The sequence below is a fragment of the Ursus maritimus genome, unplaced genomic scaffold, assembly GCF_017311325.1.
Source record: "Ursus maritimus isolate PB19 unplaced genomic scaffold, ASM1731132v1 scaffold_1, whole genome shotgun sequence".
NCBI lineage: Eukaryota > Metazoa > Chordata > Mammalia > Carnivora > Ursidae > Ursus > Ursus maritimus.
Genome location: NW_024423343.1, coordinates 28,549,167 through 28,673,610, shown reverse-complemented (window position 1 = coordinate 28,673,610; position 124,444 = coordinate 28,549,167). Strand labels below are relative to the sequence as shown.

At 41.6% G+C, this 124,444-nt stretch overlaps 4 protein-coding genes across 5 annotated transcripts in view; 2 read left to right on the top strand and 2 right to left on the bottom strand.

Moving 5' to 3' along the window:
* Positions 1 to 980, top strand: part of FAM237A (family with sequence similarity 237 member A) — a 5,137-nt gene extending 4,157 nt beyond the window's left edge. Inside the window, exon 2 of the mRNA XM_008687411.1 lies at positions 745 to 980. Coding sequence (XP_008685633.1) covers positions 745 to 884 — 140 coding nt within the window. The 3' untranslated portion in view covers positions 885 to 980. The remainder of the gene's footprint in view (positions 1 to 744) is intronic.
* A 3,461-nt stretch (positions 981 to 4,441) lies between these two features.
* Positions 4,442 to 54,660, bottom strand: DYTN (dystrotelin). Its single transcript, XM_008687413.2, is given in 13 exon segments — positions 4,442 to 4,545; positions 11,701 to 11,802; positions 11,805 to 12,201; positions 14,919 to 15,078; positions 33,229 to 33,377; positions 35,077 to 35,176; positions 39,290 to 39,453; positions 39,738 to 39,809; positions 44,356 to 44,456; positions 44,976 to 45,061; positions 47,285 to 47,486; positions 50,293 to 50,367; positions 54,642 to 54,660. Coding segments are annotated over 13 exon segments (1,731 nt in total).
* Positions 54,661 to 71,515: 16,855 nt separating this feature from the next.
* On the bottom strand, positions 71,516 to 81,719 carry MDH1B (malate dehydrogenase 1B). The gene is made up of 6 exons (XM_008687414.2): positions 81,577 to 81,719; positions 79,142 to 79,638; positions 76,040 to 76,181; positions 74,318 to 74,481; positions 71,969 to 72,108; positions 71,516 to 71,663 (listed from the first exon to the last, which is right to left on the bottom strand). The coding sequence occupies exons 1-6, from the start codon at positions 81,693 to 81,695 to the stop codon at positions 71,583 to 71,585; spliced, it is 1,143 nt and encodes a 380-aa protein (XP_008685636.2). The 5' UTR covers positions 81,696 to 81,719; the 3' UTR covers positions 71,516 to 71,582.
* A 9,005-nt stretch (positions 81,720 to 90,724) lies between these two features.
* On the top strand, positions 90,725 to 111,720 carry FASTKD2 (FAST kinase domains 2). 2 transcript variants are annotated; one of them, XM_008687416.2, is made up of 11 exons: positions 90,725 to 91,545; positions 94,502 to 94,605; positions 95,297 to 95,405; positions 95,925 to 96,048; positions 96,321 to 96,460; positions 97,686 to 97,786; positions 101,673 to 101,836; positions 102,827 to 103,033; positions 103,431 to 103,512; positions 104,915 to 105,029; positions 106,783 to 111,720. In XM_008687416.2, the coding sequence occupies exons 1-11, from the start codon at positions 90,823 to 90,825 to the stop codon at positions 106,900 to 106,902; spliced, it is 1,989 nt and encodes a 662-aa protein (XP_008685638.1). In that variant the 5' UTR covers positions 90,725 to 90,822; the 3' UTR covers positions 106,903 to 111,720. The 2 variants fall into 2 exon arrangements, with proteins under 2 accessions (XP_008685638.1, XP_008685637.1); XM_008687415.2 differs by having other exon boundaries at positions 97,614 to 97,786.
* The last annotated feature ends 12,724 nt before the right edge of the window (positions 111,721 to 124,444 follow it).

The following is a 124,444-nucleotide window of genomic DNA, read 5'->3' as shown; positions in this document are numbered from 1 at the left end:
ATATATATATATATATGTATAATTAGTTTCACAAATGCTTGATTTTTTACTTCATTTATTCTAAGAAATTTCCTAGTAAGATCTTCAGAAATTACTCACCTAGAAATCCATCCTAAGGAAACATTCAGAGATGTGGCCCACAATGCAGTACAAGGATCTCCACTGCAATACTGTTTGTATCAGCAGAAAACTCGGAAATGATTTAAATGTAATGGTTAACTAAATTATGGTGTAAAGTGTATATGCATAAAACTTTAATACATAAATTACATAATGACCATTTTTACCTTTTTAATCAGAAAACATCTTAATACATACACATTAATTAACAAGGAAATGTATTTCTTATAATTTACTTAACTTCTGTTATTTAACTAAACTGCATAGAACACATATCTGACAGTAAATTTATAGAGAATTTTGATAGTGACAGAAACAACAAACTTTCTTTTATTTTTTATTTTTAAAGATTTATTTGAGAGAGAGAAGGTGGGGGAGAGAGAGTGTGAGAGAGAGTGGGGAGAGGGGAGAGGGAGAGAATCTTCAAGCAGACTCCCTGCTGAGCACAGAGCCTGATATGGGGCTTGATCCCATGACCTGAACTGACACCAAGAGTCAGATTCTCAACTGACTGAGCTACCCAGGTGCCCCAACAAACTTTCTTTTAAAACCAATCTATTGCTATTTAATTAACCTGAGAATAATTTGGTGCTCTAACAACGAGTTCCTTTTCTCTACTTTCAGGTGCATATTCTCAGCAACTAAGAACACCTTTCCTAAAGAAGAAAGAGTTGATTGAGGGGTTGATAAGCATGTACTTGCACAGGAGTGGGTCTAAGGTCATCGGAAAAGTCACCAGTGGTCTGGAAATAAAGAGAAAATAAATCTCACCTCAGCACTAACTCACATCTTGGAATTAAACAAATATGTTTTTCTTAACTACTGATCATTCGTTTACTTGAAATGGTGGGAATGTCCAGAGATAAATCATAAGCCACAATCTCTCAGAGTACTTACTTAAGGTTTCATTCTTCTAGCCTGCTAGCATGTTCCCTCAAATGGTAGCTTTCCTGTCAGATCATCCCACTGTCTGAGAGACGTAAAATAGCTTCCAAAGAGGACCAGGGGATTGGGCAAGTCAGACTGTTTGTATTCACTCTGATAAGTTGTTCTGGAATGCTGGATATTGTTAATGAACTAGAGGGCCACACATTTAACTTGAATGCACTGCATGACTTCCAAGCCTTTAACCACTGCTTATGTACAGGCATACAAAGGACTATATTTATTAATAACCAGTTACTGACTGTCTGTAATACCTAAATCTTGTTTGAAACAATATTTTTGAGTACTATATAAAACAAAGAACAAACAAAAAATATGCACAAAAATGGCAAATAAAGCATTCTTCTAATGGAAAAAAAAGTAATAAAAGCTCTGGACCCCAAGTAACATTATTGGAGGCTCTTTATTTCAACATTTGATGTTTCCATTACTGATAATCTTTTTTTTTTAAAGATTTTTAAAAGATTTTATTTATTTATTTGACAGAGATAGAGACAGCCAGCGAGAGAGGGAACACAAGCAGGGGGAGTGGGAGAGGAAGAAGCAGGCTCTTAGTGGAGGAGCCTGATGTGGGGCTCGATCCCAGAACGCTGGGATCAAGCCCTGAGCCTAGGGCAGATGCTTAACGACTGCGCCACCCAGGTGCCCCTCCATTACTGATAATCTACACCCTAATCAAAGCAGTAATTATAAGTATTTTCCAATTAGCATATTTCCTATTTGATTAGATATTAAAACTGTGTAAGTGGTTAGTTACACTTTGCATTGCAGAGCAAAAAGTAAAATGAACAGCATTATAATAAGAGAATCCATAAAAAAGTTTTCCCTGAAAAATGAACAGACCTGATGAGGTTCACAACAGAGAAGTCCAATGAGCAAATGTATTTGAGATCCAGATACGATGTGATTTTTTATCTCTAATTACTTCATCTTTCCAATTGTTTTATCACAACCAATACTCGACAACCAGTTTGAATTTTAGATACGTTAGCAATTTATTTGCCTTTTCCAGATCTAAAGGAAGTGTCAGGAAATGTTTTTTCACAGAAGGTTGAGGGGCCTCCTTAAACTCAAAACCTCATCTAAAGGTTATCAGAATATACTTATTTAGATATTCCCTAGATAAAGATGCAAAGGCAATTCAGTGGAGAAAGGGTAGTCTTTTCAGCAATCAGTGCTTGAAGAAATTCTTGGCGATGTTGGATATGTTCACGACTTGATTGTGGTGACAGTTTCACAGGTGTATAATATGCCAAAACTTAGACTTCACATCTTGAATATATGCAGTTTATTGTATGCCAATTATACTTAAATAAAGATGATAAAAGAGCAAAAAAAAAAAAAGGTTATTGGAAGACACGGCTGCAATTGAGAATTAACCTAGTCCTAAGAACAGGGGAAACGAGTCTGGGGAAGGAAGTGCGGAGGGGACGAGGCTCAGCTTTTCTTCATTAGCAGAACGAGCATGTTCAAAGTTGCCACGCTGTATGTATTTCTACGTGGACTCATGGTTCTACTTTCATGCCACTTTCTCTAATACCTTTCATCATATTCCTAAAAACCGTCATGTAAACTTATTGTCTCTTATAAATCATGGAAGAAATGCCGCTCTTGCTCACAGAAAAGCCTGCCCTTTGCTCTTGCCTCCCCTGGGTACTATACAACAGGGGCTGCCAATTTTTTCTGTAAAGGATCAGATAGCCAATATCATATGATTGTAGGCCATCTGCTCTCTGTTGCAACTAATAATCAATTCTGCTTTTGTGGAATACAAGTAACCATAGACACTACGTGCATGAATGAGCATGGCTGTATTCTAATAAAACTTTGTTTATAGACAATGAAATCTGAATCCATATCATTTTCAGGTGTCACAACATATTCTTCTTTTGACTCTTTCAACCATTTTTTATGATTAATAACCACTCTTAGCTCATAGCTTGGACAAAACAGGCAGTGGGCAGGATTTGGCTTGTGGGGTGTACCTTGCTGATCAGTGTTCTAGGGGATGCTTATTAAACTTATAAGGAAGAAGCTGGAGTAAAGTGAGAAGGACAGTGAATATGATCAAAATAAAAAATTTGTAATAGGCTGAAAAGCAAATATTGGCATGAGATTGAACAGGGATAACCTAGTCTTTTTTTTTAATTTTAATGTTTTTTTTATTATATTATGTTAGTTACCATACAGTACATCCCTGGTTTCTGATGTAAAGTTCAATGATTCATTAGTTGCGGATAACCTAGTCTTAATCCTATTCAATTGGACATTATTTTCTTCTGGAACAGTACTAGAAATTATAGATCATATAAATAAAAACCCATAGCCTAAGAGCAACATGGATTGCACGTAGAGATAGTAGGCAAAAGACTGGAATCAGAGCACTATATCGTGAAAAGTGCAGAGCAGAGTATAGGCTCAGAAGCCGGGTTCAAATCTCAACTTCATCAGCTACTGGCCAAGCAACTTTTGATAAGTTCCTGACCCTCTTTGTGCCATAATTCCCTCATAAAATGAGATATCTACTTGCTAGTTTTGTTGAGAGGATTAAATGAGTTAGTACTTATAAGGTGCTTAGAAACTAAGTGCTCTAATAGTCAAAAAATATTAGCTATATCTCGGACATTATTAAATTAAACATCTATACCCCAATCATACACACAGAGAAAGGAGGCTGACAGGTACTTCAGCCAAAGTCATTGGATATAGGATTTTAGTGAGAAATGTTATGTTTTCAAAATAAATTTATTTTGAGATAATTGTTGATTCACATACAGTTGTAAGAAATAATACAGAGACGTCCTGTATAGTCTTCATCCAGTTCCCCTCAATGGTAGTAACATCTTGCATCATTATAGTATAATGCACTGGGGAACTGACATTGGTACAATCCACAGACTTTATTTAGATTTCACCAGTTTTGCATACACTCAATTGTGTGTGTGTGTGTGTGTGTGTGTGTGTGTGTTTATTTCTTTGCCTTTTCTCCATCAAGAGCATCCAGATAGAAAAGCTGGTCATCGATTCACTAATTTAAATGATACTTGAAGAGAAGAGCTGCATGAATCCATGTAAGTCACACACTTGGATATCACTACCAAGGTATTCACATTAAGAACAGCCCTCTACGGGAAACTCAGCATATCCAGATTTAATTGGCCTCTTCTTTCCATTTCCCTCTACCACCCCTCACTCCCAAGGATTCACTCTGAAGTGAAGAACTAAGACACAGGAGTAGGGAGATTAGAAAATAAAGCTTCTTTTTCTTCATGCTGCTCACCAAATTATTGAGAAGCAAAGGCTTACTTCTTTCAGTAGAGATTTCGAAAATATGTTTCATCATCATCCCAAGGGGCCTTTGAGCCTGGACTCCTTATCACTTCAAGCTGGACAAGGTGATTTGATCAACAAGGGCAGAGAAGGCCTTGCACACCAGCTCAGCTCCACGGTACAGGTCCATGTTTACTGAAGGCTGCGGGCCTGGAATCAACAAACAGGAGAGCCTTTCAGAGAAAGTGCCTGTAGGTTTTCAAGCTGATCTTTCTAAAGCTCTGGCACAGAGAAGATACAGAAACCATTTCTCCCCAGTTCCTGATGACAATGCCCTTTTTCTACCAGCTGGTGAATAAGATGGCTATTATTTGCCATGACCGATTACTAATACAACTTGGTTGTGAGTTCTTTTTTTTTTTTTTTTTTAAAGATTTTATTTATTTATTCGACAGAGATAGAGACAGCCAGTGAGAGAGGGAACACAAGCAGGGGGAGCGGGAGAGGAAGAAGCAGGCTCATAGCAGAGGAGCCCGATGTGGGGCTCGATCCTGTAACGCCGGGATCACGCCCTGAGCCGAAGGCAGACGCCTAACCGCTGTGCCACCCAGGCGCCCCTGGTTGTGAGTTCTTAAAGGGCATGTTCCATGACTCTGAACACAAATCTGAGTAGCCAGAAAGCCCACTCCAGAGCAGTGGTATTCAAACTCTGATGTATATCAGAATCCCCTGGAGAGAGTAAATACAGATTGCTGGCTCCTACCCTAAGAACTCTGATTCAGTATACATGGTGATTAACTTTATGCGTCAACCTGCTTGGCTACTAGTGCCCAGAGGTTTGGTCAAACATTATTCTGGGTGTGCTGTGGGGTGTTTCTGGATGAGATTAATATTTGAATCTACAGACTGACTACAGCAGATTGCCCTCTCTAATGTGGTTGGGCCTCACGCAATCAGTGGAAGGCCTGAATTAAGCAGAAAAGCTGAGTAAGAGAACTCTTTCTGCCTGACCGCCTTGCCGCTGCCCCATCAGTCTTCCTCTGCCTTCAGCGTCCAGTCGAAATATCAGCTCTTCCAGAGTCCTTCGCCTGCCAGCTTTTGCACCGGCCCTACACCCATTGGTTCTGCTAGGTTTCCAATTTACTGACAGATCTTGACACTTGTCAGCCTCCATAATCACATGAGCCAATTCCTTAAAATAAGTCTCTTTCTATTTCTCTATATCTCTATCCTATTGGTTCTGTTCCCCTGGAGATCCCTAACTAATATAGTTTATCAGGGAGGAGGACCAAGAAGTAGCATTTCTAATACAGTCCCAGGTGATTCTGATGCCCTTGGTCTAGGGACCATGCTTTGAGAACCTCCGCTGTGTAGCTACTGATGAATGGTTGGAGCGGTCCCCTACAATCTCCTATAATAGGGATTGAGTTGTAGAAAGATCTACAGTGTGGCAGTTATCAACCAAAAGTTTGATATGCATAATTTTTAACCTAAGAATTACATTTCTAGGAATTGATCCTACAAATATATTCACATATGATTACAAAGATATAGGTCATAAAGATACTCACCAAATCATTCTTACGGTCATAAAAAGTTGGAAGCAATTTTATTATAGACCGATAAATAAGCTAGGCTACATTTATACCCTGTGATAAAAAATGAAATTGTTCAATGTCTAAGGTATATTATCAAGTGAAAAAAAAGCAAAAGAACAATCTAAGTTATGTTGAGAAAAGAAAGACATACAAATATACAGAGAAAAAGGTTGGAGGGAAAACTCAAACTGTTAACAGTCATTATCTTTGAGAAACTGGTGGCAAGGAGTGAAGGACACAATGAATGAATCCATTTTTTTAAAATCCTGTCCACTCAGGCATCTCGATACTGTGATGAACATGTAGTATAACATTATTTGTGTAATTAACTAAAATATAAAGTCTCAGGGAATGAAAACTTAATAGTTTTGAATGGGAATGAAATGGGAATTGACAGGGAATGAAAGACTTAATAGTTACATAATTTAGTTTTATGATTTGTATAATGGCTTCCTCTGTGCTATTTTCTGTTGAATGTAAGAGGAGAGGATTCATGGCTTTTTGAACCTATCTATTCTCTAACACTGTTCTAGAACTATAAGAACCTCAAATAAACAATATTTTATTGCCTGAATAAAAACCCTTGTCTGGAGGCAAACTTATTTTAGGATATTCTGCTTCTCAGTCCACAGTGATAAAAACTTAAAATACAGCAATAAAGAAATAGAAAAGCAATAATCCATTTCATTCATGGAAAGTTTTCTTATTATTTGGCTGTTTTCTTTTTAAGCCTCAGTCCCTTGGAATGTTAAAAAAGCCAAAGATATACATCCACCTAGCGCCTAGGATGATGCTTGGCATACGCCTGGGATTCCGTACATGTTGGGACTGAATTAATGTACTGCACAGGTGGTAGCCTAATGAGACGTTAGAAATACCTGTGAAATCGACAGTCCAAAGGAAATACAAATGGGAACATAATTCACTTCAATGTAATTAAAAACCTATCAGGTGTCTAAATGAATCAGGCTATCAGAATGATAGATATAGAGATTAAAAAGTCTTAGGTTATCTGGTCCTAGGATTACTCCGCTGGGAAACAGAAATGCTGAGCCCGTGTCTTCCTTACAACAACAACTAATTAAGCAAACCCATATGTACTGTATATCTACTCTGTACTAAGACTTCTCCCGTGAGCTCCAGATTGTACACGTTGATGGGCACTCTGATATTCCCATTTCGATGTCTTTCAAGAAACTCACACTTAATGTGATCCAGACAGAACTCCTGATGTGCTGTCCCCCATCTCAGCTCCCCCATTACAATAAGTGTATTCCATCCCCCCAGGCCAAGCCACCACCACTTCCTGCCTAGATTACAACAGGCTTTTACGGGGTCTCTGTGCTCTCCCCTTGCCCTTCTCCAAACCATTCTCCACACAATGCCAGAGTATCTCTTTTTTTTTTTTAATGCTAGAGTATCTTAAAAACTTAATGTACCCCTTTCAAAATGAATGCCCAGCATCCAGCACATAGTAAACCCTGGAGGAATATTTGTTGAATGAATAAATGAGTGAATGAATGATGAATCCATTAGAAATTTTTTTCTACCTTCGTGGAGCTTAGCTGCTGGAAGTCTGTATCTTCTCCCATTGAGAACAATTGCTTCTACTTTTTCTTACATATGTACATTCATACACAGATATATATGTTTGAGAGAGAGTGAGAGAGACAGAGAAAGATTCAACAAGATTTCAGTATCCCGCCACCCCCCTCCCAGGACCTCCAGGCAATATTTGAGAAGACTACCTTCTTAAATAAATGAGCTAAAGAAAAGGCGTTGCACTTCTCTCCCTGAGCTTGCACTGCTTTTCATTTCCTTAGAATTTGCTATAAAGTTCAAGCTTCATTTCCTGATTATTTATAATAATACTTTGATGATGGGTTCATGTGAAGAAGAAAGGAACAGGACTAACCCTCCCACATCCACTCCCTGGGCTTCCCTTCTCATCCTGAAAACGTACAGTGATAAACAGATGACAAAGAGGGATGGGAGAGGAGCTGGGGAAAGGGTTTCAGAGAGGACACGGGAAATTTCACTCACAAATGGAATGAAAATAATTTAATGAAAAAATAAAACTAGAGTATTATGTCTTCTTTTTGTCACCACAGAAGCAGATTGTGTTAGACACTTTCAAATTGAATTCCTTTACTGAAAGTGTAAGCAGATTGTTTGCTACTGATTTTCAACCCAACATTTGGAATTCCAAGAGGTTTGGGGCAACTCTTCTACAGACTTTCTATGAAACTCTCGCAGTCTCCTGAAATCCTGTTATCCTGTCTTGATACTGAATGACGCTATTCAGTAAATGTCTACAACTACCTCCAAACTGACCATCAGGCTTGCAGTTTTAGTCTTATTAAGTTTTAAGTAATGTAAAGTGCATCTTAATTTCCTAAATGTGTTGATTCCTTAGCAAAACTCCAGTCTAAAGGGACAGTCAGCTCTGATTGACTTATTTTGCTCTGCATAATTATCGTATGGTTTCACGCACATGTGGAATATAAGAAACAGTGCAGAGGATCATAGGGGAAGCGAGGGAAAGCTGAATGGGAAGAAATCAGAGAAGAAGCCAGACCCCAAGCAAAGACAAGACTCCCTCTTTTCCTTTCTGAGTCTCCTGGACACTCTGTCACTCTCTCTCTCTATCTTCGGTAAACTCTGCTTTTGCCTCCTGCTGGCTCGCATTTGATTTCCACCCTGGATGAAGCTGGTCCGGCCTGTCCGAGTCACAAGGACGATCACAACACTGGCTGGATGTGTTGACACTGTCTGAGTAAATCTTAGCATGTTACGAACAAGGGAATTTCTAATTTTCCGAATAATTCTCAAGTTAAAAAAAAAAACTGGAGTAGTAAAATGACCAAAATGACAAAAATGGAGCTGTTATCTGATGCATCCAGGACAGAGAAATAAAACAAGGGTAACCAATACCCTGATTTAGTTTGTTTGCCCTTCCACCTCTTTGTTTGTAGTTATCACACTTCTGGCTCTGATTAGGTTTGGTGTAATTCTGGTAAGCATGCATAGATTATGCATAAGTTGTACAGTGTACTTTTAAAATCCAAAATGCCAGTGGCTAAGTAGAATTTGCGAACAGGATCATATTCAAAACCAGACCGAACAGAGACATAAACTTACTTAGAAATATTTGAATTAGGAGTGACAGTGTTTAATAAATGCAAATAGCCATGGAGATCAACATAGATCCTATGCTTAAAAGCATTAAGGAGGGGGCGCCTGGGTGGCTGAGTTGATTAAGCGTCTGCCTTCAGCTCGGTCATGATCCCAGGGTCCTGGGACAGAGCCTGGAATCGGGCTCCCCGCCCCCCGCCCCACATCATGCTCTCTCTCTGTCACTCACTCGCTCGCTTTCTCTCTCAAATAGGTAAATAAAATCTTTTTTTAAAAAACATTAAGGAAACAAAGCTGATATAAGAGAAATAAGATTGTAAATTAAAATCTTATAAATTAACATTTGCTGAATCATCACAAAGTATACACTACTGTAACAACAGAAAGGAAAATGTGCGCCTTCTTGCTAACATCATAAGCACTTTTGTATAATAATGCATACTTTCAGCAGAAACATCTCAATAGTTTAATTCAAACTTTAAGTGGAAGATGAGGTAATATTTTGAGACCTTTTTTTGCATTTTCTACAAGATTGGACAATACTAATTGCATCGTTATACATTATTGCATCATCTAAATGTAGAAATAAGCTTTACCCTTTCATGATTTTCCTTTTAATAATATAATCATATGTGTATATATAGATATACAGATATTTTTTATAAATAGACTTTGATAAAATAACTTAAAATATGCATGAATCTTTTAGTTTCAGGTTATCAAGCTACATGAGCGTTAGGACAATGTCTTCCCAATGTGTGTAGTCAACCTAGCTTATTAGCAATCTGGAACGTGCAACACAGCCTACTCGATTTGTGAGGTCTGTGAGGAATCAGCAGCGTTTATAAGCTCAGCTGGAGAAACAACATGAAGATGTTAAAGACTAAAAGACTTGTAGAAAAGAAGTCAAATTTTTATGTAAAACTTTCCTAAGAAGTTCAAGTAGATGTTGACTTCACTTTGAGTACTCATCACGACCCCAGAGAAGTTAAGATGGAAACACAGTGGGTGGAATCTTGTGTCGGCCTCAGAATCAGGCACAAGGAGTTCCCATCCTGTCTTTGTCTCGGGCAGTCTGAGCATGCTTCTGGTTTCTTTGTGACCTTGTCTTCTCTAATACAAGGATTGTGCCCCCAACGCTTCACGTAGAGATTTTTAGAATCACCAAATGATTACTTCATTGACTCAGCTCTGTCAGCTTCAATATATAACTGACATTATGATGTCCTGATTTTACAGCTCTCCAATGGGATGGGTTGTGTCTCCCTCCCTAAATTCATAGGTGGAAGTCCTCACCCCCGTACCTCAGAATGTGAATATATCTGGAGTAGATTCTTTAAAGAGTTAATTAAATTATAATGAAGTTATATAGGTGGGCCCTAGCCCAGTATGAGTAGTGTCTTTATAAAAAGACCAAATTTGGATAAAGGCACCTACAGAGGGACCTTGATCTCAGACTTCCAGCCTCCAGGACTATGAGAAAATTAATCTGTGATGTTTATGCTGTCCAGGCTGTGGTAGATACTTTGTTATGGCAGCTCTAGCAAACTCATCCACCAATTCAGAAATATTTTGAGAAGGTGTCTTCCAATTCAGAAACACGTGAGAATGTTATCCTTTGTTTTATCACAAATCTCTAGATGATTCCTGGAACATAAAAGATCTGAGGCTTTCAAAAAAGACACAGATACAGGTATATAGATATATTAAGGTAACAAAACACTATAATTAAGACAGTGTTAGTCCAAAACAGAAGAAATAACTGTAGTTTAAAAATATTTTTAAAAGAGCCTTCAGAATTTAGCAATGAGCCATAGCTTATGAAGAAGATGGTGATGATAATGATGGTACTACTTACATTATTGAAACGTAATCAATGATCCTCTAGAAAAGAGCGTAATTATTACCCTCATTTTTAAGTGGTAACATCAAGCTGCCCAGTAGTATTTGTTGTAGTACTATTGATAATTATAACTGCAATAACAAAATGATCTAGTATTTGTTATTTATTTATATTTTATAATTTAATATTTTATAATGTAAATGCTATATAATTTAAATTTCACATACAAACTTGGCTTTTTTTCTAGAAAGTCTTTTAGTCTTTGACATCTTCATCTCATTTTTATTTTTCGTTTTTGTTTCTCCAGTTCAGCTTATGAAAGCTGCTGATTCCTAAAATATTTGTAGTTATTTCCTATTATTGAATGCTTGGATTGTGTCAGGTAAAATCTCTTATGGTCTATCACCATCAATGCTCACGAAAACCCTGTGAATTGGGCAATACTAGACATGAAGTTCACAGATGCTACCGATGTCCAAAAGGTTCACAACTCTGACTGTTACTAGATGAGTTGTAGCTGTTGGGATAATGTTGTAAAATCAAGTATTTAGGGGCAGCTGGGTGGCTCAGTCAGTTAAGCATCTGACTCTTGATTTCAGCTCAGGTCATGATCTCAGGGTTGTGGGCTCAAGCCCTGTGTAGGGCTCCACACTCACCAGGGAGTCTGCTTGAGGATTCTCTCTCCCTCTCCCTCTGCCCCCCTTCCCCCCGCCCTTAAAAAAATTAAGTGTTTAAAAGGCAGCCTGAATCCCTGGCCATCACTATCTCCATTGATTGCGAAAATCTTACCTGACGGCATTTCCAGAGTGAAGACATCTGCAAGTTTTGACAACAGTTCTTGCAGTTCCCTTTCCTCTTGCTCATCCTTTCCCTCCTGGATGTTANNNNCCCTTCTGCCGGTGCCAGAGCAGGACCCTTCGCTTCAGTGGGAACAATCTGGGAGGTGTCCTGCTGCGGTCCTTCCTGGGAACCAGGTGGGGAGCTAAAGATTTCCTTTGAGATCTTTTGTGCTTGGCTTTGTGCCCGGGTGCTTTGTGTTGACATCAGCTGCAAAACGGCCTCTGGCGATTCTGAATTTGGTAGAGGATGCTCTGCATTCGCTTGACTTTGGTGACCTCTGTCAACGGTGGTTGGGTCAGCAAGAGGTTCCCATTCTGAGCAATCCTCAGTGGCACTTGTGACCTGGGAAGAATCTCCTTCCCTGCCAAACCTTTCACCCTTTCCATGGACACCCTTGGAAATCATACTGTGACAGGAAGAAGCTGAAGGATGGGGTGGCTGTAACACTGCCTGGATAAAGAACACTTTGTGAAGAAATCAACATTTATCTTACCTTTTTCATAAATGCATTAAGTTTTAATCTTCTATTAAGAAATTTTAATGCAGGATTTTTCTCCTTTCTAAATCCATTATTATTGATTTTACTTTATGCTGTTAGTTCAATGTCCTTCTAAAACTATCTACAAAAGATACAACAGCTCAGATTCTAAAATATCACAGGGAGTAATCATGAGGAATTTGGAAAAATTCTAGGTCCTAAATGTTCAGGTTCTAAAAATATCAAAAGGAACTTCTTTCTTTCTTTCTTTCTTTCTTTCTTTCTTTCTTTCTTTCTTTCTTTCTTCTTCTTTTAATAAAGATTTATTTATTTGACAGAGAGAGACAGTGAGAGAGGGAACACAAGCAGGGGGAGTGGGAGAGGGAGAAGCAGGCTTCCCACCGAGCAGGAAGCCTGATGCGGGACTCGATTCCAGGACCCTGGCATCATGATCTGAGCTGAAAGCAGACGCTTAACGACTGAGCCACCCAGGCGCCCCTCATAAGGAATTTCTGAGAACATCAGCATATATTGAATTGGTAGCTAAAATGCATTATGATAAAACATGTTCATAATGATCCACCTAGGTAGGTATGTTGGGGAGGGGGGGTTCATAATAGGCCATAGGTATAAAATCTAGGGCGTATGCTCCCTACAAACCACAATTCCAAGTGTGGTCCACAGACTCCCAGAAATCCCTAAGACCCTTTTAGAGGCCCGTGAGGTCAAAATTATTTTCACAATGATACTTAGATGGTCACTGTGTTGACATTTGCCCGGATGGTGAAAAGTCAAAAGTAGGTAAGGCTCAATTTGTTGGTGCCTTAGTACAAAGCAAGGCAGCACCAAACAGCATTGGTGGTCACGGTGCTCTTCACATCGTGCTCTCCCAGCTAAAACTCCACCAACCAAATAACAACAACGAGGTCCACTTCAGAATACCCCTTTTTCTTTTGAAGACTTTTTTTACTTATTTGAGAGAGAGAGAGAGAGAGAAAGCAAGAGACAGCACAAGCAAAAGGGGAGGGCAGAGGGAAAGGGAGAAGCAGACTCCCCACTGAGCAGGGAGCCCAACACAGGGCTTCATCCCAGGACCCTGGGATCATGACCTGAGCCGAAGGCAGACACCTAACTGGCTGAGCCACCCAGGCGCCCCAAGAATATCCTTGAAGGTCTAACAAAAACTCTTACTTTTCTGAATCGCAACTTGTCTTTTTAATATTGTATATGATGAAATGGGAAGTGTGTAAAATACCTTCAATATTATTGAAACACAAAAGTTGCCTTCTATGTGAAAGAATGACTTGCGGACTGTTATTCAGACTTGGCTATTTGGCAAATATTTTCTCAAAAATGGGTGAAGTGAGATTGGCACAGTAAGGACACAATCGACAGTATGTATTGCCAATTTTAACAGTTGAGTTTTTAAGCAAAAATCAGAATTTCAGAAAACTTGCATCCACCACCATGTGCATAACAGCTTTCTAATTCCTAAAGACTTTCCTGATGAAGTTAATGGTGATATTAATGAATGTGATTTTTTTTTAGGCGGGGGGGGGGCGGTGGATATTGTATAATGAGCATTAGGAAGTTTGGCATAGCTCAGTGAACTTCCAAATTACCAGTGTATCATGCTGCAAAAGCATGGGTAGAAGATTCATTCAAAGAGCACAACAGAACACCGTATTTTAATGAAACAGAGTGTGAGGAGGTATGGTTCCAGATATAATGCTGCAACTATCCTTCAAGAAACAAGCACTTATTATGTGTTGTGTACGACCGAAGAAAAAGATCTTCGATGATTTGAAAAGACTATTAAACTCTTATTCTTTTTCAACTGCAAATCTCTGTGAGGCCAGATTTCTTCATGTACTTCAATGAAAACATCTTGCAACAGATTGAATGAAATAGCTATGAAAAATCTGTCTTTTATTAAGCCAGACATTAAAGAAATTTGTAAAAAAAAATATAAAACAGTGTCACTCTTCTAAGGTTTTCTTTTTAAATATGTAGTTACTGTTTAAAATTGTTACATATATAATGGGTTTATTTCATATTTAAATTAATACACTTTTTTTTTTAAGATTTTATTTATTTATTCGACAGAGATAAAGACAGCCAGCGGGAGAGGGAACACAAGCAGGGGGAGTGGGAGAGGAAGAAGCAGGCTCATAGTGGAAGAGCCTGATGTGGGGCTCAATCCCATAACGCCGGGATCACGCCCTGAGCTGAAGGCAGACGCTTAACCGCTGTGCCACCCAGGCGCCCCTAAATTAATACACTTTTAAGCCACTTCTCACTTTTAATTTTTATCGTGGTAAAGACCAATAGTTACAACCCACAAAAGCTCCTTGAGATCCTCAAAAATTTTTAAGAGTGTAAAAAAGGATGCAGATACCAAGAGGCTAAGCATCAAAGCTGGAAAGGACCGCTTTACTCTTGATCCGTAGTTTCTAACTGGCACAAATATGGTGCCGCCAATTCTTCAAGTGGCACTGCCTTCAAGAAGGGGAAGGATATAGTGCGGAGGATGAAAGTGGGAGGAGGTGAGGGTCTGGACAGAAGAGGGAAAGAGAAGGGCTGGTCAAAGTGAGGTGAGAAGCTTCAGGCTGAAGTCCTCCCACTGCCAGAGAATTTGAGGTCTGATTTCCGGGTGGTCCGGATGGCCAGGGTCTCCCACACTTCATACCTGGAGATCCTGCCCCATCTGCTGTAGCTGGGTCCGCAGGCTATCCTGGCTCGCTGTAAGTCTGTGAATCTTGGTTTCAAATCTGCAACTTTTTTCTTCCTGCGAGGCATAGATGGCTTGCAACTTGTCTTTGTATTGGTTGAACTGTTTTTTAAGGAACCTGCAAAGAGGACACGTTTGAGTGAGTCGGAAGGGCAAGAGGCCAACACACTAACTAGCTCCCTAGCGAAATGTGCTGTGAGTCCTCTCTGTGGGCGAAGATGCTGGAGGCTTCTGTGCCTCCGCTATTATTTCACATTGATCAGTTCGACCGTTCACCATGCACCGCTGGCCTTTCACTGGCATTAGAAGTGTTTTGGAGAACTCATGATGCCTGTTATGGAGTCCTCTTGACAGCATACCTGCACTGGCTACTTAAATTTGAATCCTGACTTGATTTGTTATCCCTTTGTCTGGAATCACTCTGTTTAGAACGACAACATACATGTCATGGCTAAACACCTAACACCTGACCAGGACAGGGAAGGGACAACGAGGCAGGCAATTCATGAACTGTGGGTCTGTTTTGGCTTCTCTTCCTAAGTCTAGTGGTTTATTGGTTTAAGAATGAGCCAAGCAGTCAGGGCAATTCTTTTAAAACATTTAAATAAACAAACACACACAAACCAAATAATAATAAAAAATAAAATAAAACATAATCCAGATCATGTCACTCCTCTGCTCAAAACTCTCCAATGGTCCCCCTCCTTGTTTAGAATAAGCCAAAGTCCTTCAGAGGCAGACAAGTCCCAACAGTGGGCCAACACCCCCTTTCCTCTCTCACCCGCTCTCTGCCTCCTCTTGATCACTCACTGCCTTGCAGCCACACAGAGCTCTTGGCTACGCTGGACACACCAGGCATGTCCTCCCCTGGGAGTCTGCTCTTTGGCCTCTCTGCCTGGAACCCTCCTTCCCCAGGTTCTCCCTCCTTACCTCTCACATCCTTCAAGTCATCACTCACCATCGTATTTGCAATGAGACCACCCCTGATTGCCCTACTTGAAACTGCAAACCAGGACCCCCAACCTCACCTCCAACACCTCCCATTTCCTTCCCTACTTTTTTTTTTTTTTAAGATTTTATTTATTTATTTGACAGAGATAGAGACAGCCAGCGAGAGAGGGAACACAAGCAGGGGGAGTGGGAGAGGAAGAAGCAGGCTCATAGCGGAGGAGCCTGATGTGGGGCTCGATCCCAGAACGCCGGAATCACGCCCTGAGCCGAAGGCAGACGCTTAACGACTGCGCCACCCAGGCGCCCCAGTTCCCTACTTTTTTTTGTCTCCATGGCTAATTGCTACAGAGCTTGATACGATCTGAGATTTTGGACTTGGTCTCCAGTTTTCAAACCTCTAGACAGTCACATTATATGACATGTGACATGTATTAGCTACTCTATTACTTAATAATTACTTATTGCCTCTTTATTCTGGCAACTTTTTTCTTCTTTGTTGCCATATATCCGCCAGCCCAGGCCTAAACCAGTCCCTGTTGTGGAGTATATTAATTAATTAATTAATTAAAAATGGCTGAGTAAAGTACAATCTTATCTTTAATCAGTGTGGTTGGCATATTTGTGGAATTTGTAGAAATTATGTCACTGATGGGAAATGCAACAAGATTTCTCAATGTTAGAATCTTTGAAATTCCTAATTACCAAGTACCAATTTCCAGGATCTTGAAGAGGTCTTGGAATTTGGTTTGGGGTCCCGCCCAAAGTGGGCATCTCTGAAGGGAGAGCCCTCAAACTATTCAGGTGAAATGGGAGTCTGACTCTAAAATCCTTGATCATAATTGGAGTTTCAAATGTATCTTCATGATGGACTTTTCACAGGGGAGTCAGCCTAGGGATTTGATAGCAGACAACAAAGATACATTCTTAGTAGTCATCTCTGGACAGATTTTTAAGGCAGTGTTGTGCTTATAATGACCACCAGTGATAACAGTTTCTCTCTTTTTCCCATGCTGTTCCCCACCATCCCCCAATCTTGATATAATTAGCCAGATGATTTATGTTATCCTTAACAACTCGAACAGAGCCAATGTCCCCTATTACCTTCCTATTGGGCTTACTATTTCTCTGTTTAAGGAATTTCTTCTAAATTAAAAAAAAAAAAGCATGGTGATAACATTGTAGAATTTTTTTCCCATAAAAGCAGAGGGGAAATGCTTTTGGTTTGTCTCTGTTGTCCGTGTTTGTGCATTCACACGTCGGTCCTACCTTCTTTCCTTGCGGAGTGCGTTAATGGACTCATGAGTTCTCCACAGTTCATTCCTGATGCTGGCCACACTCTAAAGCAAGAAGTACAGAAAATAAATCTTTGGCTTTTGGTTTGAATTTAAGCCACATTCCTAAAAATTCACCATAGGAACATGATAATTATCTGTATAAATTCTATTTATAATACATATTAATTACATATACTCAAAAAGTGAATGGTGTTAGGTTTTGGTTCAGATACAATGATGCCGATGTTCATATGCCCACAATGCAGATTCATGATCTCATTTTTACATGATGCTTTTCTTTACAGGATTTCAACATTAACAAGATTTTTAGGTTTCAAAAATCCATGGCAATAGTCCTTTGCTTAAGTTAGGTTCCTGCCCAGAAAACCTCCTTCCCCAAAGGCTTCTACAAAAGACAGCTGAATCACTTTCTTCTCCTTGGCTCAAAAAATCTTTCCCTTCAGGGGCGCCTGGGTGGCTCAGTCGGTTAATGATCTGCCTTTGGCTCAGGTCCTGACCCCAGGGTCCTGGGATTGAGCCCCACATCAGCCTCCCTGATCAGCGGGGAGTCTGCTTCTCCCAATCTCTCTGCCCCTCCCCCAGCTTATGATCTCTCTCTCTCTCAAATAAATAAATAAAATCTTAAAAAAAGAAGAAAGAACTCCTTCCCTTCTATCCGCCACCTTCTACTTAAACTTTCTCATCTTTCCACTGTTTTCTGCATGGATGTGTACCTGGAGTTGCCGCTTCTCTTTGAAGTCACCAAGGCTCTGAGAATTAATAGTGATCAGCTCAGCTCTCACTGAGGATTTTCTCCCCAAACCTTGCCTCTCCTCACATCACATTCTGCTCCCTGAATGGCACCCAAGTGCTAGTCCTGACCTGACCCAGCCTGGCCCAGCTCCTGGGGCACCGTGTACCGGCCCTTGGCTCCTACCGTTCTGGATGGGAGATTGGATTTCATTACTCTATGTAATAAGCAGCCGTGCCTACACTCTGTGGCCTCATCTCCTTCCTGCGAAAGAGGTGAAGAGGGGCTGGCCACCTTGGGAACATTGGTCTAGGGGAACGGCCTGGAAAAGGAAGATCGAAGGGCAGGAAGAAGGAGCTGACCTATAGACATAAAGTCACACTCTGGTTGGTGTGCACTCTGTGTCCCCTCTGAGTGACCTGGGCCCATCTGCTACTTCACTCAAATGCTCAAACAGCTTCCAATGCCTCGCATTGTTTTGAATCAGTGAACTTTATATTATTAATATCAATGTTATCATGTGGCATGCATCGTTGGGCAGTTGAGAAGCATTTCAGGTTAGCACATGCGGGCCTACCATGGGTCATCATAGAACAGGTCCTATGGTTCAGTTAGTCATTCTCAACTGACCGACGTGAGGCTGTTTCCAGTTTTTCAAAAGTCCAGGCAACGCTGCAGCAGACCAAGCTCTACCTGCCTCCTTGAGCTTACATGTGCGGGCAGGAGTCTCAGGTTTTTGGGGTTTTTTTAATAAGTGAATGACGGGTGAGCCTGAATCCTTTTTTTTTTTTTTTTTTTTAGGATTTTATTTATTTATGTGACAGAGAGACAGCCAGCTAGAGAGGGAACACAAGCAGGGGGAGTGGGAAAGGAAGAAGCAGGCTCCCAGTGGAGGAGCCTGATGTGGGGCTCGATCCCAGAACGCAGGGATCACGCCCTGAGCCGGAGGCAGACGCTTGACGACTGCGCCACCCACGCGCCCCAGGAGTCTCAGCTTTTAAGCTGAATCGATACTAGCCGTTTGCCACGCACTTTGGGCACGCACACGCACGCACACGCACACGTACGCGTCTTTGAAAACGCATACATACCCTGCAAACAAAAGATCACTACAACCGTTTTACCTCCGTGGAAGTGGGATCTCGACCTGGGTTGGGAATCATGGTTGAAAAAGACTGCCTTTATCTGCAATATTTTAACTTGTTATAAGGCAAACTAATTCAGGTCTTATTTGTATAATTAAAAATGTTCTCTCTTTTCCTTTCTTTCCTTTCTTTTTCTTTTCCTTCTTTCCTTTCTTTCCTTTCCCTTCCTTTTTCTTCTCTTCTTTCTTTTCTTTTCTTTCTAAGATTTCATTTATTTGACAGAGAGAGAGAGAGCACAAGCAGGGGGTCCGGCAGGCAGAGGGAGAGGGAGAGGCAGGCTTTCCGCTGAGCAGAGAGCCAGCCGGATGCAGGACTCAATCCCAGGACCTTGGGATCACGACCTGAGCCCAAGACAGCCTCTTAACCAACAGGGCCACCCAGGAGCCCCTAAAAATGTGTTGTTGTTTTTAATCAAAGGAAGAAATGTACTGCATGAATAAGAGGCTGTAGCAATTACAAACACGAAAGACGTGAGACGGAATGAAAGGAGAGTGAAGTAAAGGAGAGAAACCCAACAGCAGAACCTCTGTTACATTTCCTCCTTCGGGAAGAAGAAACGTAAAAGTGGAAAAAAGGCTGAAGTGTGAAAATGGTTCTTCTTCCTTTTTTATTCAAAGCGGGAGCTAGAGGAGCTTTTTACCGCGTCCCCACATGAGTAAGCGCAGCGCTCTGCCGAGCGTCCAGGAGGGGGCGCGCGAGGCCTGCGGCGGCTCCCCTCCCGCTAGGAATGGTTAATGTGCAAGCCGGCCCCTGGTCGCTGGGGGGTGGGTGGGGGTGGGTGTCCGCAGGCTCTAGCCTCGGCCTACGCTTCTCCCCAGCGCGACTGCAGCATGGGAACTTTAATTTTTCTTGGGTGATTGAAAAGCATTCCAGATACTATTTTGAAGACCTTCCTTAGGATCAGACTGTACTGATTACACTGATTGGGGGGAACGCCTACCAGTGCAGCCACACACCTGAGGGCAAATAAACAACTGATTGAAAACATGATAAAGTATTTGCAGACCGTAGTGTACACACACACACACACACACACACACAACCAAGATGACATTTCTAATTCCTTTGATGGAAAAATTTCATTGGGATTCTTTTTCTTCTTTCTCGTCTCTTCCCTTCCAAATTTCCTGACATTTTCCTTATGTGTGGATGCACTGGTTTTCCTCCCTCCCCACCCCACCACACCCCACTTTTGAATAGCATCACATTGTGTTGCTAAGGCCCGTATGGGCAGAAGGAATCTTTATCTGTAAGTTAGTTATATGGGCACGTTTAGGGGCAGAGACTTCGTATCTATGAGCACTGGAGTAATTTAAAGACATGGAAGTTGGGGCGCCTGGGTGGCACAGCGGTTAAGCGTCTGCCTTCGGCTCAGGGCGTGATCCCGGCGTTATGGGATCGAGCCCCACATCAGGCTCCTCTGCTATGAGCCTGCTTCTTCCTCTCCCACTCCCCCTGCTTGTGTTCCCTCTCTCTCTTGCTGGCTGTCTCTATCTCTGTCGAATAAAAAAAAAAATCTTTAAAGACATCAAAGTTGAATGCCACTTACCTTTAGGATGTAGACTTAGCAACAGTCCCCTCAAATCTGAACTTGGTCTGCTAAGTGGACAATCCAGGTGACTGTTTGCAAAGGGGACTTGTACTGTTGGGGTGAGAACTGCCCACTTTGGGGAGCAACAGGTAAGAGAAAATTCATGTTGCTCAGCTACTTGTAAACAAGGGTCGGTTTTGTCTCTTCCTAAGGGTGTTAATACTGACTCTTCTAAAACATGCCACAAAGAACAATACACATAACTAATTGTGTGTACCATTGTAGCCATTAATTCTTAGTTTTTAGCTGGAGAGAATATTTACAATGAACTTCACGCCTGCAAACATCAGATTAACCTTATACATGCTGCTCTTCATGAAAAACTCTGCAACTGATGGTATGAAATAGGCCAAAGACTGACCAGTAGGTATGTATTCTGAGAATATAGGTTTTCTTAATAGATACTGATTTGATCCTTCTGATACAAATGTGACTTTAATTCTTTTGGGGTTAAAGTTGAGCATATTTGAGTGAATTAGAATAGAAATGTGAAAATTTTAGAAATAAAATGGTAAGTTTAAAATACCTTACTTAGCCAATTTGAAAATCTTGTTGGAGTAAATAATTTTCTCAAGAAAATTAAATTATCAAAGTTAACTGAAGAAAGCATTAATAGATGATTAATTTTGAAGAAAGAGAAAAATTTATCTAAATATTATAAAGGCTCCAGTGTCCTAGGGTTTTACTCTTAAATTCTGGCAATTGTTAAGAAATAAATAGTTCTGGGGCATCTGAGTGGCTCAGACAGGTGACTGTGCGACTCTTCATTTCAGCTCAGGTCGTGATCTCAGGGTCATGGGTTGGAGCCCTGCATTGGACTCTGCACTGGGCGGGGAGTCTTCTTGTGGTCTCTCTGTCTCCTTCTCCCTCTACCCCTCCCCCTGCTTGTGTGTGCGCGCGCGCGCTCTCTCTCTCTCTCTCTCTCTCACATAAATAAATAAATAAATCTTTAAAAAAATAAAATAGTTCTTATCTTAGATAAACTGCTTCAAACACAAGAGAAGATGAAAAATGAGTAGCTGCTGAAAATGCTCAAAATTGACAAAGACAGTATTGAAGAGAGACAGAGAGACCATTTTGACTCATAAATGTTGCGATTCTAAATAAAAAATAAGCAAAGCAGATTTAAGTTGTATTTAAAGAGTGATCCACTAGGAACAAATACAGCTGTTGATTTCAGCAAGGCCGGGAGTGTTGCCTTTCAGGGAATACCGGTGCAATGCTCCCAATAAGAGGAAACATGAGATCATTTCAAATGAGGCTACAAGAGACTTAAAATAAATAAATAAATTCAAAATCACTTCTGATTGCCTATCTCCCCCCCACACAAAAATTAAAGGGATAGAAAAGAAAATGACTTCTGCCAAATTAAAAGGAATTTTAATCCAGCAACTAACACCGCCATATTTAATGGAGAAGCATGACAGAAATGCCCTCATTAAATCTCCTCCCATTTAAAGTAAAAGAAGCTGCCCCGTCATCTCTTGCATTATTCAGTATTGTTCTGGAAAATTCAGATTCTCTCAGGAATGAAGACATGCAGTAGACATGAGAGGTTTAAATATTGGAAAGAAAGAGACCAAAATATCTTCCCCCCTCAGACCGTATGATTGTTTAGTTAGAAGCAAGAGAGTCAAACTAAACCAGTATTTGAAATTATGAAGAGAGTTCAGAAGCATTTCTCTTTATAAGAAAACCATTAAAAAATCCATAACTTTCCAATATACCATCATCGATAATTAAGAAAAAGGTACAATGGGAAAGGTCTTTATTCAAAATAAGAACAATAAGCATAAAAGAGCCAGGTGCCCTCAGTGAGAAACCTAGACTGGTAAGAAGTAAGCCACATACGACCGTCACTGACAGGAGTTTGCACCTCAAAATACAGGTTTTATGCAAATCAAACCAAAATACCAGTAAGATTAACTTGGCATCTTAGAAATGTTTTTAAAGTTCTTCTAGATGAATAATTGTTTAATAATAGCTAAAACTTAAGAAGATCGAAATAACGATGTCAGCAAGTCACCAGAAGAGGAAGTCCTAGACTCGCCTCTCCACCACCCTCCCCCAGCCACACGGATTAAACATCGTTTCAGTTCTGCTTCTGCCTGGGGAAGTGGGGGAAGGACTGGACCTTATGTCCAAGTTCTGATTTTATTGGGGGTTGCCTGAAGAATTGACTATTTAAGCAAAAAAGTAGTAGTAGGGGAATCCCCTTACCTTCTAACATGCATCAAAATAAAAGCCAGGTAGATTTAAACCTTAAATGTCGAAAAAAATTAAGCCACGTTGATACCCTCCCTCCCTCAAAGAAATCAATCCATGTTATAGCAAGACAACTGAAGGCTCATTTGATTTTTTTAATGCAGGAAATTTTCCAAGCATGAAACTGTGTAAGAAGTCAGAAAGGAAAAGATTAATAATGTTTTCATAGGAATTAAAAATGTCTATATAGCAAGTTACATTATAAATTTGACTAAAAGGAAATCACCACGAAGAAAGGTTTCCCGTAGCTAAAGTTTTAAAAGTTCAAATACATTAATAAAACAACTGATGCATTGGTAAAACTGGGCAGAGGACACTGACAGAAGAGCAAATACAACTGTCTTCTACATGAAGAAGAAATGCACGTTAAGGCAAATAAAATATACTCTGCTCATAAAAGTAACAAAATTCAAAATCTGGTGACAGCAACAAGTTACAAGTAACAGTAACAAGGATCAAGAGAGATAGTTACTTGAATTCACTGTCAGTGCAGTTTGGTGTATCATTTCTGAACAGTAATTTTGCAGTTAAGTATGAAGAGTCTTAAAAGTCTCCCCACTTCTCATCCTAGTGATCCCACTTAAAGAAATATACCCTTCCCAACTATTTGGGGAATCACATTCAAAGAATAAGGTACAAAGATTTCAATAGTAAAATTTTAAATTCTAACAAAAATTGGGAATAATTCAAATCAACGGAAAAGGGGTAAAATAAATAATGTTACATCCGTTTAAATAAAAATCGCACAACAAAGTGTCTGAAGAATCGTAACAGCGATGGGAAATGCTCACAATAAAACTTACACTGATAACGAACTCTAGCAACAATACATTCCGCAGTATGATGTAAACTACATCAAAAGTATTTGCAGGGAAAGAAGGACACCAAAATATTAATGTATTAATATTAATATATTAATATTAGTAAAGAGTACACTTATCTCAATGGGCATTGAGTAATGTCTAGAATTGTTGAATTCTAGACAATCACTATATTGTGATTGAACGCCTGAAACTAATATAACTCTGTATGTTAACTATACTGGAATTAAAAGAAAAAGCTTAAGAAAAATATTAAAATTGTGGTTATATCATGGTTTTTTAATTATAATTTTGTTCTTTGCTCTTTGCTAGCTTTTCCAAATATTCCATAATAGATATGTAACACCTTATGATTGGACATAAAAAATTATTTTAAACAATATTTTCTTTGATCACGTTAACATCTTGAAAATATTCCGCACACCACACTGAATCCCACTGCATCCGTACAAAGTGGTCCAGACTGTGCATTGGTTTTTTTCCCTTTTGGACTCACCTGGTGATGTGGGCTGCTGTTATCAGTGTGCTGAGCCCGAGATATTGTTGGAGATACTTGTTTGGAAGGCTCTGTGGCTGCTGTTTCCACTGGGCTAGTCCAACTTCCATATATTGGTTCTTCAGAGCTACTGTACTGAATAGAAATCCTGCTATAAAGCAGAGTTTTATAAGACATTGTAATAACATTTCATTATCAGGTATGACATTGAGGAAAGTCTTTTTAGAAAATATTAAATCATATTAAATTTGATACTCAAAATAGCATTAAAGTAGCATGACTTTTTGTTGTTGTTTTTCTATGCTTTTTCCCGTCCAACTACTTAGGTGATAGAGAGCAATCAGCCAATGATGGAAATGGAGATTCTATTTCCTGCCCTCCTTCTTGACAATCTAGAAATGAGAATGCAAAGAAACTTAGGGATGGCTGCATAAAGTCCCCCAGGTCATCCTGTTCAGGTCAGATACTAGGGGTTCTGTGCACAGGTGTGTCAAATTGGAAAGAACATAGAATAGAGCAGATTGGTTTAAGGTCAGGCATTTTATACAGTTTTATACAGTTCCACTTAGTTTCATTTCTTTATTCAAAAACTATTTTAAAGTATCTTATCATCTTGAATAATTGAGATAAAAGATGAAAAATAAAAGCAGAGAACTCCCTGCTCACAGAGACTTCACACTTGATGAGCAGATGATCATTACGATTGTTATTGACATAATGGGATTTTATTTCTACAGAATGTGATGAGCGCACAGGGAGAGAAGTGATTATTATGTGGTACACTTAATTATGTGTTTAAGCAGCGGGGCATTTGGGGATAATGCCTGACTTCTTTGTCGCACATCTTTGAGTGACACACTCTCTTCCTCCCCCGCGTGAGATCATGTTGATACCTTTGGTTTGTTCCATACCGTTTTCTGTACTCATACAAGCATCAAGTATATATTGAACTTGTTTTTGGAACAAAAATGACATTATATGCACACTCTTCTGCCACTTGCCCTTTTCGCTAATGGATGATGATGAATGTCCTCTAGTCTCATAGATAGGTGCTTAAATTTGTTCATTTAAGTGGACTCATTATATTCTGTTGTCTGTCTGTATCATGTGTGTTCCGCCATTTTTCTACTGGTGGACCCTTAGGTTCTTTCTGGTTTATTGCCCCACCCCTCCAGTGCTAACATGTGTGTCCTTATTTACTATGTAGTGGTGCTTTCATTCCCATAGGATCATCCCCTTCAGTACTCAAACATGCTGTTACTTTTTCCATCACAAAACATTCTCTTCATGTCAGGCACACTGCCACCTACCCTATCTCTTTGCTCCCTCTACTGCAACAAATCCTGGAAAGAATTGTGTTTGGTATCTTCAATTCCTCAGCTCCCATTCTCTCTTAAACCACCTCTAGTCTGATTTTTTTTTTTTTTTTACTACTGCTGTCCTACCCTGCTCTTTTTGAGGTTGTCAATGATTCCCTCATTGCAAAATCCAAAGGCCAATTCTTACTTGCCCTAGCAGCAGCATTTGACAGAATAGACCATGCTCCCCTCCTTAAAACACTTTATTTACCTACCTTCTACGATTCCTCATTTTCTTGGTTTTCCTCCCAGATCATTCATCTTTCTCAGTCTCCCCTGCCAGCTCTTCTTCTGTTCTCCAGCTTTGTAGTGTGGACTGTTGTAGGGCCCAATCCTCTATCCTCCCCTCTTCCCTGTCTACACTCTCCTTGGTGATCTCATACAATCTCATGGCTTAACGAACCATCGATGTCAACAACTGCCAAATCTGTACCTCCAGGAGACGTTTGCCCAGATTCCAGCCATGAATGGGGAACTGCCTATTCAACATCTCCATGCGGACGTCGGAGACATATCCATCTGAACATACCCCAAAACTGAACTCCTGGTCACTCCTCCCAAACCCGCTCCACCTGCAATCTCCCTATTTCAGATGGCAGCTGATTTCTCCTTCTACTTACTGTAACACCGCCATGACCATATAGATTGGGATAGATACAAGAATTGACGCATAGATCTGAGGAAGGGAATATAAATTCTCTTAGTTGATCCAAGTATATAAGGAAATCTAATATGTGACAAAGTTGGTATTTTAATTAAGTGGGGGAAAAGATAGCATAATTGGCTATGCATCTGAAAGAAAGCAAAGCCAGACCCTTGCTAAAATAAATTCCAAATGGACTGAAATTTAAATTCAATGTTCAAAATAGAAACACTAGACGAACATTTAGAAAGTTATTATGTGACCTTGCTTCTATTCTTGCCCCCACGCCTGCCTTCCCTCTAGACTATTCTCAGCATCTCCTCTTTGTTGCAGTCTGCCACACTGGCTTCCTCGCTGTTCCTTGGACCTGCCAAGCACACTCCCACTTTGAACTGCTTGTCTCCTCAATTTGCAGCAGGCTTTTCTCAGATACCTGTATTACTTACCCCCTCACCTCCCTCAAGGCATTGTTCAAATGTTACCTCTCACAGAGGTCCACTATGACCACCCTATATAAATGAATTTGCTGTCAATTCTTCCTCTAAATCTGGATATCTCTTACCTGGTTCTTCTTTTTTCTTTTACTTTAGTGTTTATAACTTCGAATGTACTATAGAATTCAATTCTATACTTATTATTATTATTATTATTATTATTATTATTATTGTTCTGGTCTCCCCACCAGAATGAAGGCTCTATGAAGGCAGAGATCTTTGTCCCTGACATATCCCAAGTGCTTAGAAAAGTGTTGGCTAAAGATTAATTGAATGAATAAATGAATGACTATTGTTTGGACTATTTTCTGAAAGGTCTGCGGCTACTTGTACTCCTATTAAATTTCAAAGGCACCTGTCCTCTCCCATATTCACTGCCACTGGATGCTGTTACCCGTGTCATCTGCAGCACTCTGCTGCACAAAACGATGACAGCTCATCGTGCCTTTAATTCGCATCTTTCTAACCGCTAGTGGGGTTGGGAGTGCGTCTGTGTGTCTAATGGCCATTTGCAATATGTCTTCTGCGCTTGCCTATTTATGTGCTTGGTTGATTTTTCTCCTCACCCTCTTCCTCATTCTCTTCTTCCTCATTTCGCCCTCCTCCTCCCTCTCCTTCTTTTTGAGTTTTTCTTATCAATATGCAGATGTCTTTCTATAATGTAGTTTGTTTTATTAGTGAAAATGTTTTTCTAAGTTTCAGGTTGATCTTTTGATTTTCTTTATATCACTGACCACAGGAAAATGCATGTTATCATATATATCTGTGTCTTATTATTTTGTGATTCCTTGTTTTTCTGTCTTGCTTAGGAAGATCTCTTCCAATCCCAGGTTTACTATTTTTAAATGATTTTTACATTAAAATTTCAAACAATTTGGAATTTATTTTAGTTTATGGGATGAAGAAATAAGGGCCAGTTTGTTTTCTTTCAGATGGATAGCCAATTACGCATCCCCCCCTTTTTTTAGTGAGTCAAAACACCACTTTACCATATGTTGGGGGCTCATTTATGCTTAGATCAATCATTCTTGACCTCAGTTCTACATGCCCACTCCATTTTTTATTTTTTTATTTTATTTTTTTTAGAGAGAGAGAGCAAGTGAGGAGGGGCAGAGGGAGAGGGAGAGAGAGAATCTCAAGCAGGCTCCATACTCAGCCCAGAGCCAGATGCAGGGCTCAATCCCATGACCCGAGATCATGACCTGAGCTGTAATCAAGAGTCAGATGCTTACCCAGTTGAGGCACTCAGGTGCCCCCCATTCCTTTTTTATATAATACTATTCGTTCCTAGTGGTCTATAGTAAGTTTTAATATCTGTTGAAGAACATCCCTTCCCACTATTCTTCAATTTCATAATTTTAAATATTCTTGTAGAATTTATTATTCCAAAAATGTCTTCAAAATCATTTTATCCTATTTAAAAAGCATCATGGGCCGCCTGGGTAGCGCAGTTGTTAAGCGTCTGCCTTCGGCTCAGGGTGTGATCCCGGCGTTCGGGGATCGAGTCCCACATCGGGCTCCTCCTCTGGGAGCCTTCTTCTTCCTCTCCCACTCCCCTGCTGTGTTTCCTCTCTCGAGGGCTGTCTCTCTGTCACATAAATAAATAAAATCTTTTAAAAAAATAAAAATAAAAAAATAAAAAGCATCATGATTCTATTTGGAAATGCACTTAGTTTAAATATAGTTGGATTTCGTTATTGATGGCCATTATACTCTACACAGCCACTGTCAACAACTAATTAGGGAAAATTGACCCATTGCTCCAAGGGGAAATACAGGGTTAGGTTCTTGCTAGTGTCTGGCCAGATCATTTTTGTCATCCAATCAAGATATAACCTTGTTTTATGTGTGTCTTATAGATGGACACCTTATTTAATATATATTGTCAATTCATTCGCATGGAACTTATGGTCAATAGCACTATAACTCATGCCTGAACAAAGGTTATTTAACACCTGTATTTTCTTGTTAAGGCACATCATAGCCTTCCTGTGTTTAGGAATAGCAGAAAACATTTCAGCATGATTTTGGGGGGGGGGGGTTGCAATAGTGAAATCACCGCTGAAAAGCACAAAAATGTGAAAAGGACGTATTTATGGTATGAGAGCTGAAACAAGAAGGCAGAGTGACTCTCAGTTCGACCTCAGCTGTCTATCAGGTGGTTCAAATTTTTTGCCACTCTGTGCCTGTCTGCAGATGACCAGGAAAACATCGCAAGTATGGATTTTAGGGTTATAAATAAATTTTCCTGAGTAAGTGCATTCATAAATACAGAATCTGTGAATAATGAGGATCAACTATATTAATTTTTAGAGCGTGTACAATTCTTATGCTAGAATTTTCTCTTTCAGGAATTTGGTATGTTTCTCCTTTTATTCAGGTCTTCTTTTCTGTACTCTGAAATATTACAGTTTTTTATGTAGCTTTTGTATCCTTCTTGCTAAGCTTTTTCCCCAAGTTTCTCTTTAAAATAATTTTTACAGGTACTATTAAGGGTATTTTAATAAAATTTCTAGCTGGCTATTGCTATCATAGTGAAGACCTACTAATTTGTGTGCATGTATTTTATTTCCCACCATTCAAAGCCTATTAATTCTAGTAGTTTTTGCTAGAGCTACTTGAGCTTTCTTGGGTATTTACAATCATGTTAGCTGCAAATGAAAGTAATTGTGTCTGTTTCACTGTTTTCATTTTCTTTTTTATTATATTTGTAGGAACTTCCCAAAGTATTTAATAATAGTGGTGATATTTGGCACCTGACTTTCGGTTATGTTTTTTGTAAGTGAAAATATTCTCAGTGTAAACCATTATATGGAAACTGAGTGAATCCACATTAAAAGGAGGAGGCTTGTTATCTTGCAGAATTTTTGCTGAATCAATGAATGAATTTAGTATCATCACTTGGCAAAATCATGAATCTCTTAGAAGATGGTCAGTACTAATGTGTCAACTTAATAGATATTGGGGATGTGTTTTTGCCTCTTACCACATTGTTAAATAATGTTCCATATTCATTTCTTTTTTTTTTTTAAAGATTTTATTTATTTATTTGACAGAGATAGAGACAGCCAGCGAGAGAGGGAACACAAGCAGGGGGAGTGGGAGAGGAAGAAGCAGGCTCATAGCAGAAGAGCCTGATATGGGGCTCGATCCCATAACGCCAGGATCACGCCCTGAGCTGAAGGCAGGTGCTTAACCGCTGTGCCACCCAGGCGCCCCTCCATATTCATTTCTCCTAGGTTAGCCACTAATCAGAATTTCTAAACTCATTGGTATCTGGGTGAAACTGAAAATTATTACATAAGAATTCTACTTTGGGGAACACTCTGCTGTACTCAGACGGAATACAGTGACATTTAAAAAACTTCAGCTTTGCGTAACACTTGCAATGCCCTTTCATCCTCCTATCTCCACTGATACTACTCTGGGAGTAGGAAGGACAGGTTATCTCTATTATCAGGTGAAGAAACTGAGTCACAGAAACATAAAGTGACTTCTCCAAGGCCACACACTTGACTGAGGACAAAACTCAATCAAATTTCACTACCTTCTCCCAACACTGTGTAATCACTCTTGTGACACTTTCCCATGCTCCACTCTAGAAGAGTTCATGACCTACTTTATTACCCCAATCAATCCCTTCATTACACACCCATCGTTGTATTATTCAGTCCATTGGCCAATCATTCAATAACAATTTATTGAGCATTTATCAAATTTAGACATTGTTATAGATTCTGGAAATACAGCTGGAAACAATAAAAGGTTTTCCACCCCCGCCCTTGAGCTTACATTATAGCAAACAAACAAAAAATAAAAATAAAATGTATAGGGTGTCAGATGCTGATGAAATGCCCTGAAGAAAAATAAAGCAAGGGAGGAGGATTGGGAGCCCCAGAGTGGGGACAGAGGCTGAAATGTTAAGTGGTCAGGAATGGCCTTATGGATGAGATGGCATTTGAGCAAAGACCTCTGTGGGTCTTTATTATTATTATTATTATTATATTATTATTATTATTGTTTTGAGAGAGAGCGTGTATGTGTGAGGGAGAGAGGGGCAAGGGGAGAGAGGGAGAGAGAGAGAGAATCTTAAGCAGGTCCCACACCCAGCATGGAGCCCGATGTGGGGCTCCATCTCATGACCCTCGAGATCATGATCTGGGCCGAAACCAAGAGTCAGAGGCTTAACTAACTGATCCACCCAGGAGCCCCCCTCTGTAGGTCTTTACCGGAGAGGCTCAAGCCATGCAGATAGATGGGCTAGGAGAACAAATTCCTTAAAGTAAAAGTTTAAGTCTTAAGAGGGGATGATCTGGCTTAGTCTTGTGGGGAGGGGGAAAGAATGATGGCTGGAGCACAATGTGGGGGTGGGGAGATGAAACTGGAGAGGTCTTTGGGGGGGCCCAAAATATGCAGAACTTCTCTAAGTCATCATGACTTCTAGCTTTTAGCTTAAAAACAATGGGAAGATAATGGAGGGGTTTAAGGCATGGGAGTTGGGGGGGGTGAGTACATGAGGGATACCATCATATTTGTGCTTTTAAAACATCAGTATGGCTTCAGCAGCCAAAAGAAATCAAATTAAGAGTATGGATCTTTGTGTTCTAAGTATGAGAATGTAGGAATTTAGACAAGATCTTAAGTATTCAATACATCCAGATGACTAATGGGCACATCGTGTTGCTCCTTTGCTGGGGAAGGTGAAATCTGTCTTGAAGAAGACAGATGAATTGGTACCTGATATCTCTGTTCTTATTTTTAAATTCCTTGTACTATATTAAAGACAGACATCAGGAAGATACTCAAATTCTCTAATTTAAAAATATATTGATAAACACCTGCTAGGTAAATGTGATACAGGCGTAAAAATGACATGTAATTACAATATCAACATATACTTTTTCTTTTAAAGAGCTAGAAGAACATATCTAGATTGGAAAGTGACAAAATGACCCTAGAAATAGGTCGGGGATTGAGAGAGAAATATGCTGGTGGGTGTCTGAAAATAAATTAGAAATTCCAAAAGAAATTAATAAATGAATACCACTCTGATTTAAATTGATCTCTTCTTCTACTCTCAGTGGATAAAATGAGAGTGAATTAACAATTCTGGGGGTTTTTTCCTCCCAAAAGTTTGATGATCATAAACTCACAGAAACAGTATCTCTTTGCTTTACTTTATACAATTTTACATTTTGAAGACGTGGTTACTTCCAAAATTAACATCAGGAAGACTTTTGTAAAAAAGATTTTATGTTAAATAATCTTTTCACCCAGTGTGGGGCTTGAACTCACAGCCCCCAAGATCAAGAGTTGCATGCTCCACCACCCGAGCTGGCCAAGTGTCCCCATCACAAAGACTTAAAAAGTCATCTTTAGGCTGGTGATCTTTAGGTAAGTGGTGGGTGACCTCATACACCAGTGATGCTGGGTGTGCTTTGGGGTACCGTCTGGAGCACAATTTGGTGTTTGGAATTTTGAGAGTTAACTTTTGATCCAACGATTTTATTTGAGTAAATTTATCCTAGTAAAATAGTAAAACTACAGGAAAATGCATGTATGGGGATGTTGATGACAGAATTTCAGGGGGCAAATTTTTCAAGTGACCAAAATACTCAATGATATAGGGGGTTGCTTGTATATTATGATACTTCCTTATAAGGATGAGAGTGAGGCCATTAAAAATAATATTTTGGTAACTAATGACATGGGAAATAATCTCCATTAAGAAAAGAAAAGAAAAGAAAAGAACGAAATATTGTATCTCCTGCATAATTCCTGTTTTGGTAATACTAACACGTGACTAGCACTCATCTGTGAGTGATGGGATGCTGAGTGTCTTTCTTTCCTTTTTAAATTTTTAAAATTTTTTATTTTTTTTAAAGATTTTATTTATTTATTTGACAGAGAGAGAGACAGCCAGCGAGAGAGGGAACACAAGCAGGGGGAGTGGGAGAGGAAGAAGCAGGCTCCCGGCAGAGAAGGGAGCCCGATGTGGGGCTCGATCCCAGGACCCTGGGCTCACACCCTGAGCCGAAGCCAGACGCCCAACGACTGAGCCACCCAGGCGCCCCTCTTTTCCTTTTTTAATAAAAATAATGTATTTGTTCTAAATTAGGCTTTCAAAAGCAAACCAACAAAAACTAAAGATAGAAAAACAAAACAAAACAAAACTAGGGCTGTAAACCCAAGCCATTTCAATACCTTTATATTAAAAGTCTTCTGTGTTTGATGCTTTAGTTGGAATAATTCTAAATGATGGGATGGGCTGTTTAGAGGTATTATTGCCTTTTGTTCTATTTTAAAATTTAAGATCATTTCTCGAGGGGAAGAGCATCGTCAGCCCTCGGCCAGCCCCGCCTGCTGCCTTCCTTCGCTCAGCAACACGAGAGCGGCTCTCTGTGCGCCGTGCTGGATGCATACTGAGTCCCAGGGCCCCGGGCTGCCGCTCTGCAGGCCTGGCACTCACAGCCACTCACCTGGCCTGTGCCCCGTTAGCCGGCTCCTTTGGAGTCCCCTGGTCCAGCAGCCACTGCCTTCTTGAAGGTTCCTTTCTCCTACTGCGCCCTTGGAGCAGAGTGCTTCTGAGGGTCCCGACGAGGCATTTTGTATTCTCCTTCGCTGACATCTGCTGGAATGGCCACCAGTAAAAAGGAAAGTCCTATCAGACTTAAAGGGGTCTTTTTTTTCCTCATTTGGGCAAACTGGCCACCGTGAAAGTTTTTGGAATTACTTCACTCACTTTTATGTCCTCAGAAAAATCATCCTCCTTCCTTCCCACCTGAACGTCTTCCCATCCTCTCTGCTTGTCCACATAGTGCAAGTTTCCAAATTTTATACCACTCACCTGACACATTAACCCCTCTTCCTGAGAGAGATCCAGGAACGTGGAATTCTAGAGCTGGAAGGGGTGCGGAGCAGGGCTAAGTCCAGAGCTGCTAATATTTGGGGTGCGGATTCTCTTCAGAACTGGATGATCACTTGTGCACTTAACTCCAGAAAAATGCTAATTTAATTCTGTATAAAATTTCAGTGGATTCACAGACCACCTGAAGTCCACCCATCAACCCCACTTTAAGAATCTTTGCCAAAAGGAACAAAGGAATGAGATGTCTTACTAAAAGATTGTCAGCCCTTGAAATCTAAAGTGTAATAACAAAGCCACCACACGGTGTCAGTCTAACATCGATAAGCCCTATTCCTCCCCAGGTTTTTAGAAACAGAGAGCCGGTGGGCCAATGAAACCGAGCACCTGGGTTATATAAGTTTAGTAAAACAATGCCCACTGGGAATTCTTTGGCATGCTCCAAGCACCTGACTTTTGTGGACCGTTCATGTTAGAGAGAGAATGAGGGAAAGCTGTCCTCGGTAGGGCTAGCTAACCAACATCCTTCACTACGGCCGTTTGAGGGTGATACCATCTCTGCGGAGAAACTGATTCATAGGAACTTAGTGATGAGAAGAAAGTGTTCTTTCTGGAAAAATGAAAATGCTGTTTGCTTAAGATTGACTATCCTATTTCTCTTTTTTCTTCAAAAGACCTGAATTCTCTTGCTGAGTATTTAGAATTTTCTTTTTTCTTTCTTTTTTTTTTTTTTTAAAGATTTTATTTATTTATTCGACAGAGATATAGACAGCCAGCAAGAGAGGGAACACAGCAGGGGAGTGGGAGAGGAAGAAGCAGGCTCACAGCGAAGGAGCCTGATGTGGGGCTCGATGCCACAACGCCAGGATCACGCCCTGAGCCGAAGGCAGACGCCCAACCACTGTGCCACCCAGGCGCCCCTAGAATTTTCTTAAAGAACATTTGAAAGGCAGCTGTGAAGTCTTAGTTTTCTATTCTTTCAGTCAAAACGGAGATAGTAATCTTTCTCTTTCATTTTTCCTAAAGAAAAAATACTGGAAGTTCAGGGAAAGATATGTGAAAAGAGAAAAGTTTTCCAAAAGGTACTAGTAACCAGAAACTTAAGTTCCTCTTTTTTTTTTTTTTAACCAAACCAAAACCTTTTCTTTGAATCCATACCCACTTCCAATGAGTCTCCCCTTTTATTCCTCAGATACATTCTGCTATATAGTGTGGGACCAGCAGCTTCAGACTGAACACTGTTCGGCCTTTTCTTGTCCCAAAAGGTTCTATTAAAATCTGTGATGTAGAGAATGCATATTGAGAGATATTTAAGGCGGAGTTTGCTACTCCCTTAGACTTAATATATTATCACTCATGAAAAGAGCAGAATCTGTGGTTTTACTGCAGGGAAAGTTCTTTAGCGGCTGCAGCTGCTACTGATTAGATTCACGAATCGTGGGTACGGTGGGTTAGATGTTACCTGGACGCAGCGATGGACCTTCTGGGGAGACCCGCCGTGAAGCCCCGCAAAGAAGCACACCTGGCAGAGGTCAAAGTTGAGACACTTCAGACACCGGCATCTGCCAATTACAGTGGAAGGGCAGCTAATGTCACAACCAGCACATGAGCAGAGAAAATAACAGTCAGGTGCAGAATGAGCGCCCCAAACATACAGGAGACATCTAAGCTATCAAGGAAGTGTAAAATTTCTCCCAAACTTTGTAGGGATGTTAAATGACTCTAACATGTTTATTTACTCAAAAAAATCTTCTTTTGGTGGTACTTTTTATAATATGGTATTATATTAACATGGTTTCACCCAACAAACTATAGTATGGATTCATGCCCCCATGAATATACCAAGCACGTTGCATATACAGGGTACTGTGTACAACAAGTCTTGGGCTAGACCCCTAAGTCTGCAGTCACATTTTCTGTGGCTGCACAATGCAGTCATATATTTTGAATTTAGCTGCCAACTTAAAAAATAAAATAAACCGGGATATTTTTCAGTAAATTCTGACTTTTGACTTCTCTTGAAAATTGTCAAGATCTGATAATACAGGACTTGCATTCCTGCATGGTACTGGGGAAAATAAAATTGTAGACAAAGAATTTGAAATAAACTTTTGCGATTTTCTAGAAGTCTCTCTGTAGGAAAGAAATGCAGTGGAGGAGGGCTAGTTCCCTCAGCCAGGGTGTGGGGGAGTGACCCCCACGTCCAAGTTTCTTAACACATCAACACTGTGATCCATCTTATATGAACAGTTGCACCCTTACGTTTCCAGTGGTTACAGGTGAGGAGGGTACCTTGAGACACCGTGGGAAGGAGGGGTGTCTCGTAACACTCAGGGAAAATATGGTGATACCAGATGCCCGTGCTCTTCAAATTTCATGTCTTGCTGCAGAAAGAGGATAGGGAAGCTTGTGGTACTAACTCGCAAAGTTCAGCGACACGTGGTTATGCACCAGGTATGAGGCATTGGAAGGCAAGTGCGGTAGGAAGGAGGGAGGGGGAGACCCCTGTGGCCTGGTGACCAGTTTTCATGGAGGAAGTGTGCCTTTGGGCTGAAGACCAATGAGGATGAAATCCCAGAGAGAAGGAAGAGTCAGGGAAGGAGGCTGGAGCCAAGAAGGAGGGTTTGAAGCACATCACATCTGTCAGACCTGCTGATTATTCTAAAGAACAGAGAAATCAAAACTTGCAAGGGCCCCAGGGCTGGATGGCAGAAGGGCTTCTGACCAAAGTCGTTTGAAGGCAGAGCAAGAGAATGTGAGCTCTGTAAGATCGACCGTCAGCTGCCCTTGTTCATTGCTGTACTCTGACAGTACCCCACACCTAGTTCCACAGTAGGGTGTTCATAAATAGTGTCAGATGGCTAGAGTGGTAGCTAACGTGGAACTCTTCCTAAAGGGCAGGCAGTATACATGTGTTGACATGATTCATCGCCATGAAGGCTCTTTCAGGTAAGGCGTTCTTATGATTATCATTTTTCCAGATGAAGAAATTGATTGAATCCATCAGATTTTAAGCAACTTGCACCAAGTTACACAACTTTTGGTCCGTGGTAGGAGTAGGCTTTGAGCCCAGGGATATCACCTGAACGGAGAAGCAGCTATTTTAACCACTAGAAGAGACCAGAGGTGCAGGAGGCTGGAGTTTGAACTCACACACCACATTACTAGCGACCTTGAAGTGGGAATCTAAGCTCAGATGTGTGGAGGACATAGCAGATTTTCAATGACCATTAGTTGAATGAAGTTAAAGGAATGACTTAGTTTATTCACAAGGAAAATGGGACTAGTAAACCCTGCCTTCTTGCTTTGCAAAGTTTTACAATGCTTTGAAAATTACTCAACATGCGTAATTGGGAAGACAATCACTGTTTGCAAGAAATGTATAACATAATATTTTTAATAAGGATTATTTAAAAGTACTGGCTGCGTTATCTGGCATTATACCATAAGGCTGCCATTGACTCGTCTAGGACAGTACACTGACCCTCACCTTGCATTGATGCCTTTATGCTCAGAAACTACCTACAGGTGTATGAGGAAAGGTGTGAATAAAGAGATTGGTCTGTTGATGTCTTTACCAAGAGAGAATCAAGTTTGGTTTTTTTCCCCCCAATCTCATCTCAACCTTACATGGTTATTATAGAGCATGAATGTGATGTGTCCTGCTAAAATATAACACTGGCTCAGGAACACTCTCTGGTCTTTGCACTTTCTCTGATTTTAGAAGGTTAAGCCTTTGCCTTCTTCCTGTTACCTCCAGGTCTGCAAACACTTCTGCTCTAAAATGACTTTATTTATCTCACTAAAACTTAAGGCCTTGAGGCTATTGCTAGAGTTTATGAGAGCCAAAAACACAAGTTTAAGGTTAGGGCTGTAATAAATTCAAACAATTTCTAATAGAAGGTTACAGCTAAAAGAAGCCTAGTGCTCCATTGCACCCAGTCTTCCTTATTCTATATAAAGAAACTGAGGTCCAGAGAGATTAATGGCCTGCACAGGTCACCCAGCTGTCTGCATATATGACAACTGTACACTGCCTCGGACGTCTAGGAGGAAAGACAGTTTGCACGGATGCATTTCTAAGAGAAGGTGAATTTCATTCTCAATAGGAAGGGACATAACCTGAAACTTAAAGAATGGCACTTCTTGTCCTCTTCCCTGGCATGACCTGAGTCATTTAAGCTCTTCGAGACTCCTTTATTAAATAGGAATAATAATATCTGCTTTACATTATACATAATAATTTTGAAAAAAATATTTCAACGTAGAAGTTGTGTCTTATATAATTGCGAAGTGAATTCTGTACCTAGTCCAGTGCAGGTCATGTAGTAACTACTTAATTAGTACTTGTTTATTGATTAAATGATTGTAGCATGCATTTAATATGATAAATCATATTCATGTTCCTCCACGTTCTAATATAAAAAGTTTATTTTTCATTGTAGTATGGAGATTTCTTTGGTTCGGTTTGCTTGGTTTCTAATGGTCCTTCCCATTTATCTTTTATTGTTTAAAGGACAGTTATTTTCAAAGAGGTTCTCATGAGTGAAATTTCACCATGTCCTCAGAATTCTCTGCAAACCCACTTCATTTTCTCGGCAACATTAAAATCTTCCAGCTTATTAGTGGACCCAGCAGATGTATTTTATATCCGTGGGGAGCACCTCTACCATCTGGGTTAGTTAAGATCTGAAAGTGTAAGACGAGAAGAGGAACAGAGTTCCCAAGTCCTCACTCCTGCCCCTTCTGGGCACCTTTTTCTTTGACTTGTTTCTAGCAACCCGGTTGCCCCAGCAATGCAGTCCTACTACACCTTCAGGCCCTCCCTGCATTCATTCACCGTGATAATGGCATCCCTGTGCCTGGTCTAGACCTGCGGGTTTCCTTCTTACCTCCCCAAGTCTTTAATGACTTTAATTTCTCTTCCTTACTGTTTTACGTATGAGAGACCAACAACACCCTTTTCCTAAGGTGGGGTTCTGACTGTCATCCTCAAAGCTATAGAAAGATCTGAATCTCCTACCTCCAAACCTACCTTCCAAATCTGCCCTTCCCTCTAATCAGAGTGAAGATCTGGTGTGAGCTGCTCCCACAAAACCTCATTATTCCTTTGGATCCTGAGACCCTGTTCCCAGTTGTCTCCACTGGGAGGCAGCATAGCATCATGGTTGCAAAGAAGGGACGAGGGCTTCAGACCGCCAGCATCTACTTGCTAACCACGTGCAAGTTATTTAGCTTCTCTGCAAATTGGGGATAATAATACCACCTTTTACAGAGGTTGTAACAAGTCCTTAATTGAAATGATCCATGTGAACCATTCAACCTAACACTAACACTTGATAAACTATTATTATTACTGTAATTCTTACGAATGATTCTAAAATATTTAGAAATTTTTTTGGTAACAAAAGAAAAAACATTTTCCTCTTAGAGGAATAAAAATGTCTATTGATCAGACCATGTGTCAATGGAAGAATTTAACATTCTGTTAATTGTAGAAGATAAATATAATTTATTGTCAATCAAGATCCCCCTCATGCAGAAAATTACTGACCCGGAAATACCAACTGAGTTCCAGATGTGTGAAGACCACAGAAGAATCTGGAGAGAGGCAGCTCCACCCCCGGACCCATTTGGAGAATGACTGTCCATGAAATATTGATGAATGACTGTACCTCAGTCCCGTGATTGGAAAGCTCCTGCAGATTCTACAGCGAACAGGGTGAGTGACCATTTCAGTGGCAGATAACCGATAGCTGGTTGGGAACCACAGGAGGATGCGAGGCTCAGACTGTAACCAAGACAGGAATTTTTCTTCTTTGATTGTTGGGCTCAACACCTGAAAAACAACGGCTCACTCAGATGTGTTGCCAGGCATGACTTTGGTCTCTAGTGTAGAGGAAAATGTATTTTCATCTTCTTTTCTGGCTGTTTCTGCCAAAGAAGTTTATCACATGAACATTTAGAGGCAAGGCTGTATCTTAGAGGAGGCTGTCTGGGATGCTGTGCAGAACTACGAATTAGTTCTGTAATCCGAACGGGTTAGCACATGTGTCTGCCCCCAGCTCGGGGGGGGGGGGGGGGGGGGGGGGGGGGGGGGACGGACATTTGCGTGGCACTCACCCCTTGGAAGCAGCTGCGGGTGGCGCTCTCCACCGAGCACAGAGCGCGACTCTCTCCCACAACAGCAGGGATCTACAAAAGGCAGGAAACCCCACGTCAGTCGTGAGAAACCGGAGAAATATGTGACCGCTGGAATGAGCAGGGCTGGGTCTTGGTGCTTCCAGCCACGGAGTCACAAGGACTTGGTGTCTGAGACTGGATGAAGTGCCCCCATCCGAGCAGACAAGAAATGTGTGGGTTTTGTGCAACGTCTGAATGGGGACAGTGAATGAACACGTGGGAAGAAGTGGGGCCGGGAGGAAGGGAGACTGAGAAGAGTCTAGCAATTGGGGCAGTACGGGGACAGCTTCCATCGTTTCACTTCTTATGATCCCAGGGATGTTATTTTCACCTTGCTTTGCCCTCATTTACCTGTGAATTGCATGACACAGCGATACTGTAGTCACGTTCGGAGCAGTTTTAAGGAAAACCTTTCCAAACACTATCATATCATCTCATTTTAACAAACACCAATTCCTGAGCTAGGGCAGTCATCATTATCCTTGTTTAAAGCAACGGTGCTTGAGATGAAATATTTTGCTCTGGGTAAAAACAAAACGTGATTTAGCTGCAGAATTGAGATCTCACCTCAAGACTCCTTGCTCTGTTGAGGGGGGCTCACAAAGCTTTGTCCTTTGGATGTGTGTCGTAGGGGTTCCGATGGCTCCATCTGTGCTACCTCACGCGATGGTTTCCACCTTTCAATCACGGTGACCAAAAGGGGTTTCACTCGGGGACTGAGAACCCCTTGTGACAGCCAAGATGGCCAGGGACTTGGCTCTGACATTATCTAGATGCACAGATACGTGTACCTGTCACCTCCACTTATGCCCATGTGGTCGCGAGTCCTAATTTCCTGTCCGATGTCTTGTACAGCACAGGCTGTCAGGCGGCATTGCCTGCAAGCTCAAAAGTGATTTCGAAGACCCCCCTGCTGAGTCCATCAACTCGAATAAACATTCTTCTAATCAGGAAAGTGGCACTTAGAACCACTTTGCTGACAATTAGCCAGGCAGGAGTCAACAAACATTTGCGTAATAGTGACAAGATGGCTGTACTTTAAATTGATAATTACCCCGTCACCAGATGAGCAGAAGTAACTACTCCCTACATCATTTGGCCTTTGTCTGAAAAACGAACTCATTGCCCATACTTCGGCCTGTGAGTGCTGATGACCTAACTGGACACTTACTTAGAGGGCGTTCTCACGCCCTTGGAAAGGGGGGTTAACCTCATGTAAACTAAGGGCGGGGGATTAGATGGGGTTGACTTGCCAGCTCTGCGATTCTGACATCCGTCAAAAGAAAACTCACTTCTGTAGTGGGTTGTAACCTCCATTTTTAGCTCTAAGTATGTGCACGAAGATTTGGTGGATTAATCGCCCATTTGACTAACTTCTTGCAGGTGTGCTATGGAAGATTGCACGTGGCCAGGCTGCATGCTAGCACAGGCAGAACGCCCCTTGGAAGGATAATTAGGATTCTTGGGGGAGTGGTTTGAATCACACGGTGGGGCCTGGAATTTTCTATGGGAATCTATCTCTGAGTTCTTAATGGAAGTCAATGGGAGGATAATTTGCTATGCAAATTTCCACCTTCCTAAGAGTTTTCTCAGGAGTGCACTAATGCGCGGGCGGGAGACAGAGCACCTGCCAGAGCTGCCATTTCAGCAGCTCATTGACCTCAGGGAAGCCCAGAACAAGGGCACAGTTTTAGGGCTTGTTGAATGGGGTGCTAGTCGGTGGCTACAGTAGTTAGAAAGTGAGCATAAGGATTTCTACAGGAGAAGGAAAATGCCCCTCAGAACACCTACTTTCATGATATTCACCTAAGCCCTCCAGTCTTTTAAGTCTGAGCATAAATGGATAGACAGGCTTTTCCACTCTCTCCACCTCTCCACCAGCTTGAGCCCTGAGATGTGAGGTTTGCTGGGTAGTACCTCGGCTCTGGTGGGTATGCCTGAGAGTCAGCAGAAAGCCAGCAATGGGATCTATGTGCCACCACCACCACCAGAACAGCTTTGAAATAACTGTGCCTGATGTTTAACTTCCTAAATTTAAAAAAAAAATCATCACTCCATTTAAAAAATATGAACATATTGAATATTATTGGGAATTTCTAGAATACATTAAATATTAATTATTATGATCAATACAAACATAAGATATTAAGACCAAATCAAAGCACAGGTAAGTTTGGATAGGTTTTTCTTTCTCTCTCTCTCTCTTTGAAGACTTATTTATTTATTTTGGAGAGAGAGAGAGCAATTGCAGGAGGAAGGGACAGAGGGAGAGAGAGAATCTCAAGCAGACTCTCTGCTGAGCACAGAGCCTGACGTGGGGCTTGATTTCACAACTCTGAGGTCATGACCTGAGCTGAAATCAAGAATCAGAGGCTTAGACTGAGCCACCCAGGTGCCCCAGGATAGGTTTTTCTAAACCATACTCCCTGTCCTAGGGTTCTAATTATCTTCCTCTTTACCCACCCCTTCATGACTATCCCCAGTTCAGAACTCTTGGTCTGAAGACTATCAGAATATGCCACCCCCAAATGTGCCTCTTTGGCATATGGATTATTTTGAGCTAAAGGCCAATGAAAACCATCAGATGCAGGAAAAGCTCTAAAAGCAGGACACAAGTTTTCCTTTTGTCAAGAAAATGTACACTTATGAGGGACATTTTCATTTGCCAAAGTTGTCTCCCTCTCCCTACCAGGAAGAAGAGGACTCTTAACAACTCTTATCAGTGGAGAAGGTACCAACTTAAATCCTCACAACAAACTTTACTAAACAAGCCTCGTTCACCATACTTTTCCTGGTCACTTTCTCATCACTTTCCTTCCCTACCAGGAAGCCCAGAACCCCTTTCCCTTTGTTTAGCTTAAGATTGTATATAAGCCTGAGTTCTAGTCAGCCCTTTGAGTTACTCATCACTGGGCACTCCCCTGTGTAGTGCCATATACATGTTAATAAACTTCTGTTTGTTCTCCTCTTGTTAATCTGTCTTTTGTCAGCCTAATTGACAGGGCCCCAGCCAGAGAACCTTACGAAGATTATTCTTTTCCTCTTTTACAGCCTAGACCCAAGAGAAAAATGACAGAAAGTTATTAGAGCTTCACAGTGCAGAAAACCTAGTGTGGGGATTTTGCAGGAGCTGGACAGCAGAGGCATCCTTGAAGCAGGGGTAAAAGGTACACTGGGACAGCAACCACTTCCACACAAGGCAATCTGGAGCCTGCTTCATCTGTTTGTAGAAGTTTTTGCTCAGATGTATCATTTAACATCATTCTAACATTTAGGAAACGTATTTACTTTAAGGGGGCTAAATTCCCTTGCCTAGTAAGGATAAAAACAATATTAAATCTGTACATTCTTAAAGCACAGGAAATGATGGAACTCCGAACTCTTTGAGTCTTCAGCACTGTATTTCATTTATGCTTTCATTAATCTTTGGTCGAAGGCCTTACTACCAGGCACTTTTTAAGCCATTGGAGACATAAACAAGAATGCAATACAATCCTTCCCCTTGAGAAGCAGTCTAGTGTAGAAGGCATATACCTGGTAATAATGGCAACAAAATTCGACAAGTGCTATAACAAAGTTATGCACAGGGAATTAAAGAGCTTTTAGCGAGGAGGTGACTAATAATCTGAATGACTTGAAAGATGAACAGTATTTGCCAAGCGATAGGCAGTGGTGCTGCCGATAGATGGAGCTGCGCAAATCAGGTGTGGGGAACTTGGCGCATGTTGGGCAGAGTAATTTTGATTTTGATATGTAGGAGTGAAATCGGCATAAAAAATGCAAGGAAAAATTAAACACTATGGAATAAGCGAAAGAAACCACTGGCGATCATTTCAATGGTGATACCTGAATGTATAGAGCTATGCATCATTGCCTTTGGCTAGGCTGTTTTACAACCTGCAAGAGAATTAAAGTTAACTTGCAGAAAAGGGATTGAAATGCAAATAATTCTCATCTATAGACATGCAAATAAATTCAGCCCGGTTGGGGCCCACCCTCAACTTCCCCCAAAAGCCAGGCTTGCAAACACCTGCAAGTTCATTTTATATTCTTCATCTACCAGTTTGCCCACTCTTTGGTTATTTCTTTCAACTAGTTGTAACACCTTACCGCTACCCTCTTTTAATTCATAAATTAAATACATTTTTGGACTTGTGTTCATTTTATATTCCTATAAAAATCATGATTTTACCTCTTTTTGAAAAGAGAAGGATTGGGTCAAATCATGAAAGCTTTTCATATGATGCTAAGGAATTTAGGCTTTGTTCTAGAGACGTATATGGCCGATGAAGAATTTTAGGCGTAAGGGAGACATTTGCATTTCGGACAAGTCGCTGACTGCAGTGTGGGGGCAGAGTCGGAGGGAGGAGAAGCTTGAGTTACAAGTGGTTGTAGTGGATCACACCTGTGCTTAGGTAACAGCAGTGGCTATAGAGAGAGGAATGGCGTGGAGAACTGTATTAAGGGACAATGACACTGTACAAATCAGATTGTTTTATAACAAAGGTGGCTAAAATAACTGGAACAAATTTAGAATCCTCAAGTATTAGACATTTACCTGCTGTACGTCTGTTAGTAGGTTTCTCAAAACGCTTCGAGTCATGCGTGCCCTGGAATCATAACCTCCCCTGTTCTGTTCTGCATAGAGCTGAAAAAGAGCTAGACACACGAAGGGGGAAAGAAATCTTTAAACTGAATACTTGCAATACGTCTTGGAAGAGTACATGCCTTGAATTCTAAACAGCTTATTTCTAGGTATGAAGGGGAAAGGAAGAGAAAGTTCTATTTCTTGATTATTTGCTTGCTAGTTTGAAGGCTTCCCAAATGAGGTAATTTAATAACTAATGAAAACCAATTCACATTTCAACCTCTTGATAATTCAGCACATCAGTGATGAAGCCCACGAGGCTGGTAAATGGCATTGTGAGGAGAGTGCCAGGCTTTAAAGGAATAATAACTTCTTCTGTGTCTGAAAAATTCCCACACAAATAAATAGCAAGGACGACCAAGTCATGAATAATTAGAAAGCACAGATCGACATCTTGAAAACTCCCATCATGCTGAGTGTACAACGAAGAAAAGCCGTGTGGCAGGGGAATAGGAACGAGGGAAGAAGATCGTGTGTTGGCGGTTTGGAGGTCACTGCCCCTGATGCACGCAAACTCCTACATGTGTTACCTCTGTATTTTGTGAGAGGGCTGTCCCCGGACAGAGCAATCAGGGCAGCAGCGGCAGGTACAAGCTTGAGCAAACCCGTCCCCGTGCTGCACAGCCACAAAACACAGAGACAAGAATGGGAAAGGCAGGGTGATTCCGGGCGAAGTGCTTTATAAAAACTCTATTAACACAGACTTCTGACATCTCTTTCCAAGTTCATGCTTTTCTTCTCTTTTCTTTATTTTATTTCTTTATTATTATTTTTTAAGTTCACATTTTCATGGTCTCTTTTCCTATATCTAGATTTTGACAGACTAAAAATTGAATTAAAATATTTCATCATTCATTCATTCATGTGCCCAACAGATATTTATTGGGTGCTTCCTCTGTGCGAAGCACTGCGCTGGACACTGGGGAAACAGGGATGCACCCTGTCTTCACGGAGCAGGCAGTGTCACTTCCTTAGGACGCACATGCCTAGACGCCAAACAAAGATACAAGCACAAAAGGAATGCAAAAGGAACAAAGATGCGTATAAAAGATCCACCAGCTCACGGGCCCTCACTTAGAGCCTAATCATTCTTTGCTCACTGGCTGGGCAGATTCGAGCCTGCAAAACAATGTCGCAAAGGCAGGAGGATTGTTAGAGGCAGGCATTGATATTAGAAATGATAGTCAAAAGCTTAATGTCGGAGGTTTTATTATTTTTTGCAAAAAAAAAGAAGTCTTTTTTTGAGGGGGTGGGGCAGAGGGAGAGTGAGAGAGAGAATTTTAAGCAGGCTCCAAGCCCAGTGCACGGCCCAAAGTGGGGCTTGATCTCACGACCCTGAGATCATGACCTGAGCAGAAATCAAGAGTCAGACGCTTAGCAGACTGAGCCACCCGCGTGCCCCCTCAAAAGCTTAAGGTTTAAAGATACCTGGGTGGCTCAGTCAGCTAAGTGTCTGCCTTCGGCTCAGGTCACGATCCTGGGGTCCTGGGATCAAGCTCCCCACATCAAGCTTCTTGCTCAGCAGGGAACCTGCCTCTCCCTCTGCCTGCCTCTCCCCCTGCTTGTGCTCTCTCTCTCTCTCTGACAAATAAATAAAATCTTAAAAAAAAAAAAAAGCTTAATGCTTAAGGAGTGTGAAATAATGAAAAAATAACTTGAATATATGTTTATATATTATTTGTGTGACAAAAAAATAATAAACTAGAAAAGGAAACGCTGTAAGAATTTGCCAGATGGCTAAACTGTGCTTGCCTCTGAGAGGCAGGATTGGGGGTGGCATTTCTTCTTCTTTACTCTTTTCAGCACTTTCCAAATGTTTTATATTTACTATGATTTTTTAAAAGTCCACCCTAAAAGATGAAGCTTACTGGGTCAAGGCCACATAAGGTAAACAGAATGAAGTGGGACAGAAGAATGGTAGACCCGAGAGCCAGGGGCACACACAGTCACGGACACACACACACACACATCATTTACTCCGTGGCATGCATGATCAAGCGTTTGACATGGTCTAAATTGGCTTACAGGTGCAGTGGACTGAATGTGTGGATCCCTCCGAAATTCATATGTCGAACTTCTCACCTCCAATGTGATGAAATTTGGAGGTGGGACTTCGGGGGATGATTACGCCATGAGAGTGGAACCCTCATGAACTGGATTAGTGCTCTTCTTACAAAAGACAACTCAGAGGACTCCCTCACCCCTTCCACCACACGAGGACGCAGCAAGAAGATAGTTCTCTGTGAATCAGGAAGCTGGTCCTCACCAAACACTGAAATGGCCGGCATTTTAACCTTGGACTTCCCGGCCTCGGGAACCGTGAGAAATAAATGTTTGTTGTTTGAGCGACCCGGTCTACCGTATTTTTGTTGTAGCAACCCAAACAGACTAAGACAAGAGCTTAGCTACCCGAGCCTAGGTTAATCAACCTTACCGCACCTGAGAAACAAAACAAAAACTGATACCTGGTTATAAGAAATGAGCAAAGAAATAAGCTACCAGGGACCCAAGAGAAAAGTGTAGTTTTTTGTATGTATAGCTCGATAACCACTCTAGCAAAAGGAGTGCATGTGTCCAGAGTGGAAATGAGTCTGCGTGAGACAGAAGTAATGTGGATTTGTTTTTCCCTTTTTGGCTATTCACGGGTCATTTATGTTAGTGAAGCTGATAAACATATACTTCTTCGTCCCCCTCCTGGATGAATAAGACATTTGTGGAAAACAAAGAAGCCTTCTTATGGAACAAACATCAAGCAAACCTTAGACGACACCACGTGGCCAATGACCGGTGGTGACTAAACACTGTCCTTGAGGCCACAGCATGACCTTCACAGCCTCACCTGTCATACATTGTTGTGAGAAGGCTCAGAGTGAGTTCTGAAGCTCTGGGATGCACCTGTCCTGGTTTTTCCTCCCCGACTCTCTGAAACAGCTCCTGGAGAGCCCGGGAGAGCTGCTGCACAGGGAGGGGGCTCTCTCTGGCTTCGCAGGAGCTGTGATGTAGGAGGACGAGCTGAATCAGAGAGCTGTCCATCAAGTCCACTGTGGAAAGCAAACAAGAAATTGTCTTATTTTCCAATGGGAACAAAGGCTTCAAATAAAGGCTTCAAATAAAGCAAATGTCATCTAGTGTTTAAATAAGACTTTTTTAATGGCAGCTATTTTCTTGAAAGGGAATTCGAATATGACCACTATTTGGATGCATATCTCTTGTGTAGAGTTCAGGCCTTACTAGTCGGAGAGCAGATTTGATTTTGGAAAAGCGCACTGTTGGTAAAGCCAGGTTATAACATTATTCCCAGTGTAACCTCCAGGATGTTGCTTTGTAGAATGAAGTTGAAAGGGGAAGAAAATGAGAAAGTTGAAAAACAGCCTTCCAAGAAGTTAGGGCACTGTGCTGAGAAGTGGTGAAAACATTTTTTAGACTCTTTATTAAGTGAATTGAGCAAATTTACCTTTCGTGTTCAAATATAGTTTTCCCTGTCTACAGCCTTGCTTCAGAAGGAATATTGTGCTAAGATGCAATAGCCTAAGTTAAAGAAAAACCCCAGTGATCTTCATAAAAGAGCAGCTGCTGAACTATCAGACTCTTCAGGTCCCGCCCTTGCCTCAATGATATTTCTTTTTGTTGATCTTGGTTCCATCGGTATTGTTATCTAGGGACGGCTCTTAATAAAGCCAAAGTTGCTTACAAAAAAACAATGGTTTATTTCTTATGTTATTTTTTTTACCACCTCTTAAAAATTTTACAAGGCAATGAATACAAGGAAGAATGAAATAGAGCTGACCCTATGGTTTCTTGCAGACAGAGGATAACAGACAAAATTAATAAACACCCACTTGTACCATCTGAGAGATGAGGATGTCAGGGGCGCCCAGAGCGGCTGGCATTGAAAATGCTTGTCTGTGGAATGATAAAACCCTGCGCTTTTCTCTCCTTCGTAAATCAGCCTCACAGATAAGAAATCTAGCAAGTATAATAAAATTTTTTATTTGTTCTCAATCCTGCTTTCAACGGGAGAGTCTACAGAAGTGAGGAGTAGATTTTGGGATGTGACTTTAATAAAAACCTGGCTGCAGGTGGTGGAAGGTGCAAACTGCTTTATCGTTATTCAATCGCAGAACTCATCCTCTCCGCCGGCGTGCTGGACACGCGAGCTGCGAGTCTGTGTTACAGCGAAACAGATAATGGTGGTGCGCGTGCGTCGCTCCGCAAGATTTATGCGGTGCCCTGAGATCCTGCCGCCTGGAGCTCACGCTGTGCTTATCTCGGGCTTTGGGACTTTTCTTGTTTTCAGATTAGTATTTGGATATCTTTTCTTTCTTTCTTTTTTTTTTTTTTTTTAAGATTTTTATTTATTTATTCGACAGAGATAGAGACCGCCAGCGAGAGAGGGAACACAAGCAGGGGGAGTGGGAGAGGAAGAAGCAGGCTCATAGCGGAGGAGCCCAATGTGGGGCTCAATCCCAGGACTCCGGGATCACACCCTGAGCTGAAGGCAGACGCTTAACGATTGAGCCACCCAGGCGCCCCTAGATATCTTTTCTAGGTAGAACTTTGAACTACTGGTTTTGAGTATTGTTAATATTCCCCATGAGTATTATTCAGGGTCTAAGGCCAGGGGTCATAAAACGTTCAGAAAGTATATCCTCAAATTCTGCGGTTGGTCCACACCCAGGCATTAATGAGGGGAGGCTTGGGCCAACGTTTGCCACTAACTTTCTTTAATGGGAAAGATACCCAGGAAAATAGCAAAATCGAGGGTAAATTTTTGGTGAGCATAGTCTGCCTTTTGTTGATCCCTGGAATAATAAATAATAGTTATAAGTGAGTCTGTCAAAAATCTTCTTCTTCCAAGGACCCTTTTACTGAATGCAGTAGGGAAAATAGAGAAAACTGGGTGCATTGGTCTTTTGGGTCTTCCTCGCTTGCCTCTACTTCCTTTCCTGCCCTACTCCTACCCCTAGGCACTTTGTGAAGCACAGTTTGAAAGCCACTGGTCTAAATAACTTATTAGGCAGAAGGCAAACTATGAAAAGAATTCCAAACTTTAGGAGAAATGTATGTATAACACAACTTCTTTAAGGTCTCATCTGATAAATGTCATAAATCACGTGAAATGCTTTTTTTAATGCAATACAGAACTTACTAGAAATCAATAACTTTAGCTAGGTTGAATCCCTGTTGTTTTTCATATATAGAACCCACTTTATTTCATTTTGGAGAATTTTTACTAAATAAACATTTTTACCATATTTTGCCTTATTTTGCCCACGATAACAGTGAAGGAAAAGAAAATCAGAGCTTTCAACCAGATATAAATTTAATGCAAAAAAAGCAGTTCTCAGAGAATTCTTGGGATAGTTTTAAGATTTGTAACCCAAGGATGATTCATCTGAACATAGTTTTGTATGTTCAGAAAGAGGGGTACGATTTCAAAATGCAAATCTTACGTGGTAGAAGGAATTTTTATTTTCATGCTTAAATCTACAAGTGTAGATAGCTTATTTTACAATTTTATTTTGTGTCAGTATTGGTATTCTGAAAAGGAAACAAACAAAAAATGTCCAGGAAGCAAGTAGGAAAAATTACAAAAAATTTTAAACCCTCGTCCAAAAATGATTTTCTCTTGTCGGGCAGCGAAGCTACATGAGTGACACGTCCAGGTGTACCCCCCCACCCCGCCCCCGCTCCCTCTTCTCTGTGACTAATGGGGTAAGTGCATAGATCAGCCTTCTGGAGCAGTGGTTACTCGCATGGGGGAGTTCTTGTTTTCTCTGTGAATTTTACACAGAGAAATTGTTCAGATCAGATTGTTTCAAGTTCTTAAAGAGAGTCTGTACTTACGTTGGCACAGAGTTTGCACTGATCGTAATTTGAAGGCTGTTCTGTAAATGGAATTCTCAATGCTGTTAAGGGCATCTGGAAAGAAAACATGAAATATCATGGATAAAGGAACATCTCGTTAGATAAATCCCACAACTGAGAAGGGAATCCTAGAGATCATGTAGCCCTGTAGTTATTTTGCAGGTGAGCAAATCAAAGTCTAGAGCTCTCTTTCCTATCTGGGAACAAAAAATAGTGGATTACAGTGTCCCAGGCTGCAAGTGACCCTACAAGACATCCTCTGAGTCTACTAAACTTTTTATGTAAAAATGAAACAGCCTTGGGGCACCTGGGTGGCTCAGTCAGTTAAGGGTCTGCCATCGGCTCAGGTCATGATCTCAGGGTCTTGTGATTGGCCCTGCGTCAGGGCTCCCTGCTCAGGGGGGAGCCTGCTTATTCCTTTCCTTCTGCCCCTTCCTCTCCCCACCCCCGCTCATGCACGCACACTCACTCTCTCTCAGATAAAGAAATAAAATATTTTAAGAAAACAGCCTTATGAAACAAATAGGATAAAAAATTCTGTGTATACTATAAACTCACTTTTGTTAATATATTCTAGTCAGATGTACACACATGTATTTATGCATATATGAAAATGACGTAAAAGCTCTCCATTCATTCATTCCTTCAGCAGATATTCACTGAGCGCTTACTATATGGCCCCAGCATGATTCCAGGCCCTTGAAATATAGCAGTTAACAAAACAGATACAAATCCCTGCCACGTGGAGCTTAATTTCTAGGGGCATTTGTCAAATTGTTAATAGAGGTTATCTCTGGTTGCTCGAATTCTTAGTATGGTTATTTTCATTCTACTAGTTGATATCACCTCGATGTGTTTATAAAGAGCATATGTTATTTTTATAATCAGAAAAGAACTGTTAATATACCTTCTTTTGAGAGTTACCCCCAGCACCATCACTACAACAATGGCTAACATTTCCGAGCCCTTACCAGGCCCAGAGTGCTTGTCCGCCCATTTCACAGCATGGTGGAGAAGAGAAAGCTTTGGAGCCATTAACTAGTTCTTTTTTCTTTTGGGGAAATGAGTTTACTTTTTGATCTTCATTTCCTTCGTCAGATAAATAGGTATGTGTGCTGCAGACATGTTTGCGACTAGAAACACAGGCAGCCCTTTAGCTGCTGTTAAGCAGGCCCTGAAGCGTCACAAAACAAGGGGCTGCTCAGTGGATTCCATCGATTCAAACGGATAGGGCAGGGTAATTTTTGGCGCTATTAATTTCTTTCTTATTCTCGCAGAAGTGGGAGAATTTAGAGGATGAAGAGGCAATTTTTCCATATTCATTCCTGTGTATGTTCCAAGGTCTAAACTCTTCTTACTCCTCTGGACGATTGAACAGCTTCTTCGTGTTTAAGGGGTCACCTTGAAGTCAGCGCACCCAGGCCTTCGTATGATAGGCCCATCGAGGAACTAAAGCCACTCATGGAAATGGGAGAGTTTGACTCAATACTAATAGAATTTCAGGGACTAAGATCAAGGGCAAGTTGTTCTTCCAAAGCAGAACCAGTGCACTGGCTCACCAGAAGAAAGTCGGATGGGGGTTGGGTGGCCAGAGGAGTGGGTTCATTACCTAAATACCACCAGGGTCCCCCACTTTCTGAATCCGCAACCTCATCCTCTCTCGTAGCTCCTCCTCCTTGACCCGTACACACATTCTGGACTCCCCTTGCCTTGAAAACCAATCTTGATGTCAGTGTTGCTCTAGCTATGGCTGTCTCTTTGCCGAACGTGGAGAGGGGCTGAAGCCTGGACAGAAGTCCTGAATACTTCAGATCAGAGGTTCAGCGTCGGAACCTTAAAGGTTATTATCGTGTCTTTAAGGAATGGCTCCTTCCCAAATTAAATTTCATACCAAGCTATAATGACTTGGTTTTGGTTTAGAAAATAGTGTTTCTTGTCCTGGAGTATTGTGCGGAGAAGTCCTAGCCGTTACATGTATGGGTATTGAGTGCCAGGCACTGTGCTAACCCACTGAGGGGCTATGGTGCCAAACCAGGTCAGAGCCACCCCTGGGGAGTTAGAACACGCCAAAAGCTTCTCCTGGGGCACAGACTAATTCAACGATTGATATATGATCATGAGTGGAAGACATGTACCTCAGGTGAATGTGCCTAAAAATGTCATTAAACAAGCAATCTTAAGAACCCTCCCCATCCTCCCCCCCCTTTTTTTGAGCAGGTGCAACCATATCAAAGAAGCTACAATTTGCTCTAAATATTTTGTTATTTAATATTTCCTTATGTTTTGAAAATGCTTTTCAGTTTTCAGCATTAGAGTATGTTGAGAAGTCAGAAGCACTCTGCCCTCTATCTGGAGGAGGAAAACCAATGGAGAGCAGCCAGAATGGTGTGAAACTAGTTTACAAAACTGTAATGCCCAACATTTTCTTTCCTTCTGGAAACTGGCCAGTGTTTGTGCCCCGGTTCCTCTCAGATGCACCCAGTGAATCCAGAGAATCAGCACACTCGGGGCTCCGCGGGTTCCCAGATGCTGCCGTTGGCGGAAGAGCGACTGTGTCACTGCTCTACCATCTGGCCCGTGGCACTCCTGTCAAATTATGTTTTGCAGTGTCATCTGATGAAGTTATGCAGCATAACACGGCAAGCTGTGATCGAGCACAACGTGGAAAATGAATGAGCATTCCAGGTGACTCACTACCAGCTCTGCTTCCTGAAGGCTGCCTTTTTTTTTTTCCTTTCCTGCTGGTGGGAGAAAACTCAAGAAAGGAAGAAGTCGTTTGATGTATGAGGCCCAAAGCTACGAAGAAAGTGGTTTTAGATACTTGAAGAAATAATCATACAAGCTATATACGGTCTTGTTCATGAAAGCAATTTGACCGGGAAACATGTTTTGCTTTAAACTGTTCTTATTTTTGTCACTTTCTCCAGATTCTGAGAATGTAATAAACTGTCCGTCATCTCCAGGGGGATGATCCAGAAATAGATATTTTTGGCCGGTGGTCCTCTAAGTGTGGCTCCAGCATCAGCATGACCTGGGAACTTGTTAGAAATGCATGTTCTCGGGCCCCCGGGTGGCTCAGTCGGTTCAACGTCTGCCTTCAGCTCAGGTCAGGATCCCAGGGCCCGGGGGTCGAGTCCTGCCTCAGGCTCCCTGCTCAGCGGGAGTCTGCTTCTCTGTCTCCCCCCACTGCTCCCCTGCTAATTCTCTGTCTCTGTCTCTCTCACTTAAATAAATAAATGAAATCTTTAAGCCAAAAAAAAAAAAAAAAAGAAAAGAAAAAAAAAGAAAGAAATGCATGTTCTCAGACCCCAGCCTGGACCTAGTGAGTCACAAACTCTGGAGGTGGAACTTGGCATTTTAACACACCCTGTGGCTGATTCTGAGGCACACTCAACTTGGGAAGCCTCCCTTTAGGGAAATTTGGGCTTTGAATGGATTATCTACGGCTTTGTATGACACTTAGTACAATGAGGGCTTAAGTTAGGGAAACCCAAAGATGATCTGGATCATTCATAGTGCTGTTTTAGATAGATAACTTGAGATATTATAGAATTTTATACAAAGCAAGTGAAGTTAACGATTAGATTTCAGCTAGCAGAATAAGGCTGAAACTAGATTCAGTAATAATGATGTCACAAGCCAGGGGCGCCTGAGGGGCTCAGTGGCTTCAGCACTGGCCTTCTGCTCAGGCCGTGATCCCAGAGTCCTGGGATCGAGCCCCCCACATTGGGCTCCCTGCTCAGCAGGGGAATCTGCTTCTCCTTCTCCCTCCCCCTGTTCATGTTCTCTCTTGCTCACTGTCTCTTTCAAACGAATAAATAAAATCTTAAAAAAAAAAGTCACAAGCCACTCTTGGGCTTTCCACGGCATTCAGAGATATTGGTAGAAAGGGGAATTAGTGTCTTCATACCCATTTATCAAATATTTATACAGTGACAGCTGTGAGACCCACGTAGTATTGTGAACGTACCCCGACATTAAAATATCTACAGTGAAGTCATTTTAATAGTAAACCATGAAAATATACAAAAATAAGATAAGCCACTTTTTGTATATTTGAATAGCAATTTAAGGTGTAATTATATCGAGAACAAGTCTTTTGTTAAATTACTGTTGGCGCTTTGGGAACAACAGACCAAATACTCTTCCATACATTATGAATTTCTGTTTAGAAAAAAAAAGAAAATCTTTTTAATCACCCACTTGTTTCTTTTTCTGCCAGATGCCAAATGTCAACTCTTCTGCAACTCAGAAGTCTGAAAACACAACATCTGTGCTTCGTTTTTTTGTTTACAAACTGTGCTCAGAACCTTGAGAATAATACCCACCTTGTTTACCTGGGTCCATTTCAGGAATTTCTTAGAATGGCAGATGGTTAAGAGGGTCCCTGGAACTGGAAACAAACCAATATTTTTAGTAGAAGGTTTTGCAGTAGAAGGGGAAGGATGGGAGAACAAAAAGACCACTGGGCAAAGTCATTTCACCTGCAGAACAATGAATGAAAAGTGTTCAAGGAGCCTGTGTAATCTCTTGGGAGGATAAAAAGAAGGAATGTGGGGCTAGACACTTCTCACACTGGCCACCCTTGTGGGGATTTGGGGCTGTATCTCCGCAACTAGCAACAGCTCCTGAAACTAGTATGTGAATACTTGGAACTTTTGAGGCATTGTAATTTTAATCTCACTTCAAGAAAATGTAAACTTACTTGAATTTTTAAGGACACAATTTGAAGCTCTCAATCCTTAAATTTCTAACAGTACTATGTTAAATAATCTACATCTCAAATTTCTGACAAATACTAAGCACTTATCACATATATATGTATATATGTGTGTGTATACATAGAATTCAATCAACATATTATTTTAAGTAGAGTAGTCAGGAGCACTTGGGTGGCTCAGTTGGTTAAGCGTCTGACTTTGGCTCAGGTTATGATCTTAGGGTCCTGGGATCAAGTTCCGTGTAGGGCTCCCTGCTCAGAGGGGAGTCTGCTTCTCCTTCTCCCTCTGTCACTGCCTCTCCCCCTGCTCATGCTCTCTCCATCTCTCAAATAAATAAATAAAAACTATTTTTTTAAAAAAAGTAGTCCATTAGTCACCTGTTGCTTCATGTTGCAACTATTGTTCAAATCACACACATATATGTATTTACTGACAACAAAAAGAATGGGTTAATGGGTTATGCTGTAAGAAATCTTATATGGTTCTAAGAAAAATAATTTTTAACATAAGCAGTTGAGAACTGTTTTTAAAAGTTACATGATAATTAAATTTCAATAATACTTTCCTCCTCTTCTAATGAAGGAATTAATTAATGGCAAACAGTTTTACAAACAAAAACCGACAACATTAGTTACTTGAAAATATGCTAGCAATAGGGGTAATCCCAGACTTGCCCCAAACTAGGAAGTTTCCAAATATATTCAAGTAAGATTTGTTTTGAAAAGTTATAGCAAGGCAATCAGATCAGAACTCTTTTTGGTGTAGAACTGCTCCCCTGAGCTCTTCCTAAAGCCCCCAGGTAGGTACAGAAGGGCCAGCCTCCACTCCATCAACAGTGCAGCTAGAAATAAAATTATTTGCCTCCTCGCCAGCTCCTTACCTTTCTTACTTTATTGGGAAGCAGGTTAGCCAAACAGCCTGTATAGGTTAGTCAGCAGATTTGAAAGAAGGAAAAGCTGAGTAATAACAGATTTCCAGATGTGGCGTTCCCATGGAGAGTTGATGTCTTATTCTGACTGCCCAGCAATTTCAGGCAAAGCAGTGACATTGAGGCTTCAACCCTTTTTAAGGCCTCACAAAAGTACATTCATTAGTAATAAAGATCTTGAATAATTTAAAGCTACGCCTACCTCTGTTTCAATGGACTGTTTCTGTATTACTTTCATGTGTGGGAGAGGCAAGTAAAGCACCTTCTGGGTGCTGTGGAGAACAGGGATGCCCTAGAGATTGGGGTATGGTAAGAAGGGCTCCATATCCCAGGAAATGGCCACCTTACTAACCATCCCAGAGAAGAGTGACCTAGAAATGGAATCTAATTCATTTGATTAATTCTTTCATCAATACGGAAGTACTGCTACACATTTTTAAAAGGCAACAAATATAAGGCAAGTGTTCAAAATGGTAAGGATTTGTTACAAGAGCACATTTCCTTTGAAGTTTTTAGTATCATCTGAAAATGTTTTTTAAGAAATTCAGATTAAAAATAAACCTGTTGGAATCCTAATAAGGATTTATAGATTAAAAAATGATGTCTCATGAACCAATGTATTAGAACTTCACCACTAGTGTTGTCAGACTGCTGGGGAAGTGAGGAGCTGATGCTAACATCTTTCAAAAGGGTTAGAAAAGCACGGGTTTATTACTTCATGAGTATATTACTTTTCTGTGCCCTGGCGAGCCAGAATGTCTGGGAGCGCATGGTCCCAATTGAAGCACTTAAAACAATTATGATAAATGGTCACTAATCTACTCCAGTAGATACAGGATAAAAATCTGATAAAAATCAGTTTTCGAAAGTGAGTATGATATCCAAGGATAGCCATTGTGTTCCTTTCTTTTTGAAAAGTATTACTATGGTTTCTTGAAAACAAACTTGGGACATTTTAAAGAATGAAAAATGGATTAATAATGGGGTTAGAATGGATTAAGAGGAGGGGAGAAAACAACCCATCATTTACCTTTTCCTATATAGATTATATTGATTTTCTGGGAACAGATAAGACAATGTGGGAAAAGAGTAAGTTTATCTCACATGAAATCTATGTCTTTTGAGTGCTAGAGACTCAAAGTTGAAATCATATTTACAAGTTTTATGTTCCATTATATCTTGGCAATAGAGGGCATTGAGATGTTTTACTGAATGTTGCCTTGTTGAGATCTGAGCAGCCCTCTGGTTCTGATTAATTCCGTGGCTCAAGAATCTTAGCACCATAAAAAAAAAATACTGTCTGAAGCTCCAGTCAAAATGACATAATCAGATAGACAAATATTTAAGGACATACAAACGAACTAAGGTTTGTTGGAAAGTAATTTAAGCAAATGGGCAATTGATAGTCTGAGCTCTCAGTCTGGCTGTTTTCGACAGAGTGAGATAAAAGCTACCAGGACTGTTTTGGTTTCACTTACTTCTGTTAACTGCAAAGTTTTAGTTACTGTTGTACCTCCTGGTTCAAGCTCAGGCAGACTCAGCCACATTAAGGCTTTCTCTTTCAACTCGGTTTAGATTATAAACCAGTTACTGCAATTTTACTACATCATAGATAACCAGCTGGGGGGCATTTTTTTGCTGACATGGTGGTAAGTTCTGTAAATCGTAATTTGTAATTGACACACTTTACCTCCTGAAACAGAGCAGCCCCACCCTGAGGAAGCAGGTAGGAAGAAGGTTCAAACTTCCTGCACAACGTGCCCTGATTTGGACATAACAGGATCCACAGGAACCAGAAACTGGGTGACCATTGCTTATTGTTCACGGGTACTGTTTTTTGGAGGCAGTCAGTGTTCTGTTCACCCTCTATCTGCTAGCTCTTCACATGCGCATTTGAAGACTCCACCTCCCCAGAGAGAAAGAAGAGCCTTGACACATTGCACCCTAAAATGCGTAGGTAGTCCCTTATATAAATTACAAGATAATTTTATATACATATTTACATATGTATGAACAATTTCAAGGAAAAATTAAGTACTAAAATTGACTCAAGATAAAATAGAGGAAAGGGAACATTTGCACACCGTTGGTAAGACTGTACATTGGTACAGCCATTATGGAAAACAATGTGGAGATCCCTCAAAAAATTAAAAATAGGTCTACCATATGATCCAGCAATTCTACTTCTGGGTGTATATCCAAAGGAAACAAAATCAGTATCTCAAAGAGATCTCTGCGCTCGTATGTTCACTGCGGCGTTATTCTCAATAGCCAAAATATAGAAATAACTTAAGTGTTCATCAGTGGGTGAATGGATAAAGAATATGTGGTATATTTTTACAATGGAGTATTATTCAGCCTTAAAAAGGAAGGAAATCCTGCCATTTGCAATGATATGGATGAACCTAGAGGATATTATGTTCAGTGAAATAAGCCAGACACAGAGACAAATATCACACAATCTCACTTATATATGGACTTTTTTTAAAAAGAAGAAAAAAGTTGACCTCATAGTAACAGACAGCAGGATGGTGTTTACCAGAGATGGGGGGAGGGTGGGGTGGGAGATTCTGAGCAAAGCTCATCCTTTAGGCTTCACTGAGGTCTTCCATGACCACCCTATCTGAAGTAGCTTTTATGCATCACTCTACTTTATTCACAGCTATAAACACAAACTGTGGTCATCTCAGTTTTTTATATGTTAATTTGTTTATTATTTTTCTTCTCTACTAGAAAGCAAGCTCCTCAAAGGCAGGAACAAAAGCTCTTTTCTTTGTCCCTGTATGACAATGTGATTTGTAATAATTAATATATATTTGGTCTTTGTCTTTCTGGCACAGAGCTCTTAAAACCCTTGGGGTTTCTTGGGGCACCTGGGTGGCTCAGTCGGTTAAGCGTCTGACTCTTGATTTTGGCCCAGGTCATGATCTCAGGGCAATGAGATCAAACCCCACGTTGGGCTCTGAACTCAGTCAGTGTGGAGTCTGCTTGAGATTCTCTTTCTCCTGCTTCCTCTGCCTCTCCCCTTGCTTGCACCCTGTCTCTCTCTCAAATAAGTAAATAACCCTTGGAATTTCCTAAGGAATAGGAAGGCTAGCACGTCTTCTGTTATGCAAATGAGGTAACTTTTGGCCCCATCTAAGGAAGGAGGCTGGTTGTCAGGGGAACCAACCCCATGATTAGAAGATTGGAACTTTTAAGTCTTACCCCTGATTTCCAGGGAAGAGAGAGGAGCTAGAGGTTAAATCAATCACCAATGGCCAGTGATATCATCACTCATTCTTATGCAATGAAGCTTTCATAAAAACCCAGAATGGTGGGGTTCAGAGATCTTCTGGAGTGGTGAACATGTGGAGATTTGGGGTGAGTGCTGCACTGGAGAGGGTATGGAAGCTTTGTGCCCTTTCCCCATACCCTGCTCTATGCACCTCTTCCATCTGGCTCCTGAGTTATACCCATCTGTAATAAGCTGGTACTCTTGTAGGTAAAATGTTTCTCTGAATTCTGTGAGCCCCTCTAGCATATTAATTGAATCCAAAAAAAGGGTTGTTGTGACCTTTGATCTGTAAGCTGGTGGGTCAGAAGCACAGGTGACAACCTGGACTTTTGATCAGTATCTGAAGTGGGGGGGGGCAGTCTTGTAGGACTGAGCTCTTCACCTGTGGGATCTGATCTTATCTCTGGGTAGACAGTGTCGGAGTTGAATTGAATTGTAGGATAACCAGATGGTACTGGAGTCTTGCTTGGTGGTGGGGGAACCCCCACATCTCAGAATCGGGAGCAGAATTATGCGTTGTATCCTCAGTGCTTTCTTCCCACATTGCATGAGCTGTCATAAGCACTCAAGAAACATGTTGAAAAAATGAATCAGGAGAGACTGATTGGCAGTAAGCAGGAAGAGAATGCCCTGCCCATCTCAACCAGTCTATATTGTATATGGCTTTACTGTGGAGATGAAAATTAGAGTATGAGGCCATCAGATTTCCACATCATCTAAACACTTTTCCTCGTTCTGACTCCAAGCCTTCTGATGATAATTTTGTCTCCATCTAGCTTGCACAGGAAGTGAATTCACTGTTACATCTGTGGACATCTCGTATCCTCGGTAGTTCTATTTTAAAGCTCAGATTTATAAATTGGAATTCTTGTATTCTTGTTCCATCATTTGTCTTGTCGTCTTGGTTGTATGAGGATCACTAACGGTGCCTGGAAACTACACTCCTTATCCTGTGAAGATGAGGAATAGGCTTTGGTGGTGGATTCTACCAAGGTAGTGTCACCCTAGTAGTAACCTTCCCACTTCCTTGGAAACTCATTGGTTTTCCTTTTCTTTTGTACTTCAAGAAATAATAATGAATGCAGATTTTCAGAATTTTGAAGAGAGGGATCAAAAACATATATCTGTCAAAGTTGTGTGTCAGGCATTGTCATAGGTGCTTAGAGAACATTAGAACAGATGAAGATCCCTTCATTCTAGTGTGGGAGATGGAAAATATGAGTATAACATGAACAAACTATATAACTTTAGACTATTAAAGTGCTGTGGGATAAAACAAAGTATAGGCTTGAGATTGCTAAGAAGGGCTGATTACAGTATTAAATAGCATGGTACATGTGGGCTTCATTAAGAAGCGTAATTTCAGCAAAGACTTGAAAGAAGTGAAGGTGCTGGTTAAATACCACTTAGGGAAATAGTGTTCCAAGTAGAGGCTCCCAGGTGGAGGGGTGCCTGGGAGATGTAAGATACAGCCAAGAAGCCAGCGTGGTCAGAGCAGAGTGGGATGAGAATGGGGGAGAGCTGTAGTAGAGAGACGCAAAGGTGGGAGTAGAAACATTTCATAGGGCTTCTGGGGCCATTGTAAGGACTTTGGCTTTTACTCTGAAGTAAATGGAGGGCCTCAATAGGCTTTTAACGCAGAGGAGGTACAATATGATTCACATTTTAAAAGGAAGCATCACTTTGGCTATCATCCTGAGAATAATTTGTAGGAGGTCAAAGATAGAAGGGGGACCAATCAGGAGGCTCCGCATTAATCCAGAAGACAGATTGCAGTGGCTTAGACCCAGGGTGGTAATGGTGGAGATTGGCTTCTGGCAAAACCAGAAGAATATTTTGAAGGTAGAGCCGATGGAATTTTCTAAGAGCCTGAGTGCAGAATGTGAAAGAAAGAGAAATCAAGGATGACTCCAAGGGGTTTGATTTGAGCAAGTGGAAGGATAAAGTTTCCCTTTAATGAGATTCTGTGGAAAGAGTAGCTTTGGGGTGGGAGATGTTGGAGTTAAAAGACAAATTTGGGACTTGTGAATTTCTTTGCCTGTTAGCCATTCGACTGTAAATATGACGTAGCATAGATGAGTCTGAGGTTTGGAGTAGATGACTGCCTGGTGACACAGATTTGGGAGTTACTTACGTATAGGTGGCATGTAAAGTCATGGGACAGGCTGGGATCATGAATAGGTGAGTGTAAATAGAGAAGATAACCAAGGACAGATCCTTGGGGTCTCGTCAACATTATAAGAGGAGAAGAGGAAGAACTAGCAAGGGATACTGAGACAGAGCAGGGTTAGTTCATGGACATTCAATAGGAAGAAAACCATGAGAGTGTCAGGCCTTGGAAGGCAAGTGAAGTATATCAGAGAGAGTAAACGATCAACCATGTCAAACACTGATGGTAGGTCAAGTCAGCCTGGGGACTGAGAGCCATAATGGGATTTTTCAAACATTGAGGTAGTTCTTGGGGAACGAAGATGAAAGCTTGCTTGGCGGCCTTACTTGAGTGTGACCATTGCGTGTTGTTCTTAAGCAAGACACACTCCAGTTTGTGACCACTGTCCCAGAGACAAGTAGCATAACTATGAGAAAGGAGGAGACTGTGTGTATTCTGCAAAATCCCTGCTTATGGAGCCTTTGTATGGAAATCAGGCTTCTTTGTACCAATGAAGTGAGAAAGTTGTGATTAGATGTCTCTGTGGGCTCATAATTTCTGCCCAGAAGAAATTAATGTGAAGGACAGAGCAGCCGCTCATTCTTGGGAGGGTTACTAGTTTTCCTTCCAGCAGCTCAGCTATAAGGTTGGGTAACTTTTCTGTGTCCTTTACAGAATGAGTGAGCATTCAGCTGTGGGACAAGGAAATTTTAGAGTTAAAGATGTTTATGTTAAGGCCAGCAAAGGAGCAAATGACAGTTGCAAAGGACATCATCTCCCACTTGTACCTGGTAGGGAGTAGAGGGAGGAAAAAGGCTCTTTAATCTGTTTCTACATGTTGGAGTCCCATGATTTTCATTTCTCTGAGATAAAAAGAAAGAAATAATGATTTGGTCAAGAGAGGGAAGGCCACCCACTGTGTCAGACCTAAAGACGCTTCAATGAGATAAGGTTTGGGGACACTCTAGGAAGGGCAGATGGTGCGTGCAAAATCAGGGCAGGCTGCAAACCTAAGGCTCACAGGATTGTGGTGGACCGCAGTTTGGAGAGCACTGAGGAGGCCTGAAACATTTTACTGGTAAGTATGGAGAGGAATCCTGTGGTCAGAAAATGAAATGCAGACTAAACTATCCGGGGTGGAGGAGTGAGTAGAAGGCACTGGGGATGTGGCTGACTTAGGGTGCGATGGCCCATAGGCTGGGCGGTGCGGCCAAAGTATGGTCCCCTGATCAGCAGCACCAGCAGCACCTGAGAATGTGATAAAAATGCAAATTCTCAGGCTCTACCTGAGACCTACTGAGTTAGAAACTCTGGAGGTGGGCCCAGCAATCTGTTTTAACAGGTGATTCTAATTCATGCCAATGTTGAAAAACACTGGACTAGGACTGAACTAGGCATTTACTAACTGAAATTGGGGAGAATATTACAAATAGGAGTCAATAAAGGTTTTGATCCTGGCTGAGTGGGAGAAGTCAGTCGTTCAAATTATCTAAAAATATTTCATATTCGTTCCTCTGAAACAAATAACAACAAATTGAAAGACACTTCTCTATCAAATTATATAGCTGTTGGCTGTTAAGTGTATACAGTTGTGTATATGTATCTCTCCATATCTACTTGCTAACAACTAACAGGGGCCTAAACCATAAAGTTGTTTATTGTTTATTTGACAGAAATTCTGAAGTTGGTCCAGAGTTGGTTCAGAGGCTCTTTTAATTCATCAAGGTCTCAGTCCTAGGTGCCAGGCTTTTCCTCTTTCCACACTGCCACCCACCTGGTGGCACCATACTGGTGATGTGTCTCCTCATGGCCACAGAAATGGCTGTCCAAGCTGCAAGCATTATCCTGGTAGAAGTTCATTTTACACAAGACGGAAGTTGGTGGAAGCCAGAGTGCTTTCTTTTCCTACGCCATTCATTCATCTCCAACCCCAATTGCCCCCTCCATACACCTCCAGAAGACTTCCCATGTATCATTGTACAAAACTGGATCACATGCCTGCCCCCAGACCAGTTACCAGCACACGGGACTGGATTAGCTCTAGCAAGATCCATGCCCTGGGTTTGGGCCTATTGCTCATCCTAACAAAATCAGAGTTCTGTTAGTCAGGATAATGGGGCAGGGCTGTAGGGAGAGCAAGTAGCAGTGTTTGCTATGGTTATAAGGACATACACACTTAACCTATATTTCCGTGACCGGTGATTACTTTATTCGCATACAGCTTCTGTCTGAGTAAATTTTCTACCGAATATTTCTCCCTCATGCCTTTATCATACAGTTTTAATAATAGAGAGAAATTATTTTTAATAACCTCATATTAAAGTTATTTCTAATGGAAAGACCAGACTTGAGATTTCCCAGGTTGGTCTATTATTCACATCAGGCTACCATGACAGCTAGTGCATTAGCTAAAACAAAACAAAACTCTCTAAGAGATGTTTTTGAAGTGACACTGCACTATTTTTAAACAAATAGCAAACGCTAATACTTTCCTTTTGGTGTAATTCCATATCTTATATTAATTTGGGACAAATGTGTGATACTATGTGTAATGATTAATATCAATTTGTTGTGCGCTCCTGTGGGAGTCTATGCTAGAGTATCCTGGTAATCCTATAGTGGTTCCAACATATGATAGCTCGTATTCATGCTGGAAAGAACAGCCTGCTGGGGATGGGGCTGAATGTTTCCTACAGTGTCTCTACAAAGGAGAAACTCTGCCCCTGTCTCTCTCTAGCCCCTTCTAGATGTCCACCTAGAGAAGCTGCTGATTATCTGAATGGTCAGGGCTTCACACACGGGAAAGTATATCACAAACGAGCAGGGTACTGCCTTGAAAGGTGATGGATCTTCATAGCTATATTCTCTATTCCAGCTTTGCCATCTGGTTCCCACTGATATGTGGCCGGCATACCCGATTCAGGGGGAAAGGAACAGGAAGCTTTGCTTGGGTTTCTTGATCTGAGTCACATTCTCCAATCTAGCTCAGTCTTACCATGAAGAAGCCCTGTATGTAGATGAATGACCACCACATGCCCAGCTATGTGTAGAGCGCTGTGTGACATCCCATCCAGTTAGTGTTCTTTGTGGTCACACCCCTTGATTGAGGATACCACAAGGAGAGGCAAGGGAAACGGTAGGATTAGGGCACAAAACCTTACCCAAAGTCCTTAACACTGACAGACATTAAGTTTTCTTTACAATAACATCAAATGAGGTGCCGACTTTGGAAACAACAAAAGTTAGTCACAGTTTTGAATCATAATGGTACAGAAGCAATGAAGGAGCATCTGAAATTTTCCTGAATTTTCAGAAAGTAATTTGTACTGTAAGAGCTATTTAAACTACAGAGAAAAGCATAGAGATCAGCAGTTTTTAAAGTGACTCCTGGGCTCTCAAAAGTTCCTAATTGGTATTTGTAAAGGGTTCTATTAGCTTGAAAATATATGAGCATATTGGTTTGACTACTACTACAGTCTTAATAAAGACTGTAATTTTTACTTAAACTATGTAATTATATAGTAAAAATATTAGGCTTTCCTTTTAAAATTCCATTTATTCAGGCCACATTTGGTGTCCAGAAACAGAAACCTATTCCATCTGAGCTAAAGTAGAAGTGTGATTCATTGTAAAGATAATTATCCCAAGCAAATCCAAGGAAAACAATACACAGCCAGACCTCATGAAGCTGGTGAACCTGACTAGCTCTGAAGACCTCAAGCAGAACTGTGTGGCCCTCTCTAAGTCACTACCTTTACCATGATCCAGACACCAACTTACTCAGCCATTTTTCTCAGTGCAAATTTTTTGACACCGTTAGAGAAAATCTATTTGGCTCCCCTTGAGTAAGGTGTGTTTATTCTAGTCCAATCAGTTGAAGCCAAGGTGGTGAGGACAGCCAAGCAAACATGGCCGCTCACGTCCATGCCTTAGGTATGGCCTGTGGGAGGAAGCAGGCTCTTTTAGAAGCATATATGGGCAAGGATGCAATGACTGGCCACTGTATTTTAATGTAGTTTAAAAAAAAACAGCAATTGACACCAAACTATATGAGAAAATGGGACAATAAGGAAACCTATGAGCGGATTCAGGTAACACAAAATGATTGAACTCACTTTTGTGTGTGTGTGCTGTCACTGTTATTATCTAGCATAACATCATCTAAGATGGAAGTCAATCTTTCAAACTATTCTTCCCTAAATACAGGCGTTCGTGGGTCTTTCCACATTTATTACACTACCAGGTAACTTTATAGTTGGTCTAATTTATCTGTTGGTGCTCCACACTTTTGTCTTCAGAATCTGTAAAAGGAGGAGAATGAGAAGGTGTAACTATTTAAAAATCCATTAGTAAACTACGTTTTCATTATCTTTTCATTTGCTATCCTCTTTCTTCTGTTTCCTGGATTCCTGTGTTCAATCTGATTCAATTGAGGGAGTGTGTGTGAGAGGGATTCTATCTGCGGGGGACATCAAACCGCAAGACCGTCATTAGACACTTTCATATAGCAAAACTAAATTCTGGCCTCCCTCCTGACCTTAATCTACTTCTATGTGCAGTGTTGCTTGGTTCCTTTGCTTCTTATTCTGAATCTTGTTTGCAGCTACATTGTCAGTTCCATTTCTTCTCTTGGCCCTGCCTCTCGTCTATGTACTGATTCTAATTTCCCATAGTTAGCCCCACTCCAAAGCCCATCATCCTATACGTTTTCAGAACAGAAGGTACCAAGGATTTGTTCATTTTATTGGACATTCAAATAAGAGTGTGGAGGCATGGGTGAATATCCTGACTGGTCAACCCCAGCCTCGTTTTCATAAAATACCATGCCAACTAAGTTATAGACTTTGAAAATCTGGACTTGCAGATTTATGTGTCCGTTTACTTTCTTATTCATCCTAAGGGAAGAATTCAGTTGCCATTGACATAGCCCTGGTTATAAATGTAGGAAGGGAGGTTCCAAAAGCGTCAACAAGCAAAGCTGGGGATGTGAGGGGTGGGAGGAGGGTCTGAAAAGAACTACATATGGGGGACACTTGATCTCTACTCAGTTCTATTAGTATAATAAGAAAAGACTAGTTAATATTTTGTTTCCCCACCTACCATTTATGGCTTCTTGACTGTATGGCTTTTCAGAGATGGGCTGAGGAACTAGATCTAAGAAATCCACTTCTGTAAATAGAGAATGGGCAGAATGGAGATTTTAGTATCTAAAGCACATTGATTTTTGAATTTAGTCTCATTTTCTCCTATCCTGTTCCTTCCACTCCAAGTTTCTCTGAATGCCTGTTCTTGGGGAGCTGCAAGATGCCCGATCACTTTTATATGGAGTCTTGAGAACTGGACTACATTCTTCTGACCATAACATCATTCTCTCAGACCAGACAACATGAGTCATGACCATTAGCACTACAGAGATGGTCTGTGACTTGATTGACCTAGTGTCCGACATAACCAGGTCTTTTTCCTCACCTTGGATTAGATCAGAACACATTCTATCCTTATATTCTGAAATCAAAATTAGATAAAACATATTGGATTTAGAATATAACTAACAACTATGAAATGTTCTAGGTCAGTGTTTTTCAAACTTTGTTGCCCACGACTCACAGTGAAAAATGAATTTTACATTATAGTCCAGTACGAGCACTTGCATGCTTACAATAAAACAAAAAAAGTTATATGAAACAGGACTTACTCTTTTCTTTTCTTTTCTACTCATCTTTGTTTTTCTTTTCTATTCTAGTGCATTAGGGGAAAAAATCTGGTCTTCTCACTTACTCTTTTCTTATCAGTTTTATTCCAGTTCAAGGAAAAAAATGCCACTTGTTAAACTGATTTAATCACCCAAATATTTTTTCTTTTTTTAGTAGGCTCCACACGCAGCATAGAGCCCAAAGCAGGGCTTGAATTCACGTCCCTGAGATCAAGGCCTGAGCGGAGATCAACAGTCAGATGCTTAACTGAGCCGCCAGTGTCCCACCCACAAAAATTTTTTACAACACACTGAGCCCACACTGTGGAAAGCACTATCAAGTGATGTCTGATTCTAATGCTCATTCAACACATAGCCCCTCAAACAACCTGAAATCAGCCCCATTTTCTCTACTTTATCAACACTAATGTTCTTCAGTCTGTGTAAAATTATGACTTAGTAGAGGGTCTAAGAATCTAACATTTTATTTATTTATTTTTAGATTTTTATTTATTTATTTGAGAGATTGAGAGAGAGAGAGCAGAAGCAGGGGGAGAGGCAGAGGGAGAGGGAGAAGCAGGCTCTCCACTGAGCAGGGATCCGATGTGGGACTCAATCCCAGGACTCCGGGATCATGACCTGAGCCCAAGGCAGATAGTTAACTGACTGCACCACCCAGGCGCCCCAGAATCTAACATTTTAACTAACAACTTGGATCGTTCTGATGCCTAAACTCTGAAATACATACTCCACAATTTGGCTTTTTTTCAACCATTTTGGAAAGCTGCCAGTCACCTTGGTCATGACAGATCTGGCAGTTTTTCCTCAGTTCTTTCACAGGGGCCTTGGAACCCTCAGTTGTGACCTTGAGCATTGCTCAATACCAGCTGCGCCGACTGGAACAACAGTGCTGCCACCCAGATACCGAGAGACACTGTCTGACTGGGCCTCTTAAAATACCTGTTCTCTCTGGGACTGAGCTCACCACACAGTCCTCCAGACAGTGATTTGGGCAGCTCCATCACCCTCTGGGGGCCAATGAGAAAGCCAGCTTAGTTCTGTAAGACTGACGGCATCTATTTCATGCTTGTCTTGCCACCCACCAGCCATTTTGCTGAGCTCTCAACCAACTAAACTAGAGGTGACCTTCATGTGCCTCTTCTGGTTCTACTCATCCTTTCCAGATCCTCTGCTCTAGCCCAGCTACTCTGTTTATTGTCTTCTGAATACAACTTTAGACTGCCTCGGGTTCACACTTCTGGTCACGCCTTGGCCACCTGAAATGCCTCCTCTGCCCACATGTCTCCTTCTGGTGGGGGCACCTTTCACAGCTTCTCTGACTCCTCCACCTGCAGGCTTCTTTTTCACTACAACATGAGTAATTCCTACGCATCCTTCAACACTCAGCTCCCATGTCACTTCTACTTGAAAGCCTTTCCTAACACTCCTGTCCCTGTCAGGAGGCCCCCAATGTGGTTCCATTATACTCAGGCCTCTCTCTACATACCACTTCCTTCTCAATAGGGTAGGTTTTTTTGTTTTGTTTTTTTAAGATTTTATTTATTTATTTGTCAGAAAGAATGAGAGAGAGAGACAGGCAGAAGGAGAAGCAGGCTCCCCGCTGAGCAAGAAGGCTGATGCAGGGCTCAATCCCAGGTCTCTGGGATCATGACCTGAGCTGAAAGCAGATGCTTAACTGACTGAACCACCCAGGAGTCCCTTTTTTTTTTTTTTAAAAAGATTTTATTTATTTATTTGAGAGTGTTAGCAAGAGAGAGAGGGAGAGTGAGCACAAGTGGGGGGAGAGGGAGGGGCAGAGGGAGAAGCAGACTCCCTGATGAGGGCTTGATCCCAGGACCTTGGGATCATGATCTGAGCCAAAGGCAGATGCTTAACTGACTGAGCCACCCAGGCACCCCTCAACAGGGCAGTTTTTGATTGGTTTTGCTGTTTTCAGCACTAGATGGTAAACACTTTGAGAGTAAGAACAACATTTGCTTTATGTTCATATCCCTAGGATCTAGTGCGATCTCTTTCTTTCTTCCTTTTATTGTGCTAAAAACATAAAACATGAAATCTACCTTTTAAACATGTTTTGCAGTATACCGTATTAACTATGTACACACTGTTGTACAGATCTCTAGAATATTTTCACATTGTGTGACAGAATTAGCAGAGTTTCTGAATAAATAAATGATCGTTTGATTATCTTTAGCCATCTTAAGTTCCCAACTAGATTTGAAGATATAAGTCTTCTCCTTTATATATTACAAGGAACTCTCTTCCTTGTGCGTTTCTAGATTATTTATTATATACTCTCTTTCCTTTTGCCCTGTCTTGTTTTGTTTTATTGAGCTTTTTAATTCATTGTGCATCTTGGCATTTACTTCTTTGTATTCTCGGGGCTCCTTTCCCCAGACATATCTGTGTGGCTATAACTCTGTCATTGTGTCCCCCAGTGTCTCTCACAGTGACCAGTATACAGAAGGTGCTCAATGAATATCTCTTAATTTCCTTCAAGATTTTAATAGATTTTAAATGCGATCTGATTTTGAATATAGGATGAGGGTGATAAAAGACTTAATTCCACTTTGTGGCTAATAGATGACCAAATTCCTTTCTTTGAAATTGAGTGTTAAACGTTGGATAAAAAGGACATTTTTTTTTCCCAATTGATATACCTACCATCTGAGACTCTTTGATTTTCCTGGTTGTTGTATGTGGTAGGTAAAGTGGTATTTTCATCTCTTTTGGCTAAGTCAGTCTCTAAAAGTCAAGAGATTAAGCATTAAATTAACCAAGAAGATTAAGCAAATCTCATGCATGAATCACCTCATTGATATGCTATAAGCAGAGATCTCTAAACTGTGCAAAATTCTGATTATTTTCAAAGCTCTGATCTTGGAATCTCTGGAACGGTGTTTTGGGCAAGGTCTGAAGTTGACAGAAGCAAGATCTCTATATCTACTATCTATCTATCTATCTATCTATCTATCTATCTATGCCTTGACCTTTGTTAATGAAAGCAGCATAAAATCAGGTTATCTTTTTCACCAAACCCTCTATAAGGCAAGTATTATGGAAAATTTAGGATTAACTACCAAAGGAGTCAAATTTAGAATGACTGCTTTATAGCCCATTCCTTTAAAAGGAATTTGCAGCTCTACTCTGCAAAAGCAGGAAGCCACACAAAGGGCTTCTGAACACTGGGAATAAAAGTGTTTCAGTGAAAACCAACTGCTCTTCGGACTTCTGCGTCTGTGCCCTTGGAGTCCATGCTGCCTTTGGCTTTTATTTGCTCTTGCCCATTTCTGGTGACTTGACCACTAGGCAGAACCAGGTCTGAATTCCCAAAGCCCATCCTCTGCCTAGAACCTCTTTTCCTGGAGGTCTGGTCTCTCTGCCCTTCCCACACTGCCATATTTTGACCTCACTAAACGGTCGCTGGTCTGGACCAAGGACAGTCTTCTGTCCCCTGCCAGGTTCTTTTTACCAGTTAATTCACTCTGAGAGGCAGCAACTATTTTGATTGGGTGGAATCTGTACCATACTGGTTGTTAAATATTTTCAATATTTAGAGATTAAAGAAAGATGATAGCACTTCCTTGTGAGTTTAGGATTAGAGAAACTGCCAGTCAGAAAAATAGGCTTATTGAAATGTACTGATTTTTTTTAAGCAATCTAAAAGTAAATGGAATGTTGTGGGTTGGATTGTGTTCCCAAAAAGATGTGTTGGAGTCCCAATCCCTGATACCTGTGAATGTGACCTTATTTGGAAATAGGGTTTTAGCAGATTTAATCAAGTTAAGGTGGGGTCGTACTGGATTGCAATGACTGGTGTCTTTTAAGGAGAAGAAACAAGACACACATGGAGAGAAGACCGGCATGTGAAGACAGAGGCAAAGATTGGAGTGACACAGCCGTAGCCCAGAACTCCGAACACTGCCAGCAGAAGAGGCAGGGAAGGGTGCTTCCCTAGAGCCTTCTGAGGGACCATGGCCCTGCCACACTTTAATTTAGGTCTGCTAGTCTCATTTGTTCACTAGGGAGTAAGCGTCCGTTGTTGAAGCTACCCAGTTCGTGGTCACTTGTTACAGCAGGCCTGGGACATGAAGGCATATGTTACACACAACATTTATAAGGTCGTTGTGTTTTTAAGATGTGATTTCTTTAGCATTCTTATGAGATGTTTTATTTAGAAGGACACACTGAACTTGGCAGTTTCTCTTGTCAATAATTTCATTTAGAAATGATAAAATGTGGATTATAGTCATCAATATTCAATAGCAATTCAGTTTTAACAAATATTTTTAAAATTTTAAAAAAGATTTTATTTACTTATTCGGGGGAGAGAGACAGTACGAGAGAGCACACGAGCAGGGGGTAAGGGCAGAGGGAGAGGGAGATGTGGGGCTTGATCCCAGAGCCCCAGGATCAGACGCTTAATCTCCTGAGCCACCCAGGTGCCCCAACAAATATTTTAATTGTCTTTTAGTAGCAGCTCAATAAAACATCACATCGAAAAGATTACCTGATTGATAGGGCTGAAAACTGATCAAATCTCCAAGTGCAACAAGTTTCTCCTGTTGAAAAATTTTATAATCAGAGAAGTAAATGACCACAATTGCTAATTTAATCAATCTTCAATAGAAAAACAATTTGGGTCTTGATTTTTAAGTAACCAACAAATATTTTTAACATGCCAGACATTACATAACCTAATGAGTAGCGTTTTTCTGTTGATGTCTTCAAACTCTTACTGCCTCCTGACTGTTTTTAGGAAGAGGATGCAGATTGAACCCACAGAAAATCAGTGTATGCCTTGGCCCAGAGGAATCAGTTTACGGTCATTATCAAATCAGCGCTCTCGTATCGATTCGGACATTACCTGAATGAGATCACTTGTCATTCTGGTCATTATTTGTTCACTGATTTCAATATCTTCGAGATCTGTAAGAACTACCCAAGTTCCATTCTCAAATTTCACAGGCATAGAAAAGACGATCCCTTCAGGAATACCAAACTGGCCTGTAGTGAGCAAATAGGAAGCAAAGCAAAATGAAAGCACTCAGAACAACAAACCCTTCATGTTCAGCATTGTAGAAAAGGACAGAGATCATACATGATTTTTAATTGTGATGGTGAACTAAATTTCTGAGAATTCCTCTCCCGGGAGGATTGAAACACTTACTCTGGAAGTACTGACTGAGCATCTCTCCAGGTTCTGACAACTCTCTTGTCTGTGTTTCTCTCTGAAAGAAGAACCACTGCTCCCTCTTGTTACCCTCTCTGTCCCCTCTGGCTTGGTTCAGACCCCCTGCCTGTGCCTCAGGGGCTCATGTCTTTCTCTGCCATTTTGTCTAGACTCCTTTTTTTCCTGCTCCCTTTGGCCTTTCCTTGCCCTCTTGGTAGTCCAAGACCCCAAGATATTTGTCCACCTGGCCTTGCACTCTTCTAGCCTGCTGCAGTGGTCCCATAGCTACGGTGTGAGGCCTGGGTTAGGAGGGAGAGGGGCTGGGGAAGTTGATGATTTCCCAGGAGCTCCCAGGGCCCAGTTTGGATGTGTTGCAAATAAAAAGATGGACAATACTTACTACTAACTGTGCAACATTCAGATAAAATTGCCCCCCCTTTTGTGCCTCAATCAAATGAGAAAATTATTCTTGCCATTCTAGTCATCAAAAATGTTGTCAGTAGAACAAAAATGTGAGGATAGTCAAGAAACCAGGACCTAAAAGGCCTTTCCTTAGAGGACATCTGAGGTTCTCTGTTCACTCTCTTTTTTTATCTGTAAAGAGCCAGCCTTATGAGTGGACAACCTAAGAGAGTCTACCTACATGGCTTCAGGAAGACAGTGATTACATGCCCTTCATGTCCAATATTGCATTGTTTATTGGTGAACTCCTACAGGGATTAATTAAACTGTTACCAAATCAAGATAAGGTTTTAAATGTCTATTACCCTAAAAAAGTAACATATTGATTTGATTCACCTTATTCGTTAAAAGCGTGCTCATGCACCTTCCTGCAATTGAAACAAGATTCGTAGAGTGTCTAACCATGAAGTAGCAATGGGAAGATCCAGCCAAAGCCCTGCCCTCAGGGTGCACGCCCTCTAACGGAGGGGACTTATGCACTTAACCATACCACCAATGAGAGCAGGCTGGAATGTGCTCTCTGATGGAGGAAAAAAATGCTATTCCCGTACGGAGGAGAGACAGATGAATTCTGACTTGGGGGACTTGGGGGACTTGGGGGAGATCTCCTTGAGCTGCACTGTCGACACTGGAATACCAGGGAGGATGGTGGTTCCCCTAACAGCATAAGGAACATAAGAGATCAAATCAGACAGGAAGACAATGAGTTCAGTTTGGTGTATGTCGGTCTGGGTCTGAGGTGACAGTGTCATGTCCAAGTGGCAGTGTTTCATAGGCTACAGCTCAGCAGAGAGGCCCAGGCGGGAAGCTTTAGCTGTGAATGAGTTTGCACAAGGAGAAAGTAAAACACAAAGGGAAGAGAGGATTTAGATCGAACCCACAGAACACAGAGCATCAACTCTTCTCTCTTCCCTACTCTTCAAGAATGGTAGAAGTCCTCTGAGATAGTTTTTAGCAGATGAAAGCGGTAAGGTTGTAAAACTGCATATACAGTATCTGCGGCTGGAGAGCAAGCTTTCCACATTCCCACTGGCGCCCTAAGATCGGCGTCTTGACGTGCCCTTCGTATCCCGACCCTGCGTCTTTGCCGCCGTGGCTCCTGAGAGATGATCTTTCCACACTAGACTGCCAGGTAAACACTAACTCAGACTTGAAGGCTTCCTGGAGAGTCACCTCCTTATTGAAGTCCGTCCTGATTGCTCCTGCCATCTGCCTCAAATCGACCTTGCTTTCCCTTCCTCAGCTGGGATACAGTGAGAACGGCTTAGCGGAACTCTGGAGTTTCTATAGCCAGCTCTTCTTCCCTCTGCTCTAGGTCTCCTGTAGGCAGTGGCCAGGTCTAATCCCTGTGTGTTCCCTGCACATTCACACAAAACATCGCAGAATTTCTGAATGGCTGAGTGAGTGCATGAATGAATAAGCGAGTATGGAAATGTGGGAGTCCAGACAGCTTACAGACCAGGTAAGGCAGAGGCGGGGACGCAGAAGCAGGAGCACGAGGTATACGGGGAGGTTTGAAAGTAATCCAAGATAAAAAAAAAAAAAAAAAAAAAAAAAAAAAAAAACCACTAGCAAATTTACCTTCACTTAATACTCCTAAAGACACGATCTCCCCAGGCGGTGAGCCTTGGTACCAGTATTTCAACGTAGTGGCGATACTGTGTGCAGCTAAAATGGCTCCGAATTGTTTTCCCGTGGCCGTCTGCTTTTGAAGAGTTTCCACATATTGTCTGTTTACCCACTCACTATAAGGAGAGAAAGAAACGATTTTATAACAGAGGGAGAAATGGGAATAAAATAATGTTCCTTGGGTCAATGGATCTCAGTATAAGAAATCATCTCCATAAAAGAGAAATATGACTGCCTGTGTACCTTCCTTCTTCAAGCTTCTTCAATCCTGTAAAAAGTCAGTCGAAAAGCCACGAAATATCACAGAAAGGAATCCCAAAGTGTCAAACGAAAAACATGATAATAGAAATATGGAACACAGAAAAGTGGTCAGACTGCAAGAACAGTTACTCTCATTACGAAGAATTTATTCCATATAGACGTTATCTTGGAACCAGTGGTATCCTTCATTCTAAAGAAAAGGATGTTCCAAGACATTGAATTATGCACATTGAGAACTGGGGCAATACTAAGTTGTTATCATCTAAAGTTTAAATTCAGGGAGTAGTCCAGCTGGACTAGAGCGGGTGATAGAGGGCTGCCCCTGCTAAGCCAGTGCCTACAGCCCCAGGAGACACTGCCCTTAGCAGAGGAAGCACGTGCCAGGGGGGTGGGCTCAGGGCGTGTCATTCCTGGGCATGGATGAAGCGCCTCTGGCCGGAGGAAGAGGCACAGAAAGGAAATGCTACAGCTGGAAAAGGGCTGCAAAGGTTAGAAAGATGCTTCAGAGCCGCTCTTCTCCCCTCATAAAGGTAGTGCTGACTGCAGTGGGGAGGTTCTTGGGGCTTGGCCTGTACTAAGCCATTTCATCTTCCCAACCACCCTGTAAGGCCCACACTATGGGACCATTTCCACTTTGCAGATGAAAAGCCTGAGGCACAGAGTGGTGAAGTAACATCTCTAAAGTCACACAGCTACAACGTGGCCATTTGAGAATCCCAACCCAGGCAGCTTGATTCCAGAGACCTTGCTCTTCCCCAGTCCTCGGTGCTGTCTCTCCTGAGACAGAACACCCAGCATGGCCTGGGCCTGCTCACCATCTTAATTCCTTATTCTTTTTTTTTTTTTTTTTTTAAAGATTTTATTTGTTTATTTGACTGGATAGAGACAGCCAGCGAGAGAGGGAACACAAGCAGGGGGAGTGGGAGAGGAAGAAGCAAGCTCCCAGCGGAGGAGCCTGATGTGGGGCTCGATCCCATAATGCCGGGATCACGCCCTGAGCCGAAGGCAGACGCTTAACCGCTGTGCCACCCAGGCGCCCCTTAATTCCTTATTCTTGAAAATGTTTCCACCGATTTCAATTGGGATCTCTCTCTCTGTGTTAAATAAGACTCACTTTGCAGATGCTTGCTTTAGAGATAAATTTAAAGTAATATGTGAGCTACTTTAAGGATAGTCTGAAATACAAAAATTCATAATTGCAAAATCAAATATACTGGGCGTGGGGATTGACCAGTTGCGATTCTATAGAATTTTCTGTATCTTCAATAGAGCACATAAACAAAGGTGAGTGTGAACAATGTCGATGCCACGTTATTTTTGTACAAAGATTTCTAAGATGATTTAAAGGCTCATAACAACTATTATGTATGTATCCAACATTGTGAGTATACTTCACTTAAAAATATACCATACCTATCAAACACCAAGCTCAAAACAGGACGTGAATAGTTAGGAGGTCCCCAAATAGCACTCTCATATCTGTAAATCTTGGCTTTTCTCAGATCAATGTAGTTGTTTCCACTAATATTACCCCAAACTATCACATTTTTGATGCCTGTGAAGAAAAAGAAATTTAAAATTAACATAATAATGAGCATTAATTTAAAAAATTGCCCGTAGTCTATTTTTTGTCTGTGTGTTTGTTTCAGGATTGATCTTTTTGCTATAAAATGATCTAAGTTTATGTTTCCCCCGAATGTACAAACGACATGGATGATTTCCTGAATCGACAGGGTTTGGCAATTCCTACTCATGCTCATATGTAGGCCACATGAGTGCATTTAAGAAATACTGCAGTGCTCCCTCAAAGACATTGCTACTGAAAATTATACCACTGGTGTGGTCCTAACTTAACCACTCTGCTTGCCACTAGGAGAACTTTTTCTCTGCTTTGGTTCTGACAAAGAGTTCTTGATTCTAGACTGGAATAGATATTTGGGCAAAGCACTTAACTCCTGGGTGGGTTTCATTTCCTGCAGAAGGCGGGTGTTATAATAAGAGGCCCCCAGGTACATGCAAACCAACAAGTAATTGAATTAGCTTCTCTGTGTGAGGCACTTTTAGGTGGAAGGTTAAGAAGGAAATAGCCCAAATCCTCGCAACGCTCTAGGGGTGGAGGGGAGTGGGTAAGAAAGCAACTACTATACAAAGTGACATGTACCGTGAAGGAAAATAAGAGGATAGGGGTTAGAGAGAAATAGGGATTAAAATTTAATGTGATTCTGAAACTGTGGATCTTCTAGGAATGTTGTATCTGAAGTGAAAATAAATAATTTTATTGATTTTTAACTTATTTGCTTAAAGACTTAATTATCTTCCAAGATCATACCACTTCCTACACTTTAAATTCTACTGTTGTGCATGAGGTAAGATTGCTGTTTGGTTTCAAGTAACAGAATATCCTTCTGACTTGGCTCAACTAGGAGGAGTTCGCTTTTCTCAGACAATAACAAGCTGAGGTAGGCAGTAACACTGGTGCATGCTCAGTGGCTCAAAGATGCTATTCTCTTGGCCTGTCCCTCATGGTCCTAAAACAGCTGCAGCAGCTCCAAGTATCACACTCTCACACGATTGTGCTCAAAGGCAGGTAGTAGGGAAAAGAATTTTTCTTATCAGACTTGAGGCTCTAGATAGCTCTGCTAGAGAAAATCACAGTGGACATCTGCTATTTTTCCTCCTAACATTTCTTCCTACTGTTTTTCTTTAACAGCATCCCAGTTTTCCTTTAAAAAACTACCCTTTCTTAATTTCAGTCCATATGGTTTGGGTGGGGCTGTCCTCGCCCCTCAGGTCTATCAATAGGCATGAGTCCCAGATTCCAGACTCCTCGCCAGGATGATTGATTTGGAGATGGGCAAATGGCCCAAGCCTGGCCAATGAGATATTATCCTGCTACTTTTATACATTTGAGAGAGCAAGCCCTCTTTCTACGGGGCAAGCGAAGCTATGAATGTATGAGTCTGGAGACATCAGTGGCCACATTGCCACTTTGTACAGAGAGCCTGCCTGAGAATTAAACCAATGCTAAAGAAAGCAGGGCCGAGTGATGGGTCAAGAGAGAGCGCAAGCCAGTCCTGACATCATCGTTAGAGCCCCAGCATCCATCTATGCCTGAAAGAAGATCTCTCTCTGACTACCGTCGCTTCGAGTGGACCTCCTGTCTCTTGCAACAGAAAGAGTTCAGACCAAGCCAATGCACATGGTCTGAGAAACAGGCCTATGTGTGAACTGAACTCAAGGGATATCCTGGAAACACCTGCTACTCTCTTGGCATCTGGACTCTTCTCTGAATGACTCTCCTTGATGCTTTTCTGATTTCAGGTCCCTTTGCTCAACTGGCTTTGTTGGGGCGGAGTTTCTCATTGCTGCTCTGCAGACCACTCCAATCGACTGCTGTCCCTCCAAAGTCTCTCTTTCCTCTGCCCAACGTCTCTCCGTTTCTCTTTCTTCTGCTTCTCATATGCTTTATTGGCTTTGGGTACAGGAGAGCTTACAGTTTACAGCACCACCACACTCACACGAGAGCAGCTTTCTGGCTGAAGGCCCCCACCTTGTTTTAAATTTTGTAACACTGCCTCTTCTTGGCACTTTGATCAGCGAATCAGAAATCTTTTGTGATAAAACAGTGTCTACATATCTGTCTATAAGGTTGGGACAGAGATAAAAATGATTAGAAAATGTTTTCCTTTCCTACTGAATAATTTTATAGCAATTTGGCTAAGGTAATCACTGAGCCTGGGGGTGAGGCACTGAAGATTTTTGTGCAAGAATACCAGAAGTGATGGTTCTAGGGCCTCGCTGTAAAGCAGTGGGTGATACAGCTCTTGCTATAATGTGTTAGGGGCTGCCTGAAGTCCATGATGGCCCCGATTTAGAGCCTGCTAGGCTCACATTTCAGCGTTTCCCCATCGTCTTGAGAGAACGCCTTGCACCTCTCTGCGTTCTCAGTGGGCTCTGCTGCATCTGCTTCATCTAAAGGCACGAACTCTAAAATTTGTCAAAGATGATAAACATTTTCAAATACAGCACTCCCCTTTTAAACTCAACAATCCCTTTTCTGCTCCAGTCTCATGCTCATGTGGTACCAGTTCCAAGACTAGTGGCGCGCAGAAACTGATCAGCTAGCAGAACCCTGTGGACAAGTTCAACACCCTTGCAAGTGTTCACCATCACGTGGGTGGAAATGGGGTGGAGGCAACTTACGCACGCCCCTGATGATTTCTTTTTAAAAAACACCGATTACCTTAGTTGATGATTATTATGGAAAATCGAAACATTAGGTTTCAAATTATACATTTTTAAAATGATGGACAAAGTCAGCCTGCCACGAAAAACAGTAAAAAAACAATGTTTGCACCGTAGTCAAATCACACAGTAAGGAGTTCTTTGTATCTGCTTCATACTTTCTAGTCCAGATATCCAGAATAATCCTAAAGGGAACGGTGTTCTTCCTAGCGGCTCTGAAATGATGTTGTTGAGAACCAGAACCAGAACCAGAACCAGAAGCTCACTCACATGAGGGGGTTGTTCTCAGTTTTCTGGCCAGCACAGCTCTGGCTCGGCCTTCCACGCCCAGTGCCACGGCGATGATGTTGTGGGCCACGTTTGGGGCGTATCTCATAAGCAGAACCGTTTTCAGATTCACAAATGTTTTCCCTCCCACAATAACTCGGACGGAGTCGTGAGCATTTTTCTCGATCAGGTACCCATAGAGCCGGCACAGAGGAAGCCTGCTTCGGATGCAGTCTTCTAGAGTGTGTACCTCCTGGTCTGTGACCTCGTCCAGGACGATGATCACGTGGGCCTGGCGGAAGGCGTCCTCCACTCGGGTGCAGATGGAGACACTCCGGAGCAAGGGGGCCACCAAGTCCCGAGTCTCTGTCACGATCATGTGGAGATTTTCTTCTGTCTGCTTATTGTCAAGTAGATTCAGGCTAACTTCCGTGTGCATTCCAAATACTTCGCCGCTTGTCAAGATGGGAATTAGGTGGTAGCAGGCAGGAGCAGATGCGCTAATAAAAATGCAAAGCCGGATGATGAATGGTTAAATCTTTTGCTCCTGCTAAGCCTTTATTGTTAACAGATATTTCTGCAGGTGCATTAATAGGGTGGTTTAATATCTTCAATAGGCATACAGAACCGCATAGACTTTTTAAGGCAAGAAAGCAAAAGTTGAGCAAAAAAATTCTTACTGCTAATCCCTTGCTCTGGCCATCTGAAAACAATATCCAAATAACAAACTCCCTGTTTAAAAGACTTTTCAAATAAAACAGAATATGCAGAAAGCAACATTAAAAGAATGGTGTCACAGTACTCTAATTAGTTTACATTTTCTTTTAAAAAGGTAAAGAGATAAGTTTTCTTTAACCACAGCTCTTTTCTACTTTACACCCTCATCTACAAAGTAATGACACTTTTTGGGAAAGGACTATCTTTTCTAATTCCTTGCAAAGAAGCCTAGGATCAGCATAGGCTAGCTATCCCGTATCTGTACCCGTAATTCGGCAAGTATCTGGGTACTCTATAGCTTGGCTACCAATCGAGAGGTGTCATGACCCTGACAGGAGTTTGGAAACGCATCTGGGCATTTTTGATGTTCACAATGGGTTTGGGGAGGGGTTCAATGAGGGTTTCAACAGTATCTGTACCATTTGAATCCTTTAAAAACATCTAACGGAGAGGTAATATTTATTAAATCTGGGTGTGGGGTTCATGTTTATGCTTATTATATCATGCTTAATTCTTTTCTGTATTGAACTATTTCATAACAAATAATTTTTCTAGAAAAGCATGAATATTAGGATGCATGCAGGTGTAGTAAGAAAGAAGGGCAGTGTGAGAGACACAGTGGGGGGGGGGATAGAGAGAGAGCAAGAAGAACAGCAAGAGACACTGAGAGAAAGATGGAGTGCAGAGACAAAAGTTGCTAACGAAGACTGAACGCGGTGAGGAGCAAGAGGGGAGAAAGAGGAAGAGGGAGCAAGACTGAGGTGTAGTCTAAACCCTGACAGGTTTGTTTTCTGCTTTTTCTAAGTTTTGACTGCCGAGGAGGTATCCACTTCAAAGGTGGCCATCTGGAACAAACACACAGCCAGCCACACCGCTAAGCAGCCAGGGGCACTCCCACACTGAGGCTCAGTTGTCCTAGAGACCTCTCAGGTCAATAACTGGCCAGCTGGGCTGCTTGTTGCTTCTCTCTCCAAGCTTTAAATTTCCACTCCTAGTGAGTGAGCCGATGAAACCTAAGTCCCCCACTCTCAACCCCAGTGAAAGCAGAGCGCTGGGCCCATGTGTGCTCACATGTTCTCTCTCTCCCCTCACCGGTGACTTCACTGTGTGGCTCCAGGGGTGTCAAGTAATTTCCAGGATGTGGAAGTAACAAACCCCTTTTCCCCACATCTCCTGATGGGAGATTGGATGGTTATTGCTGAGGGTGTCTTGCAAATGTAATGAGAACCACAGGCTGGTCCAGCCACAACGTTGGTTACTGAGGTGGGGACACAACACGAGGTTAGCTCCAGCGAGTGGGAAAGAGGGGGAGGGCAGCAGGCCATGAGACCAGAGTGGGGCGAGGAGAAAGAAAGTGAGGGAACGGGAAGGAAAGGCGGCAGGGCAAAGAGCAAGAAGGCAAGCAGCCGACAGCATGAGAGACACAGAGAGAGGGGACAAGAGCTGGAGACAGCGTTGTCGAAGTAATGACCTTTGCTATACAGCTGCTCTTAGATTTCGTGTGTGTGTGTATACATACACCTATAATCTAAAACTTAAATATGAAGCTACATTGGGGGATATGTATGTATATATTCACATATCGATACATGTACATGTCTATACGTACGAATCTCAAACTTGACATTCAGATGTTCTTCCATCATGGACTTAATCCCACATTATTGTCCTTTCTAAATATAACACCCACTCTCATGAATCTTGGAGTTTGACTGTCCCACCTGGTGATCCAGACCTGCAAGGGGTGGATGAGATCTTTCCTGGTTTCTTCCTCCAGTTCTTTTTCTGTGTGTGTCTCCAGGTTCTCTTGAGCAATTACCTTCATCAGCTCAGTGGTCATGCTAGAGGTAACACCATAGTAAAGCTAAATATTAGGAAAGAAAAAGTCAACACTGACAATGATTATAATGGAAAGTTCTTGTTTAAAGCCAGAATAGAATAAAGAGAGCAGAGAGAATACTTTGGAAAGCAAGACATTTGAACAACAATGTGAGAGAATGGTAATGTTTTGAGCAGACGAACCAACTAAATCCATATACCTGGGCGTATTCCAGGAACTCGTTATATCCTCCCAAAAGCAACGCCGCTCCTCCACGATCCAACAGCTCTCTCCAGATGATGGGGGACTTTTTGTGACTCCACTTATTCTTTTCACACAGATCTTTTAACCACTCCTATTGAATGATATTCCAAGAGAAGTCATCCATTGAATCTGTCTCAGAATTCAGTTCCATACTTCAGAATTTAAACACGAACTAGCTTGTTTTTTTTTTTTACTACCACTGAGAATACATAATAAAATTAAGATATTTTTACACTGTATAATGTAAATAGAGAAAAGAGTGGTGAATGAAGTAACAAGTTAATCAAATACGAAAGACTATTCTTCAAATTCGGTGACCAAATAAAGGTACTGAGGGTTGCTTTCTTTGCTGAGGAGACTGGGAATGCAAGTGGTTAGCTTAAAAGAGAAGCCAAGTCTTCCAACTTACCTGATTTCAAAAAAAATTCAACTGGTTCTTCCCTTGATCTTCTATGTGAGATATTTCCAGTCTTAGGGCCACATAAATTTGATATTGCTGTCCAAATATGTGGGTATTGTTTGTCATTCTGACTGAATTAATGAGCTAAAAGTTATCTGTGGATTTCTAATAGTATTCATTAGAGAAAGCTTAAATCATCATTATCTGGTTTGTGTAGATCAGGCCTTTCAACAACAAGAGCTGAGTAGAGACAGAGAGCAACAATCTTGTGAGTAAAGTACATGACAGCATTCTTGTCATTGGAGGCATGTGTAATGAGGCTACCTTACACGTAAAATCTTAGACGTTAATTTCTCTTGATGATGTTGAAGATCTCTCTGCCTTTATCTTCCCTTAAAGCAAATAATGCTGCTGTGAGGATTCCACCACGGTTCCCCTAGTCATTACACAGCCTGACCAGTGAAGTGCCAGGCCTCTGGAGTGAAGGGACTCTGCCCTCAAAGACCTTCAGCACCAAGTGGGGCATGTTGATGTCTTGGTAAGACTGGGGAAATACGTACAGGACTGGACTCTGAGGGTACAGAACCAAGAGTGGAATGTAAAGTTGGACGAGGGAGAATTTATCAATATAAATCACCCTTCTGCAACTCAAGGGTGCATATCCTGGCAAGCACCTCAGAAGACAGTGGTAACACATTGCTAGGACAGCTCTCCAAAGCTTGGAGAAAGTGATGGTTCACGTGAGATGAAACAGAAATGCCAGGACGTCCACAGAAGACAATGGAAGAAGCAATCAAAAAGCTTAGAAAAATGGGCACGCTGGAGTGGGTATGCTACCATGGAAGGCTGGAAACCTACCAGTCCAATATGTTCTCCAGAAGGGCCTGGAGGACACTACATTCATTAAAATGATAAGAACTGCACTGGTGATAGGTTCTCAGCATCACGGAGAAGCCTGGTGTGGCTGCCCATCCGAGGCCAGGGCTATTAAAGGACATGTTGTTATAGAGCTGGACTCCCTGATAGAATCAGGGATGATAGAATCCTGAAATAAAAGAGGCCAGCGGCAGTGCCCACCAGAGAACATCGATTGTGATAAAAGCACGGAACAACCCAGCAGATAAGGTGACTTAGCTGAAGGCACAATGGACTCACAAAAGAGACAGAGGTTATGCTACGGACCTAGATACAAGCCACCACTCACCAAAGCTGATCGAGCCATTGTTGCTGCTAAATGTCCAATGTTCTGGCAACAGAGACCAACACTGACCCCCTGACAATGGCACTATCCCTCAAAGACACTAACCAGCCTCTTGGGGGCAAGTTGATTACATTTCACCCCTTCTACCCTAGAAAGGGCAGTAATTCATCTTGACTGAAATCAACATATATTCTGGGCAAAGAACTGCCTTTTCTGCTTATAGGTCTTTGGCCAGCCCAGGAGCATACAGAATGTTCAACCTAGCAACATGGGATTCTGCATAACATCACTTTGAACCACTCTGGAGTAAAGCGTGTGTGGGACTGGGCACGTAACCATGGGATGCACTGGCCCTATCATATATCACATCACCTAGCAGCCTGATAGAGGGATAGGACAGTCCACTGAAGGTGCTTAGACGTTGCTGCCTTGTAAGGATACAGCTCTGTCTTTCAGGATGCAATATACACCATGAGTCAATATAGGGCTTTCCCCACTAGGTGATACATGAATCCAGGAACCAAGGGATGGAATTGAGTGATCCCGCTTACCATCACTCCCAGTGACCCACTTGGAGAATTTGTGCTTCCCCAAGCCCACTTAACTCTAGATTCTATGGGTCTGGAGGTGCTAAATTCCGGAGGTGCAAGGGTGTTTCTATCAGGAAGAGTTCCATTAAACGTGAAGCTTTGGCTGCTGCTTGGTCCCTTTGAGCTCCTGTGCCAAAAGACAGCAGTCAAGTAAAGGAGTTACCATCCTAGAAGAAGTACCTGGCCCTGCTGATCAGGGGCATGTGGCCAGGAAAGAATATTTGGCATCCAGGTGATCCACTGGGGCCTTCTTGGTACTGCCTTGCTCAATTTTGACAGCAAATGTACACGTGCCGCAGTCACATCCAGTCACATCCTGGGAGACTAGGACTCTGACCCCTGAGGATACAGGTCTGGGTCATCACACCTCATAAGTCACCTAGACCAGCAGAGGGTGAGGACGATTGACATTGGATCATAGACAAGAATGGTGATGAGTGTCAGTGAAGCCCTAAAATGATATGCGGTGGAGACTATGGTTCCTTTCACTGATGATCGTCTTGTCAAGTTGCCCCAGGGAAGATGCCACCCAGAACCCCAGAAGAGCTGCTCCCAGACAGTATGAACTTCTTATATGGAGCGTGTAGATCCCAAAGGCACAACAACTGGTGAGCTGTAGCAGGTCCTGTCATATGTTGTTCAGATTCCCCCTTTCTGAGGGGAGACCGAGATACTCATTCTCTGGGTCACCAGGCGTACTTACTGCTGAAGGCTCAGTGTTGAGTCTCTCTCTAGGAACTGACCTCAGAGAGGTTTCCTTGCCCAGAGTTAAGTCCCCTGCCCAAGGGCAGCCTGCATCCAAGGACTGTTAGTTGTGTCAGTACAAAAGCCCTGCCCCCTTGCATGTATTTGGGGTATCTCTGAAGGGCCAGCCCAGCTTCCGAGGTCAGGGCTGGCTGAGCCCTCTGTTGCAGTGGCACGGTGGTTCAACCTCTCCCGTTGCACAACACTGCTGTCCTCACTCCTTCCCAGGGCATTGTTCCCAAGAGCACGCCCCAGTAAAGGAAACTCCTTTCCCCAAACCTCTGTCTGTTTGTGGGGAAACACAGTCCCAAAGAAGGGTATTTCAAATAAGCAAGTGTGTCACATCGTTAGAAATCAAATGAAGGAGAATGAAAAGGATAATAAAGGTTAAAAGGATAATATAGGTTACCTGGATTCTTGGGAGAAAAAAAACAGCTAAATTTACTCTACTGATTGGTTAGGGCCTCATTTGTTTTACTAGGTACAAGGAAAAAAAAAAACATATAATGTTCTGAGACTACTAAAAGGAATTAATTTTATTAGTGTTAAAATATCAGCAGTACATGAACATTCATTATTGGAAGCCCATCTGATACACTGGCTAACATTTCATTAAATCAGAACACATTTTTGTGAGTGTGTGTGTTTAACAAACAACAAAGGCTTCTTACCTCCCAAACACGAGGATGTTGTGTAATTTTATGTACCCGAAAATCAGGAAGATTCTTTTGTAAGTAGTCTGCTAGGAGTTCTGCTTTAGCATAATATGGGCAATCTGCTCTACCTAAAAGAGTTCAAATTTGCAACATTTTTTAATACCACACAGAAACTATCATGCAGTTATAAGTGTCATATAATTACAGAATTATTCATATAGGTATGATATATTTTATAACATAGAATTATAGTATCAACTGCCACCATATAAACTTCTGATTTTTATCAACAGTAGTAAAAATAAAGTTATCTCACAGGAGGTCAGAATCTTAAGGAATAAAACGTGGAAAGAAGAAAAGGTTACTGGATATTTACTCTCCACCAGTAGTTTGCTAGACCTCACGTTCTCTAAGGGGCTGCGATACTACTAACTAAGCATGAACTACTAATAATGGACTACCCATTAGTAGCCACTAAAAGGCAAAGCATGAAGTGAGGAGTGATGGTAAAATCACAGGTGGATTTGATATGTGTTGAGGGGGGTGGTACCACGGGGGAGGAGAAGCTGAGGGAGAGAGAAAAGTCTGGGATAACTCCTAGTTTCTGGCTTGGGTAGATGATCCTGCACTTAACTGGACAGAAACCACAGGTAAGATGTTTGATTACAGACACGTGCAGCTCGAGGTAGGTGTAGCCCATCTCAGGGGATATGCCCAGCAGGTGGCTGTACCTAGGAGTCTGAAGCGCAGGCCCCATGTAAGGGCCTGAGAGACAGATTTTGCAGCCGTCAGCACACAGGAAGTTAAAGCCACCAGAGTAGATGGATTGGGTGTCTGATGGGAGCAGAAGGGGCAGGGGCCAAGCGTAGATCCCGCTCTGCAACAGTCTTCCCCAGTTACTCCCAATCATGAGTCCTTCCACTTCATGGCGACGTCTACATCATCAACCCTCTCAACCACTCCCTGTTAGCCTCCCTGTTTCGTTCAAATCCATGGTTCATGAATTCAAACCACAGTCTGGCTCAGGTTTTAAATTATCTTGCCCCACTACGTTTCTGGCAAATCAGCCTGGTGAAAGCCTCTCACCCTGGATGAATGCAGTTACCTGCCTTTTCTGTTGTTGGGTTCCATCTGCTAGGCACCCCTGGAGAAACATGGTAGAAGCAAGCAGAGAAGCGCCATTATAAATTCATGGTCACTAGCCTCAACTGGCCTTCAACTCTGCCAGAACATCCTTCTTATCAGCACTCTCTTCTCTTCTCCACAATTTCCATTCCAAACGTGGCCCACTGCTTGCAAACCTCTTCTTTCTCTCCATTTTCCCACACTGTCAGAAGAGATAACCTTACTTTCTACAAAACCAAAACCAAATCAAGCATGCCTGGGAGGCTCAGTCGGTTAAGCATCTACCTTCAGCTCAGGTCATGATCCCAGGGTTCTGGAGTTGAGTCCTGCATCTGGCTCCTTGCTCAGTGGGGAGCCTGCTTCTCCCCTGCCTGCTGATCCCCCTGCTTGTGCTCTCTCCCTCACTCTCTGACATAAAAAATAAATAAAAATCTTTTAAAAAAAAGAGTGATCCAAAAGCAAAACCAAATCATACAAAATGGTATCATTTGGGAAATCCCCTAACCTCCTGCCATCATACCTACAAGCCTGTCTGCATCTGGACTCATCCTTTCCTTCTTTCTCCCATTCATGGGAGATGGCTCCTACCTCCTGTCCCGCTCTAACCTCACCACTTAGGCTCTGAACACCACCCTCTTGCTCCTTCAGAACTGCCACCAACTCTGCTTAATTGGTTAACCTCTCTTTAAGCATCTTATTCCTATTTTTAATGGTCCTTTTCCATCCTATTTAAACATAGTCAAGTTACATTTAAGTTTCTCCTGTCTTAAGAAACAAAAAGCCTATGTCCCTCTCTAGCTATTGCGTTCTACCTGTCTTCTTCTATTAAGACTTTTTGAGAGAGTTCTCTACACTTGCCATCTCCAGTTCTTCACTTCCATTTACTTCCCATTCGCCTGCAATCTGGCTTTAACCACAGTTCTCTAGCGTGGTATCAAGGACCTCCATGTCACTACATCCAATGGATACATTTTGATCCTTTTCTTGTAGACACTTTCTTGTTGGCATCTGCCTTCTATTCTTCTGAAACACTCACTATGGTGGAGTCATTCTTAAGGTTTTCATCCTACTTCTCTGGTCATTCTTACTATACTTTGTACATTCTTACTTCTTTATTGATCCACTAAAACGTTAGCACCCTTCAAGGCATCTTCATACTCTATGCATTCTTGCTGGCTGATCTCCACCACTCCCTGGGTTCAAGTAGCAATCTGAACATCCACTTCAGAACTATCGCTTTATATAGATATTTATATCTTCCTGTATTTTTCCATCTCCCTCTGAATGTCTCATAGACACTCAGCATGTCTAGGACAGATTTTGCCACAACTCTCCCACCGAATTTGCTCCTTCTCTTATGTTCTTTATGTTCAGTTATTTAAGAGAATTAAGAGTATCCAGAGTATTAAGCCTACTTTTCCACTTTTTTTTTTCAATGACTCATCTACCCACTTTTCCAAACCACTGGTGGGAAAAAATTTTAACTCTTTCTTCTCCTTTGCCTTCCTCCACCCAGATATTTAGTTCTATGACTTCTGCCTCCCTAATGTCTCTCCAGTCCACTCGGTTCCTTCCATTTCCATTGCTTACCGTCCTAGGCCAGGCTACCACTATCTCCTTCCTGGACTACTGCAACTAACTGGGGTCTTGGCATCTAATCTTTCTCTTCCCATAGAGAATACCATTCAGATAAAATGCAAATTTGATTATGTCCTCTCCTTCCACAAGCCTTCTATGTACGTTGGATAAAGTCTGAAATACTGAATATGGCTCACAAGAATCTATATTTAATCCTGGCCTCAGCCTATGATACTCTCTTTCTTGTACCCTTTGCTACAATCCTACTAAATCTATCTCCATTTTCTAGCTTTCCTCATTTCAACCCCAGTCCCTGCCACCTATGTGTTAATCACTCTCTTCTTCCCTACCTGCTTTCTGCTAGGTAACTCTGCTTAAAAACCCACTCCCTCCAGGAAGCCTTTGCCTGACCAAAGGCTCCTGCCACTGCTCCTATAGAACCTGCCCTGCCACTGGCCCACAGACAACATTCTTTGTAAGTGTCTGTATCACTGCCTTCCCAGCATATACTCAGTCAGTGCTCAAAAATGTTCTTCTGAATGAATAAAGAAGCAAAGGAAATAGATTTCCAAGCAAATGGGAGATGTCAATTGTGTTAATGCATCTGAAAGTTCCAATAAGGACTGGACAGCTTCTGTATAAGTCATTGGTGACTCTGGTGAAGGCCATTTCTGAAAGGAGGCAGAAGTAGAAGCCGGATTGAGCAGAAGAAGGACCTGAAGATACAAAGGCAGTCTACTTTTTCAGGAAACTTGCTGAGAATGGACGGAGGCAGGCTGCTTTTACTAAGACCCTTTAGTGGTTTTCAGGATGCCAGCGACATTTTCCATCCTTTTCCTCCATTTGCTGACAAAGGTGGGCTTCTTAAAATGCAAACCCATTAAGGATACTCTCCTGCTTAAAAAAATTTTGAGACTCCTCATTGCTTTCAAGATAACAGTTCAACCACCTCTGTTTGGTACACTTTAGGTGCAAGGATCTGGCTGCTGCTCCCATTCTAGCCCCAGGGGGTCCAGTCACTTTCTCCATATCTAGTTCCTCCATTAGGCCATGAGACTTCTAGCCTCTGTGCATTTATCTGATGTGGCGTCTGTATCCCAGACCTTCACAAATCAGCTCCTGCAACACCTCTCAGAGCCCTGTGCACATCTCCCTCATTTCATTAATTACAGTGGATCAAAATTACTTGTTTACAGGCTTCTGTACTTCGTGAGACTGAAAGTTCTTCAAAGGCCCGGGTGTACCTTTTCCCCCACTGTCCCCAGTGTCCGGGAGTGCTTTGCACAGTACCCTATCCAATCAACATCGATGAATGAATGCGTAAGAAGCCTGGGGTGGTCTATACAGAGGTTGGAATTGTTAGAACAAAAATACAGTTAAGAAAATCACTGCCCAGCGACCAAAGGGGGTGAGCAGTTGTCGGTGTTTTGAGCGATCTACAGGCGGACATGGGGATCACTCACCCGCAAGCACGAATTTGGCCATTTTAAAGCCTCGACCCAGGGGCAGGAACCGCGGCTCGGCGGTTTCTTGGCAACCACGGCGTGGCGCAGGCGCACTCTGAAGTTGAGCGCGGGGTCTGGGGCCCTGCTAAAGAGGTTAGGTGTTGGGGCACACTGTCATACATTGTCTTTTAAAGCTTTACGCTCTCCCCTGTCCTCATCCCTGAACCCAAGGAAAGTAGTCGTTCTCTTCGGTAAGCTTTCTTTCCACTGAGCAAACCTCTCCGACTACCGCGAAAGTAAGCTTTTTGACCAATGAAGGATCCGTAAAATCTCGCGATACTCCCAGCTCGCGGGAAAACTGTCATGGCTGCGCCTGTATAGAAGCGCGGGGTTCTGACCTCAGGTGAGTGGACAACGAGAATGGGCGGACCACTTGGCAGCGCTACACCGTAGACTTCTTGCCTTTTGGAGAAAGGTCTCAGGAGGTGCTTGGGCCTTAACTTTAGGCAGGTGGGCTAATACTGGGTGGACCAGCTTGGGAAAGATTAGCTCCTAACACTATGAGATCTGGTGATACTGGCTGATTGTATCACCCTCCCAACTCAGGCCGCATGCAAGCGTCACTTTGGTTTGTTGCTTCCTCTCCTCAGCGGTTCTACTTGTCCCAGTCCCTGTTCTTAAAGCCTGGGTTCGGCCGTTGCTAAATCTTCATGTTAAAAAGTATCCGTCAGCGTTAAAACTTTTTCATTGAAGACATTGCCAAAGCAGTGTTAACATAAAATCCCTTTCATAAGAGGCAACTGTGTGGGAACACTTTTCACCTGAAATTTCACTTCATTTATTTTTTATAATAATCGTCATTTATACGCCGATTACTTCCAAAGTAACCTGGCTTCTTTAGGAAGCCCGTATAGGTAAAGTAGTTTTACCGTTTTATTCGTTGATGTCTCCATAGGTTCCCACTTTGTTGTTTATTAAATTCATTTCCTTTCTTTAAGTAAAAGTTTTGCTTTAATTTTTATTCCTTTTATAATTCCTTCCCCTACAGGAAAACAAGGTCATGCCTTCTCTTCCAGTCCTTGAAGTGGCATTGTGTTATACAGACTATTTTAAAGTGATTTGAAAGTGTTTGAGTGGATAGCACAATGAATAACAGAGCAGGTTCCTTTTTATGGAACCTCAGACAATTCAGTACTTTAGTTCCAACAAACAGAACTATGAGGCTATATCCTTTCGGATTTTCCAGACCAAAAATTGCTTATTCAAACTGGAACCCAAGAAACCTTCTCGTAAGTGACTTTGGTAATGGAGTGCAGTCATCTATTAGATGTCTATTTCAGGATGCCTTAATTTTTAGATCAGGAGACAATTTTCAAACAAAGGGCATAGGCACTGAAACAGTCCTTACAGTTGACAGACTGCTTTGTCCTAGAAGACTGTCCTTTGATTCAAAACACTCTCTTGACCCTGATGATGGATTGAAGAAGATAACAGTTCATCATAAGGCCTCCGGTGAAGATGTGCTCAGCAAGGAAACAAAACCAACTCCTGTCAACTATAAAAACCTGTCTCAGAAGTGTAGTTCTCTGAGTGATGTGTTAGATACCTTTTCAGAAGGACCTACATTTCCCAGCAGTAACTATTTTTCAGCAATGTGGATAATTGCCAAAAGGATGTCTGATGACCAGAAGCGTGTTGAAAAACAACTGATGTTTAACCACCCTGCATTTAACCAGCTGTGTAAACAAATGATGAGAGAATCCAAGATCATGCACTATGACCACCTGCTATTCAGTCTTCATGCTATCGTGAAGCTTGGAATTCCTCAGAACACTCTGCTGGTACAGACTTTGCTGAGGGTGGTCCAGGTAAAATCAAAAGGAGACTTAAAGATTATTTTACACAGTTTAGCATATCTTGAAAGAATGAGGGGAAATGGAGATGTATCCTCCTTGGAAGAGATGATCAGTGGAGTAGGTAGTTTATATTTATTTCTGCATATATATGATTTAGAGACCTTAAGGTAACTAGGTCTTTCCTTCCTTTTGCTATGGGAATTTATGAAAGTTTGCACCATTTTTCTTTGTCAGAGATGACTAATAGTAATAAATGAGAGATGCAAAATATACAAGGAAAGGTTGGTTAGTTGAAGGTAAGAGAGAAGAGAAGAGGGGAGAACTAATATTTATTGAGTACCTACACTTTTTACTTATCTTACTTAATCCTCTCAGTAGCCCTGCAAGGTCGATGTTTACCTCAGTTTTGCAGATGAGGAAACAGATTTAGTCATATTAAACAATTTGGCTAAAGTCAAACAGCTAGTGGATTCATTTATTTATATGGTAAACATTTATTTTGTGTCAGTTATGTATCATTTACTACACTTGTTGCTAGATAGATTTGGGAGATGTGATTCTTGTCCTTATAATGTAAAGGAGAAGACAGATATTTTGTGGGCAATTGCAAAAATAACCAACATTCATTTAATAAGTCATACTTTTACTACATTATAGGCACTGAGCTGAGCCCAAGGGAATATAGTTATGAACAAAATAATGGCCACAAGAGAGCCTTCAGTGCAGTGTAAGAAAAATATAGTCTTGTAAGAGTGTATAATAGACTTCTAACTTAGGAGAAGGCGTTCATGATGGGAAGAGGAGATGGGGAGGAGGATACAGGATTGGTGTTTGAGGCAGAGATATAAGTATATAGTTTGAAAACAGAATTGCCTCATGTAATCCTCAGTGTAGCCTTTTAAAACAGATACTGCTTTCATCTTACTAATGATTAGGAAATTTAGGCTTAGCTTAAATAACCTGCCTAAGGTTACCTTTCTGTTAACGTCACTATTTGTAGGTCTTGATTTGCTGGGTGAATTAACAAACACCTAGTTCATGGTAGAACAAGGATTCAGGCTCAGTAGGAGATGATATCTAAGTTGAGTCCAAGGAATAACCAGCAGTTTGTGAGTGAGAGATTGATAGTGAAGGGGATAGTATTTGAAGAAGAGGATTGCCTGTCCATCCAGAAGAGAAGTTTGGCAAGTTTGGGGAGCTGAAAGTAATTCAGTGGTGCTGAAGTATAGACTGCTGGGGTTGTGTGTTTGAGGGAGAGGGAGGGAATTGTGTAATTGTGGCCGGGGAGGAGGGGTTATGGGTCTAGGGGCAAGATCTGAGGCTGGAAATGGGAGGGGGTGGAATTAAATCATAAAGAATCTTTTATGCCTTCATGAAGAATTTGGAGTTAGTGTGTAGGCATTGGGGATTCATTGAAGTATTTTAAGTAAAGTGTCGCTATGTTCAGCTTTATAATTTAGATCACTGTATGAGTGGAAAATGGACTGGAGGAAGGGTGAAGTTGGGTAGGAGAGCCACTTTTAGTTTCAAACAAGGGAGTCAGTGCCCTGTTTGGTCTCCCTGAAGCACCAGATGTGATGAAGAAATGATAACCCTTTGAAGTAATTATTTACCTTTGAAGGGTGGACATCTCAGACTTCTAAACTCAGTGATCAGAATTAAATAATTTTTATATTTCTTGAAGATGATCTCATATATAGTCCTATCCTATTATAGAATTAAGTTATTAAGTGTATGAGTTTTTAATTTTTTATGTTACTGTGATTTCCATATGTCCTTTATTACGAATGAATTTTTACTTGTGTGTGTGTGTGTATCCATGTTTATTTGGTAGACTCTATTCCCTGTATCGTTATTTAAAAGTGATTAGAATAAGTCACTACCTGGTTAGTAATGCTTTTACCAGATTTTGGACAGGTATCCACATCAGCAGAACATCTGCATTGGGGAGGTATGGGCAGTGGGTATTTGGAGTCAGAATATATATGTATGATTGTGTCTCACTGACCTGTTGGAATGTTGTAAGAACATTTTAGCTAGAGATGAAAGGTCAGTATGTCATTGGTGAATTTGCCCTTCAGCCAAAGGGTGTTTCCTTTCACAGCAGATATTGATGGAATATTGTAAATCGCTATGGAAACCCTCCCATGGGAATGAGACCCTTCTTTTTCTTTCAGCCTTATCCATTTCTTTTTAGTACCTGGTTTTGACCTGAGACTTCGTCTCTTGTTAGTCATGCCATTTTATCGAAAAAGCATATCTCTTTCAGCCTAAGTTTTCCCACCTGTCATGACAACTACTCTCGTGAGGTGTATGAATTGATTGTGATTAAACCGTAGAGCACTAAGTAAGCTGTGTTGTTACTATTAACTTTCTGAATTACGCCCACTGCCATTTCTAGAATCTAGATTAGTGCCTTAACCCAAGAGATCTGAAAGAAGGATCTGGGGCCTGGGTCTCCCCTTGAGACCCAGACAGTGGTGGTAAAATGTGATAGCAGATGTGGATCAGAAGATTCACAACTGAAGTTACAGTTTGATACCAGGAAAGGATATAGAGAAATTATAAGAGGGCAGCTGTCTAAGGTTCTTTAGGGATGGACAAATTGCCCCATATGCCTCAGTAGCTCTTATATTACCACACTTGTCTTCATGCTGAACTTGAATCCTAAGAAGAAGTAAAAATAATGTTTGTTAAAAGTTTTTTCAGAAGCAGAGGAATACAATCAATATCAGATGGGTTTTCAGTGGTAAATGTAAAAAAATGTTGATACGTAAAAGTGTCTATTGGTTATTTGGAAAATTCACTACATATGACATTTTGTTTCTCAAAGATGTATATTGTGGACTGACTATGAATTATTGGTTTGATGCTTAATCATTTAATTGAAAGCTTCAGTGCTTTTGCTTAAGTGAGGTAGTCTACTATGGGCTTATCATCTGCAGTGTTTTTGTAATTATTTCAATAGGAACGTATCAATGAGTGTGATGAGAAATGTCTTTCAGTTTTGTCAGCTCTTTTAGAGGCAATGGAGCCATGTAAGAATGTGGACGTTCTTCGAGCAGGATTACGGTAAGTACTCTCTTGTGCTTTCTTCATGTGGCATTCTCTATTCCATTTATATCTAGAATCAAAAACCAAAACGAAAGCTGACTTGCCTTATTTGGGTGGGGAGAGACTTCGTTGGTAGTTATAGTCTTTAATACTTTATTAAACTTAAAATCCTGATTCTGGATCAAGTAAAGCTAGAAATAATGCTTCTTTTAGGTTCCACCATAAAAAAAGTGTGGGTAACATTGAATTCCAAATTGATCTTATAACATAGTACTGATGTGGGCTGGGAGTGCATTGACATGTATTCAGCTCATAACGGTTATTTGGGCACTTTGTGGAGGTTACATGATGCTGACCTGGCCCAAAAAAGAGCTTGAGTTTTGTAATTTATAAAGTTGATGCAACTGATTTAATGTCATAGGTTAGTGAGAATAATATTTAATTTCCTTTTTCGTTGACTATGCATTGGGATATCTCACTATAATCTCCTGATGTGATTTGTTTGGTCATGATAGCAGAATAATGTGAGAGGAAATATTGCTGGATCGGTCCTCGCTCTTTAACTACTTACACTCCCTTGGGCAGGTAGGTTATTTATGTAGGCTTCATCTTCCTTGCCTAGAAGTAGGAGCTGGACCAAATGACTTCTAAAATAATTCTTCTGGTTTTCAGAATTTAGGATTGTGGTATTTATTGTGTCTAATTACAGGATACTAGCTGATCAGCAAGTCTGGAAAATAGAACGTGTTTTTACATTACAAGCTGTGATAAGATGTGTTGGAAAAGACGCACCGATTGCTCTTAAAAGGAAACTGGAGGTAAACACATTTTGAATTTTCTCTAGTGGGTAAGATTTGAAAAAAAATTTCTTATGACCTGCTATCAGTTACTAAAGTCAGTTTTTTAGGAGGACTTTGTTATGCTTTTAGGTTCAATTTTACTAAAGTGAAGTAACAGAAGTAGATTTATATTTGTTTTGTGTATATAAATATGTATATATTTTTAAAGACTTATTTATTTATTTGAGAGAGAGAGAGAGAAAACATGTGTAAGTGAGAGGAGGGGCAGAGGGAGAGAATCTTCAAGCAGACTTCCCAGTGAGTAGGGAGCCCTGACACTAGGCTCAGGCTCACGGCCCATGAAATCATGACTGAGCTGAAACCAGGAGTCGGACGTGTAACCCACTGAGCCATCCAGGTGCCCCTATATATAAAATATATATATTTGACCTGGATATCTATTTGAGTCATTTTGTTCAAACTTTATCCTTTTTACTTAAAAATCGAAGTTTAATTTACTTTGCCAGAAATTATTAATTAAAGTTTGTTTTTCTTTAGATGAAAGCCTTGAGAGAATTAGACAGATTTTCTGATTTGAATAGCCAGTACATGTTTGAGGCATTAGCTGCCATGAATTACCGCTCTATTACAATTCTGGATGAATGCAGTAAGATGGTCATAGGTAAGGAGAATTTTTCTTTCATGATTTTTAGCATCTGACCTACTGTTCTGGACTGTATGTGTTTGTTTTAAAAACTTTACTGTTATGCAGACAATAACTGATGATATGATTAGATCTAAATTTAATTTTTGCCTATAGTTTTTTTGTTTTTGTCTTTTACAAAATACAATGCTATTTCTAAAGAAACAAACATATTGAGTGTAGAGTATCTTGGATTTTACATTCAAAGGCATCTGGTAATTTATGTTTGTTTATTTCACTCATTCTTAAAGGTAATATCCACGGGTGTCCTTTTAAAGTACTGATCAGCATATTGCAGTCTTGCAGAGACCTCCGGTACCGTAATTTAGATCTTTTTAAGGGAATAGCAGATTATGTGGCTACAACTATTGACATCTGGAAGTTAAAGCAAGTAAGTTTGTTAACGTTTTAGAATAAGCCTCAGAAACTTTAAAGAAGCACATCAATTCATTTGACGTTCTGGGTATTTCTCTATCAGCTTTATAGCAGTTAAGAGATTAAAATATTCCAATGTTGAAATGACTTTTGAAAAAATAGCCCCTTATCATTTCTGTCTAGGAGTTACTTGTTAATATACCGTTTAATCTTTTGACCATCTTTCCGGAAGAAAAATTATGTTGTCCAAAGTTTGTTCTTCTGTTTGTTTTGTAAAAGATAGTATGGTACTTTGGATAATTAGGATTATTTCTGTCTTTCTGTTTTTCTTTTTTAGACTTAGAATAATAAAAACAGGTGATGTGACAGGCTTATGCATTTTGAAGAATAAAATGTCATTACTAAATGATCATGTCTATCTTCTATTTATGGACAGTTGTTTTGTTTCTTCCAGAGTAAGAACCTTTAAATTTGGGGGCTGTGTTAGTAATAGAAACATCTAATGAAGCAGCTGGTAAAAACTTCTTTTTGTAACGAAACGCCAGTAATTGTGTTTGATCACGAGGTTCACTTTACTTTGGAGGGCAAGGTGCATATTGAGTTTGCCATGGAAATTGATTTTGGAAAGAGAAATACTAATAGTGAGAAGTTCCAAGAGGGAAATGAGAAGTGAACTGGAAATTTTAATTTAATCACAGTATATTTCATCTCTGTTCTCATTTGTACAACTCAATATTGAATATAGAAATTTTCGAGTAACCTTTTACATGTTTTGAATGTCGAAAGTGTCTAGGTTTGGAAGAGGGAATTGTTCAAAACTGAGTTGTTCATTTTGAAAAACCTCAGAAAAGGTATATTTAAGGTAGTTTTTAGAGCTGATGTATGAAAAGCATGTAAGAAAGGATTTATTTTTTAAATGAAATGAAGTATGGAAACTATCGTATTCTCTGGTTCTCAGTTTCTAAAAAGAGTTTGCTTATTAACTTAATATCTGATTCAGGAATGACTGGAACAGATTTTGTGAGGAAAAGAGAATTGTTTCTTTTTAGGGAATATTCTCTTCATCCGGACAGTTCTATTGCTGTTTTAATTTTTTGAGATCTAAAAAAATTACTGGTAGCATTCTATAATTATTAAAAAGTTTTCCCTCAATTCACTCTTTTTTAAAGGTTCTCTTTCTCCTCATTTTATTTGAAAACCTTGGCTTTCGACATACTGATTTGATGGACTTGTTCATGAAGAAAGTGATAGCCGACCCCGCCTCCCTGAACATGAAGAGCATTATTTGTATTCTTCATGTGTATTCTTCTCTCAATCACGTCTACAAATGCCAGACCTCAGAGTATGTACTTGCTCTTTTTTTCTTTTTTTATTGCCACATGACATGCTTCAAGAAAAGGTTACATATCATCATAACCTTAATGCATCATTACAAGGGAACACATCCATGGTGTCACCTATATCAAGAAATAAGGTGTAATATTCCTTATTTGTCAAGTTATTTTTGCTGGGTCTTTTTTTGTCTTGCTTGTTTCTTTGCTTTTTATGATGTTATTTGTTAATTCAGCATAGGAGTCTTCATTTCAAACTCCCCTAGTTTATTCCCTCAGCTCCTGAGTTCGTAGTTCAGTTTTGACCCTGACTATTCATTTGGTCCCAAGTTACTGCTTCCTGTAATTTTCATTTTTAACAACAATCATGCATTTCCTTTAGTAAATACAGCAGTTCCTCAGACATGCTGGGCTCTTTCTTCGCTCTGCTTTCCACCCAGAACATCTTTTCTCCTCTCTAGATCAGTTTGAGTTCACTGAAAAAGAAAATGTATATAAAATGTCATTTTTTTAGAAGCACAGACTCTGGAGATGTATTGCTTAGGTTTGAATCCCAGCTCTGCCATTCACTAGCTGCTTAACTTTTGGCGAGTTACGAATCTGTGCTTCGGTTTCTTCATCTGTTAAAATGGGGAGAAGAAATAAAAGTTATCCCTAATCACATTGAGTCTTTAAGAGGATTAAGTGGGTTAACCTGTGTAAAAGAATTACAGGGTAGTCACGGGGTGGCAGGGACAAGCGAGGCCAGTTCTGAGGGTCTCAGTGGCACGAGTCACAGACCATCTCTTTGCCATCAGGTCAGTGACTTGACCTTAGCGGCTTTCTGTCCTTGCGGTTTCCCTCAGGATTCAGATATCCAAAAGAGGAGATCCGATTGTCTGAGTTTGGGTCGCACACCCTCCCTTCGGAGCATATAACCAGAGAAGTGGTGCCAGGTCAGCTGAGAAGCAGCCGCCGGCTGTAGCCTCCACTGTACTGAAAAACCCCATTCATGCTGCGCCTTCCGTGCCTTCCCTGCTTGTCGCCGTCAAGAGCCCCTGTGCTTGACACATCTTATATGAATCTCTGGTCGAGCCTTGACACAGGGCTGTAATTAATTGTCTATAAGCCTGTCTCTGCTTCTCAGTTGGGAAGCTCTCCAGAGTCAGACCCAGGTTCCTGTTATTCTGAACTTAGCACAAGACCTGGCACAGAATAGGCTTCTAATGAAGGCTTACAAGGATCCCCCAAATTCTATCTTCCTCTGTTCCCCTGGATTGGTTTTCTTCTGAGGTTGGTTCCCATGTACCTCCAGCACTTTCTTGACAAACACTGTCAAGCTGAGTGGTAATCAAAACTCCAGAAACAGCCACACAGCTTCCGTAGTATTAGAACAAACACTGGGTGGTTAGGGAGTTTTCCAGCTCATTGTGGGCATCCCAAGAGACAACTTGGTCCACATGGTTAAATCGTGTTCCCTGTTCTTCCAGTCTGCATAAGGAGGCAAGTCTTGGACTTCCAGAGGAAGATAGTAAATGGAGGTACCAAATGAACGCTTTAGGGAAGAGAGAGAAAGGATGATGGTGTCTTCGGCTGCAGTGGCAGAGTTTCAGAGGCAGGCTAACTCAGAGCATTCTGGAAGTTGATTAGCAGAGAGTGGTAGAAAATTTGGCTTAGTACATTAAATATTCACATGTGGTACATTAATCATTTTATTTATGTGGTGGCCTCTGGGGGAGAGGGTGTATTAAATCCAGAGTATGTTCCTGGGTTTGAAACCCAAGAAAGAAAACATTTAGCATTTCAACTGTCATTTCAGTCCCTTGGTTTCTTCTTGATCTGTACGTCACCACCCGTAGATAATCCCAGATTTGCATCTCTGGTCCTCAGTGTGCTCCTGAACTCCAGAAAGACTGTGGCTTGCTTGTGGTCACCATAGCTCTTCTTCCTCCTCTTTTCCTGCTTCTTCTCTTCCCTTTCCTCCTCCTCTGTCAGTTATTTACTAAAAACTATGTGAAATGGTTTTTTAAACCACTTTAATGAGATATGATTAACATGTAAAAAGCTGTGCATGTTTAATGTACACAGCTTGGTGTTCGTCATTATTCTTGATTCATCTTTTTCTACTGACATTCTCTTCTTTGTGTCTTTGTCATCTAAATTTGTTTGTTTTTTTTAGCCAGAAAACCTATACCAAGCACTTGGGTACTCAGGACAAAGATGAATAAGACACGATCCTTTTTTTTTTTTTTTAAGATTTTATTTTTAAGTAATGTCTACACCAAACATGAGCTTGAACTCACAAGCCCGAGATTAAGAGTCACATGCCCCACTAACCGAGCCAGCCAGGCACCCCATGACACCATCCGTTTTGCCAGGATTCTGTGTAATGGGTAAGGTAGACACATAGATTTTGGCAGTTAAAGACAGCATGAAAATTGGAGTGATAGATTTTATGCAGAATATATGACAATAGAGGAGGGCTGCGCCAGGACGCTAGCCTGGGGACATGGAGCTTCGGGATGAATGCCAAGCGGTCTGCCTGGAGGAGGTGGTACCTAAGCAGATCTTCAAAGGTGGGGAGATAGGAGATGACCATAGGAAGATAAGCAGGAAAGAAGATTCTGAGCAGAAGGGACACCATATTCAAGTCAGGGAGGAAAGAAACAGCAGAGCGTGTGCAGGGAAGGACACGAAGTTGGGTGTTACTAAAGCGTGAGGGACAGGAGTGGGATGAGACAATCCGAGAGGTGATTACCACCCAGGCGCCACATGCGGTTGTCTGCAGCCCACCGTTTCTTGCCTCCCTGCTGTCGCTAGGACCTGTTCCCTTCTTCCCACCCCACGGTAACTCCCACAGTCCTGCTTAGCCTGCCGCAGCCTCCCACTCCCTCAGCTGTCTGCTGCTGCCCGTGGGATGTCGCAGCTGCTCTGGGGCCTTCTCCTGTGCAGCCTCGTTGTGCGGGAGGGCTCGCTCCAGGGCGGGCTTGCTGTCGCCTGAAGAAGCGCCACGCTGTGCCTTTGCCTTGCCCGCTGCTTGCGGCAGCGCGGAGTGTGCACTTGCAGGCCTCCATTTCTTTGCTGGGCTTCACATGATCTTCCCTTTTTCCATCTTTTCCAGTTGCTGAAATTCTCCTTATCCCCAAAGCTGCTCTGTCTCCTTCCTTTGCTGTGTGCTGTCATGGTACTTTGCATGTTGGTCATTTTTTTCTTACAATACGATTGATAGCTTATGTCCTAAAATTGACCTGGGGTCAGAACCTGCCTGTGCCATTTATTACCATGTCGCCCTGGGCAAGGGGCCCACCTGATTGGATCTTTGCTTTCTCCATCCACGCTTCACTGCTTTGTCATGCTGTAGAACCTGAGTTCTGCACGGTAGGGTTAGGCTTGCAGTTCTTTCAACTCAGAGTATTGATAGCTAGAGAATTTTGATGGGTTGTAAAACTGTGGTGGTGCTCCAGACCTTACAGACATACTCATGGTAAAAATGCGGGAGAGTGGTTAAAAGGCTCTGGAGCCTGACACCTTGAATTCCAGCACTTTCTCTGCTACTTCCTGGCTGTTTGTTCTTGGACAAGTTCCTCAACCTCTCTGACCCTGTTTACTCATCTTTACTATGAGAAGAAGAGTACCTGCCACATAAAGTTTTCATAGTAATTCAGTGAGTCACAGCCTATGAAATACTCTGTGTAAGACATGTAGCGGTGGCTAACTAACATTTATTGAGACTATATATTTATTTTGAGATCAGCCACCTGACCTGAAAGACATGTGAATACTTACTGCCAGTGTGATTTTCTTACTTCCTTTCTTTGGACTCCTTAAAGCCATTGGTTCTCTGGCACCCTACTCTCCCTACCACAACCTTGTCTTCTATTTATATTTGAAAGCTGTCTTTCCTTTGTTCCCCTGAAGGTTCCAAGAAGTTATGGCTAGTTCTCTGACTGGTTATCTTCACCACATCTCTTCTGAAAATCTCCTGAATGCTGTGTGTTCGTTTTGCTTGATGAACCATTTTCCCATGGCCCTTATTAATCCACTTCTCCAAAAGGACGTCATCAATGAGCTGCTGATATCAGGTATGGTGTCAGCATACAGTGGTGACTGAAATGAGCCAGTCCCACTAGCTAGCTACCTTGTGATTCTGAATGGGGTCATCGTTGGAGCAGAGTGAGTTAAAACGTGCAGAGCAGATGCTACTGAGGAAAGGACCCAAAATGGTGAAGTCAGAGGTCGGTGCTTCAAACCAGCAAACCTATGCAGCCTCCTTTAATGACAGCCTCTTAGATATGGAAGGCAAGGATCAGAAACACATCCCCGGTGTTCCTTTCGTTTATACTGTCTGTACCTTTGCGAAGGCTGCGTGTTCACGGTGTTCTTTATAAAGCCTTGATCAGAGGTGTTTGTACTTCCGAATCCTTACATGTCACCTTTGGAGCCGAGTTCAGTCAGCTTTGGCAGCCCTAATCACTTTGTCACTCCTGGCCCATAATGAGGACACAAGCTCTCAGATCAAGCAAATAGTTCCCAAAGTAGTGAACTTATTTACTCTTGGAACGAAATTAATTGTTGACTTTTGGTCTTTACTATTAAACAAAGAAAAGCAATATCCGGCTAGATGTACAAAATTTAATAATGTCTCTGAGAATAGAGAAGTTCACATTCTTTTAAAAACAGTGTTAGGAAATTCCGAAGTCAAATTGTGAAGAAGGAACAGCACATGCTAATTTTTTCAAGCAGTGACAGTGAGGGAAACAGCCTTAAACCCAGGAAACGTGGATTTGAGTCCCAGCTTGGGCTTTGGTTTATCATGAGACATTTGAACCTTCCTGGGTGTTGCTCATCATTCAGTGATGAGTTTAGACTAAATTACCTAGAAAGATCTTTTACACTTTGAAGCATTACCAAATACCGGGCACCAGTGTAGGCGCTGTGGGAATTAGGGAGACACAGAGAGATTCCTCCTGGTAAGACACAGATCGTTAGAAATACAGGTGCCTTAATACAATGTCTTAAGCGTGGCATTAATATTTGTTCTTAACTATATATTTTCTTTCTCTTTTTTTTAGGTGATGAGAGGAATGCTCAAAAGCTTCGTATTTTGGCTGCTTGCCTAAAACTGGATATTTCTTGTCATATGGCTGAAGACTTGGAGCCGCCACCGCTGCTGTCCTCGGCATTATATCCAAATGTGAAGGTGGCAGACGCGCTAAGTAGCCTTCTGGGAGAAGGATACTTCTCAAAAAACATACAGTTGCCACACAATTATCATATTGGTATGGGGCTTTCTATGCTTTTCCTCTATTGTATTTTATTTATTTTGCTTTATTTCGGGCAAAGATGAGTTTTCCATGGCAGGCTAGTGGAGCGTTGGCTCCAGAGCTGGACTGCCAGGTTTGGAGTCTTGCTCTGTATGTGCTGGTGGTGTGTTCGCGAGGAGCTTGCTTCCGTCCCCTTGCCCGTAAGGTGGCAGTAAACGTAGTGCCCGCCTCATAGGGTTCCTGTAAGGAATAAATGAGATGATGCGTGAAAACTCCAGACTAGAGTCTGGCACATGGTAAGCTCATCGTTTCTTGTGTCTGATGATGTTATCATTATTGGTAGTGTTAGTGTGCATTTTGAAACAGATTATCACTTTGAGCAATGTTTGAAAAATTAATTCTTTTCTTTCAGATTTTGAAGTCAGAATGGATATTAACAGGAGTCAAGTGCTTCCATTTTCTGACGTGGTAACTTCTGCTGCAGATATTCAAAGGTTGCTGACATATATTCACTTACTGAGCTTTCTGAATTTAATTCTCAAAGACTTCTTACTAAATAGCAGTAGCAATACTAAGACCTACTTGTGCAGAGCTGGTGATATACCAAGAGCCTTCTCATCTGTGAATCTACTGCTTAGGTGTAAACGCAGACATTCCTTAAACCCAGTGGACTGGAGTTGAGCTGTGTAATGGAATAGGTGGTTTTTACAGATTAGGTTTTAAAGCAGAGGACTACAGGAAAACAGCGTTACCGTAATTGAAACTATCAGTGCAGATGCTTCCGGTCCTGTTGCACACACCCCATGTTCAGTCAGTCTCTGTGGAGAGGCCCTGCTCGGCCCTGCGGGGCTCACACACATGAGTCAGACATGGGTTGTGACCCCAAGGAACTCTGTCCTCATTGCTTCATAGGACATGCTCATAACTGCAGTAAAAGGAGGTAGAGAACAGAAATCTGTAGGACTTCAAACTCCGTCTGTGCATGCCTTGCCATACCTCAACTCTGTAACCTTTACCCCTTTCTGAATCCATCTAGCTTGTTCCTTGGCCATCTTTTTCACTGTGACCTCCTATACATGTTACCCATCTCCCCTGAAAGAAGGACTTTCTCTGTGACCTCTGTGAAAGATAATTTTTCGTTTTCAGGTATTCCACTGTTTGGACCTAACAATATAGTAGCTGTCAGCCTGAAGTACTGAGGAGAAGTAAGGAATATGAGGATTCCTTTAAAAAAAAAAATTTATCTCATGTTATCTCAGATAACAGCCAAAGTATAACAGAAAACAGTAAGGATCCAAAGGTCTTGTTTTTCCCCCAGCCAACTTAATCTTTCCAAAAGGCCAAGAACAATGAAAAAACAAATTACACCTTCCACGTTTTGTTACACATACAGATTTTATCTCTTTAACAGCCTGGCCTTTCTCTTAGTGTTTTCTTCTTTGTATTTGGTCCCTCCGTTCTGCTTTTTAAACGCTTCTCTCTCTGGGAGACAATATGTACAATGAGAGCATTTGCCATTTGGTTTATCTACATCAATACTTCTAGTAGCATAAATAATTATATTTCGATCAGAGATGAACGCTGCACGGGAAGGCCTTAATATGCTTTCCTATCTGGATATTTTTCTCATCAAGAATATATCCATCCTTACAGACGGTTGAGGGATAATCATGTGAAGCATTCTTAAAAGCTTTTGGTTTCTGTAGCCTTCCTATACTGGAGTATTTGCAGAAGCCAAGTCACAGGAAGTGGAGGACAGTCGGGGCAGGAGGGAGTGGTGCCAACTGCGGCCAGCAGAGAGCGAGACTTTGAAATCTCCCAAGAACAGGAATACAGCACGATTGTAGATGTAATCTCATTAGTAACGGGTCTCCTTTTGTGCGTTTTCATTTTCAGAGTAGCTGTACTGTGTGTTCCTAGATCTACTTACTGTTTGGATTTAGCCCATCCCAGAGGATTCCTTGCTATGAAATTGCGACATTTGAAAGTAATGGGTTTTCACGTAATCTTGGTAAGAAAAAAATGCAAGCACAACACTTTTCAGTTACTAATGTCCATTCTGCCGGGGATGTTGTGGTTGAACTTGGTTACGAGGACTCTAGAGGAATTGTCAGCGGAGTTGGAATAAGTACCTTAGTTATTTTTTCTTTGAAAAAGAACATTTCTGTGCACGATGCAGTTTCTACTCAGCTGATAACTATTATTTACTAGGAGTTTTATAAGTGCTATGTTTGGTCAACTTTATTCCTTTTTGTTAAGAGGAAAAATGCGAATAATTCATTTTCTTATTTAATTTAAGACCCATGACATGATATTCAGCTTCCAGAGTTTCTTAAACAAGGGAAGAAAGATGTGAATTAAAGCTTTGTTTTCATGAGCTGGTGTGAAGCTGTTGCTGGACGTTTGTTGCCGGGAAAAGCTGGATGGACGTGAGAGGAGAGTTCTTCCTCTTCCCTCTCGTACCTCATTTTGATTCTGAGCTCCACAGCTGTGCTTGGCCAGCCTCTCCAGATGTGTCTGTATGGAGCAAGAACGTTATGAATGGACTTACATATTAATGTTGCGATCTGTCTAAATGCCACTCATTTGGTCCTGCACATAATGTGAAGTGTGAACATTCTCATCTTCATTGTGGTACTTTCGTATCCAAACACGGATTACGTGCAGATTACTGAGGTTAAGATGGCATGTTTCTCTTAATAGGCTATGATTTAAGACTTTTTTTTCCCGTAATGGATATTATATGAATTCTCAGGAAGATTATCCCAAGAAAGGAGTTTTGTACCCTATAGAGGGCCTTTAATGTTCTTAGAATTTTCACTGGTAGAGCTTTCTTCTAGTCCGTAGTTTTACTAAACATTTAAAATATGAGTAATTATAAGATAACAATTTTTTTTTATATTTTTATTATGTTAGTCACCATACAGTACATCCTTAGTTTTTGATGTAAAGTTCCATGATTCACTGTTTGCGTATAATACTCAGTGCTCCATGCAATATGAGCCCTCCTTAATACCCATCACCGGCCTATCCCAGTCCCCCACCCCCCTCCCCTCTGAAGCCCTCAGTTTGTTTCCCAGAGTCCATAGTCTGTCGTGGTTCATTCCCCCTTCTGTTTACCCCCCCTTCATTCTTCCCTTCCTTCTCCTACCGATCTTCCTGCTATTTCTTGTGTTCCATAAATGAGTGAAACCATATGATAATTGTCTTTCTCTGCTTGACTTATTTCACTTAGCATAATGTCCTCCAGTCCCGTCCATGTTGCTGCAATTGTTGGGTAATCGTTCTTTCTGATGGCTGAGTAATATTCCATTGTATATATGGACCACATCTTCTTAATCCATTCGTCTGTTGAAGGGCATCTCAGCTCCTTCCACAATTTAGCTATTGTGGACAATGCTGCTATGAACATTGGGGTGCATATGGCCCTTCTCCTCACTACATCTGTACCTTTGGGGTAAATACCCAGTTGTGCAATTACTGGATCATAGGGTAGCTCTATTTTAACTTTTTGAGGGACCTCCACACTGTTTTCCAAAGTGGCTGTACCAGCTTGCATTCCCACCAACAGTGTAAGAGGGATCCTCTCTCCACATCCTCTCCAACATATGTTGTTTCTTGCCTTGTCAATTTTAGATAACAGTTGTTTTTAAAAAAACAGTTGGCTTGATATTACTTTGATATGCTTGGATCACGAAACTAGTTTTTATTTTACATGTCAGTGTCTTCTTGCAAACTGATGATCTTCCCTTCTCTTTGGTAAGGTCCATAATTGGGAGGTGGAAAGGCTGGAGATGAAGGATGTACTCACATATTTGAAGACCAAACTCTACTCAACTGAAGGCTTTCTTCCTGCTGATGTCAATCTGCAAAGCACGTGTTAAAGTCAAAGCAGACGTAAGTTCGTAAGAGAACTTCAACGCAGACTCACTTCAGTTGTCGGTGGCATTCACCTGACCGCTCACCATAACAGAAAGTGTCACCATCGTTAAGACTAACTTTAAGAGTGGAAGAAATGTTGTTCTTGGCATTTTAGAAGGTGTCTCCAGAAGGGTCACTTTTCCACCCATACCTGTTCCCTCTTAGGGCCCAGGTATTTGACAGATTCATGGGCCGTAGGTTTTACTTTTGCTCCTTAGCTTCGGTGCATTGAACACTGGTTTCTTGGTTGCGCTGGGCTGCAGCTCCGGTGGCTTGGACAGTCCTCGTGCTCAAATCTCCACATCTGCACCTTGCTGTAAGCTGTTCTAGGACTCCGGCATTGACCACATTTTTCAGCGTCGACCACATGGCAGGTAGCCGGGTGCTCGAATTGCAGTGTGTGTGAGAAGTAATGAAGTCGCACGTGCAGAACGGCTACAGATCGAGATCTGCATTCGTAACAGGCATTCAAGGTGGAAGTAGTTTGTGGGCCACACTGAGAGGCGTACAGAAGAGACCGTGCAGAGATGGCAAGGAGTCCAAATTTATTAGGCTGTGGGTTGCTAGCATCACTCTTGCCATTGCTGAGGTCATTCCTTTCCCTTCCTTCCCCTCTCCCCATCCCACCATTTCATGAAGTCTTTAAGATTAAAGATATAGCTGGAGTATGTTGTGAGTTCAGACCTGAAGACTGTTTTTCAATCATGTTTATTCATTATTTTATTGAAGTAGTTGTTCAGATCTGCGGTATAGCTGTCTACCTAGTGTTTGACTCACTGCGGATGCAGTTGAATTTCACTCATGAATCCTGAGCACCGTGTTAAGTTGGTATGATTGTACCTCCATGCAAGAGACTGGATATTTATGTCCCCCATCCCCACCTTCGAATTCCTATGTTGAAACCTAATGCCCAGTGTGGTGGTATTTGAGGTAGAGCATTGGGAGGTGATCAGTCCATGAAGGTGGAGCCCTTATGAACTCTATTAGTACCATTATAAAAATGAGACCCCAGAGAATTCCCATGGCTTCCCCCATGTGAGGGCACAGTGAGAAGATGACCATCTATGAGCCAGACGCTGAGTCTGCCAGAGCCTTGATCTTGGACTTCCAGCCTCCAGAACTGTGAGGAATAAATTGTTGTTGTTGGTAAGCTACCGAGTTGATGGCATTCTGTTAACATCAGCCCGGATGAGCTAAGACACCGCAAGTATATAGACCTGCATTTCCTGGACATCTTGCTCTCTGCCAGACCCAGCTAAGTACTCACACCTATGCTCTCTTTTCATTAACTTAACTCTTTGAGGTGTAGCTGCTATTAGGATCCTGTTGGGCCCTCATTTCCTTATCTCTAATATGAGGATAAATTATTTGCAGGTAATAGGGCAGGGCTGGAGTGTGAGCCTGAGCTAACATGGGAGAGTTGAACCCTGGGGTGGCCATAAAAAAGCTCCAGTGTAGGACTGCTCAGCTGTCAGAGATTTTATCCCCTTATCCAGCCTGCATTTAGAAAAGGTTAGGGCCGAAAGGAAATTTGGCAATCATTTAACCCACCTGCCTCATTTTATGGTTGAGAAAGTTAAAACTCAAAGAACTTGATTTTCCTGGAGTCTCAGCCCCGTCATTGATTCCCACATTATTCCATCCTCTATTGCCCTTTGGCTTGGGTCTTAGGAAATCTGGATTCTGGTTCCAGATTGGACAGCACTTAGCTTTGTGTCCTTGGCCAAATGATTTAACTGTTAGAAGCTTCAGAATGAGAGTTGAAAATATTTTTTTAAAGAAATTAAGATTCACTTTTTAAATGTTGTGTATCTGTTGCTTCTAGTGGCTAATTATGGCTCATGTTCAAAGGATTGGACAATTTTATGAATACTTGTAACTGCTTTTTGGGGAAGTAGTTTCTTTGCATTTGTACCAATTGGCATGGCAGATAAAAAAGGCATTCCTCTTTTATACTAGTGTAGTATCGGCATTCTTTATTGGTTTGTAGTCTAAAAAAATCTTGTGAGACTCCAGGTACAGCAAAGGGACAGTTTAATAATATAGAAATCTTCTCAGGATAGACAGACTTATTCCTCTAGGAGAATATTTACATATTCTCCTTTTCTGGTATTCATTCAACTGACTCAAAAAAAACCAAAAACACAAAAAAAACAAAAAACCAACCCAAACCGCACAACCCCAATTTGATTTCATGGGCCCATTTCTTACACAGTGAGAGAGGATCAATAAAATGGGAATTTATAAATCCATATTCTGACTACTCTCGATCAGGTCACAAAATGTTTTGTATCTTAGTACCACTATCTCCACACTGTAGAAATGATGGAACTAACCTATTTTACTGTATCAACCAAAAGGGTGAATGTGAAAGGTAGGAGTTGATGTGTTGATAGACGGCTTGCTTCTGATGTAGTCTGTGGTAATAAATCAGCCACCTTGTGAAAGAAATTAGGTATTTGGAAAAGACTTCAGTTTATGTCTAATTTTGTGTTCTCACTGAGTCTTTTGTGTGTTTGGAGCAGTGTTAGGATTATTATTATTATTTTTTTAGTCTTGCACTTCTTTAAAATGTCTACGTAGATTACAGTCTCGTCAAGTATACACAAAGGTAAACATCAAGCTGAGGGGGAAAATGATATATTTTTGACAAGTTTCTAAAGAGCTCCTATAAGTTGATAAGAAACACTAATGTAACACAAACAATGAGCAAAGAACTGATCAACACAAAAAAATTTCAGTCTATTACTAATCAAAACCAGGCACATTCAAAAAAATGAGATATGTTTGCCTTTTAAATTAGCAGTGTTTTTTTTTTTTTTTTTTCTTTTAAGAATCCAGTACTGCCAAAGGTGTGATGAGGTAGGCACTTGCATATGCAGCTGGTAGAATGTAAACACCTTTCTGGAATACATTTTGTGGCTCCTCCCCTTCCCCATATTAAAAAAAAAAAAGAAAAAGCTTTATTGTATAACTGATAATTGCATATATTTAAAGTGTGCAATTTGATACATTCTAACAGATTTTACATATAAATTATCCATGAAACTCACTGCAATCAAGATGGTGAACATACCCACCACCCCTGAAGTTTCCTCCCTTTTTGCCTTTCTCTTTGTTCACTGGAAACCACTGATCTGCTTTTTGTCACTGTGGAATGGCCTTTGGCTGTATGAGTCCAGAGTCTTGGAAATATTGATACTTATTGACATTGACCAGTAATTAGATTTTTTTTAAAGATTTTATTTATTTATTTGACAGAGACAGCCAGCGAGAGAGGGAACACAAGCAGGGGGAGTGGGAGAGGAAGAAGGAGGCTTCCCGCTGAGTGGGGAGCCTGATGCAGGGCTTGATCCCAGGGACCTGGGATCACGTCCTGAGCTGAAGGCAGACGCCCCAGTAGCTAGATTTTTAATGATCTTTGTGCCTATATGCACACATAGTACACACTTGCTAAATATTCATATTACTCCTGCATTGTGGGTAAGGATTCTTATCACTCCATTCATGTGGTATTTCACTACATATGAACCAGACATTGAAAATTATGTGTGTTCATCATTACTGGGATATATATATTTTCTAAGCCCTTACTACTCAGATTGTGGTCCACAGACCAGCAGTGTCAGCATCATCTGGGAGGTTGTTAGAAATGCAGAATCTTGGGACCCATCTCAAGACCTCTGGAACCAGAATCTGTATTGTAACAATCCCAGGTGATGTGTACGCTCATTAAAATTTGAGAAGCACTGTTCTAATACATCATTTTAATATTTGTAAGATATCTGCATGTGCCATAATTTACTTGATGTGGGGAAAACCCTACAATTAAATGGAAAAGCAAACACCAACTCCATATACTAAGATCCTAATTTTATTTTTAAAAAATGCAGCTTATATAATGCATACATATGCACAAAAAGACAGGAAGAAAAGGGATAAAGATGGGGAGAGTGATATTTCTGAATAGAATTGTGATTTTTGTCCATATTTTTCATATTTTCAAAAATGAGTATATATTACGCAGAAAACAAATCATTAGTTGACCTCAATTCATTCCTACTGTTTGATTCTCCAAACAGCATTGTAGTAATTAGTGATTACCACGAAGAGCTTACTTAGTGTATTCCCAGAATCATGGGGGATACGAAGAAGTTAAGACAGGGATCCTCTCCAAGTTGCTAACAAGGTAAGACACCATTATTGTTTGTCAAAAGATAGCCTGATGTATGAAAAGGCTCAAAGCAGAAGGGAAGAGGAAGTCCGAGGGGAAAGGGTCACGGGGTTGGGTTTTCAGAGCTGGCTGTACAGAGGAGAGTAAGATTTGGTAACATACAAAGGGAGATGATATATAATCTGAACATTTCTTGCAGGTTTTTTATGAGATGGAACAATAGTGGTGGTGGTGGTATATATGATAAATTCTGATAACTAAATTTTAAAAGGGAAAGAAGCCAAGAGCATTATCCTCTGTTTAGAATGTTAATGTAGTAAGTAAATAATTACATTTACTGTGAAATCTTGTTCTCTCTGTGGTAATGTGGTTCCTCTACTCCATTCCAGGCCCGACCTTTTTTATGTCATGGTGCACATAGAAAATGAAGTGTTTTCATAGCTCTGAGCTAAAGAGTATTTTGGGTGTTTATTGGCGCTTAGTAGAACAAAATATTATATTTTCTTCATATGCTATAGTAAGGACGAAAATCAGTAAAACCCAAAGTATCAGAGAAGATTTTAAATATTGTTTTTGCGTAAAATTGCCAAATACATTCTTAAAACACCTTAATGAGAAACTTGACTTTTCTTTCTAGACATTACTGTTAAATATCAAGTTGCATGCTTGATATGGCTATATCCAGTTCTCGATCGAGATATTTTTACGATGAGGTCTTCAAATTCTTGGTAGTCACCATTGACAAGAAACTTGGTTTACCTACGTAGCTGATGAAACAATTTTAAACCATTTTTAAAACCATTCAAAAATGGAAAATTCTATTTATGGCCTAACAGCTCTTCTTGTTCTGTCATTGACAGATGCGATGTTGATTTTCTGTGTGATAATCTGAATGGGTTTGAAATGCAATTGAATTTTTTCATATTAAGTATTTCCAAATAACAATGAAGTTCTAATTGTGTGTGTGTGCAACTAGTTTGGACATCTCTAAGCAAATAGATACAAGTTAACAGAAGAGATTTGGGGTATCTACCTGGACCTGTGCCTATGAGGAGCTGGCCTTCCCCAAACCCAGCTGTCTGCACCTCACCATCCAGCAACTAGAGTGTCCCTTGTCCATGATGGTCAGCAGCTCAGCCAGCAGCAGGCTTCTTCACTAACTGTCCGGGTAACTGGACACATTCTTGGCTTCAGCCAGCACCTCACAGCACATCAGGGAAAGCCAATGCTTCTCATCTCTATCCATAGGAACGGAGGGGTGAGCCTTCAGGCCCCACTCTGTCCAGGCTGCCCCTTCTAGGAAGCGCTAGGTGAGGAAGTTACTGGCCAAAAGGCTTAGGAGGTGATCTCTTGATATACTTTTAACCCATTTGTGGCACATGGATGTGCTGTGGCTCACTGATGGGCCCAGGAAACCGAAGTCTGTCCATTTCCTGACCCCACTTACAGCTTGAATTCCAGATGTGACCTGGCTTCCTTCAAGCAGATGTGCCTGCTTGAGGTTAAGAAGACCAGACGAGATGGAAACCATTATTTCTGCCAACGACTGTGGAGCATTTGATTTTTTGGAATAGCAACAGCAGAGGTGCCAGGGTGTGGGGCAGCAGGATGGGGGGCAGCTGTTTTGCTGGTGGGGATTGTGACGAAGATGCTGTGTCTCCAGCACCAACAACCAGGCAGCATCTTCAGGATTTCCCAGCTTCCCAGCTTTCCCTCTGCTTCTGTGCGGTCAGCAGAGATTGGAGCTCCTCTGGACAGCCGGTTTTGTGCTGGTGGTCTGAGTGTTACGCCTGGACGTCAGACTAAAGGCTGCTCTTTAAGTCCTTCCAGTGACCTTGAGGGAGGAAGCAGCCTTCTGTGAATGGCCAGAAGTTAACATGTGTTTAAGCTAGACAGAGTGGTTTCTGTTGAAGATACTATAACATATCTCTCTATCTCTATCTACTTATCTATAGTGGAGCCAAAAATAGGATACCTTTTAAAAGAAACTTTCTGAATTTTGCGCTAAAGAATCGCACTCAAGGTTAGAGACCTACATCATGTTACTGAGACCCAGTAGGGCCATCCGTGTACATTGCCAGCTGGTTTTACACGTACTTCGCCCTCAGGAGGTTCTTTCAGGCAGCAATAAATGTTCCCTGGCAGATGAAAGGCGAGACCAGCCCTCCTCTCTCTATTTTCTACTTGTACACCCAATTGTCACCACACTTCTCTGGTTTTCAACTCTGGAGCTCTGCCAGTTCCATCTCAGGCAAACTCTGTACACTAGGACCTACATCATCCCAAAGAGGGAAAGAACAACGTCTAACTTTTGCCCAATTATTTCAGGAAATCCATTCCCATTTTTGCCAAAAAAAAAAAAAAAAAAAAAAAAAAAAAAAACAATGAATGGGGAAAGACGTGGAATCTGTTAAATACATAAAGACTTTCATCTTGTCATAACTTTTAAGTTAAATTAGACAAAAAGCCAATGCTATCATATTTCGGAAACTTTGAAGTGCTTTGATGTCAGTTAGACTCATCAGAAAATCTCCCATTTACCTTATTAAATGCTAGCCTCAAAGAAAATCAAAGATAACGGAAACCAGGCACTGCCCCCTTCACCAGCTTGGGGTTTACATCGAGTTGCATCCAGTGCTAGCGACCCTGCTCCCTGTAGCCGAGAGGGGGGCCCACGCAGTCCGATCCCCGTGGCTGTGCCTTTGAAGGGCCCTCTCTCTTCCCAGCTGCGCCCCCCCCAGGACCCACTGCAGCCACTGGGCTGTAAGAGGGCTCCCTCGCTCCCTCCGGGTCCTCCCCAGGGAGCACCGGGCTCCACAGCCATTTTTCTCAAAGCCCTGCCTCAGGCCAGGGCAGGGACATCAGAACAGGTTTTCCAGGCTCAGCCTCCTGCCTTGCCCAGCAATATTTCTTGGGTGACGTGAGGAAACACGGATCTGCAAAGAAACACAGAGCCCAGCCGGTCACGGTTTTGAGATTGTGGCTGGAATACTTGGGAACTGACTTGCTCACTTGTGTAAAAGGATGGACTCTCTCTGCATTTCTAAGCCTGGGTATCGCACCTGGTGCTCTTGGTTTAAGACACACAAACCCACCAAGACGTTTCTAACGTGAATTTCACTTTGATTTTGAAGGCCATGTGGGTTTTTTTTTTTTAATTTAAAAATGTTCTTAATTGTGGTAGAATACACATCTTTTGGAACTGTTTGTAAATGTACATAAATCACGTTCATGCTGATGCACGGTCATCAACACCCTCCGTCTGCTGGATTCTGTTCATCTCATAGAACAGAAACTATACGCCCTGAACAGTGACTCCGCGTTGCCCTCCCTGCCAGCCCGTGGCAACCCCCATTTTCTCTCCGTCTGTGTGAATTTGATCACTCTAGCTACCGCATGTGAGCGGAATCATGCAGTACTTGTCCTTTTGTGTGATGGCTTATTCTGCTCAGTGTGGGGTCCTCCAGGTCCGTCCTGTGATAGCAGGTGTCGGTCGACATTTCCTTCCTTTCTAAGGCCGAGTAATATCCTATTGTATGTATATGCCACATTTTATTTATTTGTCCATCTATCCATGGACACTTGGGTTGCTTCCATCTCTTGTATCAGTGTGTTGTGGGTTGTTTTTTTCCCCCCAGAAACATGTTATTCTCTTGAGTGTCAAACTGTTTTAAATGTTGTTTTCTCATTTCTAGAGCATTTTCTTGCCCTAAAGATGATATATTTCTGTCTCTGTCTATTAACGATCATCTCCTCTCCTAAGAGTCTTTTGTTGTTTATTTTTTAAATAAGCACATGTTACTGTAGTATGTTTTATATGTCCTGATATCCTTGTACTGTGGATTTAATATTTGGAAATAGCAAAAAGTCACATAGGGCAAATTTGATGAGCTGAGAGGCTGATTATGTTATAATAGCAATGACCGTTTACGAAGGGACTCCTATAAGCCAGGTACTCACTGTGTGAGCACTTCACATCCATAATCTCATTCAGTCCATACCACAACCCTGTCTGGTGGCTATTAGCAAATATTAATATCATTTTATAGACGAGGAACTTAATACTCAAGGGCTTTCCCTGACTTTCCTAGGGGTACACAATTAGAAAAAAGACAGAGCGGGATGCCTGTGGCTCCGTCGATTAAGCATCTGCCTTCAGCTCAGGTCATGATCCTGGGGTCCTAGGATTGAGTTCAGGCTCTTTGCTCTTCGGGGAGCCTCCTTCTCCCTCTGCCTGCCACTCCCCCTGCTTGTGCTCTCTTTCTCTCTGATGATAAATTAACAAACAAGCAAACAGAGCTAGATCCACAACCCAAGTCCTTCTGACCCCAAAGCACATGCATGTATCATTATGCTGGCATTTCTAGAACTTTCCTGATGATTACATTTACTTGCAGTCTTGATGAAAATGCAAATTCCTGGGCCCTTTCCCAGATACACTGAATCAAAATCTACAGAGAATGGGCCTGAAAAAGTTACACTCCTTGACATCATGGTATCTCCACCATATTTTGGTTAAACATGTAACATCACGTAACAGGAGATTGTGTTGTGCAGCTCAGGGCTCTGCAGACAGTTCCCACAACAGACACTCAGAAATGCTAGGAGCATTAGTCATTGGAATGACAGTATAAGCTTCAAAGTCACTTCTTTGAAAGACAATACTTACTGGAATGTTCTGCTGTATAGTCAATAAAATGAGCAGCCTCACTGCCGTGTAGACACAACTCATGTTAGGATAAAGAGATTGTGTTTTATAGTGGAAGGAGTAAGACAGCCCTGGTCTGGGATCCTGGGGTCTTCGCTCCTCCAAGCTCTGATTTCTTCCTATCTAAAATGGGGTTGCTAATGCTCAATTCGAAGGACTATTGTATATACTAGAAATTAACATACATGCCTTGTCATGTGGTAGGTGCTTAATAATTGGTAGTTCTGATAATAATAAAGCAAATTTTCCATGGCAATTTTAAATGTGAGCCACAATTCTTGACAGTGATCATTGTGTAATAAATTAGTCCACCAGGGTTTCCAGTTGACATAAGTCTGGAGCTGAATCTAGAAAAATGTGTGCGGAGAAACTACTGTGGCTTTCTCATGTAGATAAGGGGGGGAGCTGCAATATTTTAAGAGAAGTTTTATTGTGCAAATAGCAAGAAACGAGTGACACTGTCCCCTAGGTGGTGCTACGTCATCGTGAAAAGGCAAGTGGGAAACTTGGTATTTTTAGAGGTGACTTCCTTGTGGTTTGAATTTCAAATAAGAGCAGGACAGCTCCCTGGGACGTCTGGGAAAAAATGACCAGGAAGAAAGAGCCTTTTTAGTAGGATTGAGCGTACAATACCCTGGTCCGTGAGGCCCCATCAGGTCTTGGGTTCGCTGTAGTTGGAAACAGGAAGCGTGGTCAGGCCAACTTTTATTCATTCCCTGTCAGAGCCGTGACTGATTTTGACAGATCGAAAACCATTTATAACACTGCTGTGGGGGATAGGTTAGCCTGGGATATTAGTGCTGGCCCCTGCAGGGACCGAGTATGGGATCCGAGGGATGTGAAGATCCCCGGAATATTCAAATATATATGCTAATGCATTTTCACAAGAATAGCCCTTTATTGTTCTGTGCATATCACTGTGCATTTCTCAGCTACCCTTGTCCTTTCCAACCTCAATTTCTGGGCAGCCTATTTTTTATTCGGCATCAGAAGCGATAGCATCTGGGAAGTGAATCTGATGAATTCTGTCTGGCAACCAACACCTTTCAGACTGCCAGATCCTGGGGGAGAAAACCGAGATGCTCAGGAGTTGGTTCAGGGCCAGATATACCTGTCCTTGAGGTCCTGGTGATGGGGGAAGGAGGCTGGCCAAATGCGGAACTTCTGAAACTCCACTTCCTGAGTTCATTTCCATTTTGGCAAAATGTGACTTTGGTTTCCAAGAGAAAGACTTCACATGTATTAAAATGTCTCAGTTGCTGAAGCTGCTTTGTGCCCTCACTAAAGCCTTCTGCCATCAATCCCTATCTCCCAACACATTTTCAAATGTGGTGTCTTTGGAAGGTAACCATAGCAACAGAGCTTATTCAGAAATGACTGAATCTAGGCAATAAAAGGAGAGGCAACCCCATGGTATTTTTCCCTGGAAATTCACAGGACACTGTTGATTCTAATACAGTTGCCCAGGCTGAGTACTGTTAGCTCTGTTCTAGGCACTGTGCTACTTTAAGACATTTGATTCTTATGACCGCTCTCTCGGGTAGTCATTATCCTTTTAAACAGTTGAGAGAACGGTAGCACAGCGGTTTTGGTGGCCGGTCCATGGTTGTACAGCTAGTGAGATCTACTGGGGCCTGAAATCAAAGGGCCTCCTATATGCCCTGTATGCACTGCCTTGCAGGGAAAGCTGGAGAGAAGTCTTTCAATGTCTATTTTGCAGGTAGTAAAAGTGAGTCACAGAAACTTGGAAATTGAGGCCACAGCTGCAGAACCTCTGCCCCCATCTCACTAAACACTCTTCTGTTACATGTAGCTCTGGAGCTCCAGGGTTACCTTATCTGATGCTCAGAACAGGGCTTCGTGATGATCGTATTTGTATCTATTTACAGATGAGGACACTGAGACATGAAGAGGTTAAATGACATTTCCCAAGGTCACAGCTATCATACTGAAGAATAGGAAACCAAACCCATCTCTAACTTCATGTTGACTTCCTAGATTCGGTGCTTTAAAAATATTTCATCTCTCCATCCTTCCACCTATTCATCACTTTCATAAGAATTTATGAAAGAATTAAGTGCCTTATGTATGTTTGACGAGGTTTTCAGGATTAACTTTAATTGAGCAGAAATGAATTTTACTATAAATATGAGACCATCCTTGACCTGAGTATTGTGGAAATACTGTTTATGTGAATAAACTTTTATATGTCAGCATTACATATCCTAATTAATCTAAAAATCCATACTTCATGTGTTATAGATATGAAAGTATATTTATCTCTATAAATTGCCTAAAATGATAATAGAGATGGATATCATGCTTCAAATATTTGGTTAAGTCAAAGAGCTGATATATTCTCAAGAGAAACATCTGTAATCCTAGCTAGAGCCACCTGCCATACAGGGGCCGAGTATAGGGAGAGGAAGGGAGAGGGAATGGCTGTCATCCTGGAGGGCATGACTGGTGGCTTGGACTGATTGTTCACTCAGTGAGGTACAGCCATGACTCATGGAGTGACACTCCAGGGACCCTGACTCAGAATTCTCCTGAGATCTTGATGTGAGGCCTTTGAACATTGCGGGGCCTGGAGATAGGGTCCTGACTCTAGCCTGCAAAAGCCCTAAGGCAGGAGACCGCTTGGGGCTGCTTTCCTTGGCAGAGCCAATGCAGAGGGCAGCGTGACAGGGCTTTGGGCTTCCAGGTCCGGCCGGGGAGGGGAATGGCGCGGATGTGTAATATCTGCTTGAGTTATCCTGAAAGCCATCACCTTGGAGGACTTCCTGCCAGGGCGTAGCAAACCCAGCGAAGAGAGTCCGTGGAGTGTTTTCAAGTCAGCCTGAGAGAGCATTGTGGGGGGCAGGGCGGGGCCACAGTGGTGTCAGAGGGCGGCAGCCAGTGGGAAAGGGGTGGCAGTGTCTCTAAGAACCCCGCACCGCTCCCTCATGTGAGGGGAGCCAGCATCTGTGCAGCCCACATGCAAAAGGCATCGCCACAGAATACAAGGTCTTCGGTTAATAGGCCTTTATCCCTTGTCCCTCGTCTCCATCCTGACCCTGCGGGAGCCGCGAGTGGCGCAGCGAGTGGGGCAGGGGGACTGGGAGAAGGGACAGGATGGACAGACAGCAGAAGCAGAGACTCGCTCACTACTGAGCTGGCAGAGGGAACCGTCAAGTGGGCGAGCGATTAGACTGCTTTGAGGGTAGGTCCGTAGATGAACTTCCGATACCGGAACAGGAGTCTGTTCTACCCAAGGCCGGCCCAAGCCGCTCTGGGGTGAGTCGGAGCTGTCCTTGCTGGGGGCGGAGGCGGCGCGGGCAGAGCCACAGTGGTGGGCAGGGGACCGCAGAAAACCGAGCCGCCTCCCGCCCCATGCCCTATCTGGCCCTACAAAAGGCTGGTTTCACCTCCCAATAGCCTTTCAGGGGCATGATGTATTTTCAAAGGAAATGCTGGATTTCCTTCCCTTGCTCCTTCACCCCCAGCAGCTAAGCTCACTCTAGAATCCATATCCTATGTGTTTTTTTTCTTTTAACTTCTGGCTAAAGACTAATCTTCTGCCCTCCTCTGCTTGGTTTCACGTTTTCCTGTGCGGATTACTCCCAGAGAGAAAGGGTCCTTCTTCCATCACTTGCAGGTCGGAGCTGCAAACTCCCTCCCAGGAACCTTGTAGGGCCTTCAGGACAAGGCTGAAATCTGAAAGGAGTAAACATGACAATTAGAAACACTGATCCCTTGCGATAAGACATCTTCTGGTACTGCTCATAGTAGCGTAGAACGTTAACGTGGTGCGGAGCCCAAACACCAGGCATTCATCTGCAATTATTTATGCTCACCAGGGAAAGGATTTTTTCCCTCTGTTTATTGTTTTATTCATGATTAACCAGCAGTGTAATGATAGGGTATAATGATAACAACGCGAAGAATGAAAATGTTTGAGGTGCAATTTGCAAGCAAGATGCTAACCCTAGAATCCCTGAAAGTTTCAGAGGCAGGGAGTCTATTTGTAATCACGTGTGTGCGCGTGCGTGCATTTATCTGTCTGTCTTCGTGGGGAGGAGAGGGGGTAAGTTTACCCTGAATAAGGATGGGGTAGGAGCAGCCCGGGTGTCCTTCTATGTCTTCTGCAGGCTGCTTTGCATTCAGGGTCGGAAGTGGCCCTCACAGGCCTTCTCTTTCCTTCTATCCCTCACACAGAATGAGAATTAATCATTCCCAGAGCTAGAATGATCTTTCCTGCTTGTGAAAATCTACATGGAATTGTTTCTTAGAGGCAAGATTTCTATCTCAAAAGTTCCAGAAAGTTCTAGCTTCCCAAGGGCTGACCTTGAGTCCTCAACACCCCCTTTCCCACCTTCTCAACTCTGGAACAGGGTTTGGTTCCGTGGCTTGTGACTTTCCTGAGGCTCCTGGGCCTGATCCAGTAAATAGAAAATGTATCCCCCCTACCTGAGGAAGCAAATTCCAAACTTTCTCTCACTCCTCAGTCATGGCAGAACTTTGTCTTTTGCATTTGACTGTGGTTTTCACCAATGCTTAAAACTCCCTCACAGCTAACATTGGTGAATGAAGTTGGTAAAGCTGAGTAAAACTCTTCTTGGCCAAAATGTAGGCTTAAAGGGATAATTTTCTCCTAAGATGTAAAAGCTCGCTCTGGCAGCAGTTCCGAAGGAAAAATGTACCAAATACTTTGAACAATGACAGATCATGGGAATGACTCTATGGTGAGTTCCCAGGGAAACTATTTTAAGCTCAAACCCACATATATAATATTTGAAACACAATACTAGCCACTGTCTTTTAAGCTATTTTCTGAAAGATTAAATAAAACAATCCAACTTTGATGTATGTGTTATTATGCCCATTTTACAGATGAAAAAAACCTAGACTTAGACTCACCAGCCATGTGACTTTGAGCAGGTTATTTCATGTTTCAGATTTGATCCAAGAGCCATACATCATATATTCCATAACTTTGTACCAATCAAACAGACGGCAAGTCATTTTCAAACAAATCTCATCAATTTTCTCCTATTTTTATACTATGATATGAATGTGCTGGTTACACCACGCATACGTAATTTTTTTTTCATTTTTGAATTTCATCATAGATAAGACCCCCTTCCCCTTTCTTTTTCTTTTTCTTTTCTTTTTTTTTTCTTTTCTTTCCTCTCCTCCTCATCCTTCTCCTTCTCCTCCACTTCCTCCTCCTCTTTCCTCTTTTGTATTTTGAACTGTAGAGAGGCAGGGGAAGTGGAAGAAAGGCAACTGGACTGAGAATCAAGAGACCCGAGTCTCAGCCTTTACCTCTGTCATTTAACTTCTTCGGGTCTTGGTTTCCTTGTTTGTGTAACAAGGAGGTCACATAGACTTTCCCTAAGACCTGAAGCTCTCCATTCTTTACAAATGATTAGCATAAGCCTAGATTTCCAATTCCAGCTTTTTTTTTTTTTTTTTTTTTCTGGAGGCTCCATGCCCGACTCGGGGCTTGATCCAATTCCAGCTTTTGGCCAAAGGTCCTCCCCTTTGCCCCAAACCACTATTTAAGCTCCTAGGTGAGCAGGCTGTCCTCCCAGAACGAAGAATACGCAATGCTGTGTAAATCAAATTCAACATTCGATAGCACTGCAAATAAAAAGTTTTACACCGTTAAAATATTGGTGTGTGGGATTTAATGAGCTCCAGATGCCTGACCTCTGGAAAGAAAGGATTTTGGGAACTGTAGCTGTGGAAGAGTCGAAGGGCATCAGCATCTGGTGTGAGTTACTTGGAGTGAAGGGAATCGACCACATTTTTGTATTACTGCCAAGGTGGGAAAGGCAGAGATACTGTGGAATCTGTGTGCTCACCTTCTGAGATAATGCTGACACTCTTCCAAACTTTCTCTCACTCTTCAGGAAGTTTTGGGGTCCGGTGGATCCTGACTTTCTTCCCGCAGTTTTCCCAGGCTTTTAATGCCCTCGAGACCATTGGGCTTTAGGTCTCCTCTGATGAAAGCAGGCTCTCTTGTTGCACATGGCAGTGACTTTGACCACTTGTCCTTGTTTTGGTTGACCCTGCCTCTCCTAAAAGGTCCTGCCTAAAACCCAGATCTGACAGTGTCATTCCCCTTCCTTATTTAAAGTATTCCGACTCCCCATTGCTTCTGCACATGTTGCATGCTGACGAGTTGAGCCTGAACCTGCTCCTTGAGATTCCTCTGTCGTTATTGCCCATCCTCAGCATCCTGTGCTCTAGCCACGGGGGTCTTCAACATTCCAATCTCATCTTCCCAAGCATTTCCACATGCCTTCTACTCTGCAGAATCCCCAACCCCAATTCTCCACCGGGAAAATCCCTAAATCCATGCAGCTGAAAATACGTGTTTCCTGGGATGTCTCTCCTCACTTGTTCCTGCCCCATTCATGGCAGTCTTTGCCATTTCTGTGACCTGATGGCCTTTCGATGCAGTTAGGGCTAGAAAAAAAGATCGTATAATCTCCTCCAATAAATCAGAGAGCTCTTCCTGAGTGCCAATGTATTTGAATCTTCCCTTTATTTTCTGGAATAGAGTGGAATTGGCTCTCAGTGAATGTTTGTTAAGTGAACAAATGAAGGAATGAGCAAGAAGTCCCAGAAACCAGAGTCTCGGCCTTTTAAAGCTTCTCCACCATGTTTCTCTGATTGACTGTGGTCACATAATAATTTATGTCTAACAGGGGTTCTGCCATACTTAACATCCTTTTTGAAGGCTACTGTTCAAGGATAGGAAAACAACTAGGATTCTGCCGACCTCGAGAAGTTGCTACGAAACAGCACAGAGAGGAACAAACAGTAGACTCACTTGGCTTCACAAAATGCTGTTGCTTCTTGAGCTCAGTGAGCACATGGCTGTACAGTTGTCTTAGAGATCTGCTTTCGAATGCAGTCATTCTCTGCGCGTAGTCTTGCAAACAAATAGGTCTCGCAACTTGGAAACTGATCAGAGGCAAAAATGTAGGTCTTCCTTTATAAAATAGGATTTCATTCTGATCTTTTTGTTTTTACCTTTATTTCGATTTATTTTCTAAACCCCAAGACACCCAAGATATGAATCAGCATTTATCTTCTTGACATCAGATTCTGAAAATAAAGAATATTCGTATTTTGGAGATGCTTAGTACTGGTTATCTGAAATAAAAATTGAGAGTAATATTTTAATAGGACATGGTGGCTTTCAAATAAGTGATCTCATGTGATCCTTGCAACAGTCTTGTGATATGGACAGGGCAAAAATTTAAATCCTTGTTTTAGAGGTGAGGAAGCTAAAGCTTGCAGAGCATAAGTGACTTTTCCAAGGCCATATAGCTAGGAAATGGCACTGCTAACACCAGAACCAATTATGATTATGTGGCTACCCCCCACCTCTCATTACAAGTATTTGTAAGTGAGAAAGCACTCACATTGTCACACAGTGGTTTTGGCTCTCTTTCCCAGTGTCTAACCTCCCAACACGAACAATCCATGTTGGGAAACTTGCCACTCAAGGAACTTCTCTGGGTCATTTGCATGGTCTAATGAGAACATGGGAGAAGATGGCATTGAGAAAGGACAACAGTGAACATTGACCATTCACTTGATTAAAGGTTTAATGCAGAAAGTGACTGAAGTTACTTGGAGGGAAAAGCAGATTGTGGGACTGTACGTTTTTATTTTGATTTATTTATTTTTTAAACTGGGACTATCCCTTTCTCCATTCTCAGGGAGATACAGACAGTGATGGAGAATATAGTGATTCCTTTTATTTGACTAACTGGATCCTTTTCAGAGAGGGTGAAGGTAGTAAATGTGTTAAGAACTCAGTTAAAAACAATGGACAATTTAATATTCAGCAAATTGGGTGTTCCCTGTTTAGCTTTCTCTTGTTAGAATAATGGAATTTGAGCATTTAGAACATAGCTTGTTTTGAAATGATGCATGAGTTCCCAAAAACCTTGTTTAACATATTGCTGGAATAATGCATATGAGATGGTTATAAATGGAAGTAGGAAAAAAAATCCCCAACACCCTTAGAGGAATTTGCAATTCATAAAGTTACTGACAATTTTGCATTATAGTTGCCATGGTAACCATGCTAGGCTTCTGCTCAAATGTTTCTCAGAAGGGGAAGGAATAGTATATAATAAGCTCTTCAAGTGTAATTTTTTTTTTATTGTAGTTGAATTAGTGTGTAATTCTTATGTGAGTATTTTAGTAATCCGTGAACATGCACTCTAGTTACGGTTCTGATTTCTTATCTCCGTATGCTTAAGCAATGTATGAAAAGTTGCTGGCGACTAGCAATGCTTGGTAATTAATTATAAAAATAATAACAAAAAGCATTACCCGCAGTAATTAATTATAAAAGTGAAAAGCATTTTAAACTTGACTATAGTAAATTTCCTAGACCAAAGCATTGGCTTGCTTATTGATTCAAAGTGCTTTCAGCCAAGCATTCAGGCTACATTCACAAGTCACCCCTGGCCCCTTCTATCCTTTTTTTTCAGAAGAGTCCTATATAGTGAATAAATGAGGACCAATTAGACCAAAATAATACTTTCATTTGGCCATTTGGATAGGGAGCTATTTTTAAATGATAATTGACTCTGTGTGTGTGTGCGTGTGT

What these genes read in the sequence shown, in the direction of transcription:
- MDH1B (XM_008687414.2), bottom strand. Translation starts at nt 81,695, where the DNA reads ATGACCACTGAGCTGATGAAGGTAATTGCTCAAGAGAACCTGGAGACA. An exon ending in TTGCAGGTCTGGATCACCAG is followed by an intron (nt 79,639 to 81,576) that starts GTGGGACAGTCA and finishes CATTTTTATTAG; the next exon opens with CGCATCTGCTCCTGCCTGCT. An exon ending in TTGAGCTTGGTGTTTGATAG is followed by an intron (nt 74,482 to 76,039) that starts GTATGGTATATT and finishes CTCTCCTTATAG; the next exon opens with TGAGTGGGTAAACAGACAAT.
- FASTKD2 (XM_008687415.2), top strand. Translation starts at nt 90,823, where the DNA reads ATGAATAACAGAGCAGGTTCCTTTTTATGGAACCTCAGACAATTCAGT. An exon ending in CTCTTAAAAGGAAACTGGAG is followed by an intron (nt 95,406 to 95,924) that starts GTAAACACATTT and finishes GTTTTTCTTTAG; the next exon opens with ATGAAAGCCTTGAGAGAATT. An exon ending in ACATCTGGAAGTTAAAGCAA is followed by an intron (nt 96,461 to 97,613) that starts GTAAGTTTGTTA and finishes TCTTTTTTAAAG; the next exon opens with GTTCTCTTTCTCCTCATTTT.